We start from the raw sequence: 121896 nt of genomic DNA, 5'->3' as shown, positions 1-121896 counted from the left end.
CGGTTCTTCATCTTTACCTATCTATCTATGAACGAATAGATATCGTTTTGACTAAATTACTTGTGGTTCTACCCACCCCAATATGGATACTAGGGCGTTATTTCTGTATTTATGCATTTATTACATTTGCAATATAAAACACATAAAAGCAAATAAATATATATAACAGAATCAACAGGCATAAGTGGTTCAAATAATGTCCTACGGCCACACATCAGACACTCAATATGTAAAGTACCTACAAATTTTGATATCTTGGACGAAACATGAAAAATTTAACCGATAATAGTGTCGATAAAAGCATGGAACATCTCTAGTGGTCTTGACACAATATATACAATAAGTAAGTTTCTATAACACGGAATAACACATAACCTACAGTCAAAACACGCAAGAAAAACAACTTAACCAAGAGACTACACATAAATAGACAATAAACATTAATAAAGATATTTGTAATAGAGTGTATGGACTGGGCAACAATGGTCAATACTGTCTTTTATAAAAAGAGCCTCACTCAGCATAAGCCGCGGCGCGAGCCACGACGCTCTTATTCTATGGACCCTGCCAGGCGAGCCACGGAAATCGTATCTCCCAGAAATACGACATCGACTAAGTATATTAAATACGGAAGTACTTATAATGAATTGTTTAATTTCGCTGTTTGTATACTACTTTTCATAGTTTAATTAATATTACAGGATTATAATATTTACTTTATCTATGAAAAGTAGTATACAAACACATATTATATTAAAAACGTGTTTGTGTGCAGTGTAGCTTTAGTACCTATACAGGGAAGAAATACAACAATACTTACAAAATAATTGTTGCTGTGTGTGTTGCATAACGAGTATGTGCGAGCGAGACAGACAGACAGCGCGCTCCCCCTTACTCCTTAGTGGCTTGTGGCCGTTTGAGACTAAAGTAAGACCTAGAGGGGGTGAGGTCGGCGCTCGATACGTAGTACTAATTGTTTATTCTACCTATACCCTGTAGTGTGGATGTGGAGTAGTGTACATATTATCTGTTGTTTATTCTATGGTAGAGTTGAAGCTATTATCGTAGTCCTGCAGCAGGAAATGCGCGAGCCGCTCGCCGAGCGCGATGCTGGCGGCAGCCGTGTTCCCGTGCGGCACGACGGGCAGCGCCGACAGGTCGGCCACGTGCAGCGCGCCCACCCCGCGGACACCCAGCCGCTCGTCCAGGACGCCGGCGCCGGCGCTGCCCAGCTTGGCCGTGCCCGCCGCGTGGTACACCGAGAATGTCAGGTGGCGCACGTAGCAGCGCAAGTAGCCCTCGCGGTCCGCCGCGAACGCCGGGCAGCCCGGCAGGGACAACCGCACGATGGCGGCATTGCGCGCGCGATACTCGCGCGATGCTCCGTGCGTCGCGGTGTACGGTAGTAAGCTACGGAGTAGTCGGTGTTGTTTACCTACTCCACGATGTCGAATTTTGTGAAATGTGCGTCTTGCAATATTGTTATAAACGAGGTGCTTGCATTTGTGAATAACAAGATCGATGTGATGGACGAGGAGAGCCTTAGCCGCATTTGTGTAACTGCATTTACGGAAGATGATATTGTGACTGCGAAACGTTTGTTGTTTGAATCTTTGTCTATGACAAAAACAATGAAAACGCGAAGGAGGGATGGAAAGGCACTGAGAGACATTGATGACATTATTTGTCTATTAAAAGGAACTGATCCTGAAAAGTTACCTACCTTTGTCGCTCGGGAGCTACAAAAATTACCCCCGGTCTTATTTGACCATGTCGATGTAACTCGTATTTTAAAGGATCTGGTGAGAATGCGAAGCGAAATCGAGCAAATTTCGGAAAACTATGCTACAAGAGGCCAGCTAGATGAATTAAGGGCTGACGTTGAAAATATTAAAAAGACTTCGATAGTGAATAATTTTCATCGGAACATAAACTCGAAAAGAGGAGCTGGATTACTTGAAAGTTTTGAGTATAACAGCGGTCCTATGGGACTACCGCCCCTAGATATCGAAGACGAAAATCCCAAAAGTCGAGAGTGTATAGAAAATAAGCAATCGACGGGAGAGGGTACACCGAAAAATAAGTCGATTACTACTGAGTTCCCACCGCCCGCCTCGATAACGGTCAACACAAAATCAGCTGAGAGCCGACCGGACCGACAGGTGACTAAAAACTCGTCGGTGACTCATACTCCGCCGCTGCATACAACTTTGACGAGACATACTGCTGACCCGTGCGTCATTAACCAGAGTAATATAAACAAAAAACCATTCTCTCAGGTACTAAAGGAAGGCAAATGGAATACACAGATTCCTGACGAAAAGTGGAATCTTGTACAAAGAAAGAGACTAAGGAATCGATTTGTAGGCAATACAGGTAAAGCTGTAGTTGATTCGGAAAATAATTTTAAGGCAGCTGATGTTAAAATACCTGTTTACATTTATAACGTGGCGACGGAAACGTCCGTGTGTGACATTGAGAATTATATCAAGAATAAGGCGAACCTAATAGTTCGACTAGAGAAAATGAGTATGAAAGTAAACAAAGATTATAATGCGTATAAAGTCTATGTGCCTAAGCATAAATTAGATTTAGTTTTGAGAGACGATTTTTGGCCTGAAGGTATCTCATACCGTCGATTCATTGAATTTTCTAATAAAAAGAAAGACGGAATAGTACCTGTGAATGGAAACAGCAATACACATTGATGGATACGACAAAGTTAATTAGTTTTAATTGTAAGAATGTGCAACGGTCAGTGGAATGTGTGAGGAGCCTCTGTCGCACGGCTGACATTATCGCGTTGCAGGAGACTTGGCTCTTACCTCATGACATACCTTTTCTCGGGAGCATTGATGATAACTTCGCCTTCACGGGAAAATCTGCAGTGGATACTTCATCGGGGCTGCTCAGGGGGAGGCCGTATGGAGGCGTGGCCTTGCTATGGAGAAAGGCTGTTTTTCCATCCGTAACGGTGTTAACGTGTAGTAGTGTGCGTATAACGGCTATAAGAGTCGTGATGAACGATCGCTCTGCGGTGATAATTTCATTGTACATGCCAACGGCTAGTACGGATAATTTAGTGGAGTTTACGGATTGCTTAGGCGAGATAAGTGCGCTCATTGAAACTAATAACGTGGAGAGTGTATTTGTTCTGGGTGATTTTAATGCTCATCCCGGTGAGTTGTTCTCGAATGAGCTGTTAAGTTTTTGTAACGAACAGTCATGGACGTGTGTGGATATGGAGTTGTTACCCGTGGATACATTTACTTTTATTAGCGATGCGCACGGTTGTCACCGCTGGCTTGACCACTGTGTAGTAACTGCTGCCGCGAGACACACAGTTGTAGGTACGTCTGTATTGCATGATGTCTACTGGTCTGACCACGCCCCGTTGCTGATCGAGTGTGACTTTAATCTAATAAAACCTAAATTTGTAACGTGCCCATCTGTAGTTAATAAGTCAATCTGGGGTGAGAGAGATTGTTTACAAGTTGAAAAGTACTTTCAATATTGTCATTCCAATTTAAGTTTGATAGATTTTCCTATAGAGTTTTGTAACTGTGCTGATAATATATGTGTGAATGTCGATCATAGGTTAATATTGGATGATTTTTACTGTAGAATCATAACTACGCTGAAAAAAGGCTCTGAACTTAGTTATAAGAACATAAAACGTAAAACATATAGATATGTAACTGGGTGGAATAAATATGTAAGCCAAGCGCACAGGGAGGCTCGGATTTGGTATAAAGAATGGTTGATGCACGGTAAACCTAAGTGCGGATATGTATTTAGTAAAATGTATGAAACAAAAACTATTTTTAAGTCAAAACTTAAATACTGTCAAAACAATGAACAACAGATTAAAATGGATATACTTGCTAAGAATCATTCTGATAAAAACTTTTCAAAGTTCTGGAAAAACACCAATAAACTGAACCCGAAGCCGACCCTTCCTGTCAGTGTGGCTGGTGAGCATGACCCAACAGACATTGCTAATGCTTTTCGGCGGCACTTTCAAGTGCAATCACCATTTACACAGCTGCCTCGGGTGTTCGGGATGGACGCCAGTCCTGGGAAGCTTACCATAAAATTTACTGCAAAGGAAGTTGCTAATGTAATTAAGAGAATGGTAAGAGGTAAGTCTCCCGGGCACGATGGCCTCAGTGTCGAACATCTAAAGTATGCTGGTGTGCACATGCCGCGAGTACTTGCAATGTTCTTCAATTTGTGTGTCAGTCATTGTTATCTACCAGAAGAGCTTATGTATACTGTAGTCGTACCTATTCTGAAAAATAAAACTGGGGACGCCTCCGATATGTCCAATTACAGGCCTATATCTTTGGCAACAATTATAGCTAAGGTGCTGGACAGTTTGCTTGATAAACACCTTGGCGGCCATCTTGAGCTCCATGATGCTCAATTCGGGTTTAGGCCTGGGCTGTCAACTGAAAGCGCGATCTTGTGTCTCAAGCAAACTGTTCAATATTATACAGCAAGAAAAACCCCTATATATGCCTGCTTCTTGGACCTGTCGAAGGCGTTCGATCTAGTATCGTACGATTTGTTATGGCGCAAGCTAGAAGATGAGACTAGCCTTCCACCTGAGCTTGTATCAGTATTTAGGTACTGGTACAATAGTCAGATAAACCGTGTCAAGTGGGCAGGCGCGCATTCGGACATGTATGGACTGGACTGCGGGGTGAGACAGGGGGGATTGAGCTCGCCTCGGCTTTTCAATCTGTATATGAACCGTCTGATCGGTGAGCTGAGCGGCACTGGTATTGGATGCCATGTCGATGGTGTCTGTGTCAACAATATCAGTTACGCTGACGATATGGTGCTGTTGAGCCCATCGATTGGTGCGCTGCGACGTCTGGTGAAAATATGCGAGACCTACGCAGAGGCTCATGGGCTCAGATACAATGCATCCAAAAGCGAGTTCATGGTGTTTAATACAGGTGCTAAAAGCTACCAAAACGTGCCTGATATAACGTTATGTGGCTCTCCATTGAAAAAAGTGGATAAGGTGAGGTATCTGGGCCATTGGGTCTCTGATAATTTGTCAGATAATGTAGACATAGAAAGGGAGCGCAGGGCGCTGTCTGTTCGCTGTAACATGTTGGTCCGCAGATTTTCGCGTTGTAGTGAACAAGTAAAGGCGACGCTTTTCAAAGCGTTCTGCCAGTCGTTCTACACGTGCGGTCTGTGGGTCAGCTTTACGCAGCGAACTTATGGAGCTCTGCGTGTTCAATATAATAACGCATTCAGGATGCTGTTCGGACTGCCGCGTTATTGCAGCGCCTCATTAATGTTTGCAGAGGCGCAAATTAATTGCTTCTATACCATCATGAGGAAACGTTGCGCCTCCTTGCTGCGCCGCGTGCGCGCCAGCTCGAACAGTATCCTGAGTGTGTTAGCAGACCGGTGGGACTCCCCGCTGCTGAAGCGCTGGATGCAGCTGCACGCTACTGTGCCAAGGGTCGCGCGTGTGTATTAGCTTAAGTTGTATAAGTTGTTACTAACATTAGAATATAAGTTGTTTGTTACTAACATATATGGATACAGTCCGAATTAAATAATTTGAATTTGAATTTGAATTTGATACGGCGCCGTCTCCACCACGTCCTCGAGGATCTTGATCGCGCGCATCATCTCGTCCACGTCGCGCTCGTCATCTAGGTAGTTGGGGTAGACGTCGGGCGCCGCGAGAGGGTCAGCACTCGCCAATCGCACCCAGCCGCGCGATTGTGGCGCCAGCACCACCGGCGATGCCACAATCAGAGCGCTCTTCGTGTTTTCTTTGGCCAGCTGCGCGAGGATGGCGTCGTTGAGCATCGTCGATTGCTTCATGATGAGCGGCGCGACGTCGATGACCCCGCGGTCGATAAACGCGTTGATCAACTGCAGCGTCGGCAGCTCGCACTCGGGCCCGAGGTGACGCAGCTGCCGCGTGTCGTTGTCGTAGCAGAGCGTGTTCGCGAATGCGGTAATGTCGGTGAGCCCGATGGAGGCGAGCGGGCCCTTGCGCGTCGCGCCGTATGTGAGTATATCCCCGGCGAGGGAGGCGGCGGCGCCGACGGTTTCGAGCGCGTCTCTGTCCACGCGGATGAACACGAGCGGCAACACGTGGTCACTCATGTTCTCGCCGACGGGCAAGTCGGCGCGTACCGGGATGCCGAGCGAGCGCAAGCGCTCAGCCGGGCCCACGCCGGACAGCTGCAGCAGCTGCGGCGTGCCGATGGCGCCGGCGCTCAGCACGACGCCGCGGCGCGCGCGGACCGTGACGCGGCGCCCGGACGACTCCCGCACGGCGGTGACGCCCCGCGCGACATTGTCGTCGTCGATGAGCACCCCGGTGCAGCGCATGCCGGTGGCGAGCCTCAGCGTGCGGCGCACGACGGGCCGCGTCAGGTAGCCACGCGCCGTACTCTCGCGCGTGCCTTCGGATGACGTGTACGTGATCACGCGCGACACTCCGATCTGAGATTCCGCGTTCACATCATCGTTATATGGGAACCCCAGAGACTCGAAGCCCTTGACGATTCTATTGTGCCATTCGTTTTCGGGGTCCGCGCAGAAGCCGATATCCATAGTCCCGGTGGTGTTGTGGTATGGGACAGAGGAGCTTGGGAGTTTGTCGAGGTCGCGAAGGCCCTCGTAGCGGAGGAAGAACGGTTCGAATTCCTCCCAGGTCCAGCCGGGCAGGCCAAGGTCGTAGTCAGCGCGGTTGCCACGTACGTACATCATGTAGTTGATGGAGGTGGAGCCGCCGAGCAGTTTGCCGCGGCTGAAGCGGCACTGCTCGCCCTCGGAGCCGAGGCAGGACTTGTTGTTAGGCCGCGTGCGGTACTGCCAGTCCACCGGCGACCCGAGCAGCACCATCGCTCCCCCTGGCACCTGCGAGCGGCCATCCATCAGAAACACTTCTCTAACATAAGATCAAGAAGCATAACATCAGCAGAGTACTGACCCGTGAGAGCAGCGTCGGCACCCCGCCTGCCTCCAGCAGCAGCACACTCGCTCCCGCCTCCACCAGCCGAGTTGCTACTGCGCATCCCGCAGCGCCCGCGCCCACAACCACATAGTCAAACTCTTCATCGTCTGAAACAAAGATTCAAAAACAACTGTAACCTTCATCTAGTTTATCCGCTACAGACTCATCCCTTCTTCTTTTTTTGAAAATATTGCAAAAAGTACTACGTTACTGTCATATAAATATGGAGCGAGTGGAGAAAGTATACTTGATACTTATTTGATGATAGAAGCGGCGCCGCGCCGCCGGTGACACGGTGCAACTCATCTAATGTTCGTTTACAGTATGTAATGTTTAAAATATTTAAGAAGATGATGATGAAGAAAGTGGATTGATGAAATAAGAAATAAGCAAATGGGTTTACTCGAATTTATTAATCACTAAGAAAACCAAAGTTACATAAAAATATAAATAGGTATTTGGAACTTTTAAATCCTAAGGGTACATTCCAGGTATTCAAGGCCACTGGTCATTCGTTAAGCATTAAAAAATAATATGAAAAGTGTCATAAAAACCTCCCTAGCTCGTTTGCCATCGGCGGCGGCGGGAAGGAAGCCGAGCCGACTAGGAGCAGCTACCAATAAGCTGTGGCTGTAGCAGAACAGCTGTACAAAACACCCGTCATAGAACAGAACAGCCTTCGTAAAACAGCCGTCACAAAACAGACGTCTCAAAACACCATCACAAAACACCTTCGCCAAACAGCCATCCCAAAACACCTCCTGTCGGAGGTCGAGAAGCCACGTATGCGGCCAACGTACGATGACGTCATGTCGACACCAAAACCACACCAGAATAAAAATTTACGAAGATTTGGCGGCGCGTGCGACGGAGTTGCGGGCCACCGGTCACACGCTTATAAACCGCCCGAAATTCACACTAAAAATCGAAGGTGTGGACACACCCGCTCGGCGGAGCGCTGTCTGGGGAATGCGGCAGCTCGCAGGCGCAGGACTATATAAATCGCCCAATTCAACGCCTACGTCACGGACAAAGCCAGTACAACCTCAATCGTCCGTTAGATGACGCCGCCGTCGCACACTCAAAATGCAACTGATTAACAAGTCCAAGGACAGGAGACTGACCGAAAATTCCCGATGTGTATTAAATATTGACACCAACATTCTTAAGCAGCTACTTGACAAGGGACTCCAAGATATAGCCTTCCGTATAATATCGGCACACGCCATCTTCCGGTTACTGGTGGAAAGTCGCCGACTGCGGAGCCCAACGACAGCAAGTCGATGCTCCCGGACCTTACATCGAACAAGGCGAGATGGCGCTGTGTTCAATACTACACAAAAAAGCTATAAAACGGATTCCCTGTAACTAATCCGGAGGCTGAAAGAAACGGTACTACAAGTATTGCACAGCAGAGTTTGACTCACCTTCCAGATTGTACTGCAGCGGCAGGTCGAGCGTGTCGGACACGACGCGCGCCAGCTGGTCGAGCGCGTCCCCCACCAGCGGCAGCAGGTCCGCCCACACCGGCGCCTGCGCACACACCAGCACCAGCCATAGCGCCTTACTGTACCAGGACAACCACACAAGTACGTATTAAATTCTGTTAAATGATGCAGTAACTGAGGCAATGGATAATGGACATCAGGTCATTTACACTGATTATGGCAAAGCCTTTGATCAGATCCAGCATGATTTACTTCTAGCCAAGTTGTCTAAGGTCGACATAAGAGGAAACCTACGGTGGTTCTCTTCCTACATTGATAATCGGTCGCAGGCTGTGGTCGTCAACAATTACATTTCTAGCTGGGTTGTTATACCCAGCGGCGTGCCTCAAGGCTCCCTTCTGGGGCCATTGCTGTTTATTATCTTTGTGAATGACATCGACCACTGCTTCCACTCCTCTGTTTACAGCTACTCTGTTTTGCCGATGACATGAAAATATCCCGCATCTCATCGATTGCTGACGCTGAAATCATCTGCTCGACTTGAATCCTGTTAAGTGTAGTATAGTAACATATACTCGCAAACATATCCCAATAAATTTCCACTACACTCTTAAAGGTGAAATTCTTGAGAGAAACAAGCTGGTATCTTGGAGTGTTTCACAACAGTAAGCTGATGTTTGAGAAAATTGAGAAAATTAAATCCATCCATCCATCAAATAGAGAACATACAAAAGAAGTGTAGGTACTTTGCTACCGGTTTAAACAGCGATATTCATCCAGTACCACCCACCCGCTGCTGCCGCTGCTGTTGCTGCTGCTGCTGTCCTGCTATATTTGGCGGGCCGCAAATAGTTTTAATAACCTATGCGCTACAACTGAATTACATTTGTTCAACACTGGTTGTGAGGCTGCGAGACGTGAGATTAGCAAGCAATTCTTTAACCTGTAGCATAGAATAGATAATAATGTATCTAGGTTGAATGACACGTGCATTGTGAGTGTAGCCTTTGTACATTTTATGCTTTTGAGACAGTAACGGTTAACTGCTGACTTTGTTATTATGCGTAGTGTAATATGCATTAGTGCAAACTTTTTTGATTTTATCAATTTGCTATTCGCAAGGAACTATAATTGGCTTTCTGTGTTTACCATAAGATGCTACTATGTTAATTATAGCTGTTGTTTCTCCGAACATTAAATAAATAAATAAATAAAAATATTATTTGTCATGTCAAAAACATTATATATAACGGCAGAGCAAATATATTTTTAAAGATGAAGCGATATGATACTATTTTGTCTAACGCAGATCCTTATTTGTTACCAATATTTGAAGAAAAACATACGACGATTTCCCTTTTACATAAAATTATTTACATACTTATAGGCAGGCAGCTCTTAACAATAAAATAATAAGATCGCATCATCTTAATCTAAATATATTTTATGTATCGTTTTCTATTTGTCTAGTCAAAAAACGATTTCTACAAACAAAACTATCGTAGCCAAGACACGCTTGAAAATGAATACGAGCTCACCAAATGAAATAATTCAAACATAGCAAAACTTACATGTCTGTGGCTCACAAAAGTGCGGCTCAAATAAAACAATGTTTAAAACTGAAATTAGTCTCGCGCCGAATTATATTTAAACGCCCTTTGAGATAAAGAACCTCGCGGGCGTCGCCGGGCGCGGGTGGGCGCATGTGGGCGCGGCAGGGCTAGGGTGGGCGCAGCCGGGCGCGGGTGGGCCAGTATCTTGTGAAGGCCGCCGTCCGTCGGAAAGTTTTTGCAACCCTTTGCGAATAAGTTTGATTAACAGACACCATTAAATTACTTAGTCGCATTTAAAGCTATTTAATTATAGAGCGCTCTCTCTTATACAATTGGAAGCTTTGTTGGCGAATAATTTTCCTACTTGATAAATGTTACATTTTTTAATCAATGTCCAATGAAAAAAATACTGGGATGAGGAAGAGACAGTAGTGAAGTGAACATGATACTACTTTACGCTAGTGAACTAAGTACCTACCTAATTTTAATAATTTAAATGCCATAACAGGTTACCTACACACGTAGGCAGGTGGTTGCAGGTAAGTATAGTACAGTGCAGTTAGGTGCGTGAATGGAAAGAAATAAAAACTGACTAATTGTGAGTCGGGCTTATAATAGACAGTGCTAAAGTAAAGATCCCAACCCCATCAACCCTGGTGTCAGAGTTACTATTGAACCGCCAAAGGCCCCTGACATGGACCATGTAACGATTAACTTACACCAATAAGTAGTAACCGGGACCAACGGCTAAACGTGTCTTCCGAAGCACGGATCATCTTACTTTTGGCAGGTGATCAGCCTGTAATATTTTAACCAAACTCACTTATTTTTATTTTAATAAAAAACTTTCACTAAACTACTTTTTAGAATTTCCGCTATTATAACTCATATTCTGGGAAGATTACAAATGGACACTTGTTACGTGTTAAAAGTGTGAACTCCTCAAACGGTGGACACAAACATCTATAACAGACGTAGTGCGCGCGCCCCTCAACACACTATAAGTATCTCAAGACCGATTGTTTAAATAGTGTCCAAGGCTATTTGTAGATAATATTATATTCTACAACATCTAAATTCAAGCAAGGTAAGACGTTAAAGAGGAATTATGATATATTCTCGAATATTTTGGGTTCTTTGACCTTGACGCGGACACGTGATTTTATGAGACTTTTCCGCCATCAACTTAGAAAATGACAAAAATATCCAGCTTATTAGATAGATAGATAAAATACTTTATTGAGCACAATGGACACAATATACAGAAATAAGGCAACAGATACAGAAAGGCACAACTCACACTAGCTCCCATTCCGGGGTTGACTCCTTATAAATATTATAAACTCGTAATAAATAAAAGATTAAAAACTAAAACCCGACTACGGCAAAATCACGCTCTAAAAATTACGAAACAAGAATACGGGTAGATTTCTCTGAAACACGAAGGTAGTTTTTTTTTTTTAATATTTAGAGCGAGAAGAAAAAGAAGATTATTTTTATTTATATTATTTTGGGGTCGTATTTATTAAGTTAACGTGCTACTGATACATGTTTTATGCAAAGTTTACAGATAAAACCTATACCGAACATGTCTGAGCAATCATGTTAACAATTCAACGTAATTATCGAGTAAATACAAGAAAACCGGCAAATAAATGTTAGTAATATGTACATATTTTAAATGAGCAAATAAAGCCCTTTCATTTGATATCCAACATACTACCCAGGTAGCACACTGGCTTATTAAATGTCGAACCTGCCTCTTATTTAAGTGTAAAAGTGTTATATAAGATGTTTAATGGTTTTTTTAGCTTCCATAGGCTGTTATGAAACTTTGAAATAAGTTAGTTAATCAATGGTTGGTAAAAGGTACATCTAAAATACGTAATTAAGCTGTGGACTGCATACGAGTTCATAGTTAGTGTTATAGTTAGGTATACCATTAGAAAAAAAAAATCCTACTAACTTTATGTCCTCTAGAGGGCGCCACTTCCAATTTAGCGTGACGTCACATTGCCTATAACCACCATACAATCAAGACGCTTCTAGTGACACCTCATTTGTTAAATTTTGACAGGTGGTTTAGAAGTTAGGTTGGAACACACAATACATTTTTACACTTCACTTTATCTAAATCATACATATTCATATTCATTATACATATTGTTATGAGAAGTTAAAATGTATAGACTATTCTAGTCAATGTGTGTCTAGTGATGATGTTATGTGTATAAATATAGATAGCCATAAGATAAAAAATAATGCTATGTATGACCAAGCAGTTGATGTTCTGCAGAGTGCTGCTATCAAATGGTGTAATTCTCAGGCCGAAAAAAAGTTACTGGTCGGCAAGTCGCTGGGTGGAACTTACACGTAAGGGAAAGTCATTCAACGGCTCAAATGCACTTTAATTGATGGACAGAATATAGCGGGCCTAATTCAGATTATATCTACGATAAAATGTGTACTACACGTAAAACATTTACTTAAAAATAAATTGATAGCTAGTTATTATTAATTAAAAAAATAACAATTAAATGAAATATTATTCTTTCTGTTGCTAATTAACTTTGGACGAAGTGGAGGAAGGCCTTTGCCAGCAGTGGGATAGTTCAGGCTAGATAAGTTAAGATGAGATAATTATTTTGGTCGAAGATGTAACAGGGTTCAGGTTAAGTAGAGTCATAGAGCCTATCTTCCGGATAAGGTCAGTCCTATGCTGAAGTAGTGAAACGGGCGTTTAATATTTTGGCTTTGTGTTACTAGATTAAGGATTAGACAGTAAGTGACTGCTGTTGATCTCCCTAATAATAAATAAATAATTTTGTTATAAAGACTATACTCGTTGTCTTACCTCAGGGTCCACATGTTCTGCGCACCACAGTAGTCGTGTGTATGAGGGTGGCTGTAGCGAGTGTCGTGGGCGGCGCACGCCGCCGGTAATGGTCGTCGGCGCCGGCGCCGATGGTTTTGTTCGCGCAGACGCACCGCTCGCGAAAACGTCCTCGCTGCTAATCTTTGTCCATACCTGATTAGTATACTGTCAAAACTCTCATAAACCGTCCATACAAGGACGACGGGGCTTGAAGACGATGTTACAACTGTTGCACTTGCGGGTGACCTAAGTGTATTTCCAGATCGCGAGGTCCGGTCAGAGGTCCGGACTACGATGTAAAGAAGGCTATGAACATCTCAAACCAACCCAGAGGAAGAAGAAGTTTCTTTTTTGACGTCGCTTATTGTAGCTTTGCTATAAATCTCCGGAAGAGGAAGGCCTCTAGCGACGTGGAGGACCAATGTTGAAAAAGTTGTGAGAGCACACGTGACAATAGAGACAACCTCGGATAGAACAACCTGGTGCCGATGTGGGAGGAAGCCCAACCCCGGGTGAACTGGGAAAAGGGGCAGGATGAAGAAGAGGAGGAAGGATGTGGAAACCTATGTTCATCATCTCCCTAGCGTTATCCCATCCGGTTTTTTTTATAGAAGCGACTGCTGTTGATCTCCCTAATAATAAATAAATAAATAATTTTGTTATAAAGACTATACTCGTTGTCTTACCTCAGGGTCCACATGTTAGGTAGGTATATCTCTTCCTCCCAATAGCCGTCCATCAGTTTAGAAAAAATAAAATGTAGTCACGAGGCAAGGAATTATAAAAAAACCTTCCAACCCGCGAAGGGTAAACCAAAACAGGTGTATTAGGTATATAGACCGGTTGTTAAACACGATCCGAAAAACAATATTATCAAACCACCCCTAAACCTGCTGTGGTAATAAAATGGGTACGCAAATAACCCGCTGCTCCCATTTCAAATAATAAGCCTCACTGAAATGGAAAGGAAAATACCATTTCATTAAGTGGTTTAAATATCGTCCTTTTGTTCCTCTTACGGAAACTAACAGCCTACAATCACAAAAAGTAGATAAAGTGGACATGTGAAATGGGTATGAAACGGGTTAAACCTCTGGACTAACTGCGGACTCCGGCCGTCCGACCTTAATGTCATGACGTAGAATGCTACGTCACTGCGGGACGCTACGAACCACTAGTCGGACTCAGTACCATTCCGAGGGTCGAGGGTTCCATTCCGTGCAACAGTACACTTACAAACACACTTAATATAATACATTTAAATAAAGTTCCGATTGCCAGCCAATTATGGACGCACGCAACACCGACTAAGTATAATAATATTAACAGGAGCTAAAGTTAGCAAATTAACTCTACTAAGTAAGAAGAATAATTGAAATTAAAATTTAAAAATATAAACTGTGATAACTTTTTTTTTGACACTCATGTCGACGAAAGAAGAGATTTTAATTTTTTTTTAGTTAACCATTTTTGGCCCGCTTCGGGCTACTTCTATCAGACTAAGCCCTAAATTCAGGTTCGAAAAACATTACCTTGACAACCTCGGGCGTGGTTTCCGCATGTATGGTCGCCCTCACCATTTGTCCGGCCAAGTCGGAAATACCAGCCGAGATAAATATAAAATAGAGCCAAGACTGACGACAATAAGACTCCCTTGTACACGACACAGGATCCAAGAAACTATATAAATTAACGATCTGTCGACTTCTACGATATACGAGGGATGATAAGCATGGATTGTTTTTGTAATATGTCTCTTCCTCCCAATAGCCGTCCATCAGTTTAGAAAAAATTAAATGTAGTCACGAGGCAAGGAATTATAAAAAAAATTTCATTGAAATCTGAAGTAGGTCAATTAGTCCTAAAATTGTTTTAGTTTCATTGCATGCCTACCTCTGATAAACAATGATTTATGACACGGAATGGTGCGTCCGAGACGGCGTGATGGCGGTCAATTTTGATTGCTTTCTTACTTTTTACAATTTTGAATCGATTTGATGATTATTAAGGACCTACCTACCTATTATAAATTTGGAATCTACCTACCTACCTATAATAAAATGGTATTATAAATCAGGAAACACAGGTACCTAATCAATTCTAATAATGGTACAGATACCTACTTACTAAAAAAAAACAATAGCTATTTTCAACGTATCATCGGCAGGTTGTTAGGTAAGTACTTCACTAGTATTCTTAGGCGTGGTTTCGACAAAAATATCAAAACACCTATTCAAACAGTCAAATATTCAAATATAACTAGTGGACCCGACGCGATTTCGTGCGCGTAGCGACTTACTACAATAATTAAAACACATAATAACGGGTTCTTACCGCGTTTAAATCGGGGATATGATAATCCCGATGTTTCGACACTGTTGCAAGTGCCATGACTACAGTCACTATCCGCCCGTAATGGAAGTAGACTCCAAGTAATCTGTTCTGTATTTGTACTCATATCTAGGTGTACACTTCAAGTCAATCTTGAGATAAAACATTACTATCCCATCCGCATTATTTTATAATGGGGGTGATATTTTACCTACCTTATTTACGTATTTATTCACCTACAGTATATCAATGGCACATTTTTTACACAACATATTGTACAAATGTGTTCTACTCAACAACATTTCCCCAGCGTTATTCCGTTACCACAGAGTCCGCTTACCTAACCTGAAGATTGGACAGGTCCGGTTTTTTACAGAAGTGACTGCCTGTCTGACCTTATAATCCGCGAAGGGAAAACCAGCCCAAGCGTTCTACTGCTTCTCGTTTTTAACATACAGAAATTACGTCCGAGTTTTATTATAATATACTTATAGTCGTTAGTAGTAGTAGTTGTTATTTCGCTTATTTTTGTTGTTTCGCTTGAAAAGCGTATTTGACAGCTAATAAAAGTTCAGATACGTATCTATGGGTACCTAGGTACCCCGAAGAGACGAGTAGTATTTAATTTTCAAATGTTTATAAAGGTGTTCTTACTTCTATAATTATTTAAATAAGGTATTTCTGTTTTAAACTTTTCGCTTTTAAAAGACTAATTAACATAATAAGTACCTACTTCAGTTTACATTACATTGATCATAGTAATAAAGGTGACAATAATAGTTCTGCAAACAACTTCAAGACCCTCTTTCTGATGATGATTTATGAATGTTGATGTTTTTAAGTTAAATATTTTATCTGTTAATGTTACACGTTTACTTATTGAGTTTTGAAATTAAGTACAAGATAACCTACTTGAAAGATTCCGTCCGCCTTGTTCAAGACTCAAGACAGACAATAGTGCTGAGTCCTGTAGACACCATATAGGGAAATTTCTTCATCCGCCGAAAAGGAAAGGAACACACGAGACACATTCTTTCTTCTCAAAAAAAAATCAAAATTATTTATTTTTCAAAATTGGCTTACATAGTCAGCTCTTTTTGAACGTCAAAAATTAAATTACATTATTATGTAACTAGCTGTAAAACTACTACCGCATCGGAGTCTGTAACGCAATCTCTTAAAACAACCCTCTCAAAATTTTACAATAGTGCCGATCCGGACAACCACCAACCAACCCATATTTTAATTTGACAGGAGTAAAACTAGCTCTAGCTCTTTCTTGCCCTTATTAGGTGAAGGACGGCACTAGTTTAAAAAAATGTCAAACTAAAATTAGATTTGTGCGCGATCGGATAGCTTAGAAGATTAGGCACCTTTACGCAATAACCCGACAGAATTAAGTTGACGGCATACGTCAGACGGGTTGCATACCAGCGAGATGAATATAGAAAGATGAAAACAGTCAGTGGATGGATTAAGGGGAAAAGACCTCTTGAAAAGTTAATAAAAGCTTTTTAGATGCTGCGACGGTTTGGTTGAACCTTAGAGAGTCCCTGTGTTTAGCACAATGTACAAAGCAGTATCGCACGGAGATTCACAGAGATCTAGTACTAACTGCCGCGGATAAAACATGAACGCACAAAAATCGGAAATGCTCGACGATGCGGCGAAAATTATAATAATATGTATAACGAGTACGTATAGATTTGGATGGATTTTATTGAATCTTTAAGCAGTTGTGTATGAATATTACATCTAAGTTAGCAAAGTTATCGACGTGTTTTTGTATGACGTGCTAGACTAGCGGGGTTATTTCTGTATTCTAAGTCAAACTCAAACATAACAAGATTTTACTTTATGTTTTGTTTATTGATATTCCCAGGACCGCCTGCAGCGAGCTTTTGTGACCACAGCGAGTTGTATAAAGTGGTTGAACAGCGACGGAACAGTCGCGAACATTCGTAAAGTGTTGACAACTCGAGAGGGAACCTCCGACAACCGCAGATTACTAAACGGGGTTCAAAACCGACAAACTAGATCTGTACATCGGCAGCATGTTACAACTTCTCAAGGCTAGCGACTCAAGGCAACATGGTTAGCGAAACTTCACAGCATCCGACGAAACAACGAACGTACTTTTGAAACGAATTTAATTAATTTATTTACATTCCACGACTTTAAGTGCAGAAGTGCCAATGCTCCGTGAAACTTTCAATATAATTAACAATAATATAATTAGACATATAAAAAAGAAACTTAAGTGTAAACAATATAAAAACTGTAACGCCTGCCGCGTTTTACTACTGAGTGTAATTGCTCTTGTTTTTCTGTTAGGAACTATCAAAAAGTTATCATTGAAAACACTTAAAAACTACTGCTTAAAACTAAAATATTATTACATAAATAAACTTATACTAATTAATTTAACAAAACATAGCTATTTACAAAATAATTCCGTTAATATTGTACGACTTTAATAATTATCACATTGCGTAGGTAGCCGTACCTACATTCCACAGCCGAGCCGTTACTCTTCCGGTCGGATGTTCGACACAATCCTTCTGCCTTTGTAGCGAGAACACCTCGATTACTCGTATATTTTTTAAATACGTTTTTTTACTAATTTTGTCTACGATATAATAATTTATAGTGTTGTGTTATCCCCATTAATTGGGTAAGTGTAGCAATTACTATTTTTATTAGTTTAAATATCAACGTAGACTAGTACATGCTTTCTTTGTTCATTGCATGACTGTCATTTTTCATAATCATCGTGTAAATGTATTTTCACGCTTTAGTGCTTATTTTATATCATAATTAGCAATCTTTTATGTTCAAAACAACATTTAAATTGTCAATTTTTCTAAATTAATTCTACTTAACCAACTTAAAGTTATCTTTGTACCTAAGTACTTTCCTTGTTTAAATAATTCTTAAATGGAACAATATTAATGTACAAAATACGTTTAATATCGTTGCTATTAAAATTATTCAGCTTAAAATATTCAATTTTACTATTTTTTTAGATAGTTTTTTAAAACAACTACCTACCATAAATTTATCTTGTTCTTTGTTCTTTTTCTAAATTTATTTTGCTAAATTCACTTTTATTGTGTGTAATTTGCTGACAGCCACATCTTAGATTGCTAAGCTTGCTTGCTATCCACTTCCCATCTTCAATCAAGCTAAGGAATCGGCATGTGGCAGTCAGACTGGGAATTCGGACAATTCTTGAAATGACTAATTCCGGGTTCCAGGGTTCACCCTTCGAGTTCTACAACCGCAGGACCCACTACCGGTCCTGTACTTACCTCTACCGCTTCACCCTTCGAGTTCTACAACCGCAGGACCCACTACCGGTCCTGTACTTACCTCTACCGCTTCACCTTTCGGGTTCTACAACCCGCTGGATCCACTTTCGGTCCTGTACTTACCCCACCGTTTCTGCTGCCCTGCTGCGCGCGCCGGTGTACCCCGTGTCGTCGTGGGAAGAGTTACAGGGAAGTGGTAGTTTTCCTACTGCACCAAGGGTGCTCAGCCAGTATCAAATTACCTGCGACCCAGAGATCCGATCTATGTACTTGCTAGGGATTTAATGTCAATAAACTTGGTTTTATTTCTATATACCGTTTTATTTACCCTAGTAAGTACAACCTATTTGATTCGCGTGATAAGAACGTGACAAAACATTTAATTTTCACACATCATTCATCATCTCGCAGAACCTCAGACACTCGCGACACACATACGTCCACTCACTTATAAACAGATCAGTGCCTTGGGCGGCACGTTAAGCCGTTGCAGAATTAGCCTTAAAAACACCTCCATCAACCCGCAATGCAGCAGCGTGGTGGAGTATGCTCCATGTCCTCTACGGTTGATTGAGGGGAGGAGGAGTGGAACGTATATATGCTGTTTATGTAGCCCAGTTGGGAGAATCACTCTCACTGTGAAGTCGCAGTTACAAATCCACGGGCCAAAAAATAATATATTTGGAATATGTTATCCAATTCATGTTTGGATCTTTTGCATTCAAAGCATTTATTTCAGGTGATTCCCATAAAAAGTTACACACATTACATACAAACAAATAGAAGCAATCACAAGAAAATATAAAAGGCCACGTGGATCGCATTCCAATGCCTCCAAATCGTAGTCGTTAAGACGATAATAATATCTCTACACTATAGGTATCTCTTTTTTACTCATGACGGCTCTTATTAGTGCGAAAGACAGAATCAGTGTCGGAATCATTTATTCAACGTAATGTAATGATTATAGATAAACTTGTTGAAGGTCAATGTAACATTTTTACTTTGATTTACTTTAGTTCGCAAGGTGTTAATGGCTGAAGAGAAGATATGACAGTAAACTGCAACAGCAACACATCTTTTAAATCAATGAAGGTATACATTACAAGTTATTTAATAACTCCTAAAATCTCCTCCTTTAAATTTATTTTATGACAAATTCAAAATAGTGTCTGGTATTTTATACACTACAAAAAGGAACGGACCCAAAATTGATCCTTGAGGCACGCCCATTTGAAAAGACAAAACCTATGTTTTTCTTTCGTCTTAAATACACTCCGTCTATTCGTGAGCATCAGAATGACTGTCTTATACTTGGTCTTTGGGTTTTCCCCGAAGGGCAAGGCAAAGGGATCTATGCCCATAATGAAATGAAATGAAAATTTATTGTCATAAATTGTAAGCATAGCCAAGTCTTATGTGTTTTTTTCTTAATGATAATTAATAAAATTATGAAAGGTGGTGATGATCAATGATGAACCACCCTCGGAACAGACTCCTACTCCGGTCCCCAAATGTTTATTTTTATTTAGTTAGTATTTAGAATACGTTTTTATTTATTTAACTATCGATTACGAATACATTTCATAGTGGTTTTTATTATATTGTTTAAATGACTATATATATATATATATATATATATACTTTTGGAGCTAGTTTTTGAATTTGGTTTATCTGCTATAATCCAAACCTAAGTTATAAGGGTTCAAAAATCGACGATACTTTTCGAGAAAATGTAGGTAGTGCCCTGCCGTTCCGCTTCCCTTAAGATGCTTCTGCTTTATTGACTCTACTAAAATGTAATTGAAAGAAAGAAACGTGTAATATAAAGGGACACCATAGTAACAAATATAAAACAAAACAAGGAATAACACATAACTTACAATCAAAACACGCAAGAAAAACAACTTACACAAGAGACTACACAAAAATAGACAGTAAACATTATGACAAATTGTAATAGAGTGTATGGACTGGTCAACAATGGTAGTGTCCTTTATAAAAAGAGCCTCACTCAGCATAAGCCGTGGCGCGAGGCACGACCCTGGTATTCTGGGGACCCTGCTAGGCGAGCCACGGAAATCGTATCTCCCACAAATACGACATCGACTAAGTATATTAAATACATCCTATAATATTTACTTAAACTATGAAAAGTAGTACACAAACATAATAATAAAAACAATGTTTGTGTGCAGTATAGCTGTAGCACCTATAGGTACATGGAAGAAATACATCAATACTTACAAAATAATTGTTGCTGTGTGTGTTACATAACGAGTATGTGCGAGCGAGACAGACAGACAGCGCGCTCCCCCTTACTCCTTAGTGGCTTGTGGCCGTTTGAGACTAAAGTAAGACCTAGAGGGGGTGAGGTCGGCGCTCGATACGTAGTACTAATTGTTTATTCTACCTATACCCTGTAGTGTGGATGTGGAGTAGTGTACATATTATCTGTTGTTTATTCTATGGTAGAGTTGAAGCTATTATCGTAGTCCTGCAGCAGGAAATGCGCGAGCCGCTCGCCGAGCGCGATGCTGGCGGCAGCCGTGTTCCCGTGCGGCACGACGGGCAGCGCCGACAGGTCGGCCACGTGCAGCGCGCTCACCCCACGGACACCCAGCCGCTCGTCCAGGACGCCGGCCCCGGCGCTGCCCAGCTTGGCCGTGCCCGCCGCGTGGTACACCGAGAACGTCAGGTGGCGCACGTAGCAGCGCCAGTAACCCTCGCGGTCCGCCGCGAACGCCGGGCAGCCCGGCAGGGACAACCGCACGATGGCGGCGTCGCGCGCGCGGTACGGCGCCGTCTCCACCACGTCCTCGAGGATCTTGATCGCGCGCATCATCTCGTCCACGTCGCGCTCGTCGTCCAGGTAGTTGGGGTAGATGTCAGGCGCCGCGAGAGGGTCAGCGCTCGCCAAGCGCACCCAGCCGCGCGACTGTGGCGCCAGCACCACCGGTGATACCACAATCAGAGCGCTCTTCGTGTTTTCTTCGGCCAGCTGCGCGAGGATGGCGTCGTTGAGCATCGTCGTTTGCTTCATGATGAGCGGCGCGACGTCGATGACCCCGCGATCGATAAACGCGTTGATCACCTGTAGCGTCGGCAACTCGCACTCGGGCCCGAGGTGACGCAGCTGCCGCGTGTCGTTGTCGTAGCAGAGCGTGTTCGCGAACGCGGTAATGTCGGTGAGCCCGATGGAGGCGAGCGGGCCCTTGCGCGTCGCGCCGTACATGAGCACGTCCGCGGCGAGGGAGACAGCGGCGCCGACGGTCTCGAACGCGCAGCGGTCCACGCGGATGAACACAAGCGGCAACACGTGGTCGCTCATGTTCTCGCCGACGGGCAAGTCGGCGCGTACCGGGATGCCGAGCGAGCGCAAGTGCTCAGCCGGGCCCACGCCGGACAGCTGCAGCAGCTGCGGCGTGCCGATGGCGCCGGCGCTCAGCACGACGCCGCGGCGCGCGCGGACCGTGACGCGGCGCCCGGACGACTCCCGCACGGCGGTGACGCCCCGCGCGACATTGTCGTCGTCGATGAGTACCCCGGTGCAGCGCATGCCGGTAGCGAGCCTCAGCGTGCGGCGCACGGTGGGCCGCGTCAGGTAGCCACGCGCCGTACTCTCGCGCGTGCCTTTGGACGACGTGTACGTGATCACGCGCGACACTCCGATCTGAGATTTCGCGTTCACGTCATCGTTATATGGGAACCCGAGAGACTCGAAGCCATTGACGATTCTGTTGTGCCATTCGTTTTTAGGGTTCGTGCAGAAGCCAATATCCATAGTCCCGGTGGTGTTGTGGTATGGGACAGAGGATCTTGGGAGTTTGTTGAGGTCGCGAAGGCCCTCGTAGCGAAGGAAGAACGGTTCGAATTCCTCCCAGGTCCAGCCAGGTAAGCCGAGGTCGTAGTCAGCGCGGTTGCCACGTACGTACATCATGTAGTTGGTGGAGGTGGAGCCGCCGAGCAGCTTTCCGCGACTGAAGCGGCACTGCTCGCCCTCGGAGCCGAGGCAGGACTTGTTGTTAGGCCGCGTGCGGTACTGCCAGTCCACCGGTGACCCGAGCAGCACCATCGCTCCCCCTGGCACCTGCGAGAGGCCATTCGTCAGAAACACTTCTCTAACATACGATCAAGAAACATAACATCAGTAGTGTACTACTGACCCGTGAGAGCAGCGGCGGCACCCCGCCTGCCTCCAGCAGCAGCACACTCGCCCCCGCCTCCACCAGCCGCGCTGCCACTGCACATCCTGCAGCGCCCGCGCCCACAACCACATAGTCAAACTCTTCATCGTCTGGAAACAAAGATTCAAAAACAACTGTTACCTTCATCTAGTTTATTCGCCACAGACTCAACCCTTCTTCTTTTTTTGAAAATATTGCAAAAAGTACTACGTTTGTACTGTCATACAAATTTTAATATGCGAGTGGAGAAAGTATACTTGATACTTATTTGATGAGAGAAGCGGCGCCGCGCCGCCGTTGACACGGTGCAACTCATCTAATGTTCGTTTACAGTATTGCACAGCAGAGTTTGACTCACCTTCCAGGTTGTACTGCAGCGGCAGGTCGAGCGTGTCGGACACGACGCGCGCCAGCTGGTCGAGCGCGTCCCCCACCAGCGGCAGCAGGTCCGCCCGCACCGGCGCCTGCGCACACACCAGCACCAGCCATAGCGCCTTACTGTACCAGGACAACCACACAAGTACTTACAAAATATTATTTGTCAATAAATGGCGTATATTTAAAAGTGTCTCCATATAACGGCAGAGCAAATATATTTTAAAGATGAAGCGACATGATACTATTTTGTCGAACGCAGATCCTTATTTGTTACCAATACTTGAAGAAAACATACGATGAATTCTCTTTTACATAAAATTATTTACATACTAACTTATAGGTAGGCAGCTTGTCCTCTCGATCGCATCATCTTAATCTAAATATATTTTATGTATCGTTTTCTATTTTTCTAGTCAAAAAACGATTTCTACAAACAAAACTATCGTAGCCAAGACACGCTTGAAAATGAATACGAGCTCACCAAATGAAATAATTCAAACATAGCAAAACTTACACGTCTCTAGCTCACAAAAGTGCGGCTCAAATAAAACAGTGTTTAAAACTGAAATTAGCCTCGCGCCGAATTATATTTAAACGCCCTTTGAGATAAAGAACCTCGCGGGGTCGCCGGGCGCGGGTGGGCGCATGTGGGCGCAGTATCTTGTGAAGGCCGCCGTCCGTCGGAAAGTTTTTGCAACCCTTTGCGAATAAGTTTGATTAACAGACACCATTAAATTACTTAGTCGCATTTAAAGCTATTTAATTATAGAGCGCTCTCTCTTATACAATTGGAAGATGCTTTGTTGGCGAATAATTTTCCTACTTGATAAATGTTACATTTTTTAATCAATGTCCAATGAAAAAAATACTGGGATGAGGAAGAGACAGTAGTGAGGTGATCATGATACTACTTTACACTGTACACTGTGGTTACAGTGAACTAGTTCACTAGTAGTAGTAATCAGACCCGAAATAATTTTATATATTCATTTATAAAAACATAAAATATAATTTCTTCTTATAACTTAAGATAATAATACATTGTAGCCTAAGGTTCGACTTGGCTAGTTTTTATATACGAATGTTCGATGGCTAGTAAGAACCGACAAGTTCGTGACGGTTTAAACTTGCGAAGGAATTCATTCTTCGAAACCTCATTTGTTAAACGAACATACACAGATACAATACAATTTTACACTTTATCTAAATAATACATAGATACTTACACACATATAAAATCTGTGATAATAACTAAATCTGGTCAAAATGTTTGTAATTTAGATAAAAAAAAAGCATTTATTTCAGGCGACGCCCATAAAAAAGTTACACACAGACAACATAATTACATTACACACGGACAAAAAATAAACACACCAATTAAGAAAAACAAACAACTAAAACAATTAAAAGAATTAAAAGGCCACGTGGATCGCATTCCAGTGCCTCCAAAAAGGGCAATCTAGCTTATCTGATAATGCCTTCAGAATGCCGTTCGGGCTACATCTCACTCTGCACATCAGGGAAGCGATTCGTTTGCGAATGATGGCGTGAAAGCCGTCAACACGCGCCGCCGCAAACATCCCTGACGCGCTACAGTACCTAGGAAGACCCACGAGAATCCTGAAAGCATTATTATACTGGATGCTGGAAGATAAAGTGAAGTGTAACATTGTATGTAATAAATAATAGAGACCTAGATCAAATAAATAATTATGTACAGTATTGTTATGAGAAGTTAAAATGTATAGACTATTCTAGTCAATGTGTGGGTTGTGATGATAATGTAAAAAAGGGTTGATGGGGTTGGTAATTCATCTAACAACCCACACGATAAAAGAAGATAATGTTATGTTAATGTGTTATTGTGTAATGTTGTGTTAGTTTCACGGCGCATTGGCGCTTCTGCACTGTAAAGTCGCGAAATGTAAATATATAAATAAATCTCTAAATGTGTATAAATATACGAGAAGATAGCCATAAGAGAAAAATCAATGCTATGTATGACCAAGCAGTTGATGTTCTGCAGAGTGCTGCTATCAAATGTTGTACTTCTCAGGCCGAAAAAAAGATAGTGATCGCCAAGTCTCTGGGTGGAACTTACACGTAAGGGAAAGTCATCAAACGTCGCAAATGCACTTTAATTGATGGACGGAATATGGCGGGCCTAATTCAGGTTAATCTATTATAAAATGTTTACTACTTAACTTTTTAAAATTGAAATAGTGCCAGAGAAATGAAGAAAACATAAAAATTAATATCTTAGCTATAAGCAGCTCTGATAATAATTTTGGAAAATTTTGAAAGACTACGAAATCGTTTAGTTATTTTGAAGCTATGGCATTAAGTGTCAACGAAGTTCATAATCCTAAATGTACAGCAGACATGTTCGCGCAGCACTTAGTCGAACCTAGGACCGTGGAAAGTGCGCCCGCGCTGCCGCCGCCCGCATGCCTGATCGGCTATTCTGTGCTCTTGATGTGGCGCGAGTGGTTCAAACCATGACGCGTGAAAAATCACGCGGGGCATGACCGTTCGCGCGTGGAGCATATTCTCTACGCTAGCGATGATATCTATAGGGTGTTATTATTTTTTCTGACTGCTTAAGATATTATTTCTATGCCTAGTGCTATGATGAAAACGATAGTCGTTCCAATCGTTAAAAATAAAACCATGACTTGTCGAACCACGCCAACTACAGACCTGTCTCTTTAGGCACGATAGTTGGTAAGATATTTGAAAGACTTCTGCAACCCGTGCTGACGAATAACATCCAAATTAACGACGTTCAGTTTGGTTTTCATGCTGGGCTCTTAACGGATTGCGCGATATTGAGCCTGAAATATACTATCAACTGTTATGTTAAGGGATACATCAGTATATGCATGTTTTCTAGAATTAAGTCGGGCGTTCGATTTTGTTAACTATGACGTGTTTTGGGGTAAACTCATTAAGTAAGACACTCCTATTGAGATCGTCAATCTGTTGAGATTTTGGTACGAAAAAAAAATAACTGAGTGATGGGGCGACGCTATATTTCGTGTGTATAGACTAGAGTGTGCTTACGCCAAGGGGGTTGGCGTCTCCGGATCTTTTTAATTTGTATGTCTACGACCTTATCGAGGAGCTGAAGCTCTGGTATTGGATGCCATATTGGGAACCTGTGCGTTAATAATCTGAGCTATCCTGATGATAATAATAAATGGTGCTTCTCAGTCCCTTGTTAAGTGGATTGAGAAATCTCCTAGCTATCTGAGAAAGGTAATCAAAACTGCACGGTCTTTTGTACATTATTATTATTATTATTATATGTCTTTTTCATATCTCGGGCCTATGGAGGCCCGGACTTTTGGAAGGCGTGCGTGGGGCCGAAGCCAACACGTAGAGGCCCCTTAAGACAGTTTAATCTAAATGTGGTGTGACACCAACCGGCGATTATCCCTGTATGCACTATGGGAGTGCACCCAAAGACAATCCCCGGTTCGTGTAGGACTATTGCAGATTATGGGAGCAAAGGGAACTGGGCTATTGGGTTGGGGGTTAGTGGACCGGAATACTGGAGCTATGGGGGACTATGGCGCCTGCTCGACCAATGTTGGTAAACATGGATAAATGAGCGATGACTCGCCACTCACTGGATGGGCCACCTATCTAGCCGACGCGACTATACGGCAAGGCAGCAACATGGTTGTGAGCAGCTCGGGGTGTCGAGAGGTGTACACCGCTTTCTGCGAGGCGGTTTACCCGCCTCACCAACTCGCGACTTATGCATCTTTCACTTCCACCCTGCGAGCGTATAGCTCTAACGCCCTACTCTGGCCGGCCAATGAAGGCAAGTCAGAGGTGAGAGTCCTGCGGCCCCCGCTGGGGTCCACTCCGGCCGGCCAGTGAAGGCAAGCCGGAGACGGAGGGCCTGACCGACTCTCGGGGGATCTCAGCTCCGTTGTGTCGTCACTCACCAACAGCTCGCCACAAGCTGGCCTGCGGAGACTGACTGCACTGTTGAATTCACCAGGTTCGCTGATGAATTCACCAGGGGGCGATGGGGTCGTCACATCCCGACGCCTTATTATTATTATTATTATTATTTGTATATCATTTCCATACCTTGGGCCTATGGAGTCCCGGACTTTAGGAAGGCGTGCGTGGGGCCGAAGCCAACACGTAGAGGCCCCTTAAGACAGTTTAATCTAAATGTGGTGTGACACCAACCGGCGATTATCCCTGGATACACTATGGGAGTGCACCCAAAGACAATCCCCGGTTCGTGTAGGACTATTGCAGATTATGGGAACAAAGGGAACTGGGCTATTGGGCTGGAGGTTAGTGGACCGGGATACTGGAGCTATGGGGGACTATGGCGCCTGCTCGACCAATGTTGGTAATTATTATTATGCATACATACATACATACATACATACATAGCGGTCAAACACATAACCCTCCTTTTTGCTTCGGCGATGTCGGGTAAATAGGATATTTGAATGGGGTCAAAGATAAATTATAAAATGTTAATCTAGAAATAGAAGCCAGTCTAGGATGATCAAAAACCGATCTCATTTTACTTTTCGATTTATTTTCGAATTTTATGTATGGATTAAGTTACAATGAGTATGAAGTGTGACCGCTTTTATTGATAACGTCACAGGACAGTAATGACCTCCGTGGTCCAGTGGTTGAGTGTTGGGCTCACGATCCGAAGGTCCTGGTTTCGATTCCCGGTGGGGACATATCACAATAAATACTTTGTGGTTCCTAGTTTGGTTAGGACATTATAGGCTGATCACCCGATTAGACAAAAGTGAAATGATCAGTGTTTCGGAAGGCACGTTAGGCCGTTGGTCCCGGTTACTACTTACTGATGCAAGTAAGTAGTCATTACATGAGCCATGTGAGGGGCCTTTGGCGGCGCAATAGTAACTCTGACACCAGGGTTGGTGAGGTTGGAACTCCACCTCACACACAACCCGCACGATAGAAGAAGGACAGTATTTCCATACAAACTCCAAAGAAAACTTTCGCTTTGATGTTTCGAAAAAAGTACACCAGGCTATATGGGCTAAGTTCACTTTGCCTGCCCGAATGGGGAAATCGAAAAAAAATCTCATTTGAAGCCTATTGTAATCTTAAAGCAATTAAGAAAATATTTATCTGTTACATGGGAACTTAACATAGCTGGCGAGAAGTGGGTGTACAGTCATGAGCAATATAATGTACCCACTTTAGGACTCTGTCGCACTAACATGTTTGACATTTAGTGAGACTTACAGTTCAATTTGTCAAAAAAGTTAATGTGACATGGTACCAAAGTGTATACATATTAATGCTCGTGACCGTACACACTATACACCTCTGCCTGTCCCTTCGGGGGTACAGGCGTCATGCTATATTATATTTTAATTTCCCTAGCCTTTTCTATTTCACTGCGGGGCAAATACAACAAATGAATATCTAGTTATTATTAATAACAAAATTAAAAATTAAAATTGAAGTATTATCGAAACTAAATGAGAATGAGAAATGAGAATCATTTATTCAACGTAATTATCATGGATAAACTTGTTGAAGGTCAATGTAACATTTTTAAATATACGTCATTTCGCAATTGTTATGGCTGAGGAGAAGAAATGACAAGAAACTGCAACAGCAACACATCTTTTAAAAACCAATGAGGATATACATTACAAGTTATTTAATAACTAGAGGAATACATGCAATATCAGATATTTTTATAATTTAGGTAGTCATTAATCTTATAATAAGCTTTTTTACATAAAGTAGCTTCACATGAGCTGAGCTGGTATTTTATTGTAAAAACGTATACATATTCTTTCTGTGAGATAGTTCAGGCTAGATAAGTTGAGATGAGATAATTATTTTGGTCGAAGGTTCAGGTTAAGTAGAGTCATAGAGCCTATCTTCCGAATAAGGTCAGTCCTATGCTGAAGTAGTGAAGCGGGCGTTTAATATTTTGATATAATTTTGTTATAAAGACTAGACTCGTTGTCTTACCTCAGGGTCCACATGTTCTGCGCACCACAGTAGTCGTGTGTATGAGGGTGGATGTAGCGAGTGTCGTGGGCGGCGCGCGCCGCCGGTAATGGTCGTCGGCGCCGTCGCCGGTGGTTTTGTTCGCGCAGACGCACCGCACGCGAAAACGTCCTCGCTGCTAATCTCCTTGTCCATACCTGATTAGTATACTGTTATAACTCTCATAAACCGTCCATAAAAGGCCGATGGGGCTTGTAGACGATGTTACAACCGTTGCTCCTGCGGGTGACCTAAGTGTATTACCAGATCGCGAGGTCCGGTCACAGGTCCGGACTACGATGTAAAGAAGGCTATGAACATCGCAAACGAACCCAGAGGAAGAAGTTTCTTTTTTGACGTGGCTTGTTATAGCTTTGCTAGAAATGGCATTAACTACTTGGCCGGCCAAATGGAGAGCGCTGAGGGCTCCTGAAGAGAAAGGCCTCTAGCGACGTGGTGGACCAATGTTGAAAAAGTTGTTAGTGCACACGTGACTATAGAGACAACCTAGGATAGAACAACCTGGTGCTGACGTGGGAGGAAGTCCGACCCCGGGTGAACTGGGAAAAGGGGCAGGATGAAGAAGAGGAGGAAGGGTAGCTAAAGGTACTTACCTATCGACGTGTGGAGGCCTGTGTCCATCCGCGCGGACTCGTGCGTACCCTACTAACAAATACTTACTCATTAAGGTAGCTACTATTTATAGATTAATTATATTAATAAATGACTTTTTTTCACCATCTGCTGAGACTCGCCACCTGCGGATACTGTCCATAAGGTCAGGACATTGCAGGTTTTAAATCGGCTGATTATCCCAGATATAAGATGACTTCATTCTTCGGAAGGCACGTTAGGGCTGCTTACTGTATGTAGTGAGTACGTAATCGTTATATGAGCCATGTCAGGTAACTATGGCGGCTCAATAGTAAACCTGACACTAGTCGATCAACGACCACACAAACCCACACAATAGAAGCACCACCTACTTGCTGTGTTCTTCTACCATTTAAACATTGACCTCACAAATGCTGTGCTTTCAAACCCATACATGTGGGGTATGTATGGATAGGTCTTCAAAAAATATATGTTATTGAGGTTTCTAATATATTTTTTTTCTAAATGGAATAGTTTGCGTGTAACTTTTAAAATAAGAGAATTGTAAAACTATAAAAAATATATAATATACATTACCATACAAACTTCCATTAAAATTGGATTGAAAGAAATTTATTAAGTAGTTTTATTTAATACGTCATACATCGTAAACCGCAATTTGCTTTACATTCAATCATAGATTTAAATCTATGTCTACAGGGTGCAAAAAAATGAGCGATAATACTGAAGGTCGTGGTTCTAGACTTGAACTAGACAACTTTTTCCAAGGAACATGGGTCGAATTATTTGAAAAAAATGTTGGTCTTACTAAATGCGCGATCAGCTGATACGGTTTGTATGGGGAGATGATTTTTTTTATTTTGCTCTACGGAACCCTTCATGGGCGAGTCCGACTAGCACTTGGCCGCTTTTTTTCTCTGTAGAATCCAGTTAGTAACGTACATAGGACCGTACATATAAAAACTCACGCCCGTAATCCCTTACGGGGTGGGCAGAGCCACAGGCAGCAAGTGATCATTAAACTCCCCACGACTTAACCTTGACTGACTTGTATCATGTATAACGTGATAGATAATGCATGAAAAGGTATAAAAAAATAAAAATTGTTTATTTCCAGATAATTACAAATCCATAGATTTCCATAAATCCATAGACTTAAGTAGCAGTTTTAGAGCTAGTTTTGAAAGTGACATCTCGTCATCGAACCAGCAAGCATGTGACCAAGGCACCTTGCGACTAGCAAGGTTAGGCTCCAGGCGCTAAGCTAGCCTTTCGAGCCTAGCTTAGCGACGGAACGTGTCCCGCCCGCCCAACATTACCTCTAAACCGTCGTAAAGCTAATAATGCTGTCACGCGCTGCCGGGACGTGGCGGGCGCCGGCACTTCGACCCTCTTGACGTGAAAGGCTTTCATGAGATGCGATACTGCTTTGTAACGACTTTCTAAGGAAAAGCTTTCATTGTCCTCTGGCTCTCCCTCGGCCGGACAACAATGGGTAAGACGTTCCAGCGTCGACACGGCGGTCACTCACAACCCTCCCTCCTCAATACTCCTCACAGACAGGTATGTTATCTTTTTCAGGAATAAATAAGCAAGCAGCCCGCTCGGGTCCGGGTTGCGGCCTGAATAATGATTCCCGGCCGTTTCCTCCACTCATTACCGACCCGTTTTGAGAAACGATCCACTTACAAATAATAGGTAGATAGGCAGACCATTACTTTCAAGAATAATTTCTCCAGTTTCCGATGTATAACAATCGGCTACATTTGAGAACCTCCCTACCCACTACCCACACTCTGTAATCAACCGACAGGAACGCTGTACAAATATTCTTGTTCTGATTAATCGCAAAGTGGGGCTTTGGGAGCTGAAGGGAAACAATTCGGTCCTCGATTAACATCGTACTTTATCTGTCGTTGCTGCTATTCCCTGAGGCGCGCGAGAGGGTTGAGGTCGAGGTTTCACACAAAAAAAGTTAATTTGTCCTCGACACGACACACCGTTTGTCCTATATTGAACATTTACGACGGCGATTTATCACCCCCGAAAGTGTGGCGAGCCGGTAACTGCGACGGCGGCCGCGACCCCTAGCCGCGCATCCATCATGTTGTGAATGCGGCGACGTAACGAAGATACTCGTCACTGTCAATACACCTGCCCCCGCGCACTCACAGTGGCTACAACCCTCCCTCTGCTAATTTCAAAATGTTTCGTATTATATTACGCTAGAAACAATTATTATTCTCCATAAAACAGCATCGTTCGTACCTTTTGCGGCTTGGCAGACACAACATTATTATGATTTGATTCTGAGAAGAGATTAATATTATAACAAAAGCAGTTTTCATTACTTAGTCAAAGTTGAATATTCTTGTAGCTGGGAGCGGTGTGTACCTGCGGCCCAGCCGGGGGGGTCGGGGGAAGGGCGAGTGGCAGGACGAGACGGTTTAATCAAATTGAAGACGAGTCTATTTTCCTCGCGCTGGATTATTCCACAGTGATGGGATCTTTTGCAAATATAATATTGAATTACACCAAATTGCGATTCAATTCCCGCCAGCTAATGGCATTCTTTCGGTGGAAAACAGTCAGTAGATAAATTAAGGGGGATTCCTCTTGAAAAGTAAATAAAAGCTATTTAGCTGCTGTGACGGCCTCCGTAGTTCAATGGTTGAGCGTTAGGCTCACGAACCGGAGGTCCCGAGTTCGAATCTCGGTGGGGACATATCACAAAAATCACCCTGTAATCCCTAGTTTGGCTAGGACATTACAGGCTGATCACCTGATTGTCCGAAAGTAAGACGATCCGTGCTTCGGAAGGCACGTTAAGCCGTTGGTCCCGGTTACTATGTACTAATGTTAGTACGTAGTCGTTACATGAGTCATGTCAGGGCCTTTGGCGGCTCAATAGTAATCCTGACACCAAGGTTGATGAGGTTGGTAATCCACCTCACAACCCACATGATAGAAGAAGCTGCTGCGACGGTTTGGTTTAACCTTAGAGATTCGCTGCTTTTAGCACAATGTACACAGAGACTCACGGAGATCTAGTATTAACTACCCGCGGATAAAACATGGCCGCACAAAAATCGAAATTGCTCGACGCGGCAGCGAAAATTATAATAATACATATGTATGACGAGTAGGTACGTATAAATTTGGACGGATTTGATTGAGTCTTTAGGCAGTTGTGTATGAATATTATAGCTAAGTTAGCAAATTTATCGACGTGTTTTTGTAAGACGTGCTAGCATTTCTGTATTCCAAGTCCAAACTCAAACATAACAAGATTGTATGTTATGTTTATCTCATGTTACCTATGTTTATTGATATTCCCAGAACCGCTACTGTGTGATTATTATTTATTGTTTTTTATATAAATATACATATTTATAGATTTTCTATTATTTTTTTGTGTCTTAAATGTACTCCAAGGTACTTATCATTTTCGTTTTTAAAATTGTAAATGGTTCTGTTTTTGTAATGAAGTGTGTTGTGGTGTTGTTTATGTTCTGTGGCTCTTGAGTTGCTTATTATTAGGTATTTTATGAGTACTATTTATATAAGTAGGTATGTATATGTATAGGTTAGGTATACAGGGTGGCCCAGAAGTTCAGGTTCAAAATGAAAAATTAGAAAGAGGGGCTCATTAGCTACCAGAAACACCCCCATGTATGTTCAGCAATTATTTACGGTTTAGGAGATATGACCCATTTTGTACCTTTTTCTAGATTTTCTACCTTACTTCAGAAATAATCATTTTGTCGCTATCCCTTTCTTAATAATTATTTTATTTTACTTCACAACTATGCCTAAGTCTGTGTACCGCTCAATCAAAGATAAATCAAAGTGAAATCAAAGATAAAAAAAAAGTTATCGGAAGTCAAAGTGAGAATTCGACCAAAATTGTTACAGTTGTTAAAACTTCGCCGAAGAATAATAAACACATGAGATTGTCATTGACACTGAAAGTATTTCTAAAAACTGCTCCATTTAATAGGCTTTTAGAAACATTAATAAAAAGTACCCTTAATACGGGCAAAAAACTAAGTAATTAGCCCTCAAAGATTGCAAGACAGACATATTTGAAGGAAAATTTGACATTCTCATACAATGTAGCTGCTTCTTTCTAACGTTGTTAAAGGTGCTAAAAGACAGATTTTATTTTAGTATCCAATAGTATGAATCACCAACAGTGTTTGGGGATAACTTTTTCCTTGAAATCTATGTACCTTCATTAAAATACGAATACCAAAAGTGACTGCAAGTTTTGTCTTCGGATTGTTGCTATGTCTACCCTGTTAGCGATTATAAGCGTGATTTTTATTTACTTTTAATTGAAAATGTGTCTTTGAGCACCTTTAACAACGTTAGAAAGTAGCAGCTACATTGTATGAGAATGTCAAATTTTCCTTCAAATCTGTCTGTCTTGCAATCTTTGAGGGCTAATTACTTAGTTTTTTGCCCGTATTAAGGGTACTTTTTATTAATGTTTCTAAAAGCCTATTAAATGGAGCAGTTTTTAGAAATACTTTCAGTGTCCATGACAATCTCATGTGTTTATTATTCTTCGGCGAAGTTTTAACAACTGTAACAATTTTGGTCGAATTCTCACTTTGACTTCCGATAACTTTTTTTTTATCTTTGATTTCACTTTGATTTATCTTTGATTGAGCGGTACACAGACTTAGGCATAGTTGTGAAGTAAAATAAAATAATTATTAAGAAAGGGATAGCGACAAAATGATTATTTCTGAAGTAAGGTAGAAAATCTAGAAAAAGGTACAAAATGGGTCATATCTCCTAAACCGTAAATAATTGCTGAACATACATGGGGGTGTTTCTGGTAGCTAATGAGCCCCTCTATCTAATTTTTCATTTTGAACCTGATCTTCTGGGCCACCCTGTATATTTATTTGCATGTATTTATTGGTAAGTTGTACATATAGTTTGTACCCGCAATCTTTCAATTTCAAGTTTTACATTTTGCCTCACCTTGTGGTTGTCTGGAAGAAATCACTTTAATTGATAAGGCCGCCATTTGCCATGTACCTAGTTAAGAGTTTTTTTGTAATTATTTCTTTTTATTTTGGTGCAATAAAGTATATTTGTATTTGTCTGCAGCGAGCTTTTGTGACCACAGCGAGTTGTATAACGTGGTTGAACCGCGAGGGAGCAGTCGCGAACATTCGTAAAGTGCTGACAACTGGAGAGAGAGCCTCCGACAACCACAGATCACTAAACGGGGTTCACAACCGACAAACTAGATCTGTACATCGGCAGCACGATACAACTTCTCAAGGCCCTAAACATGGTTAGCGAAACTTCGCAGCTTCCGACGAAACAACGAACGTACTTTTAAAACGAGTTTACTTAATATAAAATGCTCCAAGTGTCTGCGCTGCACGAGCGCTGAAGATAATCTTCTTTTCTTTTTGTTGCCAACGTCTTTAAATCTAATTGATTTTCCACGGTGGATAGAAAAGTAACAACGAAAGGTAAGATGATTCCGTGCTTTGGAGGGCACGTTAAGCCGTTGGTTCTTGCTATTAGCCTTATCAACCCGCAATGAAGCAGCATGGTGGAGTATGCTCCATGCCGCCTACGGTTGATTGAGGGGAGAAGGAGTGAAACGTATATATGCTGTTTATGTTTTGTGGAATCCACGGGCCAAAAAACTTAAGCCGTTGGTCCCGGTTACTACATACTGATGTAAGTATGTTGTCGTTACATGAGTCATGTCAGGGCCTTTGGCGGCTCAATAGTAACCCTGACACCAAGGTTGATGAGGTTGGAAATCCACCTCACAACCCACACCATAGAAGAACCCCTTCTTCGGGCCAAAAAATAATGATTTTGGAATTTGTTTTCCAATCATGTTTGGATCTTATACGATTATAACGTGCTTAGCGGTGAAGGAAAACATCATGCGGAACCCCGCATTCCCGAGAAATGAGTTTCGGAGGTGGTATGTGACCCAACTTGTATTGGTCTGGTTTTCCTTTCGCGGGTTGGCAGGTCATACAGGCAGTCCCATCCATCAAAACCTGACCTATCAAACCTTCAGGTTAGGTAAGCGACTTCGTTAAAAACGGAACAACGCTAGGGAGATAGATGAGAGATAGTAAGTAATTATTAGATTTTTTTGCAGGTGATCAAAGGGCACTAAACAGTCGTCTATAATCACCCGGGTGATATCACCCGAGCGCTCAAAGTGGAATACACCAAAGCTAATACTGTAGGCAATATGTAGCAGGAAACTAAACTAGAAATTTAACGCTCGAATTAAGAAGAACATGAGCGATTCTACTCCGAATATTGTTAAATCCCACTGGATAAAAGGACTATAAGTACAACTAAATCCGTGTAGCTCATATATTCATTAACATTTCAAGGGTAAACTTCGCTCTAATTACTCAAAAGGTTAAGCCACCCAAATAAGTGCCGACTTAGGTAGGCCTAATTATATGACGACTATTTTGGGAGTGCAAAGGCCATTGAAATGCTGACTAGTATCGTCCGAACGTGTCGGTCAGTTAACATTACAAGTTAGTTTTTTAACCTCGCAGATGTCCAAAAGCAATAGTTAAACAATCTTCTCTTCTTATCGTGTGGGTTGTGAGGTGGAATACCAGCCTCATCAACCCTGGTGTCAGGGTTACTATTGAACCGCCAAAGACGCCTGACATGGCTCATGTAACGACTACTTACTTACATCAGTAAGTAGTAACCGGGACCAACGGCATAACGTGCCTTCCGAAGCACGGATCATCTTACTTTCGTACAATCAGGTGATCAGCCTGTAATGTCCTAAACAAACTAGGGATCACAAAGTGATTTTTGTGATATGTCCCCACCGGGATTCGAACCCGGGGCCTCCGGATCGTGAGTCCAACGCTCAACCACTGGAACACAGAGGCCGTTAAACAATGAGATTCAACCCATCAACTGTTATACAAAACCATGAATCCTACGCGAATAAATGATTTGATTTGATTTTTTGATTTTATAAGTTTATTGGGCCTCATAGTCATGGAAATATATTAGGTAAGTAGGTACTTACATTATATAAACGGCACTGGCATCCTCTCAATCAACCGAAAGGGGTATGGAGCATACTCCACCACGCTGCTCCACTACGGGTTGGTGAAGGTGTTGACTAATAGCTTAGTGGTGAGAGCGTGAAGCTCACGATCTGGAGGTCCGGGTTCGATACCCGATGGGGACATTGTCGAAAACACTTTGAGAGACTGTTCTTTGTTTGGTAAAGACTTTGTAGGCTTGAATCACCTGATTGTCTGCAAAAATAAGATAGATACTTGGTAAAAAAGTAAATAATTAACAATGAGGATGTACTTAGTTCGAATTTTCAATACCTACCTATAAAAATGTTAGATTAGCTGTAATTTTTATCCTTTAGGTCGGTAGGTACAATATAAAGCAGTATGTATCACCTCAGGAGAAAGTACGATTTCCAAATAATCATATCTTATAGATCTACTCTGCTTTCTACTTAAATATACGGTAAAGTACCTACCATTTTTTCTGTCTACTAATTATAAAATATGGACAACCAGACGCTCCATTTATAAATAAATAAAATATATATATACTTATATTATATTTGCCCCAAAATCCTACTTAAGGGAACTACGCAAACCATCATCTAAAACTTTAAGCTCAATAATACTAAGTATTTAGTTGGTAAACGGCTTAGATCGGTCACACGTGCGGCTTAGCGACCAACCCACAACCACAACCTGCTGAGGCGGCAATCGACCTCGGCTTATCCTACGACCCGAGCCTTTGTCACAGAAAATGCGGAGTCTCAACGTTTCCGAAACAAATGGTAACATGGCATAATGAAGGTCGGCGATAAGAAGGCGCGGTCTGTCGGACCCTGATTTATCCACCTGTAGAACTATTATTTGGACGGAAGGCAAAAAGGAAACACTGCCCTATTTTTCCCTAAAAAAGTAGTTTGGAGAATGCAACAACAAGAGCGTGGCCCTTAAAAAAAATATTTATTTTTCAAAATTGGCTTACAAAGATAGCGCTTTTTGAATGACAAAAAAATTAAATTACAAAAATAATATTATGTAACTAGCTGTAAAACTACTACCACATCTCTGTAACGCTGAGGGATAGACGTGGCCAGAAAACCTCCCAGCACAGGGCCCTAGTCCTGTCGCGGAAGTATGCGGGCGCGTCCCCGTGGCTCCCACTCAGGCGGCAAGACGAACACCGTTGGGTTTTAGTGGGTAGGCGGGATACTTGAGATCCTGGAGTCCCACATAACCCGTCGCCATCCCCATGGCGGCGGGTATGCGTAAATGCATTTCCCAACGTTAAAAAAAAAAAAAAGGGCCCTAGTCCTACTCTTACATGTTTTCCTTTCTTTTAAATTAGTTAAGTATTATGAGAATTATTGTTAGATGGAGGAGGAAGGAGATGACACGAAGCCATCATTTACCTAAATGCTAACTTGCTTGACAGTAAACAGGGCATAGAATTACGTTCAAAGTATTATACCTCATTCTATGGTTCAGCTGACCTTATAATTTCTGTCAAGATTGTGTTATACCTACTTTCTTTACTTACGTTTTAAAAGTAGACTACGTAAGTGGATTATGTCTTCTCGAAAACGATGTTCTATACCGAACTGGTACGGCCTGGAACAGCTGGAACGGTCTCCGTCGTCGTGCATTGGGCTCACGATCCAGAGGTCCCGGGTTTGAATCCTGGAGATATATCACAAAAATCACTTTGATGATCCCTCGTTTGGTTAAAACGTTAGAGACTGATCACATGTTTGTCCAAAAATGTGTGCTGTGGAAGTCATGCTGAATAATACTCATCATCTTCCTAACATTATCACGTTTTTCAAAGGAACCGCGTACCTAACTTGAAGATTTGACAGGTCCGATTCGTTACAGAATCCAACCCACGAAGGAAAAACAGCTCATTACAGGTTAGGTCACATAGGCGCCTCCGAAACGCATTTCTTGGGAATGTGGGTTTCCTCACGATGTTTTCATTCACCGCTGACATTTAAGATCCAAACATGAATTCGAAAACGAATTCGAAAATCATTGATTTAGGCCCTTGCTGGGATTCGAACCTGCGACCTCACAGTCAAGCGTTCTTCCAACTGCGCCAACACAGCTACTGAAACGCTGAATAAGACTGAGTACAAACCAATCATCTCGCATACCCCGAGTGAAGTATAACTAATCCAGTTTGTTGTTGTCGCGCGTGCCTTTCAAACTCTATTAGTACACCAAGGGCCACACAAATCCACTCCCTTTGGCACTACACATCGCTATTTCCGACTTGATATTGGGTTGATAAATATGTAGCGTCATATTTGCGCGAAATCTTTCACACACTCCACATACACGTAAGTGAATAAGATGTGCTGGGTGGATATGTTCAAAGCGACATGTTTTCTTTGTTCTCCAATTTACTTCGAAAACAAAGAGGATATACCTACCTACCAATTTCCATACAAAAGGTTTCCTAGATATTACTATTTCGTGTTGCTTTTCTGTCGCTTCTTCAAAAACACAGATGGGTTAAATGTATAGGTAGGAACTTACTCACCGTTTGGTTTTGTAGTCACCGATCTATTGTAGTCAAATAGGAAACTAATTTAAACCTTCCCGCCAGCGCAGTACGATATCGCATTAATCTGCGATGTTAAGGTTGCCAGGGGCCTCTATTCCTGCAGACACCCAATTCTATTTTAAATTACACCCGTCATTTTCTCATCCGGCGAAAAGGAAACTGACAACCGTTAATTTTAAAACGAATGAGAAAATGAATAACCCGAGCGAATCAAATAGGTGTTTCGCTGGTATGCAACCCGTTTGACGTGTGCTGTCAACTTAATTCTGTCGGGTTATTGGCCGAAGTAAAAAAATTTTAGAGGATTGTTTTAGATTTCTGCCTAAACTTGACGTGTGTTCCATAATTAAAACACATAATAACGGGTTCTTATCGCGTTTAAAATAGGGATATGAGACTCCCAATATTTCGACACTGTGTGTGTGTGTTCCTTAAGTTTTATGCCTGTCGATTGCCCATCCTATTCTTTTTCAGCGGATAAGAAAATGACAGGTATAACTTAAAATAAAATTTTTGTGTACAGGAATTATAACAAAAAGTTCGAATGTCGTAAAAAGTCCATATAATATCAAGATTGTCATCTACCCTCCAATCAAATCGTTAAGTTTATTGTTTCGGTTTCACACGAATTGCGTCGCTTCGTCGATTACATTTCCTCTTGTGTATGCACACGCCTGAGTCTATTTTGTTTCACATTTATGGAAACTGCGAATATCTGTGCTGCGAACCTATTGGTTATACGTACATCCATGGGAATTTTCTCTGCGTCTATAAAGTAAACAATCTCTAACGTACTGTTAAAGCATAGAATAAAAAATAATACTATAGAACGGCAACTCTCCGCTCCCCATCAGCGGCTGAGCTAGGTTTTTACCTCACCCCTCCGCGGACTTGAATCGTATGGCATTAAACGTCACACACACAGATGCGCGTATATGTTAACGTCATTGTGTAGTGTCTGTGTAAAATGAGGTTGTTTCTATGTTGTCCGGGGTGTGGTTAAGTTACGGAACCCAAAAAGTAGGAAATAAAATAACATGATTACATGTCTACATTTATTGTATGCTACAACATATAAAACATAGATTAACAATAATATTTATTTATGCTCTTACAGCTACATATTCTAGGGACGCTACCCGGTCGCGGTCCATTGCTACCGGTTCTTACGAACAATTTTATCGCCACAATTTTTGTATGGAGATCAGAACTACTGATCGACAGAACTAATCGGACAAAAAACCTAGTAATTCTTTTAACAGAGCTTTTAGAACTAATTGGAATATAAGATACGGAAAATATCTGTTTTTTTATCAATGAGATAATTATTTGGCGAGATAAACCGTTAGATAAGTGTAGCAGTTTAACTTTATACACCTAATATTGAGCGTAATGACGACAACTAGTTAATTTAAAAAAGCCAGAAGTTCCTTTTTAATGTGCGAAGTTTTGTCAAAATCAAACTGCTACACTTACTAACCACTGTAATGAACACTTCTACAACGCCTTATATACCACAACTTCAAAATATATTTACATGTATTACACATGATTATATGTATTATCATATACCTTCTTTAGAACCCTCTCGCACTAACATATTTGACAATTAGTGAGACTTACAGTTCAATTTGTCAAAAAAGTTAATGTGACATGGTACTAAAGTGTATGCTCTTGACCGTACAGGTAGGTACTAAAAGATAAATAGGTATTTTATAATATTAACATAATTTAACATAGAATTTACTAATAATAAAATATACTGTAGCTTTGGCAGCTTCCGTGTCATATATTTCATGTAACAATGCTTATAAAATTTTAATATAATATTGTTATATTAGGGCCTTTACCTAGACGGTAAATGGGGTCCTTTTGGTGAGACTTTGGTTTCTTTTACAAGTATAAAGTATGTCAGTGCGCATGCCACTCCCGGCAGCTCGCACTAAGTTAAAGCTAGACAAAAATTCATTGTACGTACACATGGGGTTGTCCGTTACTAGTCATTATTGTTACGTTTAGGGTACACACTAGTCCAACAACATTCTATAATAAAAATCTCATTTGAAAAACTTCATCCAATACATTCAATATGCTATAGCGTAATGTACACTAACACTATAATTATTTATTGGTACACATATACAAATTTCAATTCCTTGTCGACACGTTACTCGACGCTTATACAGCTGAGAGAATATTCAAAATGTTGACAATTTGTTCGTCGTATAGTACAGCGTAACTCTGTACAGATATACATTGTTCGATGGCTACAGGTTACAGCTAGTTGAGGGTTTCGGAAACAAACATTAATATAATTAATGCTCTCAGCCTTGTTTGTGTACGTTCAGTTATTGTTACAGTCGTATTATATGTTACTACGCGGAACAAGCAGGCATTATTCGAGTCTGGATGACTGAATAGGGGCTTAAACAAATAATCAAATTAGCTGCACATATTACTTTTATGACTTATTTGATGCGTTTCGAACGGCATTCACAAATACGTTACCTACAATTAACGATCGAATTTCGTAAATGGAAAACTACTAGAGGGTGGGAGGGGGTATATCTTTCTAGTCATTTTAGACTTGGTTCTTGGTCCTATCTCCGCCGAATATAAATCAACATTACTTGGAGCATTTAACATGACTGCAGTTTACACTCCAAAAATTTGGTCAAACATGTCATATATCGCCAAAGCTTACCAACACTTAAAAAACTACCAAATGCGTTCACTTTGGTCTGGGTTCACAAATAATAGTTCGAAAACAATATATGCTCTTGTAGGTAGTATTCCATTCTTGCCCATTTAAAGCCAATTCTTTAACCTCTTTAATTGAATCGAATTGAGATGAAATGGTATCGAATTAGTCACGATTCGCGCGGGGGTTAATCGATACTTCGACGGTTAATCGATTAGCTACCTTTCGGAATGCTATTTGGAACTCCACAAATAATCACTAGAATATAAATGTGCCACGTCTGTCGGGGTATGTTCAGTACGTGGCTTAGGTTACGCTACTGAAGTAAATGCTATGTATCGGTGTGGCGCCTCGTCTCGTAGACGACTGCAGGACTGCAAGGGTTACTTCCACAGAGTTCTTATTATAGGGATGCCGCGGGTTCATAGCCCGTGAGACGGAAATATGCACAAAACGAGCATGTTATATTAGGCAATGATCACTTTATAAAACTTCCCACAATATTCACTGCTTCTTTGGTATCGTGCAAATTAACGAGCAGCGATATCGAAACTGATGTGTAACTGTGTGAAAACTGTTTCTGGGAACATCGTTACCACCGTACAATTCACATAAATAAAGAATATAAGCGAACAATCGTCATATTCCAACCAGTAACGACGCAACTGTCATTTATGTATCGATGAAGTGTGTGTGTGTGTGTGTATGCGGGTGTGCGTGCTCACAGCAGCGTGCAGGCGGAGCGCAGCTTGCGGCGGCGGCGCTGCTTCTCCTGCTGCTGAGGGTGACGTCGGATGATGCGCACCAACTGAGGATAAACAACAAGATACATACACACACGCCCGTAATCCCTAAGGGGGTGGGCAGAGCCACAAGTAATCTAAGACAACTTGCAACCACTGTTAATACAAAAAACCAGTGATGAACCTTATGGTGACGAGGGATCAGCCTATCGCAGAATACAAGTAACGCTCGCAACAGACAAAGGCAGTGTAGCAAGCTGCCCTGCGCACACGTGACCCGCGCACCTACCAATGCAGACTAGTATTATATCAACTCGAAACTCAAAAAAATATTTATCCATTAGGTAACAGTTACACTTTGAATCGTCAATTATTCCTTGCCAATTGCCAGGACATCTCGCCGGTATGCAGCCTTGAAGCATAGTATGATGATAGATACCTCATGGAAGGCCTTGTCGATGTTGAGCGGCGGCTCTTTGGCGCTGGTCTCGATGTAGGGCGCCGCCAGCTGCCGGGCCAGGTCGCGGCCCTGCTCCTCCGACACGGCGCGCAGGTGGATCAGGTCCACCTTGTTAGCACACAGCAACATCGGATACGTCTCCCTGGAGTGTACAAGGATGAATGAGGATTATTTTAATTGATAGATGGCTCGTATATCTGGACCTTTATAAATATGGTCATGAATGGCCTGTAAACTGGGATAAACTGAACACATTTATACCCCATAAGCCGTAGCATGATTACAGTGACAGTAGGGCAGAGATATACATACACAGACGAGAGATATCTCTTTCGCATTAACAGTACACAACTTAGTACAAAAGAGATGCGAGATGCTACTCTAATCATGCTATAATACAGGGTGTTAGTGACATCGTAACTAAAACTTTGAGGGATGATTCAGACCATGATTCTGAGTAGATATCAAGTGGAATTTTCCGTCGCAAAAGTATGGAACAGAAAATAATTAATAAAACTAAAAACAAAATAACGAATTTTGCGAAGGTAAATTCCCTCAGAATCATGGTCTGAATCATCCCCCTCGGTCTTCGTTACAATGTCACTAACACTGTATAATCATGGGGTGTAGGAAAGCATGCAGATATAACAAGTTTCGAATTGCACAGAAACACTTATCAGATAGCAGCCATGGTATGGAAACCCATAGTCTGGAATGTTAAAGAAAGTCACATTCCCGAGAAATGCGTTTCGGGGGTATCTGACCTAACCTGTATTGATTTTCTCTTAGGGTTGGAAGGTCAGAGAAGCTGTCGCTTCTGTAAAAATACGGACCTATCAAACCTTTGGATTAGGAAAGTGGACCCCGTGAAAACGCGATAACGCTAGGAACATGATGATGAGGAGTCTGGAATGATAACGAATGGAATCCGGGAGCTCTGGTTTGATGATGTAGACTGAGGATCCAACCAAGTATTTAGCAGCAATATTCTGTAACTTATTGTAGACAGCTAACCTGTCATAATTAAAACACAATACCTGTTGGTATTATGATCAAAACCCGGTATTCTGTGTTTTTATGATAGTTTTTTTATGTTTAATGGTCTTTCAACCACGATTTTGGTTTTGATTTGGTTTGGTTTGGTTGGTTTGCGCAGCGGTTAACGCGCTCGGTCTGCGATTGTTGAAGTAAAGCAACTTTCGCAAAGGCCGGTCATAGGATGGATGACCACAAAAAAAAAGTTTTCATCTCGAGCTCCTCCGTGCTTCGGAAGGCACGTTAAGCCGTTGGTCCCGGCTGCATTAGTAGTCGTTAATAACCATCAATCCGCACTGGGCCCGCGTGATGGTTTAAGGCCCGATCTCCCTATCCATCCATAGGGAAGGCCCGTGCCCCAGCAGTGGGGACGTTAATGGGCTGATGATGATGGTCTTTCAACCATAAGCATTTTTTGGGTAAGCAGCTATGGCGTGTAAGTCATGCCCGCCCATTGTTGGTATGCCTGTATGTTAATTAGTTTATCAAGGCATAAACTGACCTGTCCTTGACACGCAGTATCTGCGTGTGGAAGTGTCGTATGTTCTGGTAGCTCTGCGCGTCCGTCACACTGTACACGAGCAGGAAGCCGTCTCCCTTGCGCATGTACTGCTCGCGCATCGCCGAGAACTCCTCCTGCCCCGCCGTGTCCAGCACTGCAACCATTTACCAACACCATTACTACTACTTACAGTCCTCAATCATCTTTTAAAGAAGACATACAGCGTCCTTGAGGCATTTTTTTAATATTAGTGATAAGGATAATTATTTAACCACGATGTCATCTGATGGTTAGTGACGATTTGGTTGCAGATGGCATTTTTTGTCATGGATATATACTTTAAGCCAATTCGAGCAAGACAGGGTGTACTGCATGCTCTGTTTTGTAGTGTAGGCTGGCGACGTGAGGCGCTGTGTATGACATGAGTAACTACTGATGCTACACCATGGCCCATTTTAATTAATAAATGCCGCATCATGAGCAACAGTAGCAGCTGAAAATCAGCGTCATAGTCTAGCCACAGCTAGGCCATGACATTTGCTGAGCTGAAGGCATTTCGGCATTAAGTATAATAATTATTAACTAATTTATCTACCTAAGTATGTACACATACATACATACATACATAAACTCACGCCCGTAATCCCTAATGGGGTGGGCAGAGCCACAAGTAATCAAAGACAACTTGCAGCCACTGTTGATACGATGTCGTAAGCTGGATATGATGAACCTTATGGTGATAAGGGATCAGCCTATCGCCTATAAAATTAGTCCATCATGTTAGAGGACACAATCCCTCTGTCGGTTTTTACGACATGCCCGGGAAGACAAGCAGCTGAACGTTTTCTATGTTTTTTATTTGCTCCCAGAACAGCATAGAAGCAAACCTAAGTATGTTATGTTAATTAATGTTAAGTATTTTTTTTGAAAGCCTTGCTTCCGAAACATTGTCCGATTATTTATAGTACACTTTATATTAAGTCTCTTATTTCGGAGTGCCTCATGGCAAAGGCCTCCTCCAATCCTTTCCAATGATGGCGATCACGCGCCGCTCTTGTCCAGAAAGGGCCCGCAGTCATCTTGATCTCATCGTCCCATCTCCTTTTCGGTCTACCCCTTTTTCTGGCACCGTCTCGTGGATACCACTGGGTAATTGTCTGGCTCCACTTCTCCACTTTGGATCTTAGCATATGTCCGGTCCATCTCCATTTCTGCTGGTCTATTCTAGTTAGAACGTCAGTTAGTTTAGTTTTTGTCCTAATTTTTTCACTTTGTATCTTGTCTTTGAGTTTTAGACGTTAAGTATACCGAATAAATATTTCTTCTTCTTTTTTCAGTATCTGATAAACTTATACTACAACAGACAACCAACAGAGCCCACTTCAGTAGTCAATAACAAATGACACAGTAGATTCTAGTCACTAATTAATTATCTCAATATAAGAGAAGATATTTGATTTACTAGCCCCAAAGGAGCGCACCGTACCATCAAGGATGCACCACTGGCCGTCCACCTCGGTGTGTTGTATGTATGAATCCTCAATCGTGGGGTCATAGTCAGTGACAAACAGCTTCTGGAAGAACTGGATGGTAATGGCGCTCTTGCCCACGCCACCGTCTCCCACCACCACCAGCTTCACCTGCAACACACCAGTACTAGTGTTCATTTCTACTATGAAGAAAGTCTGACTTGAAATATGAAAATATGACTGTTATGGTTATGTATTTTTATCAAGCAAAAATTACACTGTGGGCCATACATGTCTCTCATAATTAGTAGGTGTGTATTTCTTGTAATAAAATTCACTTTTTATCTAAGAAACATGTAGAGCCATTTTTTACATATTTTTTTTAGAGTTATATAAATAATGATTGATGAAATGATGGCTCTACATAATGCAAATGAAATATAGTAGGTACCTATGTGACATCTCAAAAAAATAGGGGCAATCAGAAGTAGGAGCGACACATTTTATAAGTAAATGCAGTTAGTAATATGAAAGTTATGGAGAGGAACTACAACTATAGGAAACTTTGGTAGTATATGTTTCACAGACAATGCAGAATCAAATACTTTTAGACCCGCTATCAAGGGCTTTGCCGCATGATAAGGAACAGGATAGCAACAGACGTAGGTACACTAAAATAAAATATAACAAAGCCACATACACTGTCACTGTTTTGGAATATCGACATTGCACAGCTTATACATAAAATATACTTCAATTCTGAAAAGAAAGCGGAGACTACTTGAGATGTTGAACTTATTTAAAATAAATGCAAATAAATAAATGCTGAACAGCATATAATACAGAGCAGCACGGACTCCTTACTGGTGGGGTGTTCCATAAATGTTTTGCAGATTTTTGGACAATGAACCATTAGAAGATTCTTAATGTATTTGTATCCTTTTGAAGCTGATGGTTGACTATTGTTTTAAATGTTTCAATTTATTTTTTGCTTCCTCAATATAGACTTACTTCTGTATCAGATAGCCATGATCTATTATTTTATTAGAATAATAATGTTATGATAGATTCTCAAAATGTTTATGTAGGAATTTATTGTTATTATAAAGTAATGACCTGTAAGATATGGCAAAGATAACTCCTTTGTTTCGGATGCCCCAAGTACTTCATTATCAATATTGATATGCAACTTGTAGAGATAAAAGCATATCTGTCATACCGTGGGCAAGTTTTCATTGGGTGGGCCGGGACGCGTCATGTCGCAGCGCCGCTGCGGTGGCCCGCCGCCGCTGTCTCCCGTGCGAAGCGCGTCTCACGCTCATGGAATATTATCTACAACACAACGCGTAACACGTAAAAACACCAAATATTTGTACTGTTTTCCTACTTCACACTTATCTGAAGTATTCTGAAGGTTGGCAGTAGTGCTTCCACGCCCGTCTGCGAGTAACAGTCTGCGAGTAAACTAAACCCGCTCACCTCATTATAACGAACTCTCTGTGGAGTGCATATCACTGGACGGTGTAGTTGTGCTTGCGATGTGAAAATAACTAAGCGGAAACATTAAAACAAACGTCCTCCCATTTCTATTTTCGTTCGATCGGATTGTTTGACAATGACAGTTTCTATTGAAATGACTGTCATTAATGACTTGACAGAATTGACAGAAGAAGACGACAGCTATATTCTGAAGTTAGTGGATAGTCAGGATGCGCGCGCAACTTTTGAGGGTAAGTTCAAAATGTTTAATTTTCAGCATTTATTCCGCACTTTTATTTCTATGAACAAATAAAACGATTATCGGTACTATATAAAACTGTTATTGTATTTCATAAATATTGCTCTCTACCTAGGTTATCTCTAAATTCTGTACCGTCGGTGAAAAGTAATACAAGTCCAAAATTCAAGTTTTGAGAAAATCGAGTTTAAAGTTAAAAATATTCTAGCTCGCGACTTATAAGGAATAATGGAACAGAAGTTAGATGTGTCGATAGGTGATGATGGAAGGTTTCTTTTCTAATATTTAGTTATATTTAGAACCTAAACAGAAACGGTAGAGGATCAAAATAAATTACATGTATCAGTTGACACCAACTTTTATATTGTGTAAATTGATACAAGTCTACTTATACCTTTTTACACACATAACTATAAAAATGTCATCGTTGATATATCATATTTCAATTATTAATTTTACAGTCTTATTCTACAAAAAACAAAATGTCTTGGAAGAAAGTTTATTTCATAATGTTGTAGAAAGGCAAAATTCTATTTATTTTCTTTAAAAAGTAAAGAAACGTAACTTATATCAATTGACACAAACGATAAACTATAACGAATTTGTGTCAAGTGGTTTAACATGACTTATTTTTTCGGTTTTATTGTGTAAAATGATACATGTTTTTACGAATTTCTAATAATAAATACATATAAAGATGGTACACGTATATATAGTGTAAGGTGACGATAATAAGATATTTTTGTTATGATTTTACTCTCAAAACTCATAAATAACCGGTCAAAACCACCACTGCTGCCCACTACAAACACATTTTGTCCACTACACTACGCCCTTAATCAAAATCACTTTTGGTTCATTTTTGCAGTCAAAATCTTACAAATTCAATTATGATAATATTTCCACCCCTAACAAATGAAGGTAAGAGGAATCATATTAAGACTAGTCATTAGGAATGTTTCGGGCTAGCCTGGCAGTATGGCCTGGAGATAAAGGTGATGTACCTACGTACTTTTAAACCAAAATCACACAAACCGGTAAGTGTTACTTCTTTCTTGCTGAAACTATTTAAAAGATCACAACTCATTCCACAATCAAAATCCCCTAAAGTAAAGTAAAATTCGATATTTCGAATTATCAAAATTCCCGGTCTAATGGTAGCCCGCAACATTGACAGAACGATAAACGGAGTCGAATCAATGTTGACGATGAGAATAGGTAGTGAAAATGAAGATCATTGGTTCACCTCCAAACCTATAGGTTACACAGGGCTATCCTCAGACCATGACCATGACCACCATGGACCATGGTCTGTTATGGTTAAGCTAAATGAGCTCGTTTCCGCAAAACTCTACACGTAAGCACACGTGGGGGACTTTCCGCGTATCCTCGCGTATGGACCACTATTGTGAAGTGGGCAAACTTCCCACTATATCATCATCATCAGGGCAGGGCAGGGCAGGAGCCCTTATCTCACTCTAGGTGGGGTCGGCACAAAATGTATGGGCAAATGTCCCATCTTCTTCTTCTTCTTCTATCGTGTGGATTGTGAGGTGAATTACCAACCCCATCAACCCTGGTGTCAGGGTTATAACTGAGCCGCCATAGGCCCCTCACTTGACTCAATGAATACTCGAATGTCCCATATGTAATGTTATTTTAATGGGCTCAGTTTTCCGCATAAACACAAGTGGTCCATTATGCGTGCTTTTATTGACTATGTAAGCCAACTAACTCCTTTCAGAAGCTCAAATACCTCCTGGGAATTTTACAAACTTTGTGACCTGGTTTAATTAAGGGGTTGTGCCCGTAGTGTTGCCAATTATTTATTCTAATCTAATCTATCCTACAAGATCCCACTGCTGGGCAAAGGCCTCCCCTTCCTCTTTCCATTTTTCACAGTCCTGTGCGTAATTCTCTCTTATGTAATCAAAATCCAGAAAACAAATATTACTTGTGGTGCTCAAGAGTTCAGAGCAGATATTTTATAAAAAAATTATAATTCAACGTGTTTGAGAAACTGGTAATCTTCTCTTGAGAAGATGTGGCAGATCCCGATGCTGCCGATGCCGAGCTGTCATCTACGGCTGTGTAGGTTCAAAAATACCACTACCGGCGCTTGCATAAAAGATCTAACCAGCGTGTATTGAATGGCTTGCATATTAATTGGATCTCGATAATATTTGGAGCCATTATTTCACGTCTACAACCTCCTTAGCAATGAAGGCAGCGTTCAATCTGCCACCGCTTAACCTGCATGTAATCAAGAAAACTATGTAAAACAGCTATGCTTCCAGCTAAGGGAAGGAGACTAACGACAGTTATGACAAATCTCAAATACCTCTTGACTAACCTTGCCATGGTGATAACGACGCCATGATCAGGACCCACAACTTATTGAGGTACTGTAATTAAGTACTACAAGGTGGTTATAGCAGAAAGAAAAAAAACACGGTTTGGTCTGAAGTACTAACTTAACCTATACCCATTCGCAAAGCGGATCAGATATGGTTTGCTGTGGTTCTAGACAAAATGTCTTCCCATAGACAGGTTTATGCGGAGGTCACCCTAGGATACACACTGGTGGCGCATGGAATCGAACTTGTATGTATCATTATACACGACACGTTATTGATATCTAAGATCGTATTTTCTGAAATATTTTGATATATATTAATTTATATTACTTTTCACGAAAAAATAAATTTGGTGTTTGATGTTACAACTAAAATTATATCATTAAACACGGACTGTGAGAATTCAAGGATTGCGTGTATTTTAATATATGTTGAGTTGCATTTACTTACACCAAAATATTTAGTGAAAATCTTCATTTCACTTTAATGCAAGTTAAGATGAATTATGTTACACGTGTTATAACAGCATGAATCCTTCACAAACAGTACTTATATCACTAGACACAAAAATTATCTCCGTATTTATAATAGCTACAGTTACGAGAATTAGACAGAAAGAAAGAGAATTTTTTGAACATGAAGTGTGTGCTAATAACTCAAAAGTGATACAACTCGAGTTGTATTACTTTTCACCGACGGTACAGAATTGTCTGTACTCTAAATCGTCTTAGATGTTTTAACTTTTTTCTTACTTTATGTCTGACTTCTGAGTTAACTGAGATAAGTTCACTTCGAATACGTATTTTTCAGTAAGTAATTTCAGTTTTCAATAAACTGATTTATTTTCAAAATGTCCGCTACGTCTGTAATAAAAATAAACGATGATGTAATAAAAATAAAAATAAACGACGTAAAAACTTTTCATATGACCTAAAATCTTCAAATCTTGTGTACCTGTACTATGGTAGAGTTATAATATATATCTACCCTCAATAGTTGATAAAGAAGAAGAAATGCATGTTCTAAGATATGCTCATGTAAGAAAACCGTTTCCTTTAATACCTTAGCAAAGTTTAGATCTGCCAGGGAAGGCATTCACTAGCAGTAAAGCACCACTTTCACAACCACAAAATCAAAAAGTATAGTCCGGTATCATGGAAATAATAAGCGTACTTCCATGTCCGTTAAAAATGAATTAAAAATATTACCTTATCTGTTCTGTGGATACATCTACGTCAAAGAAGACTAGAATCGGAATGAGTGTAACCGTTGATCGCCCGCAGGTGTTCCCGGCGATTTGTCCCGCGCGGCACCGATTTATCACGTCCTATCACGTCACTTCCTCCTCTCTCAGGTATGCACAGACACGCTTGGGAGGAGGGATGACGCGCCGTAAATATATTTCGCACGCTCTTGCATAAAACATGCATGGACACGCGCCCTCCACGTCGCCCGGCAGCAGTTTACATTCGACTGATTTGTATCGTCATTGAAGCTTCCAAGATGCAGCGCAAGTAAAATACTAGATAGAGCAAGAATAACAACAATGTATAATATACACTGCATATTATGCAGTATCTTTGAGGTAGAGCCACTTACCTTAAATTACTTGGTTACTCACTAAAACATTTGTAATAAGTACTATTATCTACTAAGTACCTTAAAAAAATATGCCTTTACACTGAAGGTTCAAGAATTCAAGAATTGCTATAATTAATAACCTTTTCTTCATATAAAGTTAGCTATTAAGATCAAAACTCAAACGTTCATCTCATCACAGACTCGGACTAAGTCTGACGTGATTCCCATAGTATGTACATACCTAACTATTACCCAGGTATATGTTATAGACAGACGCATTAGCAACTAGATAGGGGCATGTTTCTGATTCGCTGCACCAGCAGCGGCCGGTGCTGAATCATCCGAGCTTGAATAAATCAATAAATGAACCCAGTGATCTAATAAACCAAGGAGTCCTTGAACTGGTAACACATAATACAACTTCTATGTGAGTTTCCTGCATACTATTGATGTTCTGGCTATAATTAATTTCATGTTAATTTCATACTTTTCTTCACCAAATTCTTATCTCACTTAGTTTTTCTTTAGTGCTTCGGAAGGCACGTTAATCAGTTGATCCCTGTTACTATTTACTAATGTAAGTGAGTAGTCGTTATATGAGCCATGTCAGGGGCCTTTGGCGGCTCAATCATAATCCTAACACCAGGGTTGATGAGGTTGGTATTCCACCTCACAACTCCCACGATAAGAAGAAGCTATACGCGGCAAATCCACATCCAAGCCAAAATTAACGAGGAACATTTAGAAAATAAAAGCACCGTGTCGAAACACAATATTAGTACTCTCGCCAGTCAATAGAGCCAATCCAATTAAAATCATAATTCCCAAACAATTGTTCGTCATTCAATCATGTCGTTTCGCAGCAGGTGGCCTATCACGGCAGGAGGATGGCTTGAAACCCGGGCGGAACTCTTAATACCCTCTACCCGGTATCATTATCGATATAAAAGTATAGAAATATGATCGTGATTTATACTACTAATAATAATAATTTAAATAAGTTTAATATGCAGTTTTATCGGTAGGTAGGTATAGTTAATTAACTAGCTACTCAAAATTTATAGTTTAATTTTGATTTTATACTTATTAAGAAACTCGTGTAGAGTGCGAGCCTATCATACCGGGTAAGTATATCGTAAAAGGCGACCGGGAACCATGGACTGACCACCAGCTGTCACCATTCCGTTTATCGTCCATTTTCGAATTTCGTATTAAGTAAGTAAGTAAGTAAGTAATATCGGGTTTCGTTTCGGTTGTCTGCTAGCCATTTGTGTCTCTACTCTACCCACCCCGTTAGAGATCACAGACGTGACTTATACAGGGTGTTAGATGTTATTTCCATCGTAACGAATACTGAGGGGGATAATTCAGCTCATTATTCGGAGTTAATACAACTGGAACTTTCCACCGCAAAAGAAAAAATGAAAAAAAAAAACATGATTTTGGCGACTGAAAAATTTACTACTTACACACTTAAACCCCGTACAAGTACCTACAGGTTGCTATACGAGTACGTATGGGTGTTAGTGAGACCGTAACGAATACTGAGGGGGATGATTCAGACCATGATTCTGAGTCGATATCAAGTGAAGTTTCCTGACGGAAAATAGGTATATGAATATTTTAGTGTTTTTTTTATTATTTTCAGTTCCATAAGTACTTTTGCGACGGAAAATTCCACTTGTTATCAACTCAGAACCATCTGAATCATCCCTCAAAATTTTCGTTACGATGTAACTAACAACCTGTATACCACAGTAGGTACTCCTTTTCTTCCATAGTATATGTAGTAGTTTAAGTAGTGATATTTATTTATTATAACAATTATAATTATGTGTATTATTATTATGTAGTTTATGTAGTCAAAAGTGTATTTTTTTTTTATATATGCACAAGTATTCGCATGCTGCACTATCCCGCTATATTACCTAATATTCAATATCTCCTATACTTAAAGGTTGCCTGGAAGAGATTGCTACTTAGCAATAAGGCCGCCTATTGTACTAATTCTATTTCTCTTTTGTTTTGTATTTTGTTTTTTTCCTGTTTGTGCAATAAAGTATTTGTTATGTTATGTTATGTTATGTACACAGGTGGACGGTCGCCGACCACCAGTGACCTATTTTCGCCCTGCGCTCGCTCGCTCGTGCCCCCAGGTCCCACACGGAACCATCGCTCAGATTAGTTTTTGCCCATTCACTTCGTTAACACTTGTTATCCACTCCTCTTATCACGCGTTGAGAAAGCTATAACGTTGTGCAATAGGTAGGTACCTACTTACTCACGTTTTACTTATTCCCTTTAACTTCTAATGTAAAAACAGAACACCACGCGGTCACGTGTCCTATTATAACCTTTTTAAAACACGTGATTAAGTATTTACACAGTTTTCCTGTAAATAGGTTTTATTTGAAAAGGTTAAAAAGGAGTTTTTATATTTCGCGACTTGTTAAGATTCCCTTTCGAGAGCCGTGGTCCGTGGTAGCCTAGTTGGAAGAACGCTCGACTCTCATTGTGAGGTCGCAGGTTCAAATCCACGCACCTAGACCAAAGCAATGATTTTCGAATTTATTTTCGAATCCATGTTTGAATCATAAACGTTTATCAGCGCTTCAGCAGTGAAAGAAAACGTCGTGAGGAAACCCACGTTCCCAAGTAATGCGTTTCGGAGGTAAATGTGACCTAACCTGTATTGGGCTGGGATTCCCTTCGCGGGTTGGAAGGCACAAAAAAATACTTGTAAAAACCGGACCTGTCAAATCTTCAGGTTAGATAAGCGGACCCTATGAAAAACGGGATAACGCTGGGGGGATGATGTTAAGTTACCTTTTGGTTTGCTTGACTTGAAGAATGAAATAGTCTGACGGATTTTCTATTACTTCTAGCCTAGAAAGCATCCAGGTTTTACCTGTTGGTATGATGTCTTCACGCGCGTATCGATTCCACATTTGGCGACATATTTTTCAACATAATCATTAGCAAGGAGTGTGGCACAACCTAAGTCCTGTTTATGGAGCTCAGCCATCGCCGGCTGCAGTCGCGTGCGGCTCCACACGCGACTTACAGCGACATATGCATAACATGTAGGTACTACATTATACCCTCTATCGAACGCAAACGCAACCTATTACGTATTACCACCCTTTGTTCGTCCTAGTTTACCCTCGTCGTCACGCAGACACGGCAGGGAATGTCTTCTGATACCGCGACTTGAATGGGAATGGATTCTTGCAAGTCACTAATGCCAGTTCCGGTTACGTTTGTAGACGTTTCTTTTTTTTTTAATTTATTTAGCTTTGGCGACAAGGCCATCAGCTTAAAAAGAAACGTAAGTTATAATCCATTTACAATTTCATAACATAAACAATACAATCATGAAACTTATTGTTATGCGCCTGACATTAATAGATTCTGCCTAGAAAACTTCATGATGTCAACACATCGTAGGTAGATGATTTTACGATTACTTAGTATTAATTAAATCCTTAAAAAAGCGAAATGTTCTACTTATCCTACACTTGGATAATACCTACCGTAATATAATTTCGGTGTTGCATATTAGATATCGTAAAAATACCAAATACTAATTTATCTTCATCACTTATTACCGCAGAGAGTATGGAGTTCCCACCACACTGCTCCACTGAGGATTTGTGGAGATGTGTCATTTACCTATAAAACATAATTAACAGGAATATTAGGAATCGTCACGTTTTAGAAAGTTGCACACTGAAAATACGTTTTCTAACTTTGTCCATTTTACGAAAGTTAGTAGCATTTTATTAAATTTTCGTAAATAAAACACTAGGTAAGCCGCAGGATACTACATCACCCGCCCCTACAGCACAAGAAGTGTAAAATTTGACACTTCACCTGAACACGTGTACTACTTAGTGATAATTTAGTGTCTGGTAGGGTCCCGGCTCACTACTGATTTATAGCTCGGTGATCCGACGTGCTAAGCACCTTCTAGCTATAACATAATATAATATAACACAAGATGCAACCCCAAGGACATCAATAAATTATCCGGGAAACCTTAGCGTAACTTCGGCTTGAGAAGGGAGAGATGATAATCAAGGCAAGGTATTTACATTGTGGTTCCCAAAATCATTTTTTACAGAAGTAAAATAATAAGTAGATCTCAAGGTTTTACACTTTATTTACTTACATATTTGTGAAGGATAATAAAAATCTAAAAACATCCTAACCTTCACCCACTTGACTGGAAGGCTAACTCGTTGCCATGACAACGCAGCGCCCCTAAGATGGCGCGCTCCACAGTTTCCCGCGTTTTCATCGCTTTCCCGCGCTGCCTCCTATCGATCTGAATGCGTTCTGAAATTTCATACAGGACCTTGCTTTGATTGTACTGAATATTAATCATAATAATTTACTTAATTACGTATATTTAATTGATTATACGTTTTTATTTTTATCCCAAAAATAAAATAAAAAGAAAGAATTGTATATTTTTTATTTACTTACTTGACATTAAATAAGTTATTTATTTGTTTGTTAGTATGTTGTAGACAGTTTTGTAATTCATTCTTCACAAAATAAACCCGTGCATTGAATTAATTTCAACGTGGAGCAAAATATTCATTCCCAATATTCCCATTAAGGCATAATAGACAGCAATATCCCAAACAGAGGTATATTTCCGCACCTCCGGGTTCGCAAGTCGTGGTTCCTACGCGTGTCGGATCCTGAACGCTCCCCGCGCCCCGACCCCAGTACGTCGCCAGCCACCGCCGCGACCGCGTGTCCTTCGCGCCCACACTTCCTGGTTCAATGTACCTAAATTTATACACAAAGAACTGCTTGTCACGAACTCTACCGTTATTTTTTCTGATCAATCGTACAGTGTGAATTTTAATTTATTATTTATTAGTAATCAATGTTTGGTTTGAATGTGTGTGATCGGCGAGGGTAGTTCCGGCGATGTGTTGACAAAATAAACGTCGATGGGATGCTGAGGGGCCGGTGAGTGTCGCTGCCGGGACTCCCGTCTGTTGGGACAGGTTGGGAAGGGGCAATAATGCAGACATCACCGCGGCGCGTGCCGAGGTTTACTTACCGATGTCAAATAATTGTGCTTCTTTTCGAACAAACACGTTACTTTCATTTGTTGAGGTTTGGGGATAATTCGTAACAAGACGACCATTATCAGCTTTAGGGGTATTAAATGGGTTAAAACTACGTGCGGTACAGAAATTCCTAGCTTATTATAAATACTTACTTACTTAATTACTTAACAACACATTTTCCTAAAGAGAACTGCACATAGTGAATAGATGCCCATGACCTCAGGTGAACTGTTTAAATAACTGACATCACCGGTTCTCATGGTCGTTACGCCATTCGAAATAGGTTCGTCGACCGTAGATCTAGTTCATCGACCGACTACCAAAACACTAATTGCTTAAATGGTCACGAGACGGTTGTGGAATTCATATAATTGAATGTCGACTTTACTGATACAATGAAAATATATCCTTAAATCATAAAAAGCAATAATCTTAGTTGATAATCTCTGCAGGTGGGGATACCTGGTTGATGGTTGCGATGATTGCGAGTGTGGAGTATCACCACAAACTATGGCTCACCTTTTGTGCTGTCCTTAGTGCCCTAACACCTGCATTATTAAAGAACTGTACGAAGCCACTGACAATGCCGTAAGCATGGTCAATTATTGGTCAGCAAAAATTTAGTTTCGATCGCCATCGACTCGCAAAGAAGAAGAATCTTAGTTCACAAAGGGCTAATCTTATTAAGTTGGCGCCCAACATGGGACTGGTCATTGTCCATTGAAGTTAGGTATAGTTTACAGGTTATTATAGAATGACAGTTGTCATATAACCTGTAAGCTTTAAAAAGAGGGATGATGATCTTTGCTTGGATAAAAATACACGGCCGGCATAAAAGTGTAGGCGACAACTAAGTAAGCTGGCGCCTGGATTGCCTGGAATATTGGCAATATCAGCGCTCTTAACACAACGTACGAGACATAAATACATAAACATCAAGTGCACAGCCAAACAAGTTCTCTTAAAGACCCAATGCTATTTTTGCTACAGTTAACCCTAGTATAAGGCATTATATTTATAATATATGCCGGTCTACAAAACATGTGTTGTGAATTGTAAAGGACCCAACAAAAGACGATTGTTTAATGAATCCATGTCTATGAATAAAATCCTGTATAATTTACCAATTGATGCTAACCGAAAATGACGTTTAATTTAAAATGGGATTTTGTAGGCATATTGATTATAAAGAAAAGATTAAATTGATTTGTGTAGGCAAAGACGGATTATCTTGTTTAAGTATGTAGGTAAGTATTATTTACAAAATACTTGATACGAGATTAGATTACGTATAAGATAAATTATCTGATTAGATACCTAAAATTTGTGACACACTTAATTAAAATAGACTATGATAAGCGTTTTTTTTTTCTTTAAATATTCTCGCATGAGTCATTTATTTGGGAATTACCTTCAATAATGGCAATCATGTCTTTGTTTATTGATTAGTAAGTGGGGGCTGTCGATTGGAATTTTAAGTATATTTTATTCATGTGAACAAGGGTGGCTTGTATCTGTCAGACGTAGACTCCCTTCTTGTTAGCTGGCGCTGATTTCCCCTCACGATTAGTGGAAGAATTTATTGAAGACTTACTGGCATTTAATTTATGATAGATAAAGCCGGAAGCAATGAGAGGTCGATAGGATTTCGTTAACTTGTTATTAGTGTAAGTTAGTAAACCGTCTTCTTCTTTTTCTTTTTTTCGATCTGTCTTATTGTAGATTTGCCTCAGATGGCTTTAACTACATGGCCGGACAAATGGGGAGCTCCGAGAGCTTTAACCTAGTAACTGTTTTCATTCTCGGCAATTGTGATCGTATAAGTATAGGTATTACTAATAAGTATAATAATATTGAAATCCTAATTTACTTAACTGGAATATGACAATGTATTGGGGTCTCCCCCCCCTCCCCCCGGGTGCGGTTATGCGCAGTGTTAGATAACATTTTCCACCCCGGTGGACCAGCGACATAAAATAATGATTGGTGATGTAACTAAAGGGTTCAAATGTATGTACATACTAAAGCCGCTAACCAAATCAACCTGCAACCACTTCTGGTCCCGCCAATTAATCAGTTAAATGTCAAATTCAAATTCAAAATTCGAAATTCAAATGTCAAGACGGTTAAAATGCCACATTGAATACGTTACAAGTTTTCCTTACATGGCATTCATTATTTGGCCGGAAACCGAAAAAAGCCACACACACAAAAAGCAATATTGCTATTTGACATTTGTTGACGTCACGTGCTTACGTTTATATGCGCAAATGTGAAATTGCGATATTGCTTTTTTAGATAAATTGCAACAATGTGGCCTTTTAGTATAATTGTATTGTATTGTACCGTATTGTATTTTAATGATCTATTTTTATCATATTATTATTTTAAAATTTCATGTTTTACACTTTAACTATTTTATATTTTATTTTGTATAATTGGATTTTTATATTCTATATTTTAATATTTTATATTGTAATGGGTTTTGTTTTTGCCTTTAATAAAGAATTATTATAAATATTATTAGTCCCAGTGTCCGGCCAAGTAATGAATGCCATGCAAGGAAATCCTATTATATTATGTAACGTACGTAATAGTTAATTATTTACGAGCAATAAAGCTCATAGATAATGACTCGTTAGTGAAGACTCGACTCCAAAGTCTAGACCACAGACGAAGGGTCACTGTCTGTCAGTCTTTTATAGGATTCGATGAGTGTGCGCTGGAACTTCACGAAGTAATTCCACCCACTCCATTCCATCTACGGACAACTAGGCGTCGGCGGGCATTTCATCCTTATGTTGTTCCTTTAAGATGCGAACAACGAAGAAGCTAGAGTGAATAGGCATTTGCTAGGTAAGCGTGATCCACCCTAGACCACGTTACTTACCATCTGGTGAGATTAAAAAAAAACTTGAACGAAACAATGTCAGGATCGAAGCAAATGGAAATCCATAGCCTCTGCTTAACCTGGTGAGAAATAGACGTCAGTTAATGTGTGTGTAAAAAAAAACTTACTCTAAGGTCATATGCCAATCGTTTCGTAAAAGATCGTCGTCGCTTCTGTAAAAGAGAGAGAGAAGCGTATCTCGTGAAAAACGGGATAATACATTGTTTTAAGTTTACGCGGTTATTATCATAATTAAAACACATAATAACGGGTTCTTACCGTGCTTAAAGTAGGGATATGAGACTCCCACAATGCTAGAGAGATGATGGTTTTTATGTTCTTAGTTAAACGTGGATTAATCATTGTTTAAAATCCTGTTTCCTATTCCTGTTCTGTGTGAATGGAATTCTATAGTCTCTGCTTACCCCGGTGGGAAATAGGCGTGAGTTTATGTATGTATGTTCCCCGACTGGCTTGACCCGCTTTCCTGGCTCTGTGTGCATTAAGCATTATTAGGCATAATGACTCGAGTGACCTCATTGTCCTTAAGTTGCCTTTGAAATTAAAAACCTGCCCAGTTGAAAACAGTATTGTTATCGTATCAGCCCCTGAATTTCACACTCTAAAATTCAGAAAATATGAACATTCAGATATTTATATTTCCTCCCATTATTTGTGAAGAGCCCTCTCGTATGAAATTGTCGGAGTTTCAGCGCAGGTTGTCACGAAGGGGCGCGCACGCATGGCTAGTTCTGGAGGGTGAGGTACACCCGCTGTAGTTAATGCTATACTATGGCTACGTCCGAATAAGACCGTCATATTCACGAGTAATAAATATACGAATGCTCGCGGCCCCATACTGGGCGCCAGTTTTCCTTAGTAAGTAAGTAGACAATGTATTGAAGGCTGATTTGCTTTGACTGTGTCTTTGTATGATTTTATATTGAGACAAACATTATTTAAGTATGTGGATTGTGTATCGTTGAATTAATATTAAGTAATTCAGGAGCTTATTAAAACATTAACCAGCTACACCTCTCCACATAAATATTCGCCTTAAGAAAAAATATTGAACAAAGAAATGTACTGATGTAATAATAAGGTAATCTTAATTTCATTTATTTCAAGAGATAAATCAGGGAATTGGCTTGACAAAACCTTCAGATTATAAGGACATACTACGAGGATTTCCCTAATCCCGCTGATCCGTTCCGCCATGATAAATTACTTCCCCATTCGGTTGATTGCACCCATTACGAAGTCGAGCAAAAACGGGGTCCACCGCCAGTCTACTGCCTGAGATATGACTGGGACTGGGAACAAGCCAGATCTAGGTCGAAAGATCATTTTTCTCCGTCATGCCATGAGAAGATAACAGGATATGATGAATTTCTCGGAATAATATATCGCTTAACGTCGTTGGCAGGCATTGTAGAGAAGGGACTCGGATCGCCATTACGTTTTCACTTTTTACGAATTCCTTTGATTTTAAAACTCCTGGCTAACTGCTCCTATTTCCATACGTGCATCTTTTGTACAAATTCCAGTTTAAAAAACTACTTACCTACTTACTATGAAGGCAAAACAAATTAAGTAGAATGCAATTATGTTTTTGCGTGTAGCAGGCTGGAGCTTAAGAAACGTTCAAAGGTTCTAAAGAAAAAAGTTAATAGAATTTAAAGTTTAAAACATCGGGCGCGCTTCCCTGATAGGGTCTAGTAAAGCGTCCGTAACTGCCTAAGTGCCTAGGGTGAATAATGTATTTAGACACTTGTCGATGCTTCGCACCGCAGCCATTAGCGAGTGGCTTGTCGGTGTGCCGCGCGGAGGTCGCGCGGCAGTCGCACAACATGTCCGCGCGTCACGAGGGTCATTCACCCTCGCACCCCTCACGATCAACAACCATCCATACGAATATGCACTCCACATTAATATTTTTAAAGCTCCCATTCGCATAACAATCTGCATTCTCCAAGGGAACCAGCAATTAAAATCCGTAGTTTCCCCTTAAACAACCTTAGTTGGAACAGTCAACAAGGACGAGTTTTGTTTGCACAGTGTTGCCAATGAAAAGGGAAATAATTCAAAATGTTGTGAAATGCGCGGGGACGAGTAGGTATGGTTAAAAAACTGAATCAATAGTTTGTTTACTCATGCGATGTTCTGGGCAGTGACTTGCCGAAATCGTTTGTAATGGAATTCTTTGTCATTTTCCTATTAATGTTGAAAGCTTTCAATACCTCATTAACTCCCCCATACTCTTCAAGGCATACATACATAAACTTACGCCTGTTATCCCAATTGAGGTACTTAGAGCTACAAGTCGTTAAAAGTAAATCGGTCAAGTTTAGAATATACTTGCAAGGCCTCAAAGCATGGCTGCCTATAGCCAATACGAATCAATCAAATTACGAATTTATCATCTTATGGCAAAGTTACATTATTACTTATTTATAACTTCTTTTTTATTCGCGAAGTGAGTCCTTCGTCCTTCTCTCTCTCTCTCTCTCTCTCTTTATTTAAGAGCTGCGCTCTTGTCGGTGGAGTAATCGCCTTCATTACTCCATAGATAGGGCCTTCATCCTTCATTCTCGTAATAATCCAACCTGAGCCAAATGAGAAACCTAAAACTATACTTCAATAGTAAAATGATAACAGAAAATGGTACTTAGTACGTAGGTACGTAGTTAGTTCAGAAGGACCTAAATTGGAACGCTGAGAATCTGAAATAACTTAATTCAAAAATGTTAAATTGACCTTCAACAAGTTTTCCCATGATGATAACGTTGAATAAATGATTCTGCTAATTCTGATCGAGTCTATTTCCCGTTGGAGTAGGCAAGGCCACTGAATTCCTGACACTTTCGCTTCGTTTAGAGTAAGAACTCTTTTTAATACGAGTTTTTACCACACCGCTCTACGCCGAGTCAGCCGATGGCAACTAAATCCAATTTGATTCTCCCTCCCGCTTGCCTGCAGAACCCAACCACGTGTATTGAATTCAAATCGATCTTGGATGCAATATTGCACGAAGATTAAACTTATGTTGTTTGCTCCTCTGTTGGTTCAATATCGTTGTTTTGAATAGAAATACTTTTTCCTGTAAGCTTGTGGAGGCAGAGAGGGTCCCCCTACTGTGCGGAACTGGCGTATATTATAGTAGGTGGTTTGTGGAACAATGTTTCCTAGTTTCAACGCATTACTAATATAATCCAGGTCTTTCGGAAGAAATTTGTAGGTAAGTACCACCTGTAGATATACGGTGCAACTTTTGTCTGTTATAGGTATGTGTCTGCATATAGGTATTTGTAAATAATAGTCTATGTAGTTGCCAACATTGAGAGTTGTTGAAAGTAGTCTTTGTATGGGACATACCTAATAGTCTACCATTTATGGTCAGTCACATCTCTAGCGCGAGCAAGCCAACGCGTCTCAATGTTTGGATCTTGTAATGTAAGTAATTTTTTCTACTCCTCTACTTTAATCTGGCATTTAAATAACCAAAAAGTCTAATATAAGTACATACATAATTAAACTCTTTGAAAAAGTTTACGCTCTATGGCCTATAAAAGCATTGTTTACAAAGTGTAACTGTACTATAATGTCGCCAAAAAAGCATTGTTGTTTGTTGTTGTTTTTTTTTTTGACCTGGAAACTGGCACCTTTACTTTGTTTGGTGCCATAGATATACTTTAAAAAAAAAGTATACATTTGCCGCCATTTTCCCGCGCGTTGGAAAATAAATTGGAAAATTTTTGTGTTTCGTTTAAAATTACGTCGTCGTAGAAAAAGTATTGTATGCAACGTTGTATAACTAGGTCAAAAAATGCTCGTGGCGTCTCTTATTGCGATGTTCGCCAAGGCTCACATCGCAACTCACGCCACTCGCATTTTTTGACCCTTCTTATACAACTGTTGCATAACATACTATAATATCGTTCATTCATATAATACAGTTCATTCAATTGTTTGTGTGGAGTTTTATTACAATTACCAGCGCTCCCTACAGTCTTTTCTTTTGACGATATTAAGTAGATTTACCTACCTCAACAAAGACTGCTGATATAAGTTTGTACGTGTGAGCGAAGAAATAGGCCCCATGTTGGGCGCCAGTTATTCACTATTCTAAAAACAGCTCGTAGGTACTTCATCAACTTGATATCAACATTCCCTGAGCAGACTTTATATGCTAAATGTACTGAAAATCCACCGGCAATTCTTCACCAGACGCAATTTGCATGGCTCAGAGTAAAAATTATGCAAGTGGCACCAGAGACGGCAATCTGTATTCATGGCTGGCAGTGGCTCGGAAAATGCAGCAATCTAGCGTTATTGTGGGTACATCCCGGCTTATTGGACTGTCCCCCTGCTGGCGCCGTTGAATGGTGGGTACCACCGGTAACACTAAGTTTGCTTTACTTATTATTACTCATGAAAAAAGGAAAGTATATTTTTAATATTGGATCATTCCGAATCAGTTAACAAAAATAAGTTACTTAGTTGACGTTGATGTTTGCTTAACGAACATCATCGAAACACCTAGTTAAGAAAAAAAAACAGATGTCAGAGACATCGTAACGAATACTGAGGTCGCAAAATTCTTTGTGTTTTTTTAAATTATTTTCAGAAAATTCCACTCGATATCAACTCAGAATCATGGCCTGAATCAAGTTTTCGTTACGATGTCATTAACATCCTGTATAGTATAAAGTCGCGTAACGGTTCAAATAAAACTAGGTTATTATTATCAGCCAGTCGGTTCATCTTGCGATGGCAGCCCAACTGGCCCAAATAGTCGTGAGTTTATGTTATGTTCACATTATCATTCCATTTGTAATGGAATTCTATAGTCTGCTTACCCCGGTGGGAAATAGGCGTGAGTTTATGTATGTATGTTTGTATGTATTTTTTAACCAAATGAGATAAATTAAATTCGCGCTACAGTCGGTAGATAACATAGCACAGCTTCCCGGCACAGTAGCTCTTTATTCAATAGAAGTGGGTTATAATGATAAAATATACAAAATTTAAATAAAATATACTCAACCAAAAACTAACCCAGACTAATATTATACATAGAAAAGTGTGTGTGTGTCTGTCTGTTACTTTGTCCGTCTTTCACGACAAAACGGATGGAGTTAAAGGGACGGAGTGTGACATAGGCTATATTCTGTCTCTTTCTAACCGCTCCAAAATAGAGGGTGGAAGTTTGTATGGAGCATTCCGCAATTTTCTAGGTGGAAAGCTAACAATTGGTATGCGGACTATTTGTAATTAACAAAAAAATCATGCATCATTTTTTTTGTGGAAATCTGCCCCCACCCCATTCAAAGAGGGGGTGAAATTGTATATGGGTTTTTCGCAGTTTTCAAAGTAGGAAGGTAAATTTTGGTACAAGAATTTATGTAAGTACACACAAAATGCACAAAAACTAGTAAGTAATCAAATAAAACGAGTGGATGCGCGTAGTCCAAGCTTGCAACACATTGGACTAGATCAAATCAAATATACTTTATTGCACACAACATACAAAACAAATTGATGATAGATACAGTACAATCTGGTGGCCTTATTGGGCTTATTTGCTAGATCTGAAGTAACCTCGAGCAGCGGTGTAGAGCACTCGTTGCGAGCTAAGCGGTGGTCGAGGACATAACGCGGCCACCACCCCCCCTGCCCCCAGTGGGCTCTCCCGACGTTGATCCCTACGATACCTATACACTAGATTGGCTATTCTGAGGCGATACCTGGAAATTAGCTCACCTGTCCAATCAGTGTTGTGAAAGAAAGATAAAAAATATTTTTCATTAAGTAGGTCACAGAAAATAGACTGTTAAGTTCACGCTCGTTATCCCTAATGGGATGGGCAAAAGAAGACAAGATTAGACGAAGTAATAACAGATAATGATTTTGACGTAAAGTCCGCCAAACTGAAGTGGGACTGGGCCGGACACGTTTGTCGGATGCATCCGGAGCGGTGGGCACGAATCGTTACTTACTGGATACCTCAGGGCGGGCTTAGAAGTCGAGGCAGACCGCGTAAAAGATGGTGTGACGACCTCAATGCTTATCGCAAGGATTGGCCGGAGATCGCGCAAAGTCGAGAGGAGTGGAAAAATCAAGGGGAGGCCTTTGCCCAGCAGTGGGATCGAATAGGCTAAATAAGATAAGATAAGATTTTGACGAGTCCAAAACCCGTAGGAGTGTAGGTAGGGTACGTACCAGCCACAATGGCAGTAAAATACCTCCGCGTGTTACCTTATGTAAGTCGTTGGGGGTTGTGAGGTGAAGTACCAACCTCATCACCCCTGGTGTCAGGGTTACTATTGAGCCGCCAAAGGCCCCTGACATGGCTCATGTAACGACTACTTACTTACATCAGTAAGTAGTAACCGGGACCAACGGCTTAACGTGCCTTCCGAAGGACGGATCATCTTACTTTCGGACAATCTGGTGATTAGCCAGTAATTTCCTAACCAAACTAGGGACCACAAAGTAATGTTTGTGGTATATCCCCGGAAATCGAACCCGGACCTCCGGATCGTGAGCTCAGCGTCAAACTACTAGACCACGGAGGTCGTTATGTAAGTAGGTACTTTCCTAAATCCGAATATCTGGCAATCACATGGCAGCCAACGCGATACTATAACGAGGTCACATTCTGTCTCCTTCACGCGGACGATAAGTACTCTCACGTACTTAAAGAGATAGAGACTTAAAGAGTCTAGATAGTCTCGGCTATGGACCTAGGATTTTCGCACCTCCTAAATCTGTGTTCTAGAGAGCCTAATCCAGCCAAGTGGTTAATATCATATGCGGCAAAATTATTTTAATAGTCACGGCAAAAAACCTATGAAGTAAAAATATGTGGTTTAGGTAATTAACTAATGCACCTGGAACAGTTTTGTTTAGGATTTCCAAAATAGCTAAGTACATTATTTAAAACATGAATTATTTATACCGTTACATGAATTATTTTATCGTGCCTATTCAAAACAAAAAGCATCATTTCGTTTTCGTCGAAAATATTGGAAAATCTCACCATCTCCTAGCATTATCCCATTTTTCACAGGGTCCGCTTACCTGACCTGAAGATTTGACAAGTCAAGTTTTTTACCGGAAAGTATAAAATCATTTTTCACTACTTACTTACATAAAAGTCAAGATGCCAATCTCTGTAGTTTTATAACGCAAACAAATCCTTGCTGTGTGCACCTCCACTCACATACCACCTACACATACACAATCCCCGCAAATAAAGGCGTTTAATAGAACCTCCCCCAGAAGCCAGCTCTGGTTGACCTCGCGACAGGTCCGCTTCGTTGCGTCGTGTTGACCTGCAGGGGTCGTCAGGTGCAACGATGATTACTTTGTGGACCGCTGCAAATAAAGGGGTGCACAGCCCCGGTGTAATTACGACGTTACTTTAGGTTCATTTTGTTTTAATAAAAACAAGAGGTTTCTAAATATACTCGCTGTAATACTCGTATGAAGGTTTACTTTAATAGCTTAAGGGCATGTCGTAAAAAGCGACGAAGCGATTACGCCTTTTCCAATATTATGGAATGTTTTAGGTCTCCCAACTAAGTCAAATGTGGATGCAAGTTGTCTTATAATAGTTCTCCGCCCACGTTTACAAGGATTTAACGAGGACGACTAGATAATTGGATCAATAAAATATAAATGGAGCCACTCTGATGATCAAATATCAATTTTTCTATTTGACTTATATCCAAATAATGAAGAATTACGTACGTAACAAAGAGTAAGTACTTACCACGTTTATTGATGAGGTCATACGTATAAGTAAATATATTTATATTTAAATAAGCACCTCAATTAACCTTTTGCCTATTCTATGCCTTTGTAAACACCTACACACTCCGTAAAACTAGTTCGTGAAGAAAATCTAAGTACCTACATACTAGAAAATGTACTTTATTTCCTAATCTTGACAGACGAGAGTTGGCACCATCCCAAGACAAGATGAGACTGGGACATATCGGTGAGAACGAAGTATGTAGCGGTATTACATCGTTAGAGTTACCGAGTGGAATATGAGGGTAGTCAAGTGATAAGTTGTAATCATGAAAACAAGTTTCGTCGTAATGTAGCTCCTGAAACTTTAGATGAAACGCCTACATTTTGCTTAGGTAGGTGTAGTTCTGCTCACTGTTTCAAGTTGAACCATGCATTAGTTCATGGTACCGGACTTTCACCAATTAGCAATTTTCAGTAACACAGTTGGCTCGGCCATTATGGCGGCGATACGGCTCAGCACATATTAGCACGGATCCTTTGTTCATCTTGCGATTAACTACCCCAAATGAAATATCCTGGCCCGGGCTCTAAACCACTGGATTGGACTACTTTGTGAGTGTTCGTCAGCTATTGTACAAGGTGATTACATTTAGGGCGACTGTGCCCAGGAAGCCAGGAACACGGCAAACATATTGTCATAATCAAGCGCTCCCCAAAATAAAACCGACGTTTCCTTTCGTTTAACCAATATTTACACGTTGTAAACGATAACTCGCTCAAATGGGCCCTCCCGGTTGCATTTGCGCCCCTCAGCGCCCTCTTGCGCCCCCTGTGAGGGATGCATTACCCCGAAGGGATCGCAAGCCATTTCATTTGCCTTACACGAGAGTACTTGCTGATTCCTTACGACAAGGGGACTGCCCTTTGTAGTTCACGTCCCTCAATGTCTTCGATGTACCTACGAGATCTGTCTCGATTATTACATTTGTTTGTTGCGTTTGATCAATGAGTGTGCGATATTGATGTTCAGTTGAAAATACTAGATTTTTCTAAAAAAGAAATGGGCATACTTATTTATTATTTTCTTGCAAATAATCTAACTTGAACCGCAATATTTAATACCATGCAAAATAACTGGCACCCCGAGACAAGAAAGTTACAAACTTAGGTAGTTACCACTAGTTAATTCACATGTTCATTAAACAGATTATGTTACTTATTTAGTTGGTAGTTCATGTACCTAGTTAAGTATCTACTCTGATGTGTAAACAGTACCCTTCTTAAACTACTTACCTACCCAAAGTTTTACTACTTTAAATATATTTTTAAGTGCGTGTTATGTACTAGGTACGTACATCCAGTACACCGTGAGTCAATCTGCGAAAACACCTAACGCAGTCAAACCCTTTCCTCATGATCTCAAATAAAATTGTCACGATGAAGATTAAAACCATCTGAACATCTTATGAAACTGTCTAAACATTGCTCTTTGCAGATGAGATGTGGAGTCCAGTGGAGGTGGTGTCGTCGGAGGGGGGAGGCGGGGGCGGCGAGGCTGGGGCGGAGGCGCCGTGCGGGCGCGGCAAACACGCGGCCGCGCTGCTCGGAGGGTTTGTGTATGTACTGGGCGGGCGCGGCGCGGGCGGCGCTGTACCGCTGCGGGACTGCTGGCGCTACCATATAGGTGAGCACTGCGGCTGGGGCAGGGCATTCACTCATTTACCTATTTTAAAATTAACTGCTATCAATCATCCTTCACTTTCCTTTTGGTGGATAAGAAAGTAACAGGTTATAACTTAAAATAAGTTGTCTGCTCGAATCAGCAGAATTCTGTCCACCTTTGTGTTTAAGAAAAATATCTTTAAAGTCCTAAATAAAAGCCCTAAAATGCCCGAATTTCAAAATCCGGCGTAAAGAATCTAATCCACGGCAAATCAGCAGCCGGGTTGTCGAGCACCCTCGCTCGTCGTCAGCACAACCGACGAATGGCTTTGAGTCGCGAGTCAATTGAGTTGACGCAGACTCACTCAGCTGATCGCTCGCTCACGTTTCAACTCACGCTCCGCTTACTCCAGCTCACTTCGAGAGCTAGTAATTGGGTCGAGAACCGCTTGTGAATGCGAACTCGTTTCCGCTCCGTTGGGATAGTTAGCGGACTGGGAAATACGTATCTAGGTATCTGTTGTGCCTTTTGTTCTGTTATGCTAGCTTGTAGATCGATAAATGATGTGTTAGTGACTTATAAACTTGCTTGTAGAATGAGAAGCTGAGCAAAGCACAGCTGCCAATAGCTTCCTCGTTTTCTTACTATTATTTAAAGAAAGCTCGGTGAAGCGTGGGTACTTAGTTCATCTTGAAATAAATGTACTGCCTAGCCCAATTGGAATATAGTCGTCAGGTTATTTATTTATTTAGAGACCGCTTCTTTTGTGACATTGATTATATTCTAATTTCTAAGACAAGTTACAAGACGTTTAATCACGCCGGAGGCCTGTGTTGCTTTATGCGTTTCGTTACTTTCATCGCATAACGTGGTGACATACAAACTTTTGCTTGCCAGCATAAAATGCTCCCGGTACCGCTTTTGCGTACCTTGATATTTAACATCCACAGAATCAACAGTGAAACTATCCTAAAACAGGCCAGTGAACCGACCCTTTCGGTTGTTCGCAGGCAGCGGCCGCTGGGAACGCGTGAGAGCGCGCGGCGACACCCCGCCGGCGCTGCAGGAGCATAGCGCGACGCCGCACGGCCGACGCATATACGTTTTTGGCGGGGAAGCCTCGCTTTCCGCCGAGACGCCGCTCTGGATACTAGATACTGAGGTAGGTACATACAAGACACAAACAGCGTATTTACGTCATCCCCACACACCGGCACAGGCCTCCCTAACCTCTCTTCAATCAAGGACGGGATATGCTATGGATGAAGCATACTTCACCACGCTTCTCCACTGCGGTATCGTGCTGTAGATGTGTATGGATTAGTAGCCAACCCATTCGTCAAAGTTTCCAAGCAACCGACTTTTATACACAAAAGAACCATCCAGTACGCTGTATATTGCAGACGTTGTTATGGCGCAAGCTCCCCGGCACGGGCAGCGTGGCGCTGCGCAGGCGCGGCCGCAACGTGCGGCCCGCAGCGCCGACGGGCCGCCGCGGGCACAGCGCGCATGCGCTCAACGACTGCCTGCTCATCTATGGAGGGTACAAAGACCTCAGAGGCTCTACCAATGAGTTGTGGGCGTTTCATTATGGTGAGTGATGATACTTTATGGGGACTGAAAAAGGATACTTCAGTGCATGGAATCAAACATTTCTTTCCACTAGTTAGATAAGAGAATATGAAAGTAGGTATACTACTTGAAAATTTATCCCCCGTCATAATTGAAGACTCTAAGGTTCGCGTCCCAAAATAAAATTAGAATTACGTACTTGAAAAATCGAGTTTTTTTTTTATAAGTACCCCTTACTGTTTTAAGTGGCCACCGCTTTAGTTATTTCTGTCAACGAGGCCATACTTGTAAGTAAGCAAAATGAATTTCTGTTTAAAATGTATCACGTCGCTGTAGTACACTGTCGCGCTCAATCTTCGGTCTGTGGATGTGTAGGTAGTGGATTATGTATTCAAGAAGTAAGTTGCTGTTTACAATTTGTAGTAGCCAGACGACTAGATGTCCGCACGTGTTGCAGAGTCGGAGTCGTGGCAGCAGGTGCGCACGGCGGGCGCGGGCCCGGCGCGGCACCGGCACGCGGCCGCGCTGCACGACGCGCGCCTCTACGTGCACGCGGGGCTGTGCGACCTGCGCGTCTGCGGCGACCTGTGGTTCTACGACACGCGTTAGTACTCGGCCGATAAATGATGCCCTATTTTAGAATTGCTGATTTTTAAACAAAATACGCCCATGCGCAGTGTCGCGCATGTGGACGCAGGTGCGCACGCCGGCGCGGCTGGCGCCGTCCGCGCGCTCCGGACACGCGGGGCTGCGCGCAGGCGCACACCTCTACATCTTCGGTGGCGAGGCCGACGGACATCCCACCAACGAGCTCTGGCGGTTCCACTTCGGTAAGTCGGCTACCGACTATGTACGTCTACCGTATCGAAGAAAAAAAACAGGAGCTATAATACAACGTGTACGCTCGCAGCGACGGAGACATGGGAGCGGATGGCGCAGAGCTTGAAGTGGCCGGCGCCGCGCGTGGACGCGTGCGCGCTGCTGCTGGCCGGCGTGGCGCCGCGCGTGCGCAGCGCGCCCGCCGAGCGCGGGGCCGGCGGGGGGGCCGCGGGGGCGGGCGCGGGGGCGGGGGCGCGCGAGGCGCCGCCCGGGCTGCTGCGCGAGATCTCCAAGCTGTCCGCCTTCCACATCCGGCGCGCCGCGCGCTGCTCGTACAGCGTGCTGGGCGGCGAGCGCGACTCCACGGAGAGCCTGGAGTTCCGCGGCGGCGAGCCCGCGCTGGCCAAGTCGCGCTCCGCCTACGTGATCGACGAGCGGCTGCCGGCCGACGGCGGCGAGTCCCCGCGGGCCGGCGACGTGCCGCCGCCGCACGAGCTGGCCCGCGAGCCCGCCTCGGTGCCGGACTTCGCGGACGTGGTGCTGCCGACGTCCACGCTGTCGCCGGCGGACGCGGCGCGGCTCGTGTACTTCTCGTCGGAGGAGGAGGAGGAGATGCGGCGCGAGGCGGCGCGGCGGCCGGAGCCGCGGCTGCCCAAGTCGGCGTCGGTGCGGTTCTCGCGCGACGCGGTGACCATCACGCGCGAGGAGGACGCCGAGCTGTCCACGTCGGACTACGCCAGCGCGGAGCGCGTCAACCGGCTGCCGGGCGCGTGGCTGGGCTTCAGCAACCCGCACTACCTGGGCCCCGACGTGCGCGCGCTGGGCGCGGCGCTGACGCCGGACTCGGGCGTGGCGCCGGCCGACATGGAGCTGGCCGAGCTGCGGCGCCCGGCCGCGGCGCCGCGCCTGGCGCTGCTGCTGCTGGGCGGCCGCGAGCCCTCGCACCCGGCGCTCATGCACACGCCGCTCTCCTTGTGGACCTACAACCTCGGCTAGTCGCGTGACGCGGCCGGCGGCACTAGGCTGCACTCGGTCTCTCCGCCGAGACTCTTAGCATAGGCGATGGTAGTGTCGTGATAGATTACAGATTTCTATTTTTGAAGCTCTTCCGATACCTCGTTGTCGATTAGGTGATTATTAATGTACTTATAGAAGAGCGTAACACTTAGAATTTGAGAAGAAACGGTACGGTAGGAAGAGCATCGATGGCCAACTTGTGACGTCCATTTTTATAATTGCCATTTTAATAATTCAAATGATGATCTTACAGTATTCATAAAATAATTCTTATGTTTTTTATTGACTTTTATCTTTTTACTGTTATGTAGTTTTGTTATTTTCGTGTTATACCTATAAGACCGTAGAAGTACAAATTCTTCCTTTGTAAGTACTCGTAGGGTTAAGTATTTAGTATGTAATGAAGGTTCTCGTTTGACATTCGCATTTGTTTTAAGTTTCCAGTAGCGTCAGTATTGTTTGAGAAGCAAGTGGAGTGAGCCGACTAGTGTGCGGGTTACGACCGCGAAGACTGAGTAGGGTTAACTTCTTGTACAAACTTAGCGTTTATGTTATGTGGTGTTAGTTACGTTGCTGTTCGTACTTACTATAAAGACATGTTTCGCGCCCCTCTGCATATTTACTTGCTGTTGTGTACCAACAAGTATTGTGTACCCATGGTATATAAGTACCCTATTTCTATAAAAGTTATAAGAAGACAGTTTACAAATCTAGATAGATTCTGTAGCTGATGCCTCATATTTTTTTTAAGTCTTATAATACGATAGGTACCTATCTGTCATTTTCCTGACCGCGCCGCCGAAAAGGAAAAAGACGGGATGAGAAAGAAACAGTAACCCGGACGAATCAAATAGACATCTCGCTGATACGCAACCCGTTTGGCGTATACTGCAAACTTAATTCCATGGGGTTATACCCCAACATAAAAAAAATTAAAGAGTTCTGCCTAAAATTGATATGTTCCAGGTTTTTAGCCTGTCGACTACCCGTCCCTTTCCATTTCGGCGGATAATTAATGAAAAGAAAAATAGCCGACTACCCTCAGATATGGGGCGCGACTGAAAATTCCATGACATTATTATTACTTGCGTCTCCGCAAACTAAGTACCTCCAATGTTCCAATGTTATTAAACGTAGTTACGTCGGCAACTTGTTTCTATTCTCCTTTACTCCCTTATATAAATCAATATAAATACAACTGGGGGGCTAAAATGTCCACATCGGAGCAATTCATCTAAGAAAGCAATATTGCAATTTGACATTTGCGCATATAAAAGTAAGTGCGCAATGCAAACAAATGTGGCCATTTAAACCCCCCAGATATATAAGTAAAGTTGGTGACCAATGAACCATTTATCATGCAGTTTTTTAAGACTAGGATAAATATTGGAAGTGCAGTGGAAAATAAAACAAGTACATATTTTTGCAGAATTCATTCACTATATTTTCTAGAAAGAAAAAAATAATTATCGGAGAAGATAACAACATGGTCAAGGCATCCACCGATGAAAAAGTGGACCAATTATGTGGGCAATACTAGAATTACATCATTCAGCTTACAACTAAATTATTGCCAGGGCTCCACAGATATGTCCTAAAGCACTTTACATACAAATGATGATGATGATGCGGTCAGGTACGCAGGATATATTAAGGTGCGCAGACGTTAGCGCAAAACGCAGGCGCACATACAAATACAATATTTCTAGAGGAAGACACAGCTGCATCATGATTTATTAATTTTGATAAGTAATTATAACTTGAGTATTGTCAGTAATAATATAACTATAATACAAAAATGTTACGCCAGCAGCGTAATTGTCTATACAAACGATGTATCATTTGATACGAAGTACGGAGTTGCAAAATTCATGGTAAAGTTACGAGCCCTATCAGTTATCATATCATGTATTTTCCATTAAATTCATTGACATTCCTTCATACCCTTACATAAAAAAAATGATAATGATGGTAGGATAATTAATGGATTTTAGATATAAAAATATAAATTCCACATTGTGGGTTTTGGACACAATACATAATATAACCATAGTATAACTTGATAATACGAACCTGCTCTGTGCTTCAACTTTACATTTTCTCAAATTGTGAAATATGAAAATCCGAAAACATCGAGTCAGGCAGAGGCGACTGAAATATGATATTCAGTTGCAAGTGGTTGGAAATATGCTACTACGAGATTAAGTTTGAAATAACTTCAATTATCTTCACAATCTACAGTTCTAACACATTACTTAACCAATACTAGCTGTGATACTACAATAATATAAATTTATAAGTTTGCGTGAGATTGTATTCTCTGTACTCTCGGCCAGTGGTAGACCGAGCTACCTAGAGCAGCGGCGAGGCGAGTACTTTCTGATAACATTGAAAAAATAACAAGGTATTTTTTGTACCTTCTTTAACATGTAATCACACCCGGTAAAAATAGTTTACTATGTGTAATTTGTATCAAGTGCGTGAATCTTATTGAAATATTAACTTTATTACCAATCTATTACAATTTACGATTCATCAGAGAATTTTTAATTGAAAATCGAGAAACTATTTTAATTTATAGTCCGTTCAAAAATGATCTTCATAAAAGGTAAACAAACCTGTTACTACAAAGAATGTTCGAATTTCACCTAAACTACGCAAAGTATTCTTCTAATAACATCCGTAGCACTAAATAGATGTATGATTTCTTAGCTCAATGTGAAATTAACGTAAAATAATTATTAAAAACACATTTTTTCATGTAAAAACAAAAATCAAACAAAACCTCACACAAAAAAGTTGATATCATAAATTCTTGTTAATCTGTGGCTAGCTGTCAATTTGACGATTAGTGATGAGACATTTCATTCCGGTCAGGAAAACGAGTCAGTTCCGTGAATAACTTAAGTGAGTGTACTGTACTTAATAAGCCGAAATGCGCAGAATAAATGACTTTTAAAGTGAGTTAGTGTAACCACAAAGAAACATACAATATATATTTTAATATTATCATACAAAATATTCAAACGACCCAAGAGAGTCAGTTTATTTTGATAAAATAACTTGAGCTAAAATCAATTCAGCACTTCACTAGTATGCAGTTTGACACAAATAAAAAATATCGGCAGCCATATTTGTTTACCTTTTATGAAGATCATTCTTGAACGGACTATAGTTATGTATGTGCTAAGTCAAAAGACTTTCCGATGCCATTAATCTTTCTTTTTCAGTGTTATCAGAAGGTACTGGCCTTGTTTGGTGTGTGTGTCCGCGGCCGCGGGCGGCGCCGCCCGGCATTAGGCGGCGCCCTGCGGCGCGTTGTCGGTGGGCTTCTCGTTGAACTGCACGCCGAAAATATCCTGGCAGGCCGACTTGGCCGCCTGCTTGCGAGCCTCCTTCTTGTTGGGCGCTGCAAGGGGAAGTACACAATATAACTATTTTGTTTCGTATAGTGGTTTCCCTATTGCCTTCCGCCCCGCAGTACTCTGACGCCAGTAGGATGGCGTCCAGATTGTCTGTTTCAAAGCCGTACGGCTACTGTCTTCCGGCTCTGAGTAGTACTGACAGTTGTCGATTCAAGTGTAACTAAGTTCTAATCTAATCTAGTCTAATGATCCCACTGCTGGACAAAGACCTTCCCTTCCTTTTCCATTTTCCGCGGCCCTGTGCGCCCTCCGATCAGTCCCTTCCGACAAGCGTCCTAGTCGCCACGCTATCTCTAATAAATGAATAGAAATGAGTGTAGTGACCTTTGCCGATGTATGTGGAGCCATCGACGTCGACCCCGAGCGTGAAGAGGATGTTCTGCGGGCGGTCGCCGTCCACGGCCAGCTCGCGGTACTCCAGGTGCGGCCGCATGTAGGTCAGCAGCATGCACGGGTGCATGGCGGCCGCGTTGGCCGGCAGCTCCTTCTTCTTGGCCACCTTGCTCTTGGCGCCCTCCGTCTCCGACGCGGTGTCGCTTATCTGGCGTTATCACAAAAATAAATGGATTATTTTCTGGTGCAGCGTGGTAAAGTATGCTCCACGAGATAATTAATATCACGTAGGTACGTGGGTGTATATTTTATATCTACCCTTTCGGGGATACCGGCGTAATGGTATGTCATGCCACTATCACTTTGTGATGCCTAGTTTGTTTAGGACATTGCAGGGTGACTGGCCGATTGTCCGAAAATAAGATGATCTGTGCTTCAGAGAGCAATTATGGCATATATGAGTCATGTCAGGGGCCTATCCAGTCACCCTGACACCAGAGTTGTTGCCGGTCATTGATCTCACAAGCCACACAAGAGAGAAGTATAAATAAACTCACAGAGACGGTTGATGAGCTGGGTTTGAGCTGCGGCACCTTGTGTCCGTCGTACTCCCACTCCGAGAACAGCTTGTGCAGCGCGTACGACGCCAGCTGGATCATCGGCAGCGCCGCATCATCGTCGCCTTCGGTCTCCATCTCTGAAATTATTACATTGATTCATTGTGACGCCAACCCGGATGTGTATCACTAACAAAATCTATGGACACGTAAACCTGAGCCGAGGTTATTACTTGATGGATTAGCGAACAACCCGCAAAAGCTGCAGTGCAGTTTCCTTTATTTATTCAATGGATCACTTACAGCTATGCATGTTATAACATTAGTTAAGACGTTATTGAACTAAGTAGAGACAGTACTAATGTTTAAGCCATAATAATCTAATCAGAAATCAGAATAATTTATTCAACGCAATTATCATGAATAAACTTGTTGAAGGTCAATGTAACATTTTTGAATTTACGTCATTTCCCAAGGTGTTATGGCTGAGAAGAAATGACAAGAAACTGCAACAGCAACACATCTTTTAAATCAATGAGGGTATACATTACAAGTTATTTAATAACTATATTTAATATTTAATAATATGTTGAGACTAACATCTCAGCAGCTAAACACTCACTACAATATATAGAAATAAAGATTATCAACAGCTTACCTTCACTATTACCAAGCACTTTATTCATTTTCTGGATGATGATATCCCGTATCGCCTGTTCGGCCGCCACATTGCGTGCTGACAGCTTGTTTTCACCTACAAAAGGACATTTTACTTAAGTAAACTTCGATAATTGATAATAATGATAATTATTGTTGAATATTAACTGCTAAACGCCTTTGTCGAGCGTGTGTAAAGCGGAGAAGATAGATGTGCGGTATCGACAAATCACCGCGAGGGGAGACTTTTGTTTTTTTTAAAAAAAAGAATGTCTAGGGCGCTGTGCCGAGGTTGTTCTTGCAGCTTCTTATCCTCGACTATAGAGGTCGTGAGGGTTTAGGCGCATAATGACAAAAACGCAAAATGACAGATTCACAAAATGTCAGAAACGCAAAATGTCAGATGGCGTAAAATGCCGGTTTCAGTTGCAGTAGTTTTAGGCGAATGAGACGTTCGTTATGTAAAAAATGACGATTCAAAGTGTAGCAATGTTCATCATGAATGATGATGGTAGCAATGTTACCTACTGAATAAAGATATATTTGAATTTGAGCGACAGAACGTCCTCGCTCTCTCTCTTTCACACGCTGCTATTGGTCGGCCCCGCACATCTCCTCGTCTTTCTTCGCTTTAATTGGTAACCTACCCTACAGGAATAACTTTCTACCTCAACAATAGGCGACTGGTATAAGTTACTGGGTCAAAGATAAATTATAAAATGCTAATCTAGAAATATTTATTTTTGACTGACTTACGAATTTTAATTAAGAATTACATAACAAAGAAAAAAGTGCCTCCTAGATACTGTGTACATCTTCTGGAAAAGATGTAGACCTGATGATGACGACATGACAAAAAGTACAAAGATTAAAGATGGATGATGTCACACATGTGTATTGTATTTGAAGTATTTCTATACAACAAATTCCATAGAAATGTATCGTTGGACTAGGTTGTCCCCTTACCTATTCTATCATCACTAATTTGAGAGCCACGCTCTTGTGCTACTTTTTAGGGAAAAATAGGGCAGTGGTTTCGCCCTTGCCTTCCGCCCCCACCCACCTATTCTATACCATATTATAAAACCAATATCTCACCGTATCCTTTGTAGCTGTTCCCGTTGATGGTGAGGTCTGCACAGAAGCTGTGTCCGCCCTGCTTGCTGTTGTAGTACTGGTTGAACTGCCCCGCCGGTTCCACTCTAAATTGCTGCGACACAGAAAATACCTTTAGGCAATTCATTAGCCAAATCATTGCGGATTTTGAGTGACAGCTCTGGTGAAAACCTTTGTGTCATAGCGATCTCTTTAGGTGCATTTCCGTAGCACGCGTTCGTCGGCCAAGGGCAACGAATGCAACGACGGCACTATCGGTAAAGAGTAGTTCCCATTTGTTCTATAGAACTGACGTCACTAGGACAAAAGTGACCAATTTCTTCTTATTCTTTTCCATAGAACTACATACAAGCGTCTCCATCCTGATTCACTCATTAGTATAAATTGGGAATAAAATCCAAATAGTTCTATGTACATAATATAGGTAGTAATAGCTAAATCATTTCAAGTGGCCAGTTGATAATCAAATCACTAAGGAATCAATTTTATCATTATTGGGTAGTCTCCTAGTTCAAAAATAAATTATGAAATTTTGATTACTAAATAAAGACAGATCTAAAGGTGACAAAAAACGTTTTCTTTTTTACTTATTTATGAATTTTAATCTTTCGAACTCCGGAACGCGGATCTCGACCAGACACAATGTAAAATCTATTGTGTCTGGTATCTCGGCATATGAGAGGTTAATAAAGAAAAATTTAATAATACGTCCGACATTTTATCACGTTTTTTCTGTGACAACAAAGGTTTTCATAGAAATTCCATAGTAGTTTGGTGTTTTGACGTTTAGTAAAAAAGTAAAAGTTTGGACCAGTTGAAAACTACCCCATTATTAGTAATACTCACGTTGGTAAGCTGGTCGTTGGGCAGCATCTCGTGGAGCACCATGAGCGCGTTCTTGGGTGTGAGCAGCTTGCGCAGGCTCTCGTTCTGCCGCCGCCGGCGCTCCTTGTTGGTCACCTTCTTCACTGCAACCACACACAACACACACATCAGTCTGTGTCGCTACAAACGACCCACAGCTGCAGCACTGGCGCAAACTTGATGGCAACCCCCAACATTACATTTATATTTATTTTACTATGACAACATTTTTTCTGTGCACCTCCGATCTACTTATACTCCATTGAACTACTGTATCATACTGTTTGTAAGAATTTAAATTAAATTCAGTGAGTTTTGCAAGCTTTTGGAAGTTTTCATCTCAGCCTCATCCTCAGAAAACCAGCCCTCACAGCCATTAAGAACTTTACACCCCAACCCTAACCACTAATTAAGATCAAAGGGTAAAATAAATATTGTAATTCGACATATGCGCATATAAAAGTAAGTGCGCAATATCAACAGATGTCAAATAGCAATATTGCTCTCTTAGATGTATTGCATCATGCATTTTTGGATATTATTGAGATTGTTTATTACAGAACTAAGGAAATTCTATCTACAGGTGGATCTTTAATATTTAAAAGAACGGAAAAAAATCGTGAAAATGATAAGACTGATTTGGAAGCAAAGTTAAACAAATAGTTAACGGAATAAAAAGTTATACCTAATCATTAATTAATTTCATGTAACACTGAAAGACAACTATCACCTTTTCTGGATATTGCCATGAATAAGATTGCGAAAGGAATAAGATGATGACATGAGTGGTGTGTCAGGATCGTAGTAAGTAGTCTCTGTCTTCCCCAATGGGAAATAGGCGTGGTCTTGTGTATGTAGGAAAAAGCCACACATTTGACGTAATAATAAAATAAAGAATGAGGCAAGAACAACTCACCTCCAGGCAACTTGGGCTTCATCCAATGGGGGCGCGTAGCGTCGCCTGCGCCGGCGCCTGCCCCTGAGTTGTTCAATACATCTACCGGCTTCATGTCGATGTCGATGTTCTGTATCTGTAACGTCGTCATTATGTTCACTGCAACTTTTATAGGCGCAATCTATTTTTAAGATGTTCTTTTTCAATTTAAAAATTACAAGCTATAGTGTTATTTCAAAAGTTTACAAGTTCATTAATCATATAAAAAATACTTCAGCAATTTTAAAAGAAGCGTGTATCAATTGATACCTATATGATTATTTTTTGTCAGTATTGTTTTAAGGTGGAAAGGTTTTGGTATAAATAAATGAAAAAACTTACCGGAACAGTTTGCAAGTTCTGGTTGAGATTCTGGTTATGGTTTTGGTTCTGCATAGGCTTGCGCTGACCGACCGTCTGGTACTGTGGCTGCGGCGCCGACGCAGACTATCAAATATGACAGCTTATTATTATATTCAAAAGAATTACATTGTACAATTTCAACATTAAAGAGCAACACTTGATATATAGGTATAGGTACATAGATATACACAATAGTTTATTTATATAGATTATAAAACATTAAAAACTAGAACCGCACCTAGATACTAAGTAAATATAACTAGATAATTTATTATTGTGTATTCTGAAATTTTACAATCGATAGATACAATATGGAAAATATGAAATGAAACTAATTTTGAACTAATGTTTATGCTGCTCACTAGCAGCCATCGTGGTTGTCACTGTGTGCGGGAGGAATGGTAAGATACTCACGGTGGGCGGTGCGGTGGCGGCGACGGAGCGCGCGCGCAGCCCCGCGCCCGGCACCAGCTGGCGTAAGGCAGCCGAGTGGGCATGTGCGCCACCTCACCACACATACCTCGCACGCACACACTCTACTCACACGCATAAGGAAAACACTACGCGGGAATTTAGCGGAAGATAACGAACGTGCCTACAGCGTGGAAGGATCCTTTCACATAACCTGTCAAGTGAGGATAGGGCAACATCTCCCATCTCCATCCATATTCCTCTCATGTACCTCATCCGGTCAAATTGCACCGGTTTTTTCAAATAGTCTATTGTAGTACCTATTTCCAAACCATTAACTTTAGGTGCAATTTGAAGGGACTGCCACATGTTAGGAATCCGGGGCAGCTTACTTTCTACTTAAGTCTAGAGAACCCCCTATGGGCACGAGATTATGCCCTCGTGACCATAATGTATTCTCGACTCTCCCAGCTCCTCTTTGAGAGGCTTACACTGACATTGTTGAACCTCACCAAAGGCAAGGCAGCTTAGCAACTTTGATACCATTAGTAAGTGAGCAATGCCGCTGGTGGGAGGCAATCATTGTAAGACCATAGAGCACGCTCTTTGTTTCTTACAATGCTGTCGAGCAAATGTTCAGTGTGTGCATAGTCAAAGAGTTGCTGTTGGTTTTGTCGGCCGGTACCAGGTCTCTTGGGGCTCAGCATAAAGCTGTGATAACAGACAGCTTATTAGTGGTAAAGAAACAACTTTAATTGAATAATAACCATATTACACATAACAAATGTGTTAGCAGCAATTTTAACAAGTATTTAAAGATTATGATGGTTCAATGATTATATAAAGATTATTTTCTCTTCTCTCTCTCCCTGTCTCTGCTTACCCCAGGGGGTAAGGCGTGAATTTATGTATGTATGTATAGGTATAAAGGCATTTTGAGTTTGAGTAGTCTATAGGTATAACTGTTAATAGTGTTTTACCTCCTCTGGTACGAACTGGCCCGGAGTGTTGTAGCGACCAGAGTTCCGGGTATTATCTGTTGGAGACACAAAACTTCAGTCATAAGTATTCACAAAATTGTATAGCCATACATGGCCGCCAAAATCAATAATCGTCAATGAACGCAAGTTAGAACGCTAAGAAGTTAGAAGACACGACAAAAGGAAAGTTAATTACTGTTTCTGAGTAGTAATAACATAAAAGGACAATGAATTCTAAAGCGTTTGGCGTAATTAACATATTTAGGGCATTACTCATTTCTAATGTACAGTTACTCAGAGTAATAGTAGTTGGTAGTTTACTTACATTGCTTGTTGTATGCCATTATGGAAATATCCCGATTTCTTTTTGTTTTTCAAAACACGCACGAAATTGTAATATTCTGACGCGGAAATTACGAGCCGCCTCTTCAAATGACAGTCAAACAATATGAAAATGGCGTCCACTTCCCGGGTTGCCAATTGCCTGTTGCAAGTGTTGCCTTTCTTGCCCACTTGCGGAAAGTCCCTCAAAAATTCGTTTTTTTTTTTGAAGAAGGCTGTAGGAATTGTCCTGAAAGACATATTTATTTCTAATATATTTTTTAAAGATAAAATGAATTAATTGTAAATAATATATATCGAGATAGACCAATGTTTCCGAAAATTTTACTCAATTTTACCGAAAGAATCGGAAAGTTGGACATTTGGACAAACGCAAGCAACACAACATAAAAGTTTACTGCTGGCTGTCACAAAAAAAAAAACTTGAGTAATGTAATTTCGTTGTGAATTAATTCTTTCTTTCGCTTTTGTATATTCTTCAAAACGTTGTCGCTTTAGAAGTGAAATTGTAAAGCTCGCATAAATTGTGTTTCCAACAGGCATATATACTAGAGGAAGTTGTTAAAGACCAAAATGGCTATGCTATGTTGTCCAATCTGTAAGCGGTGAAACCAGTAGCGGGGCTTCGATCTCACGAAGGAGAATCCTCCCTGAAGAATGTGATAATATTATTACTCGTTATAGACGCGAAGAATATACAACATGTATGAATTTTATCAATTATTTGTAGTATAAATGTAAATGTAAACAGGATCTTGGAATATGTACTGTGTTGTGTTGTGTGCCTATGATAATGCTAATGTAAACAATTGACATATCCTTAATTAAGCCAAATAAGCTCTATCTATTCTATCATTTACATTCTACTTATGATCATCGAGTCATCTATGTGTCACTGCAACCTAGTTTGCAACTAGTAATATTCACAGCATTGGACATTTTATTGGTCATAGTAAAAGTAATGAATTAGTGAGAAATACATACATACTGTCCATTTGCAGTGTACAATGTGGTGGTAGTTAAATCTGTGGGTAAAGCAAGTGGTGGAGATGTCAGCAGTGCACTGTGTGGTGGTATGGGAGGCGTGGCGCGGCACTGGCTGGATCCCGCACGCGCCAGGAGTGGCGCGCACGCTGGAGCGTGCACATGCCAAGAAACTGACCAGAGTTGTGCTGGCTGATGCTGACCCGGCTCTGCGCGGACACTATGTCAATCTACGCACTCTTACACAGTACGCTGATACTCCAGGTAGGGAAACCAAGCAATTTGTAAGGGCTATTTTCACTGGGGATTAGTTGGAGTATTATGGTATTAATATTAACCGTGCGGTCTACCTATTTAGAGTTGAATATTGATCTTTAATAATAGTAGAGAAACAATTCGAAATGAAGGAAAGCATTTTAATTAATTATCTATTAAAATTGTATAAGTAGCTAGTACTAGTATCTAGGACGTTACAGATGGTGGTACAGAAGAGTGCCCAGTGCGTCGCGCGTGCTACTCTGTACAGTCGCCGGCCGGCCGCGGCGTCAGGTGGGAGTGGGCGCGATTGTCGCCACATCACCAGCTAGAGCTCGAATATGACCCCTTGCCCATGGAGGTACGTGAAGTTATTGAATTTTTGTTGCTGAATTTCAGTCGGTACTCGCTAATATTTACTCAAATATGTAATCATTACATGAACCATGTCAACGACACTAGAGTCGAAGAGGTCGAAGGAGGCCAGAAGAAGAGTTAGAAACAAGAGACATAGCTCTGTCTTGTTGGGCTACGTGCGACACATATTTAAAATATGACTGGTGGTCCCCAGGTTCAGTGCCTGCTAGAAGAGACGTGGCAGCGCGGCGGCGACTCGGCGTCATGGGACGGGTGGACGCTGGCGGTGCGGCGCGGCGTGGCGAGGCGCGGCGCGGCGGCGCGGGCCGTGCGGCGCGCGCCGCAGCCGCCCTACCCGCTGGCGCGCCCGCCCGCCGCCGCCCCGCCCGCGCCGCCCACGCCGCCCGCGCGCACGCCTCAGGAAGGTACGCTTTATAAACAAACATTACAAAACTTAAGAGAACAATGTGTCTGTTACCGTAGTTTTGTAGTTGTTAACACAATATCAGTATTAGAAAAAGTATCAAGCTTCAACATCTTTTAAAATTACTTAGTAATGGGAGTTGTTATTAGTCCTGTAAGAGTTGAAAGCCTCTCTTTTCCTATGTTTGCATGATTAATCAAGAACGTTAAATTGTAAATTAGAACACCAATTTTTCATTCCTAGGCCGCAGACCCCGCATACCACAGCAGCACACTGGCTCCAGCGTGCACAGTGTGCAGTCAGTGCAGTCGGTGCAGTCGGCACAGTCGGCGCAGTCCGTGCAATCCGTGCAGTCGGCGCCCGCCCGCGCCGGCGCACGGAGCGCGTCGCCGCGGGAACGCAAGCCGGGGCTCGCGCGACAAATACTGCACAATCTTAATATATTCAGTCAGTATTACTAAAACTTGCTTTAGATAAAAAAATAAGTAAAGGATAATTTTGCTGCACAATGTCCAAGTAGACCAATTGACCACAAGATTATTTATATTATTAATATAGTCAAGTAGTGAATGGTAAATAGAGAATCGATATATCATATTATACAAAGGCAAATCATCAAATATACCGACATTATTTTCTCAATACAATCAGCTCAACCCTCGTTTTAGTAAACAAAAATCAAATATAACTTTTCGAGACATACATACTATAAATAATAAAAAAATTAAAAATAAAAAAATTCTGCTTCTTTTGACGTTTCCTCTTTATTACAATGTTGGACTATTCAAAAATAGAGCGTACCTATTTTTAATGATAAGTAACTCGCTAGGCAACAAGACGGGCGCAGAGAAACTCCGCGATGACAGCGGCGACTCCGCGGCGGGCCCCGACGCCGAGCCCAGCACCGACGGCGGCAGCACGCGCTCCACGCGCCGCCACAGCGTCGACACCGTCTCCACCTACCTCAGCCACGAGAGCAAGGATAGTCTGCAGGTACTATAACACTAACTTGTACGTCGCTACGAGAGACTCCTTCTACGTTGTAAATGAATAAGACGCGTCCTTTAACAAATAATTACAATTCAATTCAAATTCAAAAATATCTTTATTCAGTAGGTAACATAGTTACACTTTGAATCGTCAATTTTTACATAACGAACGTCTCATCCGCCTAAAACTACTGCAGCTTCTCACAACCTGTATAGCCGGGGAAAAGAAGCTGCAAGGAAAACCTCGGCACAGGTTCTTTAAAATATCAATACAAAACAGGAACGGTATTACAATAGTATTTTATGCAACAGTTGTATAAGAAGGGTCAAAAAATGCGAGTGGCGTGAGTTGCGATGTGAGCCTTGGCGAACATCGCAATAAGAGACGCCACGAGCATTTTTTGACCTAGTTATACAACGTTGCATACAATACTTTTTCTACGACGACGTAATTTTAAATGAAACAAAAATTTTCCAATTTATTTTCCAACGCGCGGGAAAATGGCGGCAAATGTATACTTTTTTTTTATAGTATATCTATGGCACCAAACAAAGTAAAGGTGCCAGTTTCCAGGTCAAAAAAAAAAAAAAAACAACAACAATGCTTTTTTGGCGACATTATAGTACAGTTACACTTTGTAAACAATGCTTTTATAGGCCATAGAGCATACACTTTTTCAAAGAGTTTAATTATGTATGTACTTATATTAGACTTTTTGGTTATTTAAATGCCAGATTAAAGTAGAGGAGTAGAAAAAAGCTCTTTATTGCACAAAAATACATTTATTTATTATTAATGAGTGTTTTATAGTAGTGGAGAATACAGCCGTTAAATCCACTTGATTACGGTTGTAGAGTGTTGTGAACTTGTGACCCACAAAAGGTATCATTTTAGTCATGTACTTTTTAATCTTTCATCTACCTTTTCATTGCGATGTTATACCACGATTTTGGATATATATTTAGTTTTTGTATTTTGACGTAAATATATGTCTCGGTTCCAGCAAGCGTCAGTGGGTTCGCTGCTCAACTGCAGCGCGGGCAGCGACGACGTGTTCGAGGCCGCCCCGCCGCCGCCGCCGCTCGAGCCGCCAGCCCCCGCCGACTCCGACAACGACCTCGTGGAAGGTCACATTTTTACTTAATTCCCAAAATCTTATGTGAAATAACATTTAATACTTATTTTTTGCTAGACTTACCTAGTAGGTTAGAATTCATTCAGCTGATCATTTCAGACATATCACCAACCTATATCTTATATATGGTAGAAGATTGTCTATGCGATTGCGTCCTCAATACACTATTATATTATTGCGGGTGAAGGGCTGGAAACATACGTATGTATGGTTCACAGGTAGATATCTACCTCAGAACAGCGAGCGTAACTTAACTGCAAGTCGAGTTTGTCCCCCAGCAGAGGGCGGCGGCGCGGTGGTGGCGTGGGTGCGCAGCGTGCAGGTGGCGCAGTGGGGCGCCGTGTGCCCCATGGCGGGCTGCCTGCGGCCGCTGGACGCGGCGCGGGCGCCCGTGGTGGCGCTGGCCCGCTGCCAGCACCTGCTGCACCTGCACTGCCTCAACGAGCAGCTGGAGCGCCTGCAGCGCGCCGGCCGCCCGCTGCACGTCGAGTGCCGGGTGAGGGGCTTACACCAATACACAATCACTTCCATTGCTGGCCACGTGCCTCCCCTCATTTAACCGGAAGGGATATAAATCATACTGCACCACTCTGCTCTACTGTTACCAATTTAATACCACAGTGAGATTTCTAATTAACCGACCACAATAAAGTTGACTTTTATTTGTATTTAACAATATCCAGGTATCATAAGAGTGGCCTAATAACTAATTTAAAGTTGGAATTTTTTTGGACATATGTAAAGCCTTTGACACCATAAATTTAACAAAACTTTATGAACCAAATGTGAGTGCTTTGATATCCATGTCATATACTTACTTGATTATAATATGATTTGATTTAAAAAAAAAATCTTATACAAAATCAAAAGGTATCTGAACTCATAACATTAATACTTTACTTGTAATGGTTGACGTACCTCAAGGGACTATGTTGGGACCTACCTTGTTTATTGTTTACAAGAAAAGACATGTATATCATTCAAAGAAGTTTTAACTTTATTACCGAAACAATATGGCACACATATTTACATTATGACGGAGAACATGTAAAATTATAAAATAGGGATAACAAAGGACATTTTATGTGTATCTGTGGTAGAGTGTAGAATGTAAGCCACTGCGCAGGTGTGCGGCAGCGTGTACGGGCGCGAGCCGCCGGCGCCGGCGCCGGGCGACCAGCCCCCCGGCAGCATGGCGTGGCGCCTGGAGCCCACGCCGCTGCCGCAGCACGACGTGCCCACTATCCTCGTCACCTACAAGTGAGTACACCATCATCTGCGTATCCTTACCCATGTCTGTCATCGACGCTATATGTATTTGTTTTAATCCCCGACGCTCGGTATTATAAGTGTCATCCAATTGTTTGTCTGTCTGTTCCCACCATCGTAGCTCCAAAACGGATGGTCCGATTTGGTTGTGGTTTTTTTTTACATTTATCATTATCAACCGTCTATCCCATACTCATTTCGTCATGTTCATCAACTTTTATTTTGTTTTCTTCTCTTGCCCATCGATCCTGCTCTACTATTTTTCTTCTAAATAACGCAAATGATCACACTGTAGAACTGTAGGATATAAGACTCGATAAAACCAGTCTTTCCCATATGGAGATGTAAGCCAAGTTTCTAGTTACCGCCTTAATTACAATGAAAAATATAAATACTAAAGAAAAGTGGTGAATGTGAATATACACGAGTATTTGGCAGCCAAACAAAGTTCAATCGAATTCTTTAATAATTGGATTTGGCTTGACTGGCTTTTATTGTTTGTTCTCTTGATTTTTACTCATCATCATCAATTTAAGAGCCATACTCTTGTCGGTGTAGCATTTCCATTCCAGTCTATCAAAGGCCAATTCCTTGACTTCCCTATAAGACACGACGTTAATCTTGTCTTTAATCTGTTCCATGTAAGCTCTTCTTGGTCTTACCCTTCCTCTCTTTCCTTCTATGATGTTTTTAATAAATTCGTCGTGTCTTATTAGGTGTCCAATCATCTTGCCTCTTGTGTTGATTTTTACTAAGTTAAATTATTTCTTTCAAGTAAAGTATCAGTACGTAGTTCCTCTGATGTACCTCTGACTACCTGTGAGGTAACGTTATGTGGTTGCGCCATGTCCCCAGCTTCCAGTCCGGGCGCCAAGGCCCGTCGCACCCGGTGCCGGGCGCGCCGTACTACGCGGTAGGGTTCCCGCGCTACACGCTCTTGCCTGACAATGCACTTGGAAGGCAGGTATGTATTAACATCTGTAACAACGCAACGGCCTTCGTGGTCTAGTAATTAGAGCGTTAGTCTCTTGATCTTAAATAAATCTTGAAGTTCTGAGTTCCATTCGTATGTGTCTCCATACATCACTAGAATCGCTTTGTGATCCTTGCAGGCCTGATACGCGCTACGTAGTAAAATTTTGTCATGATAATTTTATAGATTTTGATAATGTTTGGTTGGTTTGCCTAGCACCAATCGTTTTGTCGATTGGTGCCAGGCAAACCAAGAAACTCATGTTGTTCTGTCGAAATACCACAACGTGACGTTGCGCGTGTTGGAAGAGTTAGTCGTAGCAGCGTTCTTTTACTTTTTATTTATTTTTTATTTTATTTTATTTTCTTAGGAAGATTAACAGTCAAATAATAACTATAGATCTAGACGATAGATGTAGACAATGCTAATGAGAAATCTCCACAAATAGATAAAGAGTTACGCGCTGATAAAGAGGCAGGTATAGGTATGTCACATTAATCTAACATTAAATGAGAAGAAGAATGAGTGAAAAAAAAGGGTTTGGCAAGCATTCGTTTGACAGTTGTAATGCTGGTACAGAACAAATCTAAATCACATTGCAATTCACTGAAATCACGACAGGCACAAATAAAAAATGAATTTCTGCGATAATTTACCCTAGCAAATGGTACTCGAAGAACAGAGCGCTGTCTGAGCCCAAGTAAATTAGTTCGCAGGTAGATCTTTGACAGTAGTTCCGGACAGTCAACACGCCCGTTGGCTAATTTGAACAGATAACAAATATCTGAAATAGTACGCCTAGATTGAAGAGGCAGAAAATGGTAACGTTTACATCTATGATAATAGCCTAATGAACCGGCATAATATGGGGGGGGGGGATGTTCATAATTCGTCTGGTTATTTGTTTCATTTTAGTTTGTCCTTTAGCACGTGAGTTAGTTAAAATCTCCAGCAATTCTAACCAGACTGACGAATTGAACTGATAAAAAATTGGACGCGTAATCTCCTTTAAGATATAGCGTAAAATATTCAACACAGTTCCTACATTGCACGTCACCGTATAAGCCATAACACACATAAGCTCCCGACTACATTCCAATTGGGGTAGGCAGAGGTACAACCATCGCAGGATGAATTATAGTCCGGCAATCTCGTGCGCGACCCTCCTGCGGGGCGACAGACGGTGGCGGGGACGGGGTAGCGCGTCATCCTTTTGATATTCTAGAACACGGCTGCACACGTAGAGAATTGTGCCAGGATAAATCTTGCAATAAGTTGTACTTACTTGTGACGTAATATATGTAGGAGTGAATAAAAAGATAGAACTATTTTATTTTATTTTTATTATTATGCTTGAGGACCAATTATTAGGAAAACTAAAATATTAATAGATTGTTTTATTATAAATCAATTTCCATATCGCTTTCATTTTCACTCTCCGTTTGATATTCTTCGTCACTTCTCTTTGATTTCTCCGTGTTTTGCTCATTAATTATTTATGTACAACCTCCTTAAGTTGTCTTGAGATCGCCTTACTCAACCTCAGATATTAATCTCGTGTGCGTCGCCCTCAAAGTAGTACAGATTATCAAGCACGTGTTGCCGCTTCGGCTGCGCGGCCGAGATAGGGATGCGCCGATCCGATCCGATCTTTTAGAAAATCGGATCGAAAGCCATTCGATCTGCCGATATTTGGATCGGATCGAGACCATACGATTTTTAGGCGGATCGATACAAAACTTTAAAGGTCGGATCGCTTGGATCGTATGAATTAAAAAGCGGATTACCTACATTAATTGCTTACGATTTTGTTAGGATAGAACTCGATCTTCTGTTTACGTTACGTTCCAAACTTGGCGGCGTCTTTTGCGTGCGGGTAGGTATAGATATACGAGCATCTTATTACATTTTATTATAATTTAACTTTGTGGGTACTTACCCTTTTGTTTACTTAAACATACGAGTAAAAAGTGTGGTTTGATTTGTTTCTAATTGCTATTGTCTCCGAGTATCTCAGATGTACGGACGTTTTGTTTTGTAAAACTGTTTGGTCAAAAAATGGTGCCTCCTATAAAATCTAGTGTGTGGAGTCAGTTTACCCGAGATTACTCGAAGGCGGAAAATAAGTAATTGTGTCTTGCTTATTTGCATCCGATCCGGATCGATTTTCTTGATATCGGATCGACGGCATGCGATCCAATCCGCGGATCGGATCGACGCTTTACGATCCGATCCGATCCTTAAAATCGGATCGACGATCTAGACCGCGCATCCCTAGGCCGAGACTGCCGTACTTGACGCGCAGATGCACGCGTTTCCCTTCCCCGCTACACCACCTGCTACCCGCTGACATCTTAGCTACCCCGTCCCCGCCACCGTCTGTCGCCCCGCAGGAGGGTCGCGCACGAGATTGCCGGACTATAAGTACCTACGCTATATTACTCCTGTGAAGAGATGCCAAGATATGTATCGAGTGCGTGGTCCAGGTGCTGAGCGCCCTCCGCGCGGCGTGGAGCAGCGCGCGGCTGTTCTGCGTGTGCGCGTCGCAGACCACGGGCCGCGAGCACGTGGTGGCGTGGCGCGCGCCGCCGCCGCCGCACCGCGCGCACCACTACGCCGCGCCCGCCTGCGCCGAGCGCCTGCTGCGGGCCGCGCTGGCGCGCCTCGCGGCGCTGCTGCCCCCCTAGCCCCCCCGCACCACTACGCCGCGCTCGCCTGCGCCGAGCGCCTGCTGCGGGCCGCGCTGGCGCGCCTCGCGGCGCTGCTGCCCCCCTAGCCCCCCCGCACCACTACGCCGCGCCCCGCGTCTGCCACGGACAGGACGCACCGTGCTGCTATATACAAAACGAGTAAGAAGTATGTACGTCGCACTGCTGGGCAAAGCCCTCGAAGTACCTAATATCGGCTAATCAGTAACTAACAAGTGACTCAACCAGACTTGCTATATAATCCTCCCCCCTATCACCCTATGGAACGAAGCGACCTGCCCCTCCGTTGAAGAAATTGACTGATTATAAGGATTGAAACCACCACCGAAACCATTGATGTATATTACCTTCAAAAGAAATATTGATGACGTCAGTATATCCACCGTTACGACGTAGACGTTATGATCGTAGCCGGTGGCTACGAATCGGAAGCGCCGGGGTGAATGAACTCTCCGATCTCCGCGTAGCGTTGGGTCGACGTGACGTCATAACTAAGGTCCCTTATTTACTTTACAGTTAGATAAAAACATAAGTGTTGCCAGCTATTCTTTGAGAACTAATTTTACGATGAACTCGAATACATTCCGGAGACTGACGTTAGGACTAGATCTGCATTTATTAAGATTTTTACGAATAATGACTCATGTGAGTAAAAAAATATATGCTCACGGCTATATTCCTAAATGTTGGCCGAACCGAACTGCCAATAAATAAGCATTCAATATCGCGCCAGGAAATTATTTTTTACTAGTAATTTAATAGACAATGATGCTAATTCCTGTAGATACTATCTAAGTTTAGGTTATATCTGTCATTTTCATATCCCCTAAAAAAGGAAAGGGACGGGTAATCGACAGGCATAAAATTTATAGAACACACGTCAGTTTTATTCACAAAAACCAACCCTCTAAAAATTGTACATTGGCCAATTACCCGGCAAAATTAAGATTACAGCGCACGTTCATCGGTTTGCATACTATTTTATTCGTCCGGGTTAATCATTCATTCGCTCATTCTTTTTATAATTAACAGCTGTCAATCATCCGTCCCTTTCCTTTTCGGCGGATAAGAAAATGACAGGTATAACTTAAAATAAAATTAGATGCTGTGTTCTGGAATTTGCACCAATATAAGTAGCCAAGTTTAAAAGGCATGCTATGATGGCTGTTTCGACGTTTGTCCCGTTCATCAAGTTTCGTATTATTAACTGCTTTAAAGGAGTAAATGGCTGTACTTTATTGTGGTCATCAAGTAATAATTATATTGACGGCCATCATTGCGTGCTGATAGTTTTAACTACGTAGAAGAGACGGCAACATTTTAATAAAGCGTTAACATCCTCGCAAAATATTCCATAGTTAGAATAGTCTTGTCATCATGACTTGGCGGTACCGATACCTGACTTCTCATTTATCTCAGGTCAATGACAACTCCTTTAATAACCCGTGTGTATTTAGTTAGACAACCATAGACAAACAATATGATAATTAATACACAAAACATACACGAATACGTAACACAGACATTTAAATAAATATATGTGTGGTATATTGTTCGATTAGAAGAATTTACCTAGTGTCATGCATTTATACAATTTATTGATAACTGCACAATGGGTGGTGAAGTATACTAAGGATGATTTGAGGTCAGACAGAGCATAGACTATTAGACACGCGTATTTATCCACTGACTTGCCACTAGACACCTTAAAAGAATTTGATCTGACTATAATACTTCTGTCAATTAGTATAAAACAAACCTATGGAACTAAATTATATGTGTTATGTTTATTCACGGTTTACTCAAACTGTATATCTCGAATTTTACATACGATCTTTATATTGAAAATAATCACGTTTTAAGGCCAGTAACACATGAAAATGGTCTGATAACTTTTAGTAATTAATTCCGTTAAAGGCCAGTTAGATAGCAATCTAAAGTCCTCATGTTTGTGCTAAAATTATGCTTATTGAAAGCATTTTTATTATTAGTTATGTTAATAATAATAGTATGTTAAAAACGGAATATTTACCTCTTTATTTACTTTATGGCTCTCTGGAGCTTCGTCTTCCATTCCAATAAGACATGACAAGGCAATATATAAGGAAACATAGTCTTCCTAATAGATAATTTCTTTAGCAATTACTTATATACACCACTGTATACTGTTAATCACATTTAGTTGTGGCAGCTACCATGTGTTCAAGACACTGATGCCAGTGTGCATGATTTGAAGTTTTACTCTCACAATTATGAATAAGAGCACAAGTGAACTCTTTGGAACAATAGTCGCAAATTCGAAAAACAAATATTTAAATAGTATTTTAAAAAAAAAGTTGTAGATGCTATAGCATAAAGTGCATTTATTTTAGAAAAATATTTAAAAGTTATTATTATATTCTATTTTGTATTATCTTAGAACAAATAAATATGTTGTTAATGTTACTTGTAATCAGTTCAAAATTATTATAATTTTAGTAAAAAATACTAAGTATTGTACTAAAGACACACAATGGACCAAGAGTATTTATACTTTAGTTGTTAATTTGTTAATTATACGTGTTAGCATATGGAATTCTTGCCAATAAGTGCCTTTATTAAAGTTTTAAATTATGCATAGCGTAGTGTAAATAAGTATGAGTAAGTAAGAAAGTACCTCTCTTATAGACGTGTCTTCCCGATGTAAAACGAACTTCCATTTATAAGCTTTATTAAACTTAGTTAAGTATAATGTAGCTATTATTTTTAAAGCAATAAAGTTATTATATATTATAAAAAGTTTGTATTTTATATTTATACCCGGTTAAACAAACACTACATACAATATACAAAATGAAGTTTGTGAGTTACAGACGAATAGCGGATTTAGTCTTTTTCAATCGTCGAGCTAAGTCTGACTTTGTTTATGAAGGCATATGACCCCTGACAGGGTCTCATAGAGTAGTTCAGAAAAAAAAAACTATAGAAATAACATTGACTATTGCATGAAAAAGTGTTGCTTTCTTTGAGGAGCTCGGTAGCGCAGGGGTAAACGCGCTCGGTCTGCGGTTGTTGAAGTTAAGCAACTTTCGCAAAGGCCGGTCATAGGATCGCTGACCACAAAAATAAATTAAGTTTTCATCTCGAGCTCCTCCGTGCTTCGGAAGGCACGTTAAGCCGTTGGTCCCGGCTGCATTAGCAGTCGTTAATAACCACCAATCCGCACTGGGCCCGCGTGGTGGTTTAAGGCCCGATATCCCTATACATCCATAGGGAAGGCCCGTGCCCCAGCAGTGGGGACGTTAATGGGCTGGTGATTGCATGAAAATGAGATTACACAAGATAAATACACTTAACTGCTATTGGCATTCGTAATCAGAACCTATATCGACTAGGGCCCGTGTTTGTGTTGAATGTTACGAGTCTCCATACGCAGGCCTTGTGGAAACAATGCTCGGTACTATCAATAGGACGTCTTCATAAGCCTTCAGCCAACATCGCGAGAACACGACTCTATCGACCGCTACTGTTTGCCAAACCGTCTTATCGTACGATTCACTTTACACCGTATTGCCTCCAACCAGAAGTCACATTCGCATCTCAACCATATCTTTATGCAATAGTACTCGATTATTATAAAATCGAGACAGGACAAAGGTATCTTAAAAGATAGAAATAGATAAGGTTCGATATATAACGTGTAAGGTGATGGGCGGGAGTGTAGTGTCAAAATGGTGGGCAAAGGTGAAGTTCCGGGGGTGGGACGAGTGTTGGATGAGGGGAGGTTGAGAGGGATCGTGTCGCGGGCGCTGGGGGACACCTGGCGGGCCGAGGGGTGTCACCTGCGCGCCGCAGCCGCCGGCCTCACCGGCTTCCTCGGGGACCACTTCCGCGCCACCCTCACCGCCCGCGACTCCACCGGCCGCACCGCAACGCTACACCTCTTCATCAAAAGTCTACCACTCACCAATAAAGTCAAAGCCAACTTCATCGACAACAACGACTACTTTCGCAGGGAGACGCTCATGTTTCGCTTGTTTGAAGAGCTTGGAGGCGACGATGGTGAGTACACTGATTACCACTATACTTTGGCTTCTGTTGGAGTCTCGTGAGTAGATTTTTGTCACATAACTTGACGTTTCCAGGACCAAACCCATGGCGCCCAAAAGGGTACCTATACGATGACACCATATTAGTGATGCCAGACCTCGCCGTGGACGGGTTTGCCCCGCGGCCGTTCTTGGAAACCTTGCAGCTACCAGACGTCCTGCTGACTGCTGCGTCAGTGGCTCGGTTCCATGCAGCCTTTGCCAATTATGCAACTAGAAAAACTGTAAATCCACTTCGCCCGTATAACTTCCTTGAAGAGCACGCCGAGGTCTTAAAGGAACCAACATTCTGCGACTCTCCGTTCCTTCACGCATGCGCCAGATTGTCCGCAAACCTAATCAACATGTACTCTGCCAAATACAAAGACACCATTCAGGACCTCGAGCCCAAGATATTCCAGCTGTATTTGGAAGCGTGCGACACTTTGCGAGACTACGACAGTACATTGAACGTGATAATCCATAAAGACTTATGGATTAACAATATAATGTTCGCTCCTGGGAAGGTTGTGCTCGTGGACTATCAGTGCGTGCGATACGGGCCGCCCGCGTTCGACCTGCTTTCGTTCCTCTACCTGACTACGTCCCGAGAATTCCGCGAAACGCACGAAAAAGAAGTCTTTTTGCACTACTACTCCATGTTTATGAAATCAGTAGACGGTTCTACTCAACATCGGTTGAAGGATATAGGTTATGACGAGGAGGAGTTCTTGCGATGGTGCGAGGCTAGTCGGATGTTCGGGTTGTTCTTCGCGATCAGCATCTTCCCGTACGTGTTGATGGACCCGGGGGCGGCGCAGAGGTACTTCGACGATCCTGTGACGTATGAACACTATTGTAACGTGGACCGCACGGCCCCCGTCACGCAACACGGCCGCGACTGCCGGCCGTACCTCGACAGACAGTTGGTTGCCACTGAGGAGTTCGTTGAGAGATACCTTCTCAAGAAAGTTGAATAAGAAACTGTTCTCCATCTAACTAAATGCTGCGCAAATCTGGCATAGATGTAACTGATAGAGATGATGACGAATATGCCTAGCCAAGTCAAAAATATTCGTAGCGTCGCTTAAGCATAACCCTCGAAATAAAACGCATAACCCGTCCGAATTAAATAACACCTTGCGTTAAGGACGATGCGTAACTACGAAGAGTTTCGATTGGTTCGCAGGTTATACGTCAACTTTTGTACAAATAGAAACATTTTCCACTTGGCTTGGTTATATATTTAGATATTTTTTTATAAGTTTTTTTTATTGTCTTTACTTGAGATCGATCTAGTATTATCAGCAATAACTTACCTATGTTTTATGATCAATGATTTTCTGTTAGTATTATAGTAGAATATGAACATTATGATTCCTCCTCCGTAGAATATTCATGTCTACATATAATTTGTAACGTAATCGTCGTGATATAATGTTTGTTGTTTTATACATATTTATAAATTAGTTCAGTTGTACTCATTTCACAATAGTTTGCAAGCAATCTGTTACAAATATAACGTAATGTAAGTATTTACATGGATCTGAGCAAACTAAACGCAACGCAAGAGATGCAATCGTTTCAACATACCTAGCTATATTTCATCCAATGCACATACAAAACATACACTACATAAAAGGAGCTCATCGTGTCACAAACCAACCGTAAATGGCAGACATCTACACGCTTCACGCCTGTCCCTAATGGGGTGGACAGAAGCATAAAACACCAAAATACAACTTGCAGCTACCTCAGTTTCAAGTCCTAAGTTGCATATTTTATGCCAAGTAAAAAACTTCCAATCTTACTTACTGACTTATATAGGTCTGGCTACCTGGATTACTGTCATAACTATTATAATAGCGTTCTTGGCAATTACCAGGACGTCAATACCATGTTTTGCTGTAAGATTCTGTTACTTCTGGCTACCCAATAGCGGTTACGGGCGTGAGTAGGTATGTTTCTCTAATCAGGTATCTAAGTAGTTCGGAGTTGTCAACGAATTAGACTAAACATTTGCTTTGCCGAGGCCGAATGTGTTTCTTTCGTAGGTACTACTAATCAGGTTCCAGACAACGATATGGACTTACATACAGGGTGTTAGTGATAATTTTCCATCGCAAAAGTATAGAATTGAAAATAAGTAATTTAAAAAACTAAAAAAATAACATGAATTTAGCGACGGAAAATTCCACTTGATATTAACTCAGAATCATGGTCTGAATCATCCCTCTGAGTATTCGTTACGATGTCACTAACACCCTGTATATGTTTGCCTAAAAAGGTGCATAAACTCGTAAGTATAATTCGGATCTAAACGTTTGACTGGTGTGAACTTATAAATTCCCGTGACCTGTATAATGTGTACTTGTGTCGCAAGCCGACCATATGGCCGCCGTCGTCCCGGTAAGGTCTGGTCTGTCACTGGTCATGTCCACATGTCACGCATCACCATATCGAGACCTGCAAATGCTGTTTACACTATTTCGTACCCAGTTTCGTAACTAGTTTGTAGTTTGTTTATTAGTTTAGTATCGTTGCGTATTGAAAATCTGAGTGTCCGCTTTCGCTTGTTTGACATCGGGTCTTCGACGATATATTTGGACTGCTGGTCTATAAATTAGGTATTTACATCTAGTGTTGCGTAGACGCTTAAATTATTAAAGAAACACTTGGCTTGTTTTTGCAAGAACATCTCAACTCGTTAAGCTTTTACTGAATTATATCTGACGAAATTAAGTTTTGCTGACAGTAACGGAAAATATTCTCAACATCGTACTGTAAAGGTCTTCTGAAACATATCACGACCCAATCCTTAAGGATAGAAAGGTCACCCTCAATATGTATGTACTAAAACTGTCGTAACTACATACACTCCTTTCTAATCCCTCAATATCACTTTAGACCAAGAGTCCAAAATTGCAAAAATACAGTTTTCACTAACACAGTTGGCTCGACCATTATGGATACGGCTCACTACCTATCACGTTGGTCTAACATAAAGCTCACTGAGGTGTGGGTACTTAGTTCATCTTGTAATGGATGTACCTCTGACTACCCCAATTGGGATATAGTCGTGAGCTTATGTGTTGAAAATTAAGTCAGTAGGAAGATGTTCTGGCTGAGATGTGCAGCGGTGTCGGGTTTCAGGAGTGGAAGGTCGCCTGGTCTACCTGGTCTAACATGCAGGCGCCTCCCCAACCGTAACCCTCGTCACACAGTTTCTGAAAACGCAGTCCAAACTTTGCATTACCAAGTCCATTACTTGCTTAAATACTGCCGAATACACAACATCCTTGAAAAGAAAGCGATGTACGTCATATAATAGAATTTTGTCGGTAGTATTATGTGTTTGTCAAATAAGCTTGCAGTGCATACAATCCCGTTTCGAAACAATGTAAGTATGACGTCAAAACTTGCGTCTATTACTTTGAAAACACACAACACAACGTGTCAGAATGGAGGATGGTGGAAATATTGTGATCTTGATATCATTGACATTTGTTATCACGTGCATTTTTTTTGTTATCTTCTATGTACATATAAATAATGATCATAATATTTGGCTAAGTAGTTACGCGCAGGTACGTGATACAGTTACTGTTGATCCCTAGTCTTTATCATCAATGGCTTGTTTACATACCTACTGCGCATACGCCAGTTTTAACACGTTATCTTCCAATAGCCGGTATACGTGGGTAGATGGCAGATATGTCAGCGGGTAGCTTGATGGGCAGTGGCTACTAATGGAGCAGCGTTGTTTAGTATTGGATTGGACGATAGGCTGTTTATGTATGTATGAACTTTTTTAGTAACCTATTGTGCGTCCCATTGCTGAGCAAAGGTCTCCCCCTTCTCTTTCCAGCCATTCCTTCTCTGGAAGGTGTCCATCTCGCCCCTCCCGCCTTGATACCAATAATAATAAAATTTAAACCCAAAGCCAGTAATTAAACAGCAGTAGATCTCCTTCTCTCCCTTATGAGGCTGCATCACCTGAGGTCGCTCATACATTAATTTACACTCATACATACGGTTGCATCATGCTGCTAGCCTCATAAATCTGATGGTTCTGTTGGTTTATGGTATGTTGAATTAATTCAGGCCTTCATGATGCTTTCTTTAGGGCTGCGTATTAAACTCACACCCACTATACGTAATGTAATATTTGTCCAGGGACACAAGTTTCCTGGATAGACAAACAGAATTAGAGTTCCAATTTATCCAAAACCACTCCGCGCTTACTTGTTTGGATTATAGATATGACGTGGTGGCGAGGAGTGAATGTATATAGTATAGGTACATTTCTGCCCCTACCCCTTCGAAGACACCAGGTAGTGTGGTGTTATGTTATTCCGCACTTTAACTACCTATAGCGTAGTACTGAGATATAAACACCTCTGCTGCTCTAGAATTTAATTCGACCATAAAACTAACTTAAAAGTTTATCTGAAATTACTACGCATTCTTCCATAGTATCAAAACCATATCAGTTCTTACACGCATACTTATGATTCTTACCAATTGCGCAAGACATTCCTCGGAGCCCTGCGGTCACCCCGTGGCGCTGCAGCCAGCACTGGGGCAAGGGCGGCGTGTATCCGCATACGGCGCGCAAGGCGAGCCGTCCGGCGACCTGCGCCCGCGCCGCGCCCCGCGCTCTGCCGCCACTTGTGTGTTGATCGGATAAAGTTGTGTGCTCATTAGTAGTTTTATTCATAAACAGCTTACTTGACAACATACCTCCCTGCAATGAATCGAAAGGAATGGCATAAGTACTCGTCTACGTTTCATTGCGAGTTGGTGATGTCAAAACTCGTTTGCCAGAGTTGAAGGTAGTGTTAATCACATTTTTTTTTCACAGTGTCCAAACAGCTCTGCTCCTACTGAGCATTCCCTCTCTCATTCCACATCTCCCTATCGAGGCTGAACTTCTCCCACTCCCTATCAAAAGGATCCATATCCAGGTCATCTTCTTTGAATCTGATGACCAATGTTAATGTTACAGTTTTCTGTCAAATCAACCGTAAAATGAGAAGGTCCATTTCTACAGGTCTTGCATATAAAATGCCGAACAAATTGTAATTGTTGTTCAACTTTTTACCGACTTCAAAAAAGGAGGAGGTTCTCAATTCGACCGTATATTTTTTTTACTACAACCAGCTGCAGTATGGAACAAACCTTAATATGACCAGTCGTAAAGTTTACATGCCCATTGAAGAAACGGCCATACGTTTAAAATGTCACTCGCTCCAACAAATTGAGACTTACACTTGCATCACTTTAAATTGTCGCTGGACGCGTATCGACGGCCAAATGGTCTCATTACTGAAACATCCCCGTGATCCCTAGTGGGGTAGCCAGAGCCACAAATTATCGGACAATTTTGCAGCCAGATTTAAAACGAAGTCCACGGATATAGAAATCAACAGGTATTATGGTGGAAGAAGTATATTTATTAGAAATATACTAATTGGTTTTTGTAAAATTAGTATGAACTGTTCGTTGAGGCGATAAAGACAAGAAAGAGAAAGAACTTACTTGAAAAAGGATGACCAGAGTTTTGTAGACACTTCTTTTAAGTTGTAGTAGTCTAGACCATGCGAATGCGTTAATGCTATTTGCGGCAAATCTAAAATAAGTTACGCCAAAATAACAGAGACAGACCTATGTATGTAGATCGATCACTTCGTATTGGAGATTTATGTTCTAAGTTATTCACTACTTGGCTGAAGTAATGGATGGAAAAATATAATACCTAAGTACATTGAAATTGCGCCAAGTTTCAAAAGGAACTTTGTAAAACCCATAACTTCAATATTAAACGCGTTTAATATGCTCCATAAATCATACGGCGAAAACCATGCCAGAGTGTAATTCTAGGATATTACAAGTACTCGTACATTACGACGTTGTTTGCGCGGTGACTGGGCCAATCAAGCAGATACAACGCCTAATATGGACCACTTCTTGCGGCTAGCAGGAAAACTTTATTTCTAGAAACCTAGCCGTGACGTCACTCTGGCCTAATTGTGAGACTTTCCGAGGTCTTATCGAATATTCCAGCTTCAAGTTAAGTATAACTCATGCACGACCAAAATAATAATACTTAACTTTATTACCTATTTTGTGGAATTGATGTAAAAGGCTTATGTTGCAAAATTTTTACTGCCTTATTACAAAATAAATTAAAGACCAGGTGTAAATAAAATATAGTCCGCACATTTTAATGAAACTCATCATCATCATCACCAGCCCATTAACGTCCCCACTGCTGGGGCACGGGCCTTCCCTATGGATGGATAGGGAGATCGGGCCTTAAACCATCACGCGGGCCCAGTGCGGATTGGTGGTTATTAACGTGCCTTCCGAAGCACGGAGGAGCTCGAGATGAAAACTTATTTTATTTTTGTGGTCAGCAATCCTATGACCGGCCTTTGCGAAAGTTGCTTAACTTTAACAATCGTAGACCGAGCGCGTCTACCGCTGCGCCACCGAGCTCCTCTTTAATGGAACTATATATGGTCATAATAAATCTATGTAGCTGTATCACGCTTTTTTACTGTGGGTTTTGAGAAACACGTTGCGAGAATCGAACCCAGGACCTTTGGTTAGCCAGCCGTTACAACTGAGGAGATGAGCCGTTCTTTAAAAACTGTTCATAAACAAAGAAATAACTTAGTGAAATTACCGTTTAACATTTCTTAACAATATAATCTTAATCAGTAAGTACTTGAATTAGCTTTTAACCTGTCGCCCGCAATCGTGACCGTAGTCGCCACGTTGTATCTGACCATCCGCCGTGATCTGTCACCGCTCACTTTCCCTGCCTCCTCATAGAAAGTGATTTATTGTATTCGCTAATAGCTTTTAGACAAATACTCGGCACAGGGTTTCTCAAACTGTGGGCCGCAACCGACTAGTAGGGCTAACTTGCGCAGCGTGATAAAATTTTGTCACGGTCATTTTATCGATTCTCATTATATAATTATGTCGTTTTGTCGATTGGTGGTAAAATGTAAAAACAAATTAGTCATGTCGTTCTGTAAAAATACGAACAAAATCACGTGCCAGTGTTAGAGAAAAAAAGACAAAATTGACGATTTCGACCAGCAGGACAAAATTCTGTGCTGGTGTCAAACGACACTCCAACCGACTGAGCCAACGGCGGGTAACAAATTTTGTTTGTTGTTTGAAAAATCCTTTATTCATATTGATCGGTTGAAAACTGTTGGTTGTTTTAAAGATTAATTTTTGACGTGACTTATTGTAGATTTGCCGCAGATGGCATCAACTACTTGGCCGGACAAATGGGGAGCGCTGAAGGCTCTCACCCGGTACAACGTTTAAGACAACAGGCCTGAGGGTGCCCAGTTGGGCGCGAACCTCGGCTCAGGGCGTCGTCTGAGAGGAAAAATATTTGAAAGAATTAATCGACCCTAGAGGGTCGATAGCGATAAGCGCTGAATGAGGGAGTTGTTTTAAAGAAAAGTCAGGTCAAGAGTACTCTAAACCGGCGAGCATGCATGAGGTCTTTGGTGAGGAGTGAAAGAAATGAAAGCGGTGTGTTAGGATCGTGGAATTCCGTGGTCTCTGCCAACCTCAACCCGAAATAGGCGTGATCTTATGTATCATCATCACTTATTTAAGAGCCACGCTCTTGTCGGCCTCCGTGGTCTAGTGGTTAGAGCGTTAGGCTCACGATCTGGAGGTCCGGGTTCGATTCCCGATGGGGACATTGTCGAAATCACTTTGTGAGACTATCCTTTGTTTGGTAAGGACTTTTCAGGCTTGAATCACCTGATTGTCCGGAAAAGTAAGATGATTCCGTGCTTCGGAGGGCACGTTAAGCCGTTGGTCCCGGCTATTAGCCGTAAAAACACCTCCACCAACCCGCATTGGAGCAGCGTGGTGGAGTATGCTCTGTACCCCCTCCGGTTGATTGAGGGGAGGCCTGTGCCCAGCAGTGGGACGTATATAGACAGTTTATGTATATGTATGCTCTTGTCGGTGTAACATTCTCCATTCTTGTCTATCAAAAGCCAATTCCTTCACTTCCTTATAAGACACGACGTTCGCCTTCTCTTTAATATGTTCCATGTAAGCTCTTCTTGGACTTCCCCTTCCTCTCTTTCCTTGTAGCTTCCCTTATCTTGATCTTATGTTTGTAATGGTTAAATTCCCTCGAGGTGGGTCGCGAGGTTGTAAACTTCGTGGCCCAGACAAGTTTGGGAACCACTGCTCCAGCACTTATAATGATATTTTTTAAATTCTGCGATAGGATACAATTTACAAATTGCCTATACTTACACCGTTTTACGTAACGAGATAGATTTACTGCCATGTTTTATGCATGAGGCTCGGAATGTGTACAGCCTCTTTTGGTTAATCCTGTTGAGTACTTAGACAGGTGACTGACTTCCCTATAGCACAGTTTATCAAACTGAACAGTTGCGTGGATGTTATGACTGGCTCCTGCTCTTTTAATTGCTAATGATTGCGATTATCATATTTCATTATACACTCTAAATATAAGAAGCAAGATGTAAAATTGATAACCTCCTTCATTTTGAAGTCGGTTTAAAAGTTACTCTGCATTTTATATAGGACCTGCCTATTATTTTTACATTTGTACAATAAGTACTAAACGATGGTAATCTTCTTATTGTGTGGGTTGAGAGGTGGATGACCAACCTCAAATCAACCATGGTGTCAGTATTATTATTGAGCCGCCAAAAGCCCCTAGGGTGACTCAAGTAACGACCTACGTACTTACGTCAGTAAATAGTAACCGGGACCAACGGCTAATACGTGCCTTCCGAAGCACGGATCATCTTACTTATGGACAATCAGGTGACCAGCCTGCCATGTCTTAACCGGTCTAGAGATCACAAAGAGATTTTTGTGATTTGCCCCACCGGGAATCGAACCGGGGACTTCCGGATTGTGAGCACAACGCTCAACCATTAGACCACGGAGGCTAGTACGATGGTAATTAAGTAATTATATTATAGGTAAAGTTGCTCCAATAAAAATTCTTCAATAATCATCAGTCACATTTGTTGAAGGAAATCACATAAGAATGTGTTTTTTTTTTATAAAGGCGCTTACGTGCTTTTCCCTATAAGGCGACTGGATACACTCTGTATTATTACATTTTCCACTCAAATTAACAGGTCCTTTCAGCTTAGGACAGGCAGTCCGCAAGAGTCTCGTAGATACCAACATGGCGAGATCAAGTTTCTGGTTTCGGCAACGTTCGGGGTCTGCGGTGTAGTGTCGTGTTACAGTAGTTCGGCTGCGGTGCGCTTGCGACACTTAACGATCCTTTACCTGCTTCGTGTAACGAGTAATATAGTTTATGTCATGCTGGAACACCTGCATTACCTTCTTATCTGAATTAAAACACATAATACCGGGTTCTTACCGCGTTAAAATTGTTTGCAATTGCATGCAACGTGAACCGTAAACAATGTACCTTCTTAACTCATCTAGTATAGCCTGAAGTTTCCCACTGCTGGGTCTTCCTCTGTTTCTTCCAGAACTCGTCCTCCGGCCAACCTAGCAGGAAAGTTTCTGATTCGTCGCGCCATCCGCGTATATCTGGCACGCACGTGTAATTCGTTTTTCTTGACAAACATCTACAACAAAACCCCTAGACCAAAGTCCTCTTCTTTGAATCCTGCTATTCCTGTGATGTATGGCTCAAACAACAAACCAACCAAACTGGACCTTAAAAACACCGGGCAACCCTGCAGGACCAAAATTTTTTTTTCACGTGACTTATTGTAGATTTGCCGCAGATGGCATTAACTACTTGGCCGGACAAATGGAGAGCGCTGAAGGCTCTCACCCGGTACAACATTTAAGCAGGACCACAGGAAGTTGTCAAACCGCTCGTAAATCACCTACTTTCCGTATCAGTCAGGAACGACCCATCTAAATTAGTCGTATAAACTTCACCAGACTTCTTTTTTTTTTAAACTCACACGCCCCACAATCAGGGGATCAGTGATCACTATGAATGAGCAGGTCTATCAATGGGCTGTGCGCGGGACACGCTTGAGTGACGACGTGCCGCGCGTGGCGGCGCCCACGCTGCGCCGGCGCACCACTCGTACAACAAACGGGTGTGCTTGCACTTGGACAGACAATCATAATCACACCTTACTGTTCGTGATTGTAGCACTTGATCGTTGAGTGGTCTTGTAGATAAACGTTTATAAATGTTTTTATTTTTATTATCAGCTTAGCTGTAGGTATGAGAGGAAACGATCATGAAGGTAAATGTGTGGAATTGATAAAGATAACTTATAATATGTTACTTTAAGGCAAAACTAAATAGACACTTTCTGGTTAAGGTCGTGACACCGTCGACACTTTCTTTACCTCCTCGTAATATGATTTAAAAAAAAGGATGATGGGACGATGTACAATAAGTACTAGGACGATGTACATAGATAGATCCAGATCTCAAAAAGAAGGAGAGAGAGAGAGAGATCTGGTGATTGCTCTTGTCAGTGGACTAATCGTCATTCCTCTCTTCTCTCTACGAAAACCTTCACCTCCTGATACGACACGACCTGCACCTTCTCTTTCATTTGTTTCATAAATGTTTTAGGTCTACGCCTTGCTCTCTTTCCTTCAATTTTTCCTTCTATGATGTTTTTTTATAAACGAATCGTGTTATCGTGTGTGTGTGTGTGTGTGTGTGTGTGTGTGTGTGTGTGTGTGTGTGTGTGTGTGTCTGTGTGTGTGTGTGATCCAGATTTATTTATAAAATAATATCTCATATTTCTCCGTTTTGTTTCTTTTTTTACGTGATTTATTGTGATATATAGCTGGCGTGGAGTGGGTGTAATACTATACACCTCTGCCTACCCCTTTGGGGATGCAGGCGTGATGCTATGTGTTTTATTGTGCATTTCATATGACATTAACTACTTTTATACGGTCTACTCTGAACCGGCGTGCGTGTATGAAGCGATTGATGAATGTGGAGGAAGCAAGAGAAGTGTGTCAGGATCGAAGCAAATGGACTTCTATAGTCTCTGCTTACCCCGGTGGGAAAAAGGCGTGAGTTTATGTATGTATTAACTACTTGGCCGGTTATTTCTCCGTTATTGTTTGTCAAAAGTATAATGGTAAATGACCTCAAACAAATTGACCCACGTAGAGAGACTCTCCAATGAGACAATACTGATCGCAGTTTAGATAGTTAGACCATTACAGCTGTGGCATATTTATATTTATCACCATCACCGTCCGTCTGTCTGTCTGTGCATCAATCAGGTGGAGGTCGCGCCCACGCCGCGGCTGAGTCATCCCACTGCTGGGACCTTGTTTGCATTCACAAACATATTTTTTTGTCCTGACTGTAGGTTTCCCTCAGATGGCATTAACTACTTGGCCGGACTAGTGAGGACTGCTGAGGGCTCTTAACCGGTATTTAATTAAAACACATAAAGTATAATAAATGTTACTAGAACACTAATGAATATCATAATGATACTGATGTTACAATTTGAAAAGCTTCCTTCTCTCTTTAAAACTTCTATTTTGTTGTGCCCGAAACTGTCTGAGATGTGAAACTCTATGTAACTTACCAACTTGTACACCATCTTCTTCTTCTACTTATCATGTGGGTTGTGAGGTGGAGTACCAACCTCATCAACCCTGGTGTCAGGGATATGAGACTACCGAGATACCGGTAAAATTTAAGACAATTGGGGGGGTTAAAAATGCCACATCTTAGCAATTCATCTAAAAAAGCAATGTTGTGAATTGAATTGCTTTGATATGCCCTTTTTAACTCCCTAGGTCTGTTAGTAAGGGAGAGTACTCGTAGTCTGCCAATCTAGTGAGGGTTGAGGTCAACGCCCGATAGAAATTCGTTTGAGGCAGAGAATTACCATTTTATACGTAATTTAAGCCTCTAGTATTATTCTTTAAGTTCGAGTAAATAAAGTAACAATAACAACGTTATCAAAACCTTACAACAAGCACTGGCATGCAAGTCGCGTAGCGGCGCGTGCGCACGACCGACCACGTCTCGCTTGTCGTACGCGCGTGTTACTGCACTGAACGCATCTATTGCCATTGTGACTTGCATCCAAATTAACATTATAGTTTAGCCCTTTCTGGGAACAAAGTGATTTAAGTTGACTTTCTATATCTACTGAATCTGTGATAGCCCAGTTCGTAGTGTCGCGGGTTCGAGTCGCAGTTCCGTTTAACGTTTAACGAGAAGGCGATCAAACACAGACTTGCAGTAACGTATACTGCTAACCGTTTATACTTCCAACTGATCCACCTCTTTCTTCCTGTCTTAAGGTCGATAACCAACCTCACCAACCCTGGTGTAAGGGTTATCATTGAGCCGCCATTGCCCCTGACATGGCAGGTAATGAGTACGCACTTACTTCAGAAAGTAGTAATCTGTAATATTGATACTGATGAAGTGTATGAATGTTTCCCAGGCTGCAGCTCGGCGCGCCCGCTGCGTGGGCGCTGCTGACGTCACCGCCGCCGCGGCGCACACCCTTATAAGGCGGGTGGTGCCACTCGCGCGCACTCTCGAGGTAAAGTCATAATTACCAATGTTACGCGCACACGCACAATGCACGCGTTTATGAAGTTGTGCCTTATTACCGTAATGGTAAGAGATTTGATCTTTTCAAGAATATGCGACCACATAAGGACGTGTCTTTTGTAACATCGAACCCTAAAGCCCTACTAACAAACGAATTATAATGTTATTTTTTAAAACAAACATTACTCTTCCGCATATATACACGGTTGGTACATGGTAAGCTTATGATGGTTGACACTGAGGTAATCGTTCACACTACCATCTTATCGTTTCTTAGTTACACATGCCTACATATATGCCTACATGCCTAATTATATAGTCTATTTGTACATCCCACTGCTAGGCACAGGCCTCCCTTCAATCAACCGAAGGAGTATTGAGCATACTTCACCAAGCTCTAGTGCGGGTTGGTGAAGGAGTTCTGGCTAGTAGCCCAGGCTACAGACAGACGGCTTAACGTGCATTCCATAATTATGACAAGGGAAAGGTATCGTAAGCCATTGGCCCCGATTCCTGCAGACACCTCCTAATGGCAAAATTTTGAGAGGGTTGTTTAAATTTTTGCCTAATATGCCTGTCGATTACCCGTCTCTTTTTTTTACGGCGGATAAGAAAATAACAGGTATCTTAACTTAAAATAAAATTAAACGGTGTCTACTGGAATCAGCCCCACTGAGCTATTAACATTAAAATAATAATCTTTTCCAATACAATTTGTTCAACATATACCCACCACGCGCCGAAGAATTCTATTGCTACGAACAAACAATATTAAGACAGATGTCCCCAAAACCGTATTTATTGTTCTAGTAGACATATATCCTGATCTTCGGAGTATAATGGACCGTATCCGGGGTGCGTGGGCGCAGTCTGATCTGCGCGATAGCAGCGACACTTTAGTCTGGCGAGTTTCGGGATTGTGGGCGGCCGTAGGCGCATCAGGTGCTCTGATTTCATACTGATAACTAGATGAAATGATAAGGTTTCAATGGGTGTAATATGCAGGCATTTTCAAAAGCCCAAATAGACATAGTTTACGCTACTGCGCATAATCTATCCCCTTCATCCCCCAGAGCTGGTACTTAGCACATAGAATAACTCGGTAATTGTCCGCCCTGCATCAATTAGTATCGGGGGCCGATCTAACCTATGGCCGTAAGCCAAAACAACAACAAGACAAGACAACACAAACACAACAACAACAACACAACAAGAGGCACAAGACAAGTCAAGAGGGAGCCCGCGGACCATCCGTCTCGGACACACTTACGTGTTAGGAGATTTTTATACGGTGTGTCCGGAGTGTGCTTAGGATATAAATGTGGTTGAAGTGTTTCCCACTGCTGGCCAATGGCGAGTGGCGACCATGGTAAAATATTTAGGTGGTGTGAGACCTCAAAGTGGCACCCCTTAGCCCCTTAAAATAAAAAAAAAATGTTTACGGACTCTCAGTATGAGCAATCTAACCCGAAAAGTTAATTTGCAGCCAGGGTGGACCAGTCTTGGTTGATTTTGATTAAAGGTGTCTAATTTACGAATCGGCAAATAGTAAAAGACGTGTGTATATGTCCTTTAAATAGCAGTAGTTGTTATTTTTTTTTTCAATATGTTCCCGTCTGACCAAATTCAGAAGTAACGGTCTATCCAGAAGTAATCCTTTGAAATTATGTCTTTTTTCCATATACCCATCCATGATTGAATCTAATCGGTGTTATGTTTAAATACCTAGTGTTATAAAACTATAAAGTCCACGCCGCGCGCCGCCCGCGCAGTGCTCCAAGACACTCGTAAATCTGCAAACTTGGATTTATTACGTCTGTCAATCATTCGACACTTCCTCATGTAGCTCATAATTCACGTACAACTTACATGAAGCCAACTCAAACCATAGTTAACCTTAACAGCTTTAAAATGACTCGTGTTTGGTTGAGGGGTTCGTGTTCTACGTAATATCAATGCCTCAAGCGTACAAGGATTAGGCTAGATTCAAACTAGTCAAATCAGTTACTTTTTACTAAATGTCAAAACACGAAATTACTATAGAATTTGTATGAAAAAAGCACACTGTAACGTCATAGAATACCGTGATAAAATGTCGGACTTATTACATTTTTCTTGATTAAAATTCATAAATAAGTTAAAGGAAAAAAGAAAATATTTTTCATTACTTTTAGGTCAGTCTTTATTTAGTAATCAGAATTTCATAATTTATCCTGTACACGACCCAATGAGGGACTGTCCAGTCGGCGTTTCCCAAAAACACGATAGATGGCGTTGTTAAGTTTTTTCTTCGTTTTCGACTTCTTATTTCATGGATAACAAACATATGCATCTATATCTTTGTTTTTGGGTATAAATGATGACCCTTCCTTCTTATTACACCAAGGTACAATTACAACTTCCACCCATTATTATTCTGTTAAAAATAAAGAGAATCAATATACTTAGTAACATCAATCTATACATAAAGTGATCCAAATATCAAGCAACAATTAGTTTTGTATATGCTTCTGCCATTAGATTCCATTTTTGAATAATTATGTACTCCAGCAATGAGAAAATAGGTAATTATCACGTTAAAAGTGAACAGCGCCATCTGCCGTGTGTTTGGGGAACAGCGATTGGAAAGTCCCTCCTGGTCAGGGGTAGGTTCCCTCCTTTTTGCCTCGCCGTAGCAGTCGGGTGATAATCACAAGATGCATGGAGTAGATATCTCATTAAGTTATGACGAAATTTAAAACTCCTCTAGCTTTTTTATGGTTATACTTTAAACATAAACATGTATTTCAACAAAACACTGTCATATAGTTGTCGCGTCTGCTCTGGCGTGTTGCTCTATTTTTGTCCATTATGAGATCACTTAGCCGCGTTATGCCTTTTAGGAGACGCTGTTGTCCTTTACTTAATTTTATTCTTGAATGGGCGATAAATGAAGACATTTTACCTGACACTCGCCCACGGTAAACATATTTTATTTTGTCACTGTAGATAAACGAGTATTGTGTTTAATGTGACGAAAAAGGAAGTATTTCGCTTAGGAAGCAAAGTTTTCTCAAAAGGGTATTTAACTGGGTCAAAGATAAATTATAAAATGCTCACCTAGAAATAGAAGCTAGTCTAAGATGATGAAAAATCAATCTCATTTTACATTTCGACTTATTTTCGAATTTTATTTATGAATTATGTATCAATGAGTACGACGTTAGACCGATTTTATTGATGACGTCACAGGACAGTATCCATCAACTCCATACAAACTCCAAAGAAAACTTTCGTTTTGACGTTTCGTAAAAAGTATCTCATTTGACTAGATTGTCATCGGGTAAAAAAAAATATAAATGTTAAAAATAAATTACTACATATGAATCGAATAGAAAACAGTTCCTTTTTGTCTATTTAATTTATTTACTTACGCATTTTCATTTAAAAAAATACGCTATAATGAGTTAGATATTTTATCGCGTTTTTCTATGATGTTACGATGTAGGTACGTTTTCGTACAAAATTTGTTGTTTTGACCTTTAGTATTTTAAAGCAACTGAGATTGTAGATTTTCCGCAGATGGCATTAACTACTTGCCCGGACAAAATACCCAGTACCATCACTGATCATTTCCAATAAAAATAGTGCAGTTGATTGAGTAACCTGCTAACCTGCTTTTGCAACTTACCAGCATATCGCCTAGTTATTCCTACTTACATATAACATTACGTAAACAGCCTATAATATACGTCCCACTGCTGGGCACAGGCCTTCCCTCAATGAACCGGAGAGGGTATGGAGCATACTCCATCACGCTGCTCCAGTGCGGGTTGGTGGAGGTGTTTTACGGCTAATAACCGGGACGAACGGCTTAAAGTCGCTATAATACACAGCATCATCTTACTTTTTTCGGACAATTAGCTGATTCAACCCTGCAAAGACCTTACTAAACTACAACTGGGACAAACTACATCGGGAATCGAAACCGAACCTCCAGATTCGTAATTCCTACTTAATTACTTTAATTTATTTTTTATCTAATAAAACAGCCGAGTCGTTGAATAGAAAGAATTTGCTGACGATATGAATTGGTCGTAATGTTAGTGTTGGTAGTGTCAGGTGAAGTCGCATGCGCCGGCGCCGCGCGAATGTTTATATTAGCGGCGGGTCGGGTCATTCTCAATCATGACATGACACACACACTGCAATATCTATTTCACATAGGTAGCCTGAGATCGAACGTAAGTCTACTAGGTAGGTACTGAATTTGTCAAAATAGCAACAATACAGACCATTCCGGTCAAGTAATTAATGCCATTTGTGGCAAATCTACGAATAAGTCACGTCAAAAAAAAAGTGAGACTTACTGATGTAAGTACGTAGTCGTTACATGACTCATGTCAGGTGCCTATAGCGACTCAATCATAACCCTGACACCAGGATTGATGGGGTTGGTAATCCACCTCACAACCCACACGATAGGAGAAGAGACGAACGTATTCACAATGGGGCAGTCATATTAAAATGATGATATATAATAAATTACCTCGCCAGCATCATAGCGTTATTAAATACAGCCCAAATTGGAGTAAATGAATATGAATTGGAATTTAAACGAGCGGTGGTTGACTGGCTGGCCCATGTATACGTATATAGTTATAGTTACTGTTCACTTTCAACTCATCTAGACGTTGTCAAAATATGTTATGTCTGTGTAAAATTGTTGAAAGTATCAGGGACATAAGGGCGGGGGGGGCCTGGTACCGAGATATCGGTTAAATTTAAGACAACTGGCGGATTAAAAAGGCCACATCGAAGCAATTCATCTAAAAACCATTATTGCAATTTGACTTTTGCGCATATAAAGAAACTAAAGCGCGTAAGTGCGCAAATCTAGGCGCTAGGCGGACTCTTGGAAATTCAATTGATTTCCACATTATTGTGAACTTTCTCTGTCTTTGGTGTCAATGCCACAGTTCCTAGCGAACTAGCTACAGATACTATAAATGTTATTCTTATCTTGGTCCTCAGTTAGACAGCGCCGCATTTAGGATCTGTGGTCTCGGTTTTCCCTTACACCTGTGGTGGACGCCCCCTAGTGCAAATTAGGCCAACGCGTATAACTACCAAGTACCAAGAAGATCTCTATCTATTTGGTAGAAAATTAAAAAGTGGGAACTTAATTGTGCCCAATTGTGAAATGAGTCCACTTGTCACACCAAAAATCATCATCTCCCTAGCATTATCCCGGTTTTCACAGGGTCCGCTTACCTAACTTGGAAGATTTGACAGGTCCGGTTTTTTTACAGAAGCGACTGCCTGTCTGACCTTCCAATCTGCGAAGGGAATACCAACCCAAAACAGGTTAGATTAAATACCTCAAAAAAGAATGAATAAAAATATTTTGATAAAATTGACCCGACCTAATCTATAATCAAAACTGAGACCCCTAGTGGAATTTTTAAGGCATATAGTGGTGCTAATTCTGCAGACGCCATTTAATTTTATTTTAAGTTATATACCTGTCATTTTCTTATCCGTTGAAAAAGAAAGGGACGGGTAATCGACAGGCTTAAAATTTATGAAACACGCGTCAATTTTAAGCAGAAATCTAAAACAACCGTCTAAAAATTTACATCGGCCAATAACCCGACAGAGTTAAGTAGATAGCACGTCAAACGGATCAGCGAGATGCCTATTTTATTCGCCCGGGTTATTCATTCGTTTTAAAATTAACTTGTTGACAATCATCCGTCCCTTTCCTTTTCGGCGGATAAGAAACTGACGGGTATAACTTAAAATAAAATTAGGAGGTGTCTGCAGGAATCGGGGCCAGTATACAAATAATACTTACTACGTATATGGTCTTCGACCAATATACAAGATTCATAGTGTCTATAAAAAGTCGCGGCCGATCAGCAGATGGAATATGATTTCTTAAAATTACGAAGATGAAGGCTGCGCGATTGTCATGCTAATACATGACGTCATAAGAGACGTGACGTCACGGGCGTGGGCGGCCGGTGTTGACTCCAACTGCATTGATTCATACCACTCAGAATAATAATTATTATTGAGCTAAAAATAACTTCGGTATTACGCTTCAAAATAAGCAAGTTCACAAGAATTACTTTTGTTTTGCATTGGCTAGTGTTCGTCATTTCTCTGAGTTGTCTGCATTGACCTAAATTTTTATTCAACCATGACATGAACGCGCTGTATGTAAGCATTAACTTGCGTAGAGTAAATACAGGGTAATATTGTTTGCATGTAAATGGTTCACATTACAATGAGAGTAGGTACACTTGATTACATAGACAGCGGAGTACAGCTGTTTCTTCCTGAATTTAATGGCATGCACTACTTGGCGGGAATCAATGACAGAAAAATTGCAAATTTTGATAAATATGACAAAATAATTTAGTTTCAAAAAACACACATACATAAATTGATGTAGCTGATGTATACATAAACTGTGACAGAGCCACAAGTAATCATTAGACAACGTTAATACGAAGTTCTAAGGTGGGTAATCTTCTTCTATCGTGTGGGTTGTAAGGTGGATTACCAACCCACCAACCCTGGTGTCAGGGTTACTATTGAGCCGCCAAAGGCCCCTGACATGGCTCATGTAACGACTACTTACTCACATCAGTAAGTAGTGACCGGGACCAACAGCTTAACGTGCCTTCCGATGCACGGATCATCTTACTTTCGGACAATCAGGTGATCAGCCACCACACAGATATGTGCCACCAGGATTTGATCCCGCATTCCGTGGTCAAACCACTGGATCTCGGAGGTTGTTGATGAGATGGATAATGATGATCCTTATTAATTGTCTAAGTATATTAGAAAGGACACAATCCCTCTGTCGGATTTTACGACATGCCATGGGAAGACAAGCAGCTGAACGTATTCCATGTTCGTTATTTGCTCCCAACCCAGTGGAAACCTTTCCAGGTTTTCATAGCAACTTAACATTTCATAGAAGCATAACACCATGATCGATCGGCGATCACAATAGATCCATATAGTGCATGATGATAATGATCTCTCCGACCGATTTCGGCCATGGCGACCACTTCGACTCCTAATTGGCACGACGCTGATGCGCCCGAAGATGGCTCATGTAGCCTATCTTTACACCGTTTTGGTAATTATAATGAATAGCGGCAGGGGGATGGGCCTTCAACTCATCACGTTTAGCGTCGAGGTCTGCCGTGCGCCGTTGCATAGTGCATGAAATAACGCCTGATTCAGCATCACATCACGCCTGTGTTCCCGAAGGAGTAGGCAGAGGTGTGACTGATCTGACTGACTAGACTGACAGAGGTAATATAATACACCCACCCAGTGTTCAGACCTGTATCATTGGTGTTATAACAATCTACCTGCACGTCCTGAGTGGTCAGTGACAAGCTAGCAGATAACTCTGGAACTTTATGTCCGTGTGAATCACCTGCAGCCTTCAGTATCTGTACTTATAATAATAGTAATGGCCAATAATACTTGTTTTCCATATAGTTTTCCTTCTGCCCACGCGCACGTCGCCATTATCAGCTTGTACGTCTCTCGTAGTTTAATTATCATCATCCTTATTAGTTGTTATTAATGTTGTAGGCCCGATGTTTGAGCATGACAGCTTTTTTAACTACTTGGCCGGACAAATGGGGAGCGCTGAAGGCTCTCACCCGGTACAACGTTTAAGACAACAGGCCTGAGGGTGCACAGCTGGTCGCGAACCTCGGCTCAGGGCGTCGTCTGAGAGGAAAAATATTTGAAAGAATTAATCGATCCTAGTGGGTCGATAGCGATAAGAGCTGATTGAAGGAAATCGTCGACCACGCTGGCGGGGTCGGTATCGGTGAGCATGACAGCGTTGGGACTGTAATTTTTAATGTTTTGGAAGATATGAATGCATGGGATTAACTGACTGGGAACTGATATTAGGCAATCTAATTACTAAATTATATTTAATGTTTTTTTAAAAAAAAACGTCTAGGACCCTGTGCCGAGATTTTTCTTGCATCTTTTCCCCGGCTATACAGGTTACGAGTAGCTTCAGTACTTTTATGCGGATAAGACGTTCGTTATGTAAAAAAATGACGATTCAAAGTGTAACTATGTTACTTACTGAAGAAAGATATTTTTGAATTTGAATTGAATTTGAATTTGTATTTACACACCAACACTCCCATGTCACCTCACAACACCTCTGCCTACTCCTTCGGGGATACAGGCGTGATATATCTAATAACACAAAATCCATTACGTCTGAGCATGTCTAATTAGGTACAATTGTATTGGTCGGTCTATTGAAGCCAGCCCGTGTTGGTGTCAGGTGGCCCAACTGGACTTCTGGCCTATTGTCTTGTGACGTCAGACTGTGGCACGGTCGCGTTGCGCAATGTCAGTAATTTTCGGCCCCTCATTGTCTCCATATCTCTATCTTTTTTGACGTGACTTTTTTACTACTTTAACTACTTAGCCGGTCGAATGGGGATCGATGAGGGCTCTTACCCGGAACAAAATTTAAGACAACATGCCTGAGGGTGCCCAGTTGGGCGCGGACCTCGGGTCAGGGTGTCGTCACAGAATAAGGAATAATGCTACGTATAGAACGGCAACTCCCCTCACCCCACCGCGGTGGCTGAACTCGGTCTACCTCACCCCTGGCGGTCTTACTTTAGTCTTCAATCGTATGGATGTCAGAGTTTAAAAGGATGCATGTGCCCAGCAGTGGGATGTATAATATGTATATAAGCTGTTATGTTATGTATGTTGTGACCAAATTGATAAAGCTGATAATTCATGATTGCCTAGGTAGGTATATTAATATTGTTAAAGGATATTATATTACTCAAAGGTAATATAAGATCTTGTGTTGAACTCCAAAATGATAATCTCAGCACATTCCGATCAGCTGATATCGTTTCTCGTAATTATTACGGACATGAGGCCGGCGGACACTCCTCTTAAGTTATCGTTATTGTTCCTGTATTCCAGAAACAAGATCCATAAAGCATCGGAGCCGGTCGAAGGTTCGGTTTTGTTTATCGTGTCGAAATAAATAACGCACTCGGACTAATTAGAGAGCGCAGTATGTGTTGAGTAGCAGACGCTTTCTCGGAAAGACGGAACGCAGCCGATAAGTGTTTTATCTTCGGGCGCGACAGCCTGCGGGAGAGGGATGAGCGAGGAGCGTGCGCCGGCGCAGCACCCCGGCAGGCGCCGCTCGCCTCGCAGCGCGGACCGCGGACAGTGATCGCTCGGACTCCGCACGCGCCGCACGCGCAGGCCCGCTCGCCTCCACCACCACTCCGCGAAAAAAACACAATAAAACCAACCGACCCCGAGTGACCCCAAAAGTGCATACCGAGCGGCCGACACGAAACGAAACGACTTCGCGAAGACATTCCTTAACTTATTATAACTTAACACTAACCCGCTTCGCTATAACATATGTGAGCTTATTTAACTTAATTCATTAATTAACTCAAAGGTGAAAACGAAAATCAACGAACTGTGCACGGCAAGAAAGTAAAGCGGAGAAGATAATTTAAATGTTAACGGCTGTGCTGTGACCGGCACTCGCTCAGGTGAGTCCTTCTGTCAATTGTTTTATCTACTTAGTTCGGAGGAGGTAGGCCAATATGCTGCGCCCGCGCCGGTGGCCGGCACGCAGAGGTGACGATATGGGGTTTTTGACAGCTGTTTTTGGACGTGTCTGCGCATAAATTAGGCAAACGTGTTCGTTGATTCGAATACAGCATAATCAACCGTAACTACCTATAATAAAAAGCCATATCGGGACGAGAATCATCAAATTCTTATTGAATAAATCTTTGTTTATGTACTTTTAATACTTAGTTACTGATTAGGTTTAACAGTTGAATCTTGTAGGATCACTTATCTGCGATGTGTAATATTTTAACTTAACCACATTGAAGTAATTCATCTAAAAAGCCCAATGTCAACTAATATGAAATAGCAATATCGCTTTTTAGATGAATTTCTTTAATGTGGCCTTTTCGACCGACCTGGCCAGAAAGTACAACACCGAATTTCTCACAGAACTGTGTTTATGAAGCGGATATGATCGTTTGAGACAATCGTGGTAGATGTTATTGTTATGGTTGGTGGTCGATTGCTCCACGCGAGGAGCGGGATGTTTGCGGAGGGCCGCTACTGCGTCCGCGCACGGAATGCGCCGCTTTGTTCGCTGCCAAAACAAACAGGCTGCGACTTTGGGAGGCTCGCTGTTTGAACATCTGGTGCATGCTTTGTCCGTGTGTCATCAACACTCGAGGCTTCTGGGCAATTTCTAGCCAATGACCTCATCCTTACGAGCGAGGAGTGTGTCCCACGCCCCATATCTCACTTACTTATCACCATCGTTTAGCCCCGAACCATGAGCATCCTAGTATTTGAGTTAAATAATCTTACATCAACCAAAGGTTTGAAAAACATCGGCCAAAAGGCAAATTCACGCAGTTTCGGAATGATTCATTCCGCACGTCTACATATAGCGTGCTCCAAATGTGTGCCCCAAATAAGGCTTTATTGGTCTCCGTAGCCTTGGCGACAGTATCGCCAAATTCGTGAACGTTCCTTATCCTCGCCTGTCTGTCATTAAATGTTTTTAGCCATCAAAAGAATTGTAACGCTAGTATGTCCTAGTTCCTTATGCCTTTGTCCTTTAGACTCCAATGCTGTCAATAATTGGAGTCTGGTTGGTTGGAGTAACACTTTGATTAGGGTACACCTGTCATCTTTTGCTTAGTTTTCTCGCGTTATGGGTGCTTGGAAGAGATCGCCTTAAGCGATAAGGCCACCAATTGTAACCTACCTACCTAGATGTACATCTATAACTTCTGAAATAGTTTCTTTTTGGTGTAATATCTCCCTATCCATCCATAGGGAAGGCCCGTGCCCCAGCAGTGGGGACGTTAATGGGCTGGTGATGATGGTGTAATATGAAGTTCCCATCTTTGTATTAGCACCAACGCGTGTGGTCCCTGCTGTTGATTTATTCGGACAAAGATATTTTGATTGGCAGTAACAGTTTTAATTTAATTAATGACGGCAGAGTTGATGAAACTCAAATAAAACTAATGAAAATTGACTCATCGTTATCAAACAACACACGTGACCTTTAAACATTCCACTTTACCAAACACTTACGAAAACTAAAGTGACTGAGTAATTACTTATCAGAAAACTGTTTAGAGATTTCATTAATTTCATAGTAGCCCATGATATAATATTGGTACCCGAAGGACGTACAACACGATCCTGACGACCCGATTCCTCTAGCCACATAGACGCTACAACAAATACTTAAGGACCCCGATACCGACACCGCCCGCGTGGTCGGCGATTTCTCTACGCCCAACTGGGTACTCTCAGGCCTGTTGTCTTAAATTTTGTACCGGGTTCTCACCCGGTGACAGCTCGCGCCCTCAGCACTTGCCATTTAGCGAGCTGGCATTGCCATCTTAGGCAACTTACAATAAATCACGACGAAAGAAATCTCCATTGGGGATTACTTTTATGTTCAAAGGCATCTCCCATACTTTTCATCCTTCTCTTAATCATTAGCATAATCCTATTTAAGTATAATGTTAGACTATTGCAGACTGCCCATAAAGCCTATCTCTGTTATCTGGATCATCGTAAGCTTCGGTTGCAACATGCGCTTGCGTCGAAGTCGTTGATACGCCGCGCGTGCGCTATCTGGACTTGTTTGTCTAATGCCAACACCTTTCCTATTGTCTCTATCGTTGCCTCGCTTTGAGAAATACTCCGTGTTTTCTTTATAGCCGTTATCTCTGGCATTTCATGTTTGTTTAATGCATATTTGTCTATCGCATTCTCTATTACTTCTTGTTTGTGGAATTTATTTATTTGTATTTTGTCATGAGGGTTAAACTTGATGCGCAATATGGTACCAATGCCGCGAATAATACAAAACGTGAAGTGAAATGATCAGGGATTCCATAAGCAGCATCTTTACAACATGCGATAAAATTCTAAAGGAAGTAACTTCAATAATCTGTACACACAAACAAAAACATTGCAGTTACCAGTCACTTATAGGCTACCCAATCATAATAGTCTAGTTTCCAACTAGTCAAATCAGTTACTTTTTACTAAACGTCAAAACACGAAATTACTATGGAATTTGTATGAAACAGCACACTGTGACGTTATAGAAAAGAAACGTGATAAAATATTTGATTTATTATTACGTTTTTTTTTAATTAAAATTCATAAATAAGTTAAATAGAAAAAAGAAAATGTTTTTCGTTAGTTCTAGATCTGTCTTTATTTAGTTATCAGAAGTTCATAATTTATCTAGAACCTAGTTACGCGACCCAATTATCAATTCTGTGCTATTTTCGTAACTCCTCATATCCACTACTTCATAACAAAACCAAAACTCAACTCGCATTTAACAGTTAAACTGTGTAGCGACGTTAAAGCTATCCAAATTTAATGCCGGTTTACAACACCGCCCGCACCTATAGGTAAAACTAACATGTTTCGAACGTTTATAGAGCTGGTGTAATCCCTTTAAAAATGCGGCTCTAAGGTGCAGTGGGTGAAACTTTGTGGAGAAACGTCTTAAGTGGCGTAGGAAGAGCTTGTAGTTACGTCGTTTAGTGTGTAGTGTGTGGGCCATTAGGGTGATGTGCGTCTAATGGGCAGATTAGAGGCAGTCTGACCGCAACACAACACTCAATTAGGAGCGAGTCGCTGCTCGGAACTAGCTAGTTTCGAGGGAAATGTTGACACCGCCGCCTTGTTTACTAGGTTCCGTGATTCTACTATAGAAAGCTTAGTATTCTTTGCATTTATTGCAACCCTTTTCATTGACAACATCTTAGTAGCTTACGTATTGCCTATTGTAACGTCAAAAAAAAAAACTAAAATATTTAATATTAGAGTCAAAAATTAAATTACATATAGTTGTATCGCTGAGGGAAAGACTTGGCCAGAAAACCTCCCAGCACAGGGCCCTACTCCTACTGTTTCATGTTTTCCTTTCTTTTTTTTTAAGTCCATTTGTATTACGTTTTCTTGCCAATGGTTGCTCTGGAAGAAATTGCTGCTTACCAACAAAACTTGTTTTGCATGTTGTGTGCAATAAAGTATATTTGAATTGTATTGTATTGCAGATTCGCTTCGATCGATATTCATTACTTCGCATTACTTATGTATCGGAATCGAGGACTTTTCTTTCAATCCGGTAGTTTTCTTTCTTAATGACGCAAATTGTGTACCAAATGTACTATTGTGATTCGATTACTGTGGTTCTCATGACTGTTGTAACCCGATACTTTATTCGTAATGAGTCGTATTGACTTTCCGTTTTTTTACTCTACCTAATAGTTCTTTTGATGTCTTGCGATGATTATGTCA

At 41.4% G+C, this 121896-nt stretch overlaps 7 protein-coding genes across 15 annotated transcripts in view; 4 read left to right on the top strand and 3 right to left on the bottom strand.

Annotated features, from left to right (window-relative positions):
• Window positions 1–1034: 1034 nt before the first annotated feature.
• LOC126372037 (glucose dehydrogenase [FAD, quinone]-like) lies at window positions 1035–29166 on the bottom strand. Its single transcript, XM_050017539.1, has 7 exons — window positions 29093–29166; window positions 8428–8567; window positions 6977–7107; window positions 5612–6903; window positions 5350–5410; window positions 4731–4879; window positions 1035–1410 (listed from the first exon to the last, which is right to left on the bottom strand). Exons 1-7 carry the CDS (start codon window positions 29104–29106, stop codon window positions 1035–1037), a joined length of 2163 nt encoding a protein of 720 aa, XP_049873496.1. The 5' UTR covers window positions 29107–29166.
• Window positions 29167–40393: 11227 nt separating this feature from the next.
• LOC126371946 (ras-related protein M-Ras-like) lies at window positions 40394–47897 on the bottom strand. Of its 2 annotated transcripts, none has more exons than XM_050017410.1 (6): window positions 47742–47897; window positions 47482–47594; window positions 46280–46433; window positions 44794–44947; window positions 43236–43398; window positions 40394–42861 (listed from the first exon to the last, which is right to left on the bottom strand). In XM_050017410.1, exons 2-6 carry the CDS (start codon window positions 47518–47520, stop codon window positions 42775–42777), a joined length of 597 nt encoding a protein of 198 aa, XP_049873367.1. In that variant the 5' UTR covers window positions 47521–47594; window positions 47742–47897; the 3' UTR covers window positions 40394–42774. The 2 variants fall into 2 exon arrangements, with proteins under 2 accessions (XP_049873367.1, XP_049873369.1); XM_050017412.1 differs by lacking the exon at window positions 47742–47897 and adding an exon at window positions 46963–47021.
• On the top strand, window positions 47859–73899 carry LOC126371937 (uncharacterized). The gene is made up of 7 exons (XM_050017391.1): window positions 47859–47992; window positions 69175–69363; window positions 70353–70504; window positions 70746–70935; window positions 71372–71518; window positions 71592–71744; window positions 71825–73899. Exons 1-7 carry the CDS (start codon window positions 47878–47880, stop codon window positions 72727–72729), a joined length of 1851 nt encoding a protein of 616 aa, XP_049873348.1. The 5' UTR covers window positions 47859–47877; the 3' UTR covers window positions 72730–73899.
• Window positions 73900–74168: 269 nt separating this feature from the next.
• On the bottom strand, window positions 74169–82868 carry LOC126371943 (double-stranded RNA-specific editase B2-like). Of its 3 annotated transcripts, none has more exons than XM_050017405.1 (11): window positions 82716–82868; window positions 82391–82446; window positions 81414–81470; window positions 80979–81083; window positions 80619–80733; window positions 79685–79806; window positions 78821–78950; window positions 77724–77819; window positions 77066–77205; window positions 76500–76716; window positions 74169–76159 (listed from the first exon to the last, which is right to left on the bottom strand). In XM_050017405.1, the coding sequence occupies exons 1-11, from the start codon at window positions 82732–82734 to the stop codon at window positions 76047–76049; spliced, it is 1170 nt and encodes a 389-aa protein (XP_049873362.1). In that variant the 5' UTR covers window positions 82735–82868; the 3' UTR covers window positions 74169–76046. The 3 variants fall into 3 exon arrangements, with proteins under 3 accessions (XP_049873362.1, XP_049873363.1, XP_049873364.1); XM_050017406.1 differs by having other exon boundaries at window positions 78821–78932; XM_050017407.1 differs by lacking the exon at window positions 81414–81470.
• Window positions 82869–83009: 141 nt separating this feature from the next.
• LOC126371938 (protein deltex) lies at window positions 83010–94605 on the top strand. Of its 2 annotated transcripts, none has more exons than XM_050017392.1 (11): window positions 83010–83436; window positions 83734–83980; window positions 84193–84332; window positions 84543–84753; window positions 84996–85199; window positions 85582–85745; window positions 86746–86869; window positions 87156–87373; window positions 88004–88137; window positions 89002–89110; window positions 91606–94605. In XM_050017392.1, exons 2-11 carry the CDS (start codon window positions 83782–83784, stop codon window positions 91804–91806), a joined length of 1704 nt encoding a protein of 567 aa, XP_049873349.1. In that variant the 5' UTR covers window positions 83010–83436; window positions 83734–83781; the 3' UTR covers window positions 91807–94605. The 2 variants fall into 2 exon arrangements, with proteins under 2 accessions (XP_049873349.1, XP_049873351.1); XM_050017394.1 differs by having other exon boundaries at window positions 83011–83436; window positions 87159–87373.
• Window positions 94606–95480: 875 nt separating this feature from the next.
• On the top strand, window positions 95481–97851 carry LOC126371941 (uncharacterized). Its single transcript, XM_050017397.1, has 2 exons — window positions 95481–95868; window positions 95952–97851. Exons 1-2 carry the CDS (start codon window positions 95538–95540, stop codon window positions 96872–96874), a joined length of 1254 nt encoding a protein of 417 aa, XP_049873354.1. The 5' UTR covers window positions 95481–95537; the 3' UTR covers window positions 96875–97851.
• A 19881-nt stretch (window positions 97852–117732) lies between these two features.
• Window positions 117733–121896, top strand: part of LOC126371935 (titin) — a 103267-nt gene continuing 99103 nt past the window's right edge. For all 5 annotated transcript variants that reach the window (XM_050017388.1, XM_050017387.1, XM_050017386.1 and 2 more), the window contains exon 1: window positions 117733–118070. The gene's annotated coding sequence lies outside the window, so the exon portion shown is untranslated. The remainder of the gene's footprint in view (window positions 118071–121896) is intronic.

Source organism: Pectinophora gossypiella, chromosome 13 (assembly GCF_024362695.1).
Source record: "Pectinophora gossypiella chromosome 13, ilPecGoss1.1, whole genome shotgun sequence".
Lineage (NCBI taxonomy): Eukaryota > Metazoa > Arthropoda > Insecta > Lepidoptera > Gelechiidae > Pectinophora > Pectinophora gossypiella.
This window is presented reverse-complemented; position numbering and strand designations above follow the sequence as displayed.

What these genes read in the sequence shown, in the direction of transcription:
- LOC126371941 (XM_050017397.1), top strand. Translation starts at nt 95,538, where the DNA reads ATGGTGGGCAAAGGTGAAGTTCCGGGGGTGGGACGAGTGTTGGATGAG. An exon ending in AGAGCTTGGAGGCGACGATG is followed by an intron (nt 95,869 to 95,951) that starts GTGAGTACACTG and finishes TGACGTTTCCAG; the next exon opens with GACCAAACCCATGGCGCCCA.
- LOC126371943 (XM_050017405.1), bottom strand. An exon ending in CCAACGACCAGCTTACCAAC is followed by an intron (nt 78,951 to 79,684) that starts GTGAGTATTACT and finishes AATTGCCTAAAG; the next exon opens with GTATTTTCTGTGTCGCAGCA. An exon ending in CCAGCTCATCAACCGTCTCT is followed by an intron (nt 76,717 to 77,065) that starts GTGAGTTTATTT and finishes TGATAACGCCAG; the next exon opens with ATAAGCGACACCGCGTCGGA.
- LOC126372037 (XM_050017539.1), bottom strand. An exon ending in CGCAACGTTTCCTCATGATG is followed by an intron (nt 4,880 to 5,349) that starts GTATAGAAGCAA and finishes TATTTTCACCAG; the next exon opens with ACGTCGCAGCGCACCAATCG. An exon ending in ATACAGATTGAAAAGCCGAG is followed by an intron (nt 1,411 to 4,730) that starts GCGAGCTCAATC and finishes ACTACTCCGTAG; the next exon opens with CTTACTACCGTACACCGCGA.
- LOC126371937 (XM_050017391.1), top strand. Translation starts at nt 47,878, where the DNA reads ATGACAGTTTCTATTGAAATGACTGTCATTAATGACTTGACAGAATTG. An exon ending in TGCGCGCGCAACTTTTGAGG is followed by an intron (nt 47,993 to 69,174) that starts GTAAGTTCAAAA and finishes TGCTCTTTGCAG; the next exon opens with ATGAGATGTGGAGTCCAGTG. An exon ending in GTTGTGGGCGTTTCATTATG is followed by an intron (nt 70,936 to 71,371) that starts GTGAGTGATGAT and finishes CACGTGTTGCAG; the next exon opens with AGTCGGAGTCGTGGCAGCAG.
- LOC126371938 (XM_050017392.1), top strand. Translation starts at nt 83,782, where the DNA reads ATGTCAGCAGTGCACTGTGTGGTGGTATGGGAGGCGTGGCGCGGCACT. An exon ending in GCACAATCTTAATATATTCA is followed by an intron (nt 85,200 to 85,581) that starts GTCAGTATTACT and finishes GTAACTCGCTAG; the next exon opens with GCAACAAGACGGGCGCAGAG. An exon ending in AGAGCAAGGATAGTCTGCAG is followed by an intron (nt 85,746 to 86,745) that starts GTACTATAACAC and finishes TCTCGGTTCCAG; the next exon opens with CAAGCGTCAGTGGGTTCGCT.
- LOC126371946 (XM_050017410.1), bottom strand. Translation starts at nt 47,520, where the DNA reads ATGACGCGTCCCGGCCCACCCAATGAAAACTTGCCCACG. An exon ending in CCAGTGGTGCATCCTTGATG is followed by an intron (nt 44,948 to 46,279) that starts GTACGGTGCGCT and finishes AAATGGTTGCAG; the next exon opens with TGCTGGACACGGCGGGGCAG. An exon ending in TCGACAAGGCCTTCCATGAG is followed by an intron (nt 42,862 to 43,235) that starts GTATCTATCATC and finishes GTTTATCCTCAG; the next exon opens with TTGGTGCGCATCATCCGACG.